Consider the following 121,896-nt stretch of genomic DNA (forward strand, 5'->3'; position numbering starts at 1 on the left):
TAAAATATATTAAAAGAAAAAGATGTAGATAAAGCATGTTGTTTGTTTGTTTGTTTGTTTAAAAGTCAACATTAACAAGTTGAACAAAATCTAGATTCTGACAATGAGAAGAATGAGAATGGATATAGAGGCAGTCAGCAGTGTTGGCTACACTGAGCCAGAGAAAAAGTCCCAGCAAATGCCAGAGAGTCATATCCTATAGATCAGCAATTCTAACCACACAGCAACAAGATTGGAAATGAAAAACACGGTAGAGAAGAACCCCTAGCACAGCAACTTGAAAACACATTCCTGTATAACCTATGAATTCAAGAAGCCATCAAAAAGTTAAAGAGTTCTCAATTAGGACTGAGCCATAATAAATACATTGCCTATTGCAACTTGTTCAGTAACTTAGAGAGCATTTAGAGGGATATGTGTGGCCTTGAGTGTTTAGACTGTGAAGGCAAAAACAGGAAGTAATGAGCTAGGGGTCCACCTTAAGGATGCAGCACAGAGGCAAACCCATATTCACAACACAGAATGGCCTCTCTCAGAATGAGTCCTCTTGTGAACGGCAGTGATGAGTCAGTCACACCTGGAGGCCTTCTACATTCATTGTACTAACAGGAGATTCCCTCCAGTGTGTCCTCACCTGTGCCCTATAAGAATGAGTGCTTGTAATGGCTTTCACATCTTTTTCTATGAAAAATATTATTTTCTATGCAGGTATACAGTTCCTGACCTGATTCTTTAAGTTGAATTAAAAGAATATGCTAGACTTATGCTAGAAGTCTCAATTTAAGTGACTATTTTCCCAGAGCTTTTTACATAACATTTTTTTAAAAATAATTTTGAAAAATTAAATTACAGCCCCGGCCACATGGCTCAGTTGGTTGGAGTATCATTCTGTGAACCAAGAAGTTATCGATTCCATTTCTGATCAGGGCACAAACCTAGGTTGCAGGTTTGATCCCTCCTTGGGGCACTTATGGGAAGCAACTGATCAATGTTTCTCTCTCACATGAATGTTTCTCTCTCTCTTTCCCTTTCTATCTCTCTAAAATCAGTCAGCAGCAGCAGTGGGGGCCACGGGAAGCATCAGTCACTATTCCTCCTCCCTCCCAACCACAAATAACAGATGGAGGGCCAGTGTAGACCCCAGCTGGCTTGGAAGCACCAGATCCTCAAGAGAACCGAGCCTGTGAGGGTTGCTAGGAAACTCTGGACTGCAGGAACTCTGGTGGGTGGGTCACATTGTTCCTTATGGAAAAGATAAAAACTTTCTCGGTTGTCATCTTGGCTACTGGCTGTTTCTTGTATATTTTTGGTAAAATGTCACACAAAGATATTATGTGCTGTTATTATCAAAAGAAATCTATACAATGAAAACAAATATGCTACACAGAGTCAGCCCATTATGTGCCTCTAGTAATGTTACAAATGCAAATTTCTGCATGTAGTGCTTTGCTAACATAGCTTTGAATCTCACTCTTCAATCTCATTTTTCAATATAATGGAAAATGCCAAAAAAACCCTCAAATGTGACGTGATTTTTCTTCATTCATCATGAGTGAACCTATTTGAATTCAGCATCACCTTTCCTTCAAAAGCGGAATTCATTATTTTACCTTATTTTTAAAAACCAATAAATCTTATCTTATGGAACAACAAAATAATAATAAAAGAAAATCAATCAACAAAAAATTTTAAAAAATAAATTATATTTCCAATCCTCAAAAAAGGATGTTTGTGGGAGGAGAGAAAATTTAATAGGTTGTGTGCTAATAACATTCTTTTATTAATGTTAAATTTCATATTTTCATTATAGAGGAAAAGTGTCTGCGGGGACACAATTCTTCATGGGCAGTTCACATGTCCACATGTCTTACTGTATTCTGGACTGTGTCTTCAAGGACGTTCATATAGCAAACATCTCACAGCAGAGGGCAGGTTTGTTTGCAGCACCTTAGAAAGGCCTGGGGTTCCTCAGCTATGACACAAACCCCTGCATGTGGAGCAGCCACCAGAGTCACTTCACATCACCCCTGTGGGACTTGGGAGGCAAGGGAAACTGACAAGAACTGGAAGCTAATGTTTCTTGCTGTGCTGTAGTAAAGTCCTTGGTCTCTGACCCAGACGTCTGGTGTCTTTGGTCAACATCCATGAAATGTGAGCTTATAAGTAGGGGAAAATCTCAGATCTTCCAGTTCCTGACAATGGCTTTGTTCTCAGGATAAATGCTAAAGAAGGATGCTAAATACTAAAGGAAGTGAGAGAAACACTGAAGATGTCCCATATCTGTAATGGCCATTACAAAAGAAAGTTATACACAAGCAAAGAAAGATATAAACTGTCTAAAATATTGACAACTGGTGACTCCAGATGAAGTCATGGGGTTTGGGGAAATTCCCCCAGCTAATTTTTATACTACTAGCATATTCTTTTTTTAAAGATTTTATTTATTTTTAGAGAGAGGGGAAGAGAGGAAGAAAGAGAGGGAGAGAAACATTGATGTGTGAGAGAAACATCAATCACACGGCCCCATTTGGCCACAACCAAGGCATGTGCCCTGGAATCCAACTGGTGAATTTTCTGTTTGCAGAATGATGCCCAACCCAGTGAGACACGGCAGTCAGGGCAAGCCTAGCATGTTCTTGAAACAACAAAAAAGGACAGCATGAGAAGGGGGAAATTGCAGGCCAATCTCACTCAAAGATGCAAAAATCCTACCATATTAGCAAACTAGGAGCAATGATGTACAATAGATATGTGATGGCCAAGTTATCCAGGAATGCAAGTCTAATTTCACAGTGGAAAGTCCGTGAAAGTAACTTATCACACAAACATGTTAAACAATAAAAGTTATATGTATTCATTCATTCATTTGACAAATACATACTGAGTGCCTGCGATGTTTTCTACCATTGTTCTTGGGCTTTTGAAATACACCAGTGAACAAATACTATCATTTCAGGAGATGCAGAACCAACATTTGATAAAACTCAACACCTGCCCATGAGAAAGAACACAAATACCCTAGGCAAACAAGGGAACCTTCTCATCCTGATAAAGTTGTCTACAAAAACGTTACAGCAGACGCCAAACTGAAAGGTGAAATATGGAAAGAACGCCCTTTAAGTCAGAAAGAAGAGTGCCTAATACCACTTCAGGCCGACAGGGTTCAAGCCACAGCCAGGGACAGTTAGGCAATAAAAGCATGAGAAAGGTACAAGGATTCAAAATGGATCAAATAAAATCTGTACTTGTAGATACGATTATCTGTAGAAAACACCCAACCGTCTGTGTATCAGTTACTGAAATAAGAGTGTAGCAAGTTTGCTGCAAGCTGAACTCCTCAAACAAAGAGAATCACCTGTGGGAACCAGCAAAATACATATACTTCAAGTCCTTCTCCAGAAACATACAGTCTAGTTTAGTTTGCAAAGCCCATGAAAGTAAACCATTCAATGTTTCACAAAAAGTCCGAAAGGACTTTTAGAGCACACAAGGAAAAGAACCAAACTAGAAAGTGCAGGATTGAAACTACAGCTTTGCTAACACCGGACAAAATCAATCCATTTACGCTTTCTGGGATGAGAGAGGTTTTGTATCTGAATTGGGATGATGATTATAGGGGTACATATTTAAAATGGTGCATTTTATATACATGCTTAACCCATAGACACAGACAACAGTGTGGTGATGGCCAGAGGGAAGGGCGGGTGGGGGTGGGGGGATGTGGGCAAAGGGCAAGGAAAATGGGGACACCTGTAGTAGTGTAAACAATAAAAATAAAGTAAATAATAAATAAAATAAAGTGGTGTATTTTTATGTGTAAATTAAGTTTTGACACAAAATTATAAAATTAAACATAGTTTTTAAGAGATAGTGAGAGAAATTATTACCTACATGAAATATACATTTAAAGACTTTTTGGTCTTCTTAGAAATATGGAATATAAAAAGAACAGATATATTTAACAATAAAATACTGTGATTCATTAATTAGCACAAATTTCCATTTCATGGAGTTCATCAATTGACTTTGAACATAAACTATATGGTCAAAGATGTAAAGATTTTACCATATTTGTCTTCAAAATGCTACCCATTAAAAAAGAATGTTTACAAATTTGTTTCAACAATATTTAGTAAATTTTTAACAGACATTGATCTCTAGCATCCAAAAACATTAAGAATATATTTGTACAAAGAAAAGTTACATTTTTAATATACAGTTGACCTTTGAACAACACAGGTTTGAACTCTACGGCTCCACTTACATGCAGGATTTTTTCAAACAGCTTTGTTGAGGTAAAATGAATGTATTAAAACTGCAAATATTTAATGTATACAATTTGATGGGCTTGAACATATGAAAACACCGATGAAACTATCGCCTTAATCAAGGTAAGAGATGCCTCCCAGAATGTTTCGTGTGTGTGTGTGTGTGTGTGTGTGTGTGTGTGTGTGAAGAACACCTAACGTGAGATTCACCCTCTTAACCAACTCTAAAATGGACAATCCTGTACTGTTAATACAGGCACTGCATTGTGCAGCAGATCCCCAGAAAGTAGTCGTCTCCCACAACTAAACTGCCCATCGAACAACAACCCCCCATTTTCCTCACCTCCTCACTCCTGGAAACCACTATTGTACCCTCTGCTTCTATGAGTTTGACCATTTTAGTAGATTTTGGTGCACACTCAGCCCTCTATATCCCCATTTCACAACCACAGATTCAACCAAAATACAGTTTTCAGTCCACAGCTGGGAATCCATGGATATGGAGAGCCAACTGTATGCATCTATCTGTGTTATTTTTTTAAATTATTTTACTGTTGTTCAATTACAGCTGTCTGCATTCTATGTCGTTTTTTATAAGGAACGTCAGCCTCTGTGGATTTGAGCGTCCACAGGGTTCTGGAACCAATCTCCTGCAGATACTGAGGTATGACTGGAGCTCAGTTCTGGGAAGTCTGGGGTTATATGAAGTTTATCAGGCTAACTTGGCCTAGATTTTTCACTCTGCAGGGTAGGTGTCAGTGCCCCTAACACCCACGTTGTTCAAGGGTCAGTTGTATAGCATTTAGAAAAAATAATTTTAAGGAAAACATGAAAAAATATGGAGTTCCTAGGAAGATATCTGACAGTAAATGTGCCAGACCCTCGTAGGAAAAGATATAAAACTTTACTGAAATATATTAAAGAAAGCCTAAATAAATGCAGATACTGAGTTCATGGTCTGAAAGATTTAATAACATAAAGATGGTGATTCTACTGGTACTGGTTCAATTAAATCCAAACATGATACCAGTATGATTTTTGTGGAACTCTGCAAGCTTATTGCTAAATGCATATGAAGAAATAAAAGGCACAGAAAGGACAAGTCACTAGAAGATGAACACGTTGTAGGAACCTGTCCCTCAGATACTATGAAATAGTATAAAATTATTAAAGATGGTTCTATACTAATGCAGGGACTAACAAATGGATTAGAACAGAATGGAAGGCCCAGAAACAAAATCATGCACACAGAAACAGCTTATGGGAACTGACTTTGCGATTAGAGTTCTAGGAAAATCTACCAGGGAAGAAATTAAATTGGACCTCTTGTGACCCCCCCTATGTAAAAAATCAATAATGGATAAGAAAATATTTTTGAAGCTATTTTAGAGGAATTTTTTTAACATTTTAGAAGTCAAGAGAATAGAACATTTATAACTACACATTATTGTCCCCACACAATCAGCCACAGACCACAAAAGACAAAACCTAGAGTGTGACACAGTCAAGTTTACTGGCTCATTACTGTGAGGGAGACGACACACCTGAGGAACCATGGGGTGTCTCACCAAACAAAGGAAGATATATGAATATTATAGAATTTGGGGGGAGGAGAGAGTTCAGGTAAAATTTAAATGAAGTTGTATTTTGATAGGCTCAAAGTAAAATGACACTGTGAGTTAAACTACATCTAAGAGATATCAGACAATATTTAGAACTAAATCAAAATTTTAAAAACCTTAGATCATGAGGTCAAGAGGGTGAAGTAGGAATAGGGGTCCATACATGGTAATGGGTAGAAACTAGATTTTTGGTGGTAAGCACGCAATAGGGTACACATATATCAAATTATAAGGTTGTACACCTGAAATTTATATAATGTTATTAACCAATGTTACCTCAAATTAAAAATTAACTACAGACCAGCCAACTCAAGGAAGGCAGCAGCAGAGTGGCAACAGGGGTGCAGCCAGGCACTGAGCCCTGTCCAGGGCCCAGCAGCTCATCAGTCCCTGCGAGGCACAGGGTTTCAGCATTGCTGGGAGAGGGGGGACTGCTGAGTGAAGCTGGTGGCAGCAGTGAGAAGAGGAGGCACCTCATGGGGAACAAACTGACCCATCACCTGAAGCCCAAGGCCAGCCCCAAGTTGGACCAGCAATCCAGCCAAGTGAAGGCTAACAATGACTGTGAGGTCTGTGAGGCAGGGGCCAGGGACTCTGAGGCAGTTCCACCTGCCCAGCTGCCCTGGAGCCTGCCAAGTTGGATTTTGGAGCCTGCAAAGGCAACCATGCTCTACATGTGAGCAAATGGGAGATGCCCAAAGCATTGCCTTTAGAATCAAACTCTTCTGACCATCCAAGGGCAAATACAATTTCTCTGAACAATTCTGAAACAGAGGAACAACTACTTAAAGCACATATTCCCAGTGTGCCTTACTAAAAAGCATACCTCATCCTCACCTGTATTCCTAGCAGAGTCAGCCAGCCAGCCTATTCTTAGAATCACAGTCCAATATGTGATCTTAGAAATATATTTCCTCATAAAAGACAGAGCTGGATCGCTTCTCAGCCTTTTGCCTAAGATCAAGCATAGATATCTATTCTTACCAGTTTAACATTTGATACATTCTCTCTCCGAGGACAACATATTAAATGGATTTTTGAATAGGGAGATGGAATAGGAGCTTGCTCTGTCCAGGCTGTAAGTACATCAGCCCAGTATTGCAGTAACTCCAGAACAGTGTACCCCCACACTGAAGAGAAAGAGAAAAAATAAAAAAAAGGAAAAGAGCTGGAAATAGATTGTACAGTATTTTTGAGGAAAGATTACATCCACTCATGTGAGAAATGGTTCCAGAGGAATACGTTAAGCAAGATCCTAAAACCAAATTTATAAACAGATTTTTTTCATACTATTTTCAGAGCTACACAGCTAATGGCTAACTGCAATAGTAACTTTGGTTACTTAAAAAGGCTTTGACTTATGCCAAGATCAGCATTTGTCCCGCTAACTGGAAGCAAATTGTTTTGAGAACCATTATTCTTGGTACGAATTTTGGGACAATCAGGCTGTATGGATGGTGGACTATTACCAGCTCTTTAAGGACATAATTGCAGTTGAGGACATGAATTTTGCCTATAAACAAAGCCTAGTAGAGAAGACCCGCCTGCCCCAGATAATTCCAGGAATCAATCACTCTAAGAATAAGCATAATTTCTAGGTGATCATCATCTCAAAATTGACCATTAGTCTTGGCAGTGGAAGAAAGCACATTCTGTAAGCAGACAGGTCAGATTAAGCCTCCATGCAGCTGTGGAGGCCCAGCCTGGGCCAGGGGACATGCTCCATGGCAAACAGCTTTGTTTCTGATGAAGGAAAGAAAGCATTATAGAGACAGTCCAGGTGGAATACTAATTGCTACTTACAAAGTGGAAGCAGAGAGACTCTCAGGCCTAAATAACTACCACAGTTCCTCAAATAGCCTTCCTGATGAAAGGATGTTCACCGAGTCCGTGTAGGAACAGACCTCAGGTCCAGGTCCGCTGTGCAGCGGTGTGTGCAGGGCGAGGCATGCACTCCCAGAGACAATGTGCTGGCCATGGATGGTGCCACTCTATGTCATCCAGGACCGCCCTGAGCAGGAGCTGTGGCTGCTCAGTGCATCGCTGCATTTTCCTTCAGATTGGAGACATAAAAACGGCTGAAAAGTATCTTCAAGTCGTGAAGAAAGTAACAGAAACTGGATGGGCTGTACGGGTTAAAAAAACAGAGCTTTCCTTCACCTTGGTCAGAATAATGTTGCAGAAGCCCACAGATTCTTACAGAAATTTGAAGGAGTCACTCAACAAATGCAGTGGCCAAAAGCAATGCCACCATGGGTCTGCTCTACCTGGGCAATCTCAAGGCCTCCCGGCAGCAGCCTGAGGTCCTGGTGCAGCAGGTCCCAGAGCACTATTTGCAAAGGATGTGCAACTAAATCTGACCACCGCACACGAGCTGGAGTCTTCCCTGCTCATACAGAGCAAGCAGGCCTGGCTCCAGGTAGTTGCCAGCAAAGGGGACAGCTTCAACATGCAGTGCCTCAAGCTGGCCTATACCACTCCTGTTCTGGAAGCACCAGGTCTTTGTAAACTGTACATTGCAGCTAATATATGAACATGACTGTTGTATCAGTGAAGCCTCTCTCACTGGAGTCTGGGAGCATTTCTCCTTGGTCCAGAGCCAACCAAGGCTGTTGGGCAGTTTGCTGAACTCCAACCAATTCAACCCCACAGCTCTGCACTGTTTGTGATTTGGGGTAAACTTGCCATTAGGATGATGGTCACAGACAGAGAAAATCCACAGGACACACTGGGTCCCTTTTCTTTATTCCTGGAAGCAGCATTGCTTGGTTTATTAATTCTGAATATCCTCAGAGAAAAGCTGGAAAATGAAACATAAACCATTCTCACACTGTGCCTAAGTGTCTAGTGCATTTATAAAAATGGAAGGACACCAAAAATTAATTAATTAAAATTAATTATTTAAAAAACCCATGTAATGTTGCTAAAGGGATACTTAAAGGGCTATATATGGCCTTACATGCTTTTACTTAAAAACACAGACTGAAAATTAATGAATTAGATCTCCAACTTAAGGATATGATACTGATTTGATTTTTTTTTAAGTAATCCCACATTTGCAACATTTGTAGAGTTTCCTTCCCACTCTAAATTCCCTTGTACAGAAGGCGAAGTCCCAGCAGAAGTCTTGTGCAGACCGAAGACATTCACATGTGAGATCGATGGAGCTTTCCCACATACTTCTATTCCTAAGGCTTCTCTTCACTATGAGTTCTCACATGTTTCCTATGGAATGAGTGACTACGGAAGAGTTTCCCACAGTCATTGCATTGGTACACTGTCTCCCCTGGAGGTCCTCTCTTGTGGCAGTCAGGTTAGAGGCCCTCCTGAAGGTTTTTGCACAGTCACGGCATTGGCAGGGCTTCTCCCAGAATGGGTTCTCATGCGCCCCATCAGATGGAACTTCCTGCTTACGTTTTCGCTGCTGTCACTGCACAGACAGTTTCTCCACATTACGTGCTCCCCAGTCAGGTCACGGCTCCTGATGAAGCCCTTTCCACAGCCACAGCATTCATACAGTTTCTCCCAAGTGTGTGTACCCTCCCGTGTATGACCAGCCTTAAGTTAGATCTGAAGAATTTCCCACACTAGACACACTCATACAGTTTCCCAACAGTGCAAGTCCTCAAGTGTGTCTGTCCTAAGGGACGAGTGATGACTAAAAGATTTCCCACGCTGAAAACATTCAGATGCTTTCTCACCAGCATGAGACTGAGCATGGATTTTATGGGATGAAGGATAACAACACTTGCCCACATTCTTTACATTCATTGCATTTCTCCGTTGTGTAATTTCTCTTGGGCAAAATTATGTTAGAACTTCTGATGACTTTTCCACATAGATTACATTCATGGGGTTTCTCTCCAGGATACGTTGGTGCCTGTTGGTGCCTGTTGATACGTTGGATAAGTGGTAACTGGAGGCTTTCTCACTGTCCTTTCATTCACAGGGATTCTCCCCCAGAAAAAAATCTGCAGTATAAAGAAAGCAAAATCCTGCATTAGAAGTTGCTACCATTCCCAGAACATGCCTCCTGCTCCTGCCCTCTTTGAGTCCTTTCAAATCGAGTGAGGTGCATGCTCTGCCACAGGGTTCTGTCACAGTCAGGACACTCACACGGCTTGTTATGTACGGACTTTGTTCTGATAATGGTTGAAACAAAAACTGAATTATGTGTCGATATTCACTACCTGAGTCACATTTGTGGATGTTCCTACTTGTGGGACTTCTCCATGAATAATCATTTCAGAATGTTCCCCAAACTCATAATATGCAGAGACTCTCTCCTGAGCAATGAATGACTTCTCTTGGCTGAAGGTCACTGGCCCCAGCTGTCTGTCCTTGTGGCTGCACTGTTCTTCCACCTCAAGGCAACCCGGACTTCCACTCCAGAAAGCCAGCAAGGAGCCCTGGACAGCCTTTCTCTTTTCCTGCCAGTAGATGGTTTTTCCCAAACTTTATTCTGCTTTGCAATGGTCTTTCTGGTTTTAAGTTGAAGTCAAGACTTCTCGTCTGAAATGAATGGAAAGAAAAAAACACCTAAATTCCTGGAGAAATAAATGATGAAATAAAGGTAATTTTTAAAAAATAAGCCAGGCCCATGCAATTTTTTTTCAGATACTGATCCTAATCATGAGAAGTCAATGTGACAGGAAAGAATAGACCAGCAGTTAGAGACACATTTCGAGGATTTCAGCAATGTGAAGAATTTGACAATGGCAGGAACGAGGGGTGGAAAATGGCAGGTGACTTTCTAAGATACGATTCTGTCAAAAATGAGAGCAGGTGTTAATAGTCTGAGAGAGAGTACTATCAGACAAGCAAAGTCTGGGAACAGTGGGAAAATAAACAAATGAGTAGGTAGGGCCATATACCAGTAACATTTCATTTACAAAAGTAGAAATGTTCTGGAAAGAGGAAGCAGGACAGAGCTTTCACTGAGAGCAAAAGAAAGTAGGAGATAAAAAAAAGAAGAGGAGAGAGAGGAAAGCTGAAGCTTCCAGAGGAAACTCACCCCAAGTGGACTGAGAAGATCTCTCAGACAAAATAACATTCTAGAAATTCCCTAAAGGGGTTCATTTCACCCAGGGCTCACCTGCACTGGTGTGTTGGAGAATTCTTCTCTTCTTCTCTCCTCAACTCCTCCTGCTCCACCAAGGTGAGCGCATTGGACTTACAGAGACATACCTGCACCTGTAGGAGGGATGCGCAGGGATAAAAAGGAAACTCCTCCCCCCAGAGGGGGACCAAAACTTTCAGGAGATGAGCATTGTGACCCCATGAACAGTGACTTGATGGTACTCAGGACCCAAAATTCAAACTACCTAATGTCATGCCCTACAGGAATCAGAGCCAAGCGCAGACACACTTCCAGAGCACCAAGGTTCTAATCATGAAGAAAATAAAATCAGCATAATGAAGGAATATTCATTCTCAAGGGGTGACTACAGCCCAAAGGTTAGCCACCTGCTTTTGTAAACAAAGTTTTATTGGAATATATTCCTGTCTATTTCTGTACATACCATCAACGACTGCTTTGGCACTACACTGGCAGCACTGAGTAGTTGCAAAAGAGACCCTAAGGGCCACTAAGCTGAAAATATTTCTTCTCTGGCCCTTTAGGAAAAGTGTGCCTGCCCATGCTGTGCTCTGTTACTCCTTAAAATGTGGGCCACATCTTTTCTTCACTACTCTCTTCCCAAGACCAAGAATGATTCCTGAAACATAGCAGGTGCTTCAGAAATATTTGCATCAAAAATCTGACAATAAAGGCCCTGGCTGGTGTGGCTCAGTGGATTGAGCACCAGTCTGTGAACCAAAGGGTCACTGGTTCAATTCCCAGACAGGGCACATGCCTGGGTTGTGGGCCAGGTCCCCAGTGGGGGGTGCATGAGAGGTAACCACACACTGATGTTTCTCTCCCTCTCTTTCTCCCTCCCTTCCCTTCTCTCTAAAAATAAATAAATAAAATCTTTTTTAAGAATCTACCAATAAAGACATAAGGCTGGCCTTACCCGCTAAGGCCAGGTTCCCATAGTTCTCCAGCATCACGTCTCTGTACAGCATTTTCTGAGCAGTGCCTATCAACACATGAGTGGATAAACAAAATGTATATACTCTGTTGATACAAAAACATCCAAACCTATAGAGAATTTTTATAAGAATTTACCAGATCCAAACTGACAGCACATGCCAGGGAACAAGATCTCAAATGCTCTGAAGAATAATAGTTTTACAGCTTCTTTTATGTATTTGAAATTAAGGATGGACTGTAAGGAAAATTACATGGAGAAGGAAATGCAAGACAGGGATTAGATTCCAGGATAGTTAACAAGATTATATGCTTTCTTGAGGGTGGTAATGGTTTATTTCAAGACTATGTTAATTTACACACACAGGAACAATGGACGGGGTTTTCTTAAAGCAAAAATAAACCTTTTCCTAAAGAGGTAGGATGTGACTACCCACCAGGACCTCCCCAGTAAGGAATTTATGATCAGATCATTCGGTAAAAGCAAGTATGGGGTCAGCAAGGCAGAGCAACCCAAGATCATTTGCAGAGCATTAATTACCATGGATGTTGCCAGTGGGGACCTTTCCAGAGCATCAGCCACCTAAGGTATCCCTAATCCTTGTTTCTTCAAGTCCCCAGGGAAGAAAGGTTTTGGGAGAAGAAACTAGTCTCAGTCAGGGAGCAGGACTCTTGTGTCTTCCCCCAACCCTGGGACAAACCAAACCTAAGCCATCTTTTTTTGTCAATGCAAAACTTCCCCCAGCCTTTTGCAGCCAGAAACAACTCCCAGCTGGCAGTACCTCCTCCTCAATCCCCAAGACCTTTCTCACCATTCCCAAGTGTCCATGAGCCCAGCCTCCCTGACTTTGTGCCAGGGTTCTCCCATGGAATCTTCTAGGAGGCCTTATGCAATTGTCTCTGAGCCACCTGACCTTCTCCATCCAAAAATTTCCTCATTTCCCCCCATGAGGGACCCAATTTGCATCATTAAGTAGAGCCCAGCCACTGAGGAGATGTAGAAAGGAAGCTGGAGCCCTGAGGGCCAAATCGGGTTGAGTGGGGGTCCATTTGAACAGAACCTCCTCTGGTGCACTGGGTGAGTCAGGGGCCAACTGGCTGCTCAGAAGAGATCTTAGGGTGGCTGTGAAATCACCCAGAGACATTTGATCCTTTTTTTATTTTTTATTGCTTTTTAATTAATTTATTTATTTTTACTCATTTACAATTGTCTGCATTTTCTCCCCTTCCCTCCACTCTACCCCAGCCAGTTCCACCTCCCTCCCCGACCTCTACCCTCCCCCTTTTGTCCTTGTGTCCTTTATAGTAGCTCCTATAGACCCCTCTCCCCACTATCCCCTCCCCACTCCCCTATGGCTATTGTTACAATGTTCTTAATTTCAATATCTCTGGATCCTTTCTTTATAAAGACACACACTGATAAATTTCCATGGAGAATTTATTTCCTATCACTGGGCCATTAAGTCTCTAATTCCTCAACTTGTTTTCTATACAGCACAATTACAACAATGGTAAATTTTCTTTTCTTTTAAATTTTGTTACCTTATTTTTTAGAGAGAGGGGAAGGAGGAGGAAGAGAGGAAGAGAAACATCAATGTATGAGAGAAACAATGATTGCTTGCCTCTCTCATGCCCCAAAGCGGGGACCTGACCCACAGCCCAGGCATGTTCCCCAACCAGGAATCAAACCTGTGACCTTTTGGTTTGTGGGGCAACGCCCATCCCCCTGAGCCACACCAGTCAGGGCACAACGGTGGTAAGTTGTGATCACCCTTCTCCACCCACTTTGACTTAATCTACGTCTTTTCATGGACATCAGTTACTTTTCCTGTGTTAACTTCATTCTTCCCGTAGCACTTGGCCTCATCCCAGTAAAAGGCCAATTGGGACAGAAACTTGGGTGTGCTCACTCACAGATCTAATCAAAGAATTGTTCAAAGGATGGTGGTGGTAAGGATCCATGAGCACTTTGCCTCTCTACCCCCTCTTTTTCCTCCCTTTCTGACAAGACTCCTCCTACTCCATCTTTCAGGTTTCAGATTTAAAAGTCACCCCCTCAGAGTCCTCCCCACCCCATCTATTTTTCACACTCTCCCTTGTAATGATTACAACCTGTAGTTCTTATGATTATGAAAACAGTGCTGTATATTTTATGTACATATGTTTATTGCTTGGACCCCATACACAGCCCTAGCATAAGCACGCATTAGGTGCTCTTTTATCCTTTAATAAATAAACGACTGAATGAATGAAGGAGTAAACCAGTACTCTCAACAACACGTCCTACATCTCTTTCCAATCCTCTTACTTCTTTCCTACTCCACAGCCACCATCTAAGTGTAGGCTACCCATACCCTGTTCTGAGACATACTTCTTGCCACCATGACTTCTGAAGTGCTTCCTGAAATCCATCCCCATCCAGGAGCGGGAATGTTCTCACTAAATCACAGATTGAATCACATCACATCCCTGTTTTAAACTCTTCTGTGAACTCCCATTTCCTTAAAGTCTTCTCCAGTCCTGCTTCCCTCTTCCGCCATCCTCCCACATCTCTGGTCAGGCCTGTCTTTCCTCAGTTCCTGCAACACACCAGACTCCTCCTACTCCTGGGACTATGCCCGCATGAAGTTTCTCCATTCTCTCAAACCCCCTGCTCCACAAGTCCCTGCCTAGCTCAGTCCTATTTATCCTTCATTCTCAAATATCAGTTCCCCCTAAGAGGTCTCCGGGCTGTCCATATTAAGCTCTCCTGTTGGTCATAGACCCCACATCAGTTTCATATCTGTTTCTGGTCTAAACCGCCTGTTCTGGGGGGAAAGCTCTGTGTCTTTTTGATTGTCCCCGTGCCCATGCACCAGTCCAGGCCTCACGCATACCCAGCAGCCAAAGAGTTTCTGCAGAGTGCCCTGAAAATGTCCCTGCAGCTGGATTGAGAAGGTGCGCACATCCAATAAAAATACAATACAGATATTAGCACAGGAATTACATTAAATGCCTGTCCACGCCATAAACCACCAGTGATATTTCTGAAACTTAATAAAAAGGCAAGGTGTGAGAAATATTATTTTTAGAAAGAAGTGAAATGTGTTGCTGAATTTCCTCCAGAATTATTTTTACACCAACTTCTGGCCCCTGAGTTTTTAACCTCATTGAAAAAAAAAATGGTCAAAACACCTCTCTTTAAGGTTAGTAAAGTCGGTTTTCTGCTACTAACAATAGGAAAGCTGCTTCCTCCCTTTCCTGGAGATCCCTGTGTTTTTCATACATACATGTATTTCACTTAGACTTTAGACTTATATTAGCTTTAGGTACAAGTATATACCACCAAATCCATTTTAATAGTATGAACATTAGGAAATCCTTGTGATTTCAAATTCTGCAGGGATCATAGCCTCTGGAGGAGAGGTGGAGCTGATGTGAAAGTACACAGCTGAATAATCTTACTTTAATTTTTTTCGTGTTCATTTATTCTATCTGCTTTTATTACACTTATGTATTTACACTCACCCTAGAGTCCTGAGAAAGTATTTTCCCAAATGAATTTGTCAAACATAAAAACTGAGAAAAACTTTTACGATCCCCTCACATCAACGATGTACGCAAAAGCGGAAGCCACAGCTGAAATTCTCTTTAAAAGCGCGGGGCGGGGCGGGGGGGGGGCGGCACAGAAATGGACCTCCTCGAGGTAAATTTCTCCGGCGCCTCCTCATCTTCAAAACCCACGAAACCCCCAGGTCACAGGACGAAGGACTCGGGGACCCAGTCACGTCAGCACGTCTCCCACCTCCCAAGTGGTGGCGCGGCACCGGGGCTGCCGGATGGGCAGCTGCTGGGAAGGAGGCGGCCGGTGGAGCCGTTGCAACGAAGGCAGCACTGCCCCGGCGACGCGCGCTCCAACTTCCGGACTCAGGGTTTCCGGACTGCGGCCTCTGGGGAGCTCTGGCCGGCGTGGCCGCGCTTGACGGCGGGAGAGGTGGCCGCCCAGCAGTCCTCCGGCCCTCCCGCGGGGACGCCCTTGGGCCCCCACCCGCGGGCTCCTCTAGGGACCTTGGGGACAGAACCAGGCGGGAGGACCGGGCTGGGAACCCGACCGCACAGTTCCAGGCCTACGGGCAGCTTGGGCGAGGCCCCAGACCCGCCAGATGGAGGGAGGCTCAAAAAAATGATTTTCCTTTCATTCATTCAACAAATACTTGAGTCTTGTCTTCACAGAATTTTTATTTCAATCAGCGAGGAGGGCAGATAGTAGAACACTCACCCTGAGTATACACAAGATAATGTGTCCTATCAAGGCCACTTCGGAATATTTCCAGGACATTTCCAAACTTCTGTGGAGATTCATTCAATCATTTCTTTTTAAAGCCTTTTCAAAAATGAAACCAAAAAAAAGACAGAAAACAGTGCGATGAACACTTTTAAAATCCACTACCATATCAATTTCTTGTGCCCCTTCTCAATCACAAAGCCGGTTCCGTCCCAAAAAGATGCAATATCTTGCTGGTTACAGTAATTGTCTTTATACTTTTACCACCTGAGTGTTCATTCCTAGTACCACAGTTTAATTTTGCCTCTTTTTGAGTTTTATGGAATCATACAGGGTTGGGAGTTTTTTTAGTTTCTTTCACTCAACACTGTAAGATTGATGCATGTTACTGTGTACACTTGAGCTGGGCAAGGCCCGAGAGCCCACTGAGGGGACACCGCCCTTGACCGCCAGCCCACTGAAGCACACTTCCACTTCCGGTTTTGTGAGTGGAGGCAGAGCGGTACCCCTGGGCTTGGGCCAGGCAGAGGGGAGGAAGCGAGGAGCCTAGGGAAGCCAGAGGGGCAGTCAGGAGCCGGACATCCGTCCAGCCTGGGGTGGGTAGAATAGCAGCGGGAACAGCGCTTGGAGGGCATGACCTAGATTGAAGACCTATCCTCCAAGGTGAGGCCAAAAACCACCAGACCCAAGGGCGGGGCTAAAGTGGGCTCCACCCTCAGAGGGCGGGGAACCGAGGAGACGGACAGTGGTGTGAGGGCGGGGCTTGGGCGGGGCTTGGGCGGGGCTTGGGCGGGACCTCGTTTCTAGTTGACCAGTTCTAAGGATAACAAAAAAGCTTTTCTTGCCCTTCTTTATCTACATCCTGAGACTATACAAGAGTACACCAGGCTTACAAAGGTATCTGCCAGTCCACAAAGTGGATCACACTTCCATTCATCTCTTTCCTTCTTTACGCCCTTGAAGAAAGTCTTATTTTCTTCTTCAATGGGTTGTGTTTTTCAGTTAGTGTCCTAGACACTATACATACATACATTTAACTTTTTGTTTCAGTTCCCAAAAATAATAATAATTTTATTATTATTGGGGAGTTCTGAGGGATAATGGACATGCTCTGACAAATCACAAATAGAAATCAGAGCTTCCAGCTGATACAGCAGATGCCCAACAAATACGTGTTTCCTTCTCTTTCCCCCTTCTGAAGTGTAAAGAATCTGCAAATATTGGTAGTTTCTCAATTCCCGTTATGAAGAAACAATTTACCTGTAAATCCAGTAACGTACTGCCATCTTCTGGGAATCAGGGGTATTACATACTATCTCAAGCAGCTGTTCTTGAAACCCAGTCATACCTTCCTTCCCTATGAGAAATTTCCTATTTTTGAAAGCATTTTTTAAAATAAAATCTTTAAAAGGTGCTTTTATGTCCCAATACACCTTTGGGTTAGAACATCTGCCTAGTGTTTGGGCTAGGGGGAGAGGAGCAGTGGGAGGAAAGGCGTGACAATTTGACAGATGAGAGAACTGAAGCCCAGAGTTATCAGGACACAGACGTTCTCACACTTCACCCTTAGAAACCAGGCTGAAGGAATTTTGGGAATGTCTGTGGATTTCTGTGGAGGGAGTGAACAGCAAGTGCAAAATGCCCTGAGTGTCTGGTCTCTTTAACAGCAGAAGCCAAAATGTCTGAAAGAGTTAAAGTGAGTTTGACAGGATGGAGACTAGAAGGAAGTGAAGTCAGAAAAGTAGCAGAAATCAGATTATACTGGGCCATCTGGACAGCTGTAAAAATTTTGGGTTTGACTCTGAGTGAAATGGGGAGCCCATGAAGGGTTTTTAGCTACGGGAACATTATCTGATGTGTATTTTTAAAAGGTCTCTGTCTTTTGTGCGACTCTAGGGAGGCAAACATCGAATCAGGGAGGAAAGATGGAGGTGGCTAGACCATGGTGGCAGAGGAGGGCAGAAAGAGTGGGACTTGGGTATTAAGGCAGAGTAGATAGGTATCTGCTGGTGGATTTGATGTGTAATTTGGGGTAAGGAATTGAGAATGACTTCAAGGATTGCTTTTGTTTGTTTGTTTTCCAGTGTCAAATAAAAATAATTCTGTACCTCAGTAAAGAAACTTCATTCAAAAGATTATTGCAAGATGGAGAAAAGGCCTATTGCAACAAGGAGACCATAAAATTCTGCAAGCATCTAAAAAATTAGAAAAACCTTTTGTAGGGAGGAGTAAGCAAAGTTCAGGGGATGTCTGCGTTTAAGGGAATGCAGTGTGCATGCCCGACGCTAAGCTTTTGATTGCTGAGGCATCCATTTCAAAGACATCTACCTCAAATAAACATATTGCCACTGCACAAATCAGTTACTAACTAAGCATCCAGATGGAAAGCAGGCTGCCCCACCCATGGTTTCCCTTTTGGAAAACCCTGAATAACCTAGATAGAGGGTTAAATAACCTAGATTAAATAACCACTTGAGTGACCCTGCTTTTCCTTTCTCACTCCTTAATTTCTGCTCTTATATTTTAAACTCACCAATAGTGTGAACCCACGAAACCCTAGGCCCCCGCCCTTGACCCCAATAAAGGCAGAGCCCAAGGTCCATGCTCACTCTCCCTCTCACTCTCTACCTGTGACCTTGCTGTATGGCCTTTGCATGCTGTGCACACTCCAGGGCCTGTGAGTAATAAACCTTGTCATGTCAAAGTTCCCTGGTGGTTGTTGCTGAGGTGTGTCTTTCAATCATAATAGGAACCACAAGGGCAGGTGGAGGCACAACATTAGCTTTGGTCGTGGAAATGTCTGGGGGTTCTCACCACAAGTTATAGGTGGTCCTGGCCAATAGCATCACTATCAGTAGGCTAAACCTACACAAAACAGGTACACAATCCACTGCAGTCTGAGTTAGGGAGGAAACTCTGTCCTCTGACTTCCTGTGTCTGAGTAGGGGAATTTCAGCTGAAGTGACAGTCCTGACTGCTCTGCACATACACACCCATGTACTTTATCTGACTAGTCGGTTTGGGAAAAGGAACGGAGCTTCTTTGGTTCACGCCCTCTCTCTCTCCCTTTGGGAGTCTGCGGGACCCCAGAGAGAGGGTATTTTGATCAGGCCGAGGCCAGGCAGTAATCTTCCAGAGGAGCCTTGTGGTTGACCAGCTGTGCCATGCCCGAGTAGGTTGGCAAGTACAGGGGTGAAATCATCAGAAAGCTCACCAGGGCCTCATAGGGAATCCACATGCTCCAAGCCTGCGCTTATCAGTCATAAAGCTGAGTAAATCACCTCTGATTCCTGTGACTGGTCCCAAACTCAGATATGTCATTGATTTTCTCCAAAGTCCCAATAATAGACAAAGAAAGTTCTAGAAGATTACATACCAAACTTTGCACAATGATTCCCTCCAGGGTCTGGGATTAGAAAGAGATTCACTCTCCATAATGTTAAAAATTCTTTATAAGCATGTATCATTTTGCACAGCAGGAAAACTATTTTTAACAAAAAAGTGTATATTTAAACACATATTTATCATCAGTAAATGGATAACACATTGTGCCATAACTATACGATGTACTATAGTCGTTTCCCCTCATCCTCAGGGATACGTTCAAAGACTCCCAGTGGGTGCCTGAAACTGCAAATGGTACCAAACCATAATATATATATTCACTGTGTTTTCTTCTATATACACCTGCCTATGATAAAGTTTAGTTTATAAATTAGGCACAGTAGGAGATTAACAACAATTAACTTATAATAAAATAGAACAATAATAATAATATACTGTAATAAGTTATGTGAATGTGGTATTTCTCTCTCTCAAAATATCTTACTGTACTGAACTCACCCTTTTCTGCGATGACATGAAATAATAAAATGCCTACCTAATGAGATGAAGTGAGGTAAGTGACACGTGCATTGTGACATAATGTTAGGCTACTACAGACCTTCGGAGGGTAAGTCAGTAGGAGGATCATCTGCTTTGGGGGATCCTGCATCATTGAGCCAGGATGATGTCAATGGTTGGATGTCAGGAGCACATGAGGTCGATGGCTGGAGAAACTGATTATTTTTGGACTGTGATTGACCGCTGGTTACTAAAACCACAGGTAAGGGCAGGGGGTGGTTACTGTTCTACTCAGAACAAACTATTGATTCCTCCTACAACCTGGATGAGTCTCAAAGTCATTATGCCAGGTGAAACAAGATTGCAACCCCCATGCCCAAAAAAGTACCTACTCTATGATTCATGTACCTAAAATGTTAGGAAAAGCAAAATACTCTATAGTGACAGAAAGCAGATTAGTGGTTGCCTGCGGACAGGGGTACAGGATACCAGGGGCCACAAGGAAACTTTGGGGAATGAAGGAAATGTTTGTCCTCTTGACCGTGGTGATAGTTTCACAAGTGTATACATATGTCAAAAGGCATCAAATTTTATAAATATATGTAGTTTATTATACATTAATTATACCTCAATAAAGCTGTAAAACTGCTTACATGTCTAGCTGTTAGTTCCTAACAGGGCACAGTTATGAAGCCGTCCTTTCAAATACTGTTATGCGTCAACAACACAACTTTACAGAATGGTTAAGATTGTGGAATAAGATTATTCAAGTTCTGCTTTTTTTTTTTTTTCCAAAGACTTTATTGATTGGGGAAGGGAGGGAAAAAGAAAGGGAGAGAAACATCAATGCATGGCCGCCTCCCACACACACCCCCACTGGGGACCTGTCCCACAATCCAGGAATGTACCCTGACTGGGATTCGAACCGGTGACCTTTCAGTTCTCAGGCCAGTGCTCGATCCATTCAGCCACATCAGCCAGAACTCAATTTCTGCTCTTTCAACAGCTATGTGACTTTGGGCAACTTCACTTTTCTGATCCTTAGCTTCTCCCTCTATACCTTCTTCATTGGGGTAGGAGGCCTAGCATGAAGGACTGAGCACAGCGCCTGACACAAAATAAACATTCAATCATGTCAGCTGTTGTGATTGTCCTTAACCTGTACTGGAAAGAATATTGATCATACTTTTTAAATTTCCTCCATTTTATGACGCTTTGACATCTTAGGGCCTTGCAAACCTGGGGATCACCCTAATAAGGGCTAGGTAATTCCTAGAGACAACAAACCACCTGCCTTCCAGCACACCTTTCAAATGCAAACCAATTCAATCACCTCCTCTATCTATCTCCTCCACTCTAAACCAGTATATACTTTGCCCTAAATCACCCCAGGACCAGGTGATCCTAGGGACCAACCCTAGAGCCCACTGAAATCATTCATCTTAGCCAACTGTAAGCTTGCTCAGCTTGCTGACCCTGCCTCGCCCATTCCTCCCTGCAAAATCTTAACAAAGTCTCTGCCCACGTTTTCCCCTCACTCTTTCTGACCAATTCTGGTCCACCCCAGTGTGGCCAGGAGTGGCAAGGCATACCCCCTTCTCTTGGGAATTGTATGTAATCAACTTTTTTTTCAGACAGTTGTCTTCCTGTCACTTGCCTTACTATCCATGATTGAAACAAATCCCAGGTACATTTTCAAATACAGGGTATTCTTAAGGCTGCAGCCCCTTACCCAGGAGAAGACAATGGTTAGGGGAGGGGAATCCCAAGAAGTGGGGAACTCTGTCTGACATCCCATAACCCCACCACCCCTCCAAGCTAAGCCCGGGAAGGGGTCACTAAGGCAGAATGAGTCCTCTAGAAAACCCCTCTAACCAGTGCTCTGCTCATGGCAGCTCAGGACTACCCATCCGTAAACTTCTAGGAATTTTGTGAATCAGCTGTTAAACTGGTGGTAGCTTGAAAGCAGCCATGATGGCAGTATTTACACCACAGAAGTCTGTACACTCTACCAATGCTGTAAGTCAGGGCTTCCCCCCCACCACCTGCTAACACTGTCTGTTAAACGTTTATGTGTGCACTGATGTGAACTTCACATCTGCTTCTCCATTCCTCCTAGAAAGGCAAGCTTTTTTCCCCCTGGAGCTGCTTTAGGTGGGGCATCAGCAGCCCACCCCCAGGACCACCAGCAGGGCTGGCCCAGGATTGGTGTTAGCCCTTCCATCAGTCCCCACAATCGATCCTGAGTCTCCAGACCTCATCTTCCTGCCTGACATTTATCCAGTCCCCGTGCCACAGCCTGGATCAACCCAGTGGCCCACGGGGTGAGCTGGAACTGCCAGGTTTGTCACGGTGTGAACCAGTAGACCCTAACCTTGGCCACACTAGGGGAGGATCACACCCCAGTGCTCATGAGGCCAGATGGGGAGGGAACTTCCACTCCGACCTCCAGTGGGAAAAGCATGGGAGAAACATCTGGGTCTTCTCTGACAGGTGCACTTGGAATAAGGAATCAAGGGTACCCAGCTCAGCCCCCTTCTCTCTCTCCTGGCTCTGCCCACCACAGAACAGGCAGACTGGCTGAGGGGGCAGGTTGTGAGACCCTAGAGCCCTCCTACCTAGCTGGGTTCAGAAGTAACGCTTATCCAGCCAGGTGGAGCCCATGATCACTATCAGTCTGCCACCTGCCTTTTTCAAGTGGTTCAGACTCAAAAGGCAGGAAGAGGAGCCCCTAAAACCAGAGCCACCTGTGAGGCCCTGTCCAACCTCACCCCATCATCTCTGACTTCACTTCCTATTGCTCACTCCTCATTCCCTCAACCACAGGGACTTTCTTCCAGTTCCTGGAAAATGCCAAGTTCATTTCCATCTCAGCAACTTTGCCTTTTCTATCTTCCCCAGCACTCCCCAGGGCTGGTTACTCAACACAGCTCAGGGGCCCACTCTGCTAAACATGTGCCTCCGTCACGTGACCCTGGCTTATTGTCTCGGTTTCTGAAACTGTTCCCTGGATGCACTCACTTGTTTATCACCTTGTCTTCTCAGGTCGTGTGTTTGGTCACTGCTGTGACCCAGCACCTAGGAAAGTGCCTGTGTTGAATAAAGTGAATGCTTTCTTTTTCTAAAAAAAATAAGTATTTTTCCTTAATAGTAAAATAATATATATTGTGGAAAACTCGGGAAATATAAAATACAAAAAAAAACACAGTTCATTAACACTTTAATCCATGCATATAGGTATAATCAGTGTATAGGTGTGTGGGTGCTGTACACAGTCCTTCCAAGCTTCCTAAGGGGCCCTGGCCCTTCAGGTTCCCCTAACTCCTAACCACACCCTTCTGCATCCCTCCTGTTCCTAAGGGCTGCCTAACAATGACCTTTCATTGAGGACCTTTAGTTGAGGACCTTCTCAGGCCCAGGAAAGTGTAAGGCTTTGCAACATAACCATGAGGTAGCTATGGTCTTCCCCATTTCCAGGCCAGGAATGGAGGCCAAGTCTGTGGAGGCCAGGCCAGCTGATGTCACAGAGGCCACACAGCTGGCAAACAATTCCAATGGTCTGGTGGTACCAACACCATTGGCCTCTCTCTACCTTTGGCCTTCAGGCCCCTCTAATCTAGTTACCTGCCAGCTGCAAGGTACTGCCTACAGGGCTTGGGGCTCATTGACAAAAACTGATACACCTCAGGGACAGGTGGGGAGTCACATCCACCAGTCCACAGACTCTTTGGGGCAGGCCCTGACAACGACCAGACAGTGGGGCAGGCCCTTACGCAGGATCCTCACTGCCTCCTGACCCTCCCACTCCAGCCCCTGCAGCTCAAGGACCCTAAGCTTGGGCATGGTGAGGCAGGAGGAGATTATTTCGGCTGGGGAAGGCATTTCTGGGGTGACGTGCAGGCCTTGTAGGCACAGACTCTCCAGGGCTGGCATTCCCTCCAGGACTGACAGACCAGGGGCAGAGAGGCCTCCAACGGTCACCCGGATCTTCCGAACATCTCGGAGGTGGCGGCTGATGGCCAGAAGGGTGCTGTCGGCCGAGGGGGTGCAACCTAACACCTCCAGCCTTTGCAGGTAGCTCAGCTCCCGCAGGCTTGTATCCAGTCCTGTCTCAGTCACCCGGTAGGTGCCACCCAGCACCAGCGAGCGCAGGGCACGGAAGCGCCTCAGGCCATGCAGGTGCTCATCCCGAAAGGCAGGAACTCGAGACAGCACTATGCACTCAAGCTGGGGCAGCACGGTGGTGTCCTGCCCCTCAAGGAGCCAGCCCATGGAAATCTCACAACTGTGCAGCTCCAGGGTCCTCAGGGAACAAGGCAGACTGGTAACTGGCACCGTGCTCAGGTTGGCCACATGCAGGCAGAGACACTTCAGGTTGGGGCACTTCTGGCCCAGGGCGTTCATCAAGGCTGGGGACAACTGGGAAACCTGGGAGCCTGAGAGCAGGTAGCCACCCAGGCGCAGAGAATGGAGGCGGGATGTCATGTACCGGTGAAGGAGGTGCCATATGACTTTAGGCCGCACCTGTAAGAGCCAAAGATAGGGGTGACTAGGTGGAAGATACAGGGGATCTTCCAAGGTCCCCACCTACCTGGAATCAGATTAGCCCCAGTGGGGGTTCTGCTGCTCCCCTGGAATTATTCTTCCACCACCAACTTCACCTGACCAGACACTTCTCCAGGGTAACAAAACAATTTAACCCCAACACTTTAACTTCCAGATTTGAATAAAAGCAATGAAAGACAAAGACTGTAACAGACCTGTCTTTAGCAACAGAGTGGATTCTCATTATGTTCTGAAGTAAGTAACCAAGATTTTTATCTCTATTTTAATGATCACCTCGGAAAGAAATAATAACGTAAGAGAAAACTGGAAAAAGCTAAAACTGCCCAGGGTACATCAGTTCTAGTTTTTTTTTTTTTAAATCACAGCCTAGTAATAGAAAAAGCTATAAAAAAGTAACCCTGAGAAGTTAGACTTAGAAAACAAACAACTGATAGCACTGTGCATTGCACTGTATGTACATTTTACCTAGAAAAATAATAACTAAAAAGAAAACACATAGCATAGATTTTGCTGACTATTTTTGACAGAGGAATCACATCTTCCTGGCCAAATTTAAACCTGCAATTTTGAAGGACAAATTTTGTTTCAGAATATCAAATACTAGCCAACATGTGGAGAACCAGCTCTTGAGCCCTGCTGGTGGGAACTGGTCTGGCTACTTTGGAACGCAATCTGGTGATTTCTATTAAAATGTAAAATGTAGATATCCACTACCACCTGTTTTACTTTTTAATATAGATATTTGTGTTTTTGCATGCAGGGAATATCTCCAGAAGGATTCCAAAGAAAATGGGAGCATTGCTGCCTCTGGGGGAAAAGCCAGGGTGACCTGGATGACAAGATTGTTGTGGGGGAGACATTCCTCTCCAACTTTTATTATTTTGCATATTTTGAATACTGGTTACTCTAGGGAAGGGTTAAGGGCACCAGGAAACAACTGTCAAATGCTCTTAGCTTCATCTGTAGTAATACTTCAACTTTTTCTGTTCTTGTTTGTTTTATCTGCAATTTATTTTGCAATGTATTCAGAAAATAAAATGGATTGGTGGATGGAAAGAGGAATGGATGGATGGATCAACAGGTGATAAAACAAATGTAGTTCACTATAAGTGATGGTGTATCGTGGTGTTCCTTGTACTATGCTTTCAACTTTTACATATGTCTAAAATTTTTCATAAGATGATAGGAAAAAATAACTAATACAGAAAAAAGTAATCATTTTTAAAAAGGTAATCTCAATAAAAATAATTTCTACACAGGGACACAATTCCTTATCCAAAACCCTTGTGGACAGATGGGTTTCAGAATTCAGAATTAATGTGATTTCTATTAAAATGTAAAATGTATATAATATATATAATATACATTCCCATATATAATACCATTAGTGGGGTCTAGGTCAGCACCCTGTTATCCGTTTAATGTTATTCAATATAACATAAGACTATTCTAAGTGGAATAAGAAAAAGGACATTAATATCTTCACCCCACTTCAGGTCAGGTTTTGGCAACAAATGAATTAGTGTCAAACTTACAAAACAAAACTTTCCACTTTGCGAGTTGTTGTTGTTTTTTTTTAAATACTCAAGGAGGACATTTCTTTAATGCTTTTAGAGAGCAAGGAAGAGAGAGAGAAACATCAATGTGAGAGAGAAACAGTGAGAGAGAGAAATATGCATTGGTTCCTTCTATTACGTGCCCTGACGGGATCGAACCTGCAACCTGGGTATGTGCCGTGATCGGGAATGGAACCTGCACAACTCCATGTTTCTTTCTCTCTCTCTCCCTCCCCCTTCCTCTCTCTCTCTAAAATCAATTTTTTTAAAAGCGATGTAATGTGAATAAAGCTAGTTGTGGATGGATATATAGATAAAAAAGCATTTAATTTTCTAAATAGAATAGCATTATCTAAGTTTTAGAAACACATTAACAGTACGAAGTAAATAAAACGCCAAAGGAAAGCTACAATTCCATTTTATAATAGCGGTTCCCTCTGAGGAGGGTTTCAAAAAGGGCAAAAAATATATCTATAAATGTTGTGTTGTGTGTGTTTCATATGATATTCAGTAAATAAGGCCAAAGAATAAAACAGGTTAAATCTAGGTGGTGAGTACCTGTTTCTCTGAAACCATGTTATCCTCTATACATTTCTATATATTTCAAATAGTTTACAATAAAAACAAAAAAAAAATGCAAATGGTAGAAAGTGGAAGTGGTTCGGTTGCACTGCTCAGGAAATTAATTCTGGAAATAAGTTGACTATGGAAAATGATTTTCCCATGAAAACTCATCAATAATAATAATCATAAGTGATAATCCAGTCATCAACCAGCGTTTATCATATGCTGACTGTGTATATCTCAGACACTAAGCCCATCCCCTAACAATCCCCGCTTTGGAGATGGGGAAACTGAGGCCAGGAGGTCGCAAAGGAACACGCAGGCGACACAGCCGGCTGTGCCCAGGACGAGCCTGGCTGGAAATCCGGGGTGGGAGGGGGCTGGTCCCTGAGGTCCAGCCACCAGACCGTCGCCCAAGCCCGCCCCGCCTACCGCACTTACCAAGTAGACGGACAGGTCAATGTGTCGCCACAGCCACCCGTCGTTCACCAGCCTCTTCCAACGGCGACAGACCCTGAAGAAGGAGAATGCCGTTAGAACAACCCCGACCCTGCCCGGCCTTCCCCTCCCGCCCTCCCAACCGCGGGGCGAGGCCGCACCTGGAGAGGCGAATCCGGTCCCGGACCGGGAGGTAAGAAAAGATCTCCAACAAGACCAAGTCCGGCAAGTCCGAAAGAGTCGCCATGATGCCGCCGACACACATTGCCACTTCTGGGAAAGGAACTCCGTGATTCGCCCTGGGAGCGCCTCAGGAGGGAGCCGGGGCAGTGGGGCGCGGGCAGGGAGGGGGCCACGGCCTCCGGTAGCCGGCCGAGTTTCAGCTTTCCTTCAGGGGGGCCGTGGTGGAGCCCCTCCCGGGGATCCGGACGGGACACGGAGGACGAGCTTTTCCAACCACTACTAAGCTGGGAAGGCCTTGCGGGGGCGGTGACGCCCGGGGGGCGTGGCTAAGGGCGGGGCGGGCGGGGGCGGGCCTTAGGCCGGTGAGGATCCTCGGGGGCGGGGCTGGGGACGAGGACCAACCTCCTAAGTGACGAGCTCCGGGGCAGAGCTGGGGACCAGGGCGAGCCGGGAAGCCGAGGTTAGGGTTCGGGACGGGGACCACACTCGAAAGGCGTGGCTGGGGTGGTGACAGGCCAGGGAGCAGGGCCGGGAGCAGACGTGGAGGGCCGGGGCTGGGGACCACGGCAGAGCCGGGAAGGTGTAGCAGAGGAGATGACTAACCCTGAGGGGTCGTGTTGGGGGGCGGGACCAAGAGCGGGGACCATGGCGGAGTGCGTGGCTTCTACCTTTCAATACTTAACAATGTTTTTTGATGCATATGCACGAGAATAATTTGTAGACACGAAGTAGTTTGTTAAAGGGCATGTTGAATTTTTCGTTTTGATTGATAGTGACATTGTTCCCATAGAGTCTGAGTTGACAGTCCTATCAAATGTCACTCATTTTTATTAGTTTTAAAAAGATTTTGTTTATTTTTAGAGAGAGGAGAGGGAGAGAAACATCGATGTGCGGGAGATATATCCATGGGCCGCCTCCTCAGGCCCCCAACCAGGGACCTGGCCAACAACCCAGGCATGTGCCCAGACTAGGAATCGAACTGGTGACACTTTGGTTCACAGGCTGACACTCAACCCAGAGCCACACCAGCCAGGGCTAAATATCACTCATTTTTTAAATAGTACTTGATAAGGAACATAATCAGTACATACCCAGGCCAGGGATCAAACCCACAACCTAGGTTTGTGCTCTGAGCAGAGATCAAACCCACAACCTTTTGGTGTATGGGCCAATGCTGCAACCTAGCCACCTGGCCAGGCTACAAAGTGCAAACTTTTAAGGATAGTTGTTCCTGGGGAGGGGCTGGGTCTGATGGCAAGCCGACTTTGTGTTCTGTATATATTCTTTTATACTGCTTGAATTTTTACCACGTGCAAGTACATATTACCTGTAAAAACCATAAGTCCCGAATATTTATTAATAAATAAAACCTTTGATATTTTTCCTCAAACAAGAGCACAGGAAACATGTTTCCAGCCCTGGCGGCCATCTTGTGACTGAAAGAAAATATCGAAAGAACTGCAGAGAGGTCAAGTCATATGCCAAGACCCCAATCTCAAATTTTTCTGATGCCAGAACGTGGCCTCTCTCACGATGCTCTGTGGTCAAGCTTTCCTCCGGAAAACCCACATCACCTTGCAGAGGCAATGCCTTCTGGGCTCCCAAGGCCTGGGCTTCCACTCACACCACCTATCACAGTGTGTTGCGAGGACCTCTTCATTTGTCTTCTTCTTTGTCTTCCTCCTCTATCAGACTGAACTCTGAGGTGGCAGGTCAGCCCTGGTCATTGCTGTATCTTCAAGGTCTGCTGACATGCTGAGATTTTAGGGAAAGGGACCTCCTGAACAACTCCCTCTACCCCTAAGCTGACTTCCCTCTGGCGAACCCTGGGTGGGAAGGTTGCCATTAAGTTCAGAACCCAGGTATCTCTGCCATCAGCACAGTTACAGGAGGTTCCTAAGAACCATCTTCTTCCCCACCTGCAGAATGAAGAGAAGGGATCCCCATAAGAAAGCTCCTTCCTCTGGGCCAGAAACCCAGGAAACAAGGGAGCAGAAGGGGCTGCCCAACTTGCTCCTTGGGTCAGGACCCAGACCTCTCCTTCCTAGGAAGCACCTACCCCCGCCAGAAGGAGCAAATCTGACTGCAGATACTATTGCCTCCCAGGCAGGGGAATGGGGCCCTTCAATGCGCAGTCACTGAGCCCCTTCATAAGAAGCCCCAAATTAAAATTACCTGGGTGTGGGAATGGGAAGGTGTCCTGTCTCCTGAGGCCCCCTCCCCCTCTTACCTGGGTTCAGGGGAGTGTCTGTAGCACTGGCAGTCTAGTTCTGGGACTTCCCATTGCCTGTCCCCCTCAGGATAGCTTAGACCAGCTGGAGCTCCCCATAGAGCCCAAGCCCCCAGCAACCTCAGACTTTATTTTCCTCCCCTTTCCAAAACACTCCCCATCCTTTTCCAATCTCCCCAGCCCATAACGCAGCACCATGATCCTGTGCTTGAGCTATCTTTGATTAACATTAAGAAATTAGCGTTAAGAAATTTCCTTTAAAAAAAAAAAAAAAAAAAAAAAAAAAACCTTACAGCCCTGGCCAGTGTGCTCACTTGGTTGAAGCATCCTCCTGTACACCAAAAGGTTGCAGATTTGATTCCCAGTCAGGGCATATACCTGGATTGCAGGTTCGATCCTTGGTCAGGGCTTGTAAGGGAGGCTACCAAATCGATGTTTCTCTCTCACATCAATGTTTCTCTCTCTCGTCCCCCCTTTCTCTCTGAAAGCAATGAAAAATGTCCTCAGGTGAGGACTAAAAAAAACAATTCACATTTACTACCCCCCACCCCATTACAAACATAACATGTTCATTGTAGAAAATCTAGGAAAATACCAAAAAGCACCAAAGAAAATAGGACTCAGCAATTTATCTTGTGGTATCAACATAAGAAACATCCAAACCTGTAGAGAATTTTTTATAAGTTTATCTGAGCCAAAGTGACGAAGTGCTGGGAAGATCTCAAATGCTCCACAGAGTAAGTTTTGCGGCTCCTGTACATTTGAAATTAAGGAGGGAACCAGAAAGGAGAGAGAAAGGCAAGGATTGGATTACAGGATAGTTAACAAGATTATGTGCTCTCTTGATCCTGGTGAAGCTTATTAGGAAGGTGTGTTAACCTAGATTCTCAGAAACAATGGACAGGGCTTGCTTAAAGCAAAGTATACCTTTTACTAAAACGTTATGTGCCCAGGGCGAGAGACTACCCACTATGACTTCCCAGTTTGGAATTTATGATCAGATCACCCTGCGAGGTTACTGTCTTTACAACTCCCTTTTCATCCACAGAACATAGGGAGGGGCGCCCCCTGTAGCACCAGCCCTGGGGAACCTACAGCCTGCAGTACAGTGGCTATAAGGTAAATTTGAGATCTACAAAGTACTTTCTTGAGCACGGGAGCGACCTTCATTGAAGATTAAAAACCTGGAAGATTGTGCATGTGTACCGTTTCCACCTTCCTCGCTTCTGTTGCCGTTAGCGTGCAACGTCCATTCTAATAAATTTCTGGTACCCAGGCCAGGATCCAGGATCTGGCGGTTAGGTTCCTTCGCGTATCGACTATTAGTCTACACCCCAAAGGAGAGGCCCAGCCCAGAATGAAGGCAGAGCGCGGGACTCGACCCGGCTCCCCGTAGGCCCCGTAGTTGCAGTAAGAGGCATCGGCAAGCTCAGGTACAGCAGGTCACCCCGGTCCCTCTAGGGTTCCCACCAACTGGCGGTGTCTCCCCACAGCGAATAGGGCCTCAACAAGGTGGGTCCTGACCCCCTACCTCTGACTCTCCCTCCACGCCCCTTCTCCCGGCCCTCCACAGGCTGGGACCCCCATTTGGCCCCACGCACCAACTGCAAGTTTCCCCTGCCTAATCTGGGGACCCCAAAGCCGCGCCTGACCACCGCAAACCTACGCCAGGGCTGATAGCGCAAAGAATGCTGTAGGGTGTTAACCAGCCCCGGGGAAGGGGCGGGCGCTTTAAGCTGCGTACTTCCGTTTCCGGTTCTCAGCTTCGGCTTTGGTCCTGGCTTCGCTCTCCAGCGACTAGGTTGTGGCGTCTGCAGGTTCTAGGCGATTCGAGGTGAGGGGCCAGGTGGAGCGGTCTGGAGTCGGAGAAAGCTGACGGGGCCCGGCCATCGACGGTCTACGGTCCCGCGAGAGGCGACCTGAAGGGCGGGAGGCGCGGCTAAGTGGGATCCGCGGTCCTGGGACACGGAACTTGGGGTCCCGGCGGACTCGCGTCTGGGGGGTTGGGAAGTGAACGTAAGTCTAAACCGGAGGTCTTGGGGCCTGGGAGACTTTGACGTCCCGCCTCTGCAGCTTCCCAACTACTGCCCTCTGTAGTTCCAGACAGGATGATCGAGGTTGTTTGCAACGACCGTCTAGGGAAGAAGGTCCGCGTAAAGTGCAAGTATCCACTGGTGACGGAGAGACAGTGGTCCCTGGGGGTGCTTGGAGTGAGAAAACTCAGTCTGTGTTGTAGAGGGGGCGGATGGGGTCCTGGCAAAGTGCATTCAGCCCTGCAATGCCCTCTTCTGCGTTCTACTACTCCATACCATTTTCCTTAACTCCTCTGCGCCCAGCACCGATGACACCATCGGGGACCTTAAGAAGCTGATCGCAGCCCAAACGGGTACCCGTTGGAACAAGATCGTATTAAAGAAGTGGTGAGTGCAGTGACAGAGCTGGGGGGCTGAACAGGACTACAGCAGAAGGTTTGGACTGGGGGAGTGCTGCCGACAGCCCTTTGCTTGGCAGGGCTTCCTTAGCTTACCTCCAGGGCGAAGAGCCACCTTAGGTTTCGGTCTGAAAGGTTGCTATCCCGTAGGTACACCTTTTTTATTTTTGTTTTTGTTTGTTTACTTACTTTCAAATCATTTTTTTATTGTTATTCTATTACGGTTGGCCCAATTTTCACCCTCTGCCCATCCCACCGCCCCCACTCCCACCCCCACCCCTCCCCCCACAATCAATTCCCACACTGTTGTCCATGTCTGTAGGTCATGTCTGTAGGTCATCGACAACGTTCTTTGTCTAGTCACTTCCCCTTCTTTTCATCATTATCCCACTCCCCTCTGGGTACTTTCATTCTGTTCCATGTTTCCATGCCTGTGGTTCTCTTTTGTTCATTAGTTTATTTTGTTCATTAGATTCCTCTTACAGGTGAAATTATATGGTATTTGTCTTTCAGGTACACGATTTTTAAGGACCACGTTTCTCTGGGGGACTGTATCCTTTGTGTGGTTTCTTGAGGAAGGGTCCGCACACTGCGTCCTGGTTCTCTTTGTTCAATACTGAGTCTGAGATTATGCAATAAGATGTTTAACTTAGTATGTAGCACATAGTAAGCATTTAGAAAATGGGAGTCACATAATTATTTTGTTGGAGGAGGAGGGTGGTTTCCTTGTTAAAGATTTTGAGGCTTAGAAGACACTTTAAGGTCAAAATATTTATTACTGAGCTCCACCTAATGTGGACAGGAGGTCAGGGTGGAGTGAGTCAGCTGTGCAAAAGGAGCATGAACTGTTTTTTTTATACTTTGGATTCTTTTCATATCAAAATGACCCAGTCCAAAATGGCTTCCTTGGCTCTGGGCTGAGCGCTTAGGCTGCCCTGCCCTGTGAGAGGTGAAAGGGTGGGGCCGAACCCATAGTAAAGATTCCTTAACACCTTTACTTCAGATGAAATCCACGATGGGATGAACCTGGAGCTTTATTACCAATAAAGCAGAATTCCTTCTCCACACTCTGCCCTCCCTGACTCTCCCCTCTTCTCCCACTCCCAACCCCCACACTGGTATGGATGCTTGTTTTTCAAAAGTCATGTTAATAAAAACTTAGAAGCAGCTAGCTTCATTGTTGTCATCTTTGAATGAGAGCTGTTTAAGGAGGGGAGGTTGGCATCTTGTTGTCACTATACCCTCAGTGCCCAGCTACTCAATAAGGACCCAAGATTGACTGGCTCAGTGAGGGAAGAGCAAGCCAGTAGACTGGAAGCCTGTGTGAAAGCCCAGAGCTCTGGGGTTTTCCATGGGTTTCTGAAGAGCAAGAGATCCTGAGATTATTTCCATCCTGATAGACCAAGGAGCCTCTGGGTAGGAACTGTAGATGTAGTAGTTAGGAGTACAGGTTCTGGATTCAGACAGGCTATGGGTAGAATCCCAGCTCTGATACCAACAGTGACCCTGGGCAAGATACTTAATGTCCCTAAGCCTTCACCTCCTTTTCCAAACTGGAACTGATAGTTCATTGTCGTGTTGTGAAGTGTAGATGAGGTAAAACATGGTTAAGCATCTACAGTTCCTGGCACTTAGGAAGTCCTAGTGGACAGAGCAAGACAGTGTGACATAGGCTGAATTTTGACTGACCAGTGGGATTTGGGGAAGTCAGCTTCTTTGATCCTCAGTTTCCTCCTCGAAATGGGGTATCATGATGACGCTCATATCTCAATGAGATAGTGCAGTTAAATCAGCAGGATGTCTGCTGTGTGGTCTTATCAGCTGTCTCCAGCCTTCTCCAAGATGTGAGTAAACAGGACATCAAACTCCCCATCTCTAGTCCCCTAGCCATAGATCCTAGCGTTGACCTTGGCCTTGTCCTTTCACAGACCCGTATACTGGAGCCCTTCTCAAGAGCTTCACCCAGAATCTTGCTCCATTCTTTCTCCCCTCTCTTGCACTGACCTGCCCTATCCCACCTCAGTACACAAACACAGTCAAGTCTAGCCCAGTGCTCCTTCCCTCCCCCCCAAACTCCTCCCAGCTTCTGCCTTCCCTTCACCACCAAGCTTCTTGGGAGGTGAACCTGCCAGCTGCCTGGGATGCTGCTGGACTGTAGTCAGTTGACAATGTTTCTCTTTGTGTCCATTAGTCACATCTCTACCCACCTCTTGGTTTCCCTCCTGTCCCTAAGAGATGTCTGTTCTCTGGTACCCTTCCTCTTCCTACACTTAGAGCTCAATCTCCCCTTTACCTGTCCATTAAAATACAACCCCACACCAAAATTTTTTAACTCCTTTTGAGTTAAAGAATGACAGCCATTTATTAACCATTACCACCCCAATAAATTTGATAAATACATATATAAAAAATTAACAAACATAAAACCTGAAGTAAAGCAAAAAAAAAAAAAAGGTAATAATAAACTACGTGAAAGCCTTTACAAGGTGATTCCTTATAAATTCAAATCAGCATAGGAAAGTGCACACTAAAAGCAAAGCCCCTTTCCTCATTCCAGTCTCCTAGGGTCAGGACTTTTTCAGTGCATTAGTGTAAACTTCAGTTTTATTTTTAACAGATAACTATGCTAATATATGCTTGTAAAAAAATTCAGATGTTATATTAAAAATTGTTTCATATTAAACCACCCCTCCTATCAGGGGAAGTCATTTACATATTTGAGTGAATACAGACATTTTCTGAAAAACAACCTATAGTTTTTATACAGCTGGGATAATTATACATTCTGTAATATTCTCATACCATGCAGTTTGCTTTTTTATGCTTTTGACATCTTTCCATATAAATTATATATCCCATTCTTTTTAATTAGTATTCTTAGTTGATTTTTGTTATGCTTTTTTTTTTTTAACATAAAAGGGCAGTATTGAGGGCACTATGGTGGTAGATGCAGAACTCTTCACTTGTCAAGAAGGATGTAGGAAGAAAGATGGAATGCAGGCCATCAAATGAATTTGCCTGTATTACAGATGAATCACATGACTACACTGAAGAAGCTGAGGACGAAAGCTGACCTAAGTTTGGGAAAAGTATATGATGGGGGCCCTGGCTGGTGTGGCTCAGTGGATTGAGCACTGGTCTGTGAACTGGAGGGTAGGGCACATGCCTGAGTTGCAGGCCGGGTCCCCCGTTGGGGGTGTGTGAGAAACAATTGATGGATCTTGCACATGTTTCTCTCCCTCTCTTTCTCCTTCCCTTCCCCCTCTCTAAAAAGAAATAAATAAAATCTTAGAAAAAAAATTTTAAGTAGTATATGATGGGGTACCAGAACGTTATGGACAAAAAGTGTGCAAAAACACTACTCTAGTTGGTAAATGTGTTCCTCACAGGGGTATGATTTATCAGTTCTGAAACTTTTGTACATGTATATCCACACAGTTGAGCAAATGGATAGATATATTGTAGATAATGAGAGCCAGGTTTCTCACTGCTGGAGAAAGAAGTTACAAATAAAATGAGGAACGGTAAGTGGAAGGGTGTGGTTAGAATGAACCCTGTGGGACTGGATTAGAGCTGGAGGCATCCGTGTGGACATGGTTTTTATTTACTACGTATACAGACAGGGCAGAAACGCATATATGTGTGTATACATTTATTTCCTTGCTTTTTCCACTTAGAGGGACCAGAAGCAGTGACACCCCACTAGTAATGAGCATGCCCAGCACCCAGGTCTTGGTGTCTAAGTAGCATTCTCCAATGAAAGAAGCCAGGGTTTCCTGGAGAAGTGATTGTTTCCAGAGCTAGGGGCAGGGAAGATACCAGCTGAGCATGGAGCATCTTATGGTGTCGGGAAGTAGGAAGTGCCCAAACAAAAAGGAGGAAGGCATGTTGAAAGGGCACAGTCTCAAAGTATCTCCTCAAAAGTATTTATTCATTACAATAGTAAGTTCAGAAACTGCCTTAACCAAATGATCAAAATGAAGGTTGCAAGTGTGGTAGGCAGCCTCTGAAGTGGCGCCTCATGATCCCCTCGTCCTTGTGTGTTCACACCCTTGTGTAATTCCCTTCCTCTTGAGTATAAGCTAGACCTAGCTTTGAACAAATAGAACATGGCAAAAGTGATGGCATGTCACCTCTGAGATGAGGCTGCAAAGAGACTGGCTTCTGTCTTGCTCTCTCACTTGTTCATTGATGAAAGCCAGCTGCTAACATTGTGAGCTGCCTTATGGGGAGCACCCCAAATAGTAGCCAGCGAGGAATTGCAGTCTTCAGACAAACATCCTGTTAGCAACTGAATCCTGCCAGCAGCCGCAGGAGAGAGCTTAGAAGCAGATCCTGCCCCAGTCAAGCCTTCATATTAGACCACAGCCACCCTTGCTGACACCAGCTAACCTGTGCCTGGATTCCTGAGCCACAGAAGCTGTGAGAAAATAAATGTTAAGCCAATAAATTGTGCGGCAATTTTTTATTGGAGCAACAGATACCTTAGTACAACCAGGAATACATCACATACTAGGTATGATGCACTGAGGTTATATCGTCTCTGGTATCCTTCCCAATAATGTGTAACCTCAATCTAATCATGAGAAAATACCCAACAAACCCCATCAGGACAAAACGCCAAAATCAGGGCTGTTCTACTATTCAAAAGCATCAAGATCGTGCAAGACAAGGAAGACCTAAAAATTGTCACAGAAGAGACTAAGGAGATGTGACAATGTGGATTTAAGTCTAGTTTAGCTAATAGCATTGTACCAATGTTGATCTTTACTTTGTTATTCTATGGCAGAGTTTCTCAGCTCTGGCACTGTTGGCATTTTGGGCTGGATAATTCTTTGTTGTGGAGGTTGTGCATTATAGGTTATTTAGCAGCATCCTTGTCCTCTACCCACTAAATACCCACATTTCCCTCCCCTCTTTTGTGACAACCAAAAATGTGAAGACACTGTCAATCCCTGACAGGTGTGGCTCAGTTTGTTGGGCTTCCTCCCGCTAGCAAATGGTCACTGGTTCAATTCTTGGTCAGGGCACATGCCTAGGTTGTGGGTTTGGTCCTCGGTTGGGGAGCATATGAGAAGCAACTGATCAATGTTTCTCTCCCTCTCTCCCTCCCTCCCCATCCTCCTCCCTCTAAAATAAATAAATAAAATCTTTTTAAAAAATACATTGTCACATGTCCCCTGGGGAACAAAATCACCTCTGGTTAAGAACCCCTGTTTTGTTATTAGCATCTGTTATTAAATGCTAATACAAAGGAAGGCTGGGTGAAGCATATGTGAAACTCTATATTCTATATAAATTCTATACTACTTTTGCAACTCTGCCCTAAGTCTAAAATTATCTTTTTAAAAAAGATTATTATGCTAATACATCCCTGTAAAAAATCAAAATGTCATATTTAAGTTGCTCACTTCTTCCTTTACCTGTATCACCAGTGGTAGTCATTAACATTCGATTGAATCCAGAAGCTTTCTGTGATATAAACCTATAGTTTTTGTCTACAAACCAATTGTCTACAGTTGAGGCAATTGTACATACTCTAATACTGATACTGCTCAGCAGCTTGCTTTTTTATGCTTTTAATGCTTTGATATCTTTCCATAAATGATGTCATCTTTTTAAAAAGGAATTGTGTCTCAAGGGTCATTGGCCCACTCCTTTTTTTAAAATTTATTTATTTACTTTTTAGAGAGAGGGGAGGGAGGGAGAAAGAGAAGAAGAGAAACATCAATGTGTGAGAGATACATTGGTTGCCTGTCACGTGCCCCTAACTGGGGACCTGGCCCACAACCCAGGCACGTGCCCTGACTGGGAATCGAACTGGCGATCTTTCAGTTCACAGGCTGGCGCTCAGTCCACTGAGCCACACCAGCCAGGGATGATGTCATTATTTTAAGTAACTCTACTTATTGATTTGTTATGCTTTTCTACACACTATAATTGCTATGCTGACTATGATTTGCTTTTTCCCACCCAGCAAATACATCCTTGCTATGTATAGGCCAGGCACTGTTTCGAGTGTTATATATAAGTTAACTCATTTAATCTTTACATCCAAGGTATATATGAAATATATTTTATTTCTTATCCTCATTTTACAGATGGGAAAGCTGAAATGAAGAGGTTAAGTAATTTGTTCAAGGTCATAGCAAATGGTGGAGCCAGGCTTGAACTCAAGCAATCTGGTTCTTGAGTGCTGTTAACCTTCTACTGCATCCTGTCTCTACTTTCTTGTGAACAAGTTTCCCTGTTTCTCATGTCACTGCACCTCATTCTTTTTAAAGGTAACATGAGGGTCCACGCTATAGATGAACTGTATTTGAACTCTCCCCCATTAGTGTCTAACTTCCATATGTATCTCCATCCCTGGGTCCCCAACCACCTCCTCAGTATCCCATGGGCGCTGCAGACACCATTTTAAATTGAGTCAAATTGAACTTATCCTCCTCCCACCTGCACTTCCTCCCATGTCCCCGTCTGAGTGGCAGTGCCAACAACCACGAGTCATCAGGATGGAGGTAAAAGTCAGTTTGAGAGAAAAATAGTGAAGTGAGCAGGTTCCAAAGTGTCAAAGTGCCAACGTGTGAGGTGTTTGGATCGGTGACATAGGGAAAGGGTTAGCTTTGACAAAATATAAAAGGGGGTGGAATAGTCTGAGAGGAAACTAGAGGAAAGAGGTGGGAAGACGGAGGATGGAGCAGCCAAATTCAGGTTTCTGGTTATTAGCTGCTCATCACCAAGGCAACTGCGTTGCTACGGCAACAGCAAAGGCACTACCGCCTCTCCGAACTACCCCGTCGGCTGCCGTTACCTCTACACCAGCCAGACACTTCCGCGTGGGGGTCTGCGGCCGTCTGGAAATGGTTTAGGAAGAAGGGAATTGCTGCTGCAGTAGCCAATCAGATGGATTCTGTGGCTAAGGACGCGTAGAACGGGTCGAGACTTCTCTGAAGCTTGCCAAAGGGCCTTGAGAAGGCGGGAGTGTATCCCTTCCTCACCACTAAAGGAGCAGAGGAAAGGAGAAAGGCGTGGCTCAGGTTTAAAAAAAAAAAAAAAAAGGCGGGGAGGATACGCCTACTCTCGCTTCTGCCCAATAGAAAGCCAGAAACCCAGTTAAGGCGCCCAATGAGTATCGTTGCCAGGCTTCTGTTTAAGCGCTACTAGCCAATAGGCGGCGGTAGTGGGAGGGCGCGGGTGGCAGAGGTGGTGCGGCGGAGGCGGAGCAGGCGCTGCAGCAGGAGGGAAGATGGCGGACGAAGAGAAGCTGCCGCTGGGCTGGGAGAAGCGCATGAGCCGCAGCTCAGGTGCCGCGGGGGTCGGGGCTGGGGCGGGGCCGCGCGGGCTGCGGAAGCAAGACTCGAGCTCGCCCGTCGGGCACGGCGCAGCCGCCTGATTCCCGTGGGGGTCTTGGCTCCTCCGCGTCGTTCCGGGTAATGGCCCCGGCCCGTCCTGTGGAGGCTCGAGCCTCTGGAGCTGGGAAGCCGGAAAAAACTGAGGCGGGGACGGGGCCGGGGAGGCCCAGCGCACTGCGGGGAGGGGCGGCCAGGGGGATGATCCCAGGGCATCTCTCCGGGCGATGGCCCTGGCCCTGCGGATCTGGCTGACATCTTTCGGCCTGATGCACCTGATGTCGCTGGGGAACGTCTCTGCACCCTGCTGGTCCTGGGGGGTGACCCCTGGGAGAGGACACCCCAAGCTCATGCTCAGGGCGTGGCTCCAGGGTGTTGCCCAGCCTCGCATGCACAACCTACCCCTGCTACCACGCTTGCCACCTACACCTAATACTGAGCCTATGGTTTTATTCTGCCTGACGAGGGCTCTTGTTCTTTGGTCCGGTTTAAGGCTCATCTACAATAATAATGTCGACAACAGGGCACTTTTATCAGCACCAGTCATTGTGCCAAACGTTTTAAGTTTCTTCTCTCTGAATGGCCACAACTTTGGGAAGTCGGTTGCCATTATTTCCATTTTGTAGGTGAGGAAACTGAGGCCAGAAAATGTAAGGAACCTGCTCAAGGTCATTCATTTGAGGGGGTGGGGGGCTTGGGCTGGGTTAGAGCCCAGTCAGTTTGACTCCACAGCCCCATGCCCTTGTCACTGCAAATTGCAGAGGAGTGGTCTCTGCATCTTACTCCACTGCCCGCAGTAATCATAGTCGCAGTAATAACTCTGGTTTATTGAACGCCAGGCACTCTGGTGAGCACTTGGTGTACATCCTCATCCATGCTCCACATTAACCCCGGGAAGTTTGATGGCCTCACCTCGTGACTTCATCACCACTTTCAGGGAGATAGAGTCCATTGTTAACGTTTTGGAGACCATCAGTGGCTCAGCTCTCACTCACCTTATTCTAGCCCTGGCCTGTGGCCTTGACCTGTGGCATAAACCTGATGCTCTGTTCAACTCTGGGCGCCCTCCAGTCCTGCCATTTCTGCTTGGCTTGACCCTGACAGTCCTCCTCAGGTGTGGCACCCAGCCCTTCACAAGTGCTGTCCACAAGTCTTCCATATAACCCCCAGCAAACTCTGGGTCCCTGGGATGACACCCCTTTTCTACTGGGCCCCTCCCACTTCAAGTTGTGTGCGGTGTTCACTCCATTCTCCTCAGTCCCTGGGTAACATCTGGCCCCCAGTGGTGCTGGGCCCACTTTGTGCGGCACAGTATACTGTAGGGGAAAGAGCAGAGCTGTGGTGTGTGATATCTGGGTACAGTTCCTGCCTCTCGCCATAATGTGCCTGGGGCACAGTAAGCACTCAGGAAACATTACCTAGTTTTCTTGTCTATAAAATAGCAATAGTAATTGCTATCACACTCTTAATGTGTGTCAGGAGCTATTCTAAGCACTTTAGAGATAGGAACTTATTTAGTCCTTACAACAACCCAACAGACAGGTACTGTGTGTCCATTTTATAGGTGAGAAAACGGAGGCCTGGGGAAGGTAGGTCATGCAGTGTGAGTGAGGGGCAGAGCCAGACTTGCAAAGGTGGTCTGGCTGCTGAGTGCATGCTTTGAACCACTTCATCTCCCCCACCCTGGCTTCTTGTCACCCTGGGTTATTCAAAGTTATCAGTGACTGAAGTTACCATGTCTTATTTGCTTGACTGGTGCCGATCTGCTCCCTAAGGGCCTGTGGCACGAGGTAGGCACGCAGTGGATTGGCTGGATGATGGCATCGCATAGGCCAGTCCCTTCTTCTGACTTCAGGGTGGTGTCCTGTGAGCAGGCCCAGCTGAGTTTCCCACCTCCTCTCCCTCCAGGCCGGGTGTACTACTTCAATCACATCACTAATGCCAGCCAGTGGGAGCGGCCAAGTGGCAACAGCAGTGGCGGCGGCAAAAATGGACAGGGGGAACCAACCAGGGTCCGCTGCTCACACCTGCTGGTCAAGCACAGCCAGTCACGGCGTCCTTCGTCTTGGAGGCAAGAGAAGATCACTCGGACCAAGGAGGAGGCCCTGGAGCTGATCAACAGTGAGCAGGGCTGGACACAGGGTCTGGGGGGAGGGGGGTTTCTCTCCCCCAGGGAGCCAGAGCAAGCCTTGTAGAAATCATACCAGACCCTCTGCCCCAGCTTGCTCAGCTGTCAGGTGTGGCATTGGCCAACATGGAAGTGCCTGTATATGACATGAGCATGGCCCACGCAGCCACCTCTTCTTTTTCTTTCCATCTGTAGGAGTGGAAGGACCCAGCCTTGGGGGCTGGCAGGCCTGGGTTCAGGTAGTGTATATGCCCCTATAAGTTCTATGACCTTGGGGGATCCAAGTCACCTCCCTGAGACTCACTTTTCACCTCTATAAAACGGACATTGTCGTATAACTGCCTCTGAGGCTTGTTGTGAAAACCAAGCGGGATAAGACAGTGCGTGGTGCACAGTGGGCCCTCAGTCGGTGGGAATGGTTGTTGATATCATCAAGCAGGGTTCTGCAGCACATACAAGGGCCCATACAAGAGGCTGGAAAGGTAGCAGCAGTACACGGCTGACCAGCAGTTTATAAGTTTATTCTGTCCAGGGAGAGGAGGCTGTTCCTTGCTAGAGCAGTGGCTGGCGGACTTTTTCTTACAAGGCCCAATGGTAAATAGTTTAGGTTTTGCTGGCGGTACAGACTCTGTAAGCTCAGCTTTGTAACGTGATAGCAGCCACAGACAAAATGTCAACAAATGGACGTGGCTATACTGCCAGTAAAATTCTATTTACAAAAATAGCAGGCTTTGGCCTGTGGGCTGTTGTTGGGAGAACCCTGACTGAGAGCTGTCCAGTGTGGCTGCTACTACCTACATGTGGCTATGTCCATTTAAATTAATTAAAATTAAGTAATATTAAATATTACTTCTTTTTTAAGATTTTATTTCTTTTTAGAGAGGGGAAGGGAAGGAGAAAGAGGGAAAGAAATATCAGTGTGTGGTTGCCTCTCACACACCCCATACTAGGGACCTGGCCCACGACCCAGACTTGTGCCCTGACTAGGAATCAAACTGGTGACTCTGGTTCACAGGCTGGTGCTCAGTCCACTGAGCCACACTAGCCAGGGTGTAAAGATTGTTTCTTTAATGGTGCTGGCCGCACTCCCAAAGTGTGCAGTAGCCACATGTGGCTAGTGGCTGCCACCTTGGACAGCACAGATATAAAACATTTACGTCCTTGCAAGAAGTTCTGTTGGACAGTGCTGGTCTACACCTCCGTGCAATTTCATCATCCACTGAGCCTCTCCCACCAGAGACCCCAGACCTCTCCGTGGCTGCTCCTACCCCACGTAACTGGTCCTTCACCCATGCCCAGACAGCCTGAATTCCTATCTGACTGCCAGGTCCTGGCTGTGTAACCTTAAGTAAATTACTTAACATCTCCAAGCTTCAATCTCTTTCACCTCTAAAGTTAATGTGATGCTAACAGGATCCCCCATAGGGAAGTTGTGAGGACTCCAACCTAATATAGTAAAGCACAAGTAATAGCACCTGGCAGCGAGTAAAACTGCTAACGGTGACTATGCTTGTTATTAGCACAGGCCTGGCAAAGAGTATGCACTCAGTCAGTTGTTTAACCATCATGTCACTTGGTCCAGTACTTGGCCTGTAGGATATTTCTTATACTTGCACACACACATCCATATGGTGTCTGGCATGATTAATGGCACCTGTAGCCTCATACCTCCCAGCATTGTAGAGGATCTGAATTCTTGCACAGAATCTTAACGGCAAATTAAAAATCTCTCCTCCTGAGCTTTGTGAGGGCAGGAACTGGATCTGTCTCCCACTGTATTTCCACCACCCAACACACAGCCTGGCCCATGTTAGCACTCACAACACTGTTTCAAGAACCAACAGGAAGCGAGAAGGATGATTGGCGGAGGAAGTTACAGAAATAAAGGCCAGAGGCTAGGCTGTGCAGGGGACTGAAAAGGGACCAGAGCCTTCAAGGGCAGGTCCCAGCCAGGCAGAGGAGGGCCCAGAGTGAGGCAAAGAATTGGGGTCTTTCCTGGTGATAGCAGAAAACACATGGCCAAGTGTGACCCAGAGAGGGGCCCTGCAGTGGTGTGCTTTCAGAACTGTGTGGCTCGACGGTGAAGGTCCAGGGAAGCTGGGAGGTCCAGAGCCCAGGCTGGCTGGGACCAACTGTGAGTGATGGAGAAGAGGGAAAGTGGGGGTGGGGGGTTGTCTGCCCCAGGGGAAAAGGAGGAAGTAGGTGGGGAAAGCCCAGAGAGAATCTTGAGATGACGTCTCGGGTCCTCCAGCTCAAGTGGTCTCCATTCCGAGGCTTCTGGACCGCGTGAGAGTGAGCAAGAGGTAACAGGTATTTGAGATAGAGTGGCAAGTGGAACTACCTCTAGTAGAGGGGACTTGGGAAGAGGTGCAGTCTGGGGAGGGACTCACTCAGTCTGAGGAGCCAGAGGAAGAGAACTCGGGGAGGCAACAGGTAAAGGGCTTGGATTTAGCAGATCAGCCAGACCAAAGGCAGAAACTCTTGGCAAGAGATGGCAGGAGGCTAAGGCAGGTGGGCACAGTGAGATCTCATGTCTTGGAAGGAAAATGGGCTGTGGGGACTGCCTGGGAGTGGCAATGAGGATGCCTCCGCCTATCTCTAGGATGGACAGGTGAGTGTCTGGTGGGGCTGACACTGCGGTGGGAGCCTGAGAGGCTGAGGTCAGCTTGGATCTTGGGGAGGGTTACCTGGGGTGGGGGGTGCTCCCAGTAAGTAGCAGGGCCCTGGGACCTAACTTTAAGTGGATGAAGACTAGGGTTAGAAAAGATAAGGCATGCCTGCCTTGCCGGAGGGCCTGGTAGAAGCTGTGGGAGGAATTGCAACTAGAAATGATGTGACTTGAACTTGGAAGTGGGTGGGAGGGGTGGAACAGATTCTAGAGAGATTTAGGAGGCAGAATCCAGAAGGGACAGGGTAAGGTTGGAACCAGTGTGGCCTGCCCTAGAGTCACGCAGAGATGGACGCTGGTGCCAGCTGTGTAGCCTTAAGCAAATGTCTTCCTTCTCAGAGCCTCACTTTCCTTCTCTGTAAAACGGGGACAAGAGGGCCATGAAAATCCAGGGAGTGCTTAGTAGAGCAATGGGCTCAGTGTCTGGCACTCACTTTCTACATGATGAAGCCTTGACCTCAGTCATTTAGCGTGTGTGGTGGGGGGCCAAGGCTAATGGGAAGAGCTCTGGGCAAGGATGCAGAAGGCCAGTGGCTCAGCATGCAGACCCTCTGTTGACCTTGGGCAGTGATCTCCCTCTTCCGGCCTCAGCATCCCAAGACACTGAGATGGGGCTGGGCCAGGCCTCCTTCAGGGTTATTAGGAGGGAGCAGTGAGATGCAGGCTGTGGTGCCGTGTCAGCAAGCTTAGGGCATTTGGGCCTCCTGTTTTCTCCCCTGAAAGTGAATGTTCCCCCTGTCATGGCTTGTTCCAGGTGATCAGGAGATGAGGATTTGGGCAGCACGATCCGTAGCTGGCAACCTGGTCTGGAGTCCCACCAGTATCCATTTAGAGCCAGTGCTCCCCGTTGCCCCAAGGGGACAGGCTGCCTGCAGTGAGAACCAGCGCATCCAAGTTTTCTGCTGATGGTCCTTTTCTCAGCACCGGCTCCTCTGCAGCTGCTGGGCTGTGGCCAGGGGCTGTCAGAGATCCAAGAACTGGCTGCCTGGAATTGCCAGTGTCCTTGTCTGAGGAGGCCAGGCCATGGAGAAGCCCTCCCCACCTGCTCTCCATCCCTCTGCCCCCATACACCCAGGGCTTAGGGCTTCAGGGAGGCCCTGGTGTGAACAACAGTACCCCCCCAAATACACCCACACCCAGGATCGAGGGTCAGTGCATGCCTTTGGTCAAGTCCCCCGCCCTAGGTCAGTGACTCCCTTCCGGTCTGCTGGGTCTGTGTCTCTCGGGCCCTTCCTGCTGGATCTCGGGTCTTCTGGGATGACAGAACTCAGCCTTGTCACCTTTTTCCTGTCAAGGTTTCTTCCCTTGTTTGTCTCCAGACCTTTTTAAGGTCAGAGACCACCCCATTTGTTCACTCACTTCCCTTTAGGTAATTTTGCTGTGTGGCTTGGGCTGCCATAACAGAATACCAGAGCCTGGGGGACTTAGACAACAGGGATTCATTTCTCACAGTTCCAGAGGCTGGAAATTTGAGATCAAGGCTCTGACTGACCGTTTCTGGTGAGGGCTGTCTTCAGGCTCATAGACAGCTGCCTGCTGATGTGTCACCACATGGCCTTTGTGTGTGCCCCCATGGAGAGAGAGAGCTGGAGCTCACTGGTGTCTTTTATGAGAACACTAATTATCGGATCAAGGCCCCCACCCTCGTGACCTCATTTAACCTTAATTACCTCTGTAAAGGCCCATCTCCCATCTCCACATACTGTCACATTGAGGGGTCAGGGCTTCAACATGAATTAGGGGCACACAATTCAGTCTATATTATGGGGACTGACAGCTGTCAAGGGCTTGCTCTGGTCCAGGTCCTGCTCCAGCAGTAACTTCTTCACTCCTAACAATAGCTCTCCAAGGTGGGAGCTGCTAATTAGCCCGTTTTACAGGTCAGGCAAGTGAGGCTCCAAGGGGAAAAGTCACCCACCAGGGTCACAGTTCAGGAACAGTAAAGCTGGGATCTGAACGCAGCAGTTCAGGTTCAGAGTCCACCCTCCTCAGCCTCCAGGATATGTCGTGATCTGCCAGCAGGAGCAGATGCCATTCTGTTGTGCCTCCTGTTTCAAGGGCTCCTGAACTCCCCAAAGCTGGGCGGGGGGGCCTGCTCCAGACTAGGAGCTCCCGGAGAGGCCACCCTGGTCTGCCTAGCTCTCAGTGCCCTAGCCGGAGCTCTGTTGGGTAAGGGTTGGATGAGCGCTGTTTTGATGACACACAGTGAGGTGAGGCCAGGACATTGCTGGGGAAAGGCCAGGCAGCTCTGGTTTATACTTCCTTTCTTGCCGCCTCTTTAGCATTTGGGCCTAAAGCTCACAGAAAAAGCAGGAGATTTCAGCACTTCTGCCTGGAGAGCTCAGTGGCAGAAGCTCTCTACTTCCCTGTGGCCTGTTTCTATCTCATTCATGAATTCCTTCAACATTAGTGAACATCTGTTCTGTGTACAGTGCCAGGTGAGCAAGTCCGACCCAGCCCCTGTCCTCCCAGTGTGAGGCAAGTCACAGATGCACAAAAAGGACAGTGTTAAGTGCAGACCCAGGGAGGCACCTCATGCAGCCAGGTCTTAAGGAAGCCACCTGGGTGAGACCAGAAGAGAGCAGGCAAGCTTTAGGTGGGAGGAGATACCCAAGTAAGGGTGGCATTATGGGCACCAAGGTGGCAGATAGACAGGGGGCAAGAGGAGCAGGGCAGGCCTGCAAGGGACGTCAGGTGGGGAATGTATAAGACTGAGCTGAGGGGCATAAGGATCTGAAGGTTCCCTTGTCACCAAGAACAGACCCCTGTGACAGGGACATGGGGAAGGCGGGTGATGAGGATGTTTGTGGGAGTATCAAGATCAGATACCAGGATACTGTGCAGTGGCTGCTGTGATGTGCAGTGATTGGGTGATGGCCACGTAGTCGTAGTCATGCCTTTTTAACTGGTCCCTGGCAGATAGGTGACAGTGACCTTGAGGTCAAACAGGAAACAGGCTGATGGGCCTGGTGAGGTTTGCAGCCCAGCATCAGGCAGGTGGCTCTGGTTGGGTGTCTGAGCCTCAGAGTACCAGGTAGATGAAGCTGCAGTGTTCCTGTGAGGCTCAGCCAGGTACCAGGCAGGTGTGTCACAGCCATGTTTGGGTCAGACAGGAGCAGCGGTCAAAGCATCACAGTGGTGTGCAGAAACCCTGGCAGGTGTGACAGGGTGATCCTCACATCTGATGTGCACTGGTGTCCCATTGCTGAGCCAGGTGGGCACATGGCCCTGGGAACCCCCAGAGGCCTCAGGGAGAATGTCCCTGGGAGAGGGGCGGTCATGAAGGCCATGCAGGTCCAGCTGGAGTGGAGGTCTGGGGCCAGATGTTGTGGGAGCGTGCCCTGTGGCTGAGCCTGTGGGCACAGGGAGGAGGCTGGCAGGGGCACTCATTCACGTGCTGTGGCAGCTGGCCAGCACAGGACAGAGGCATTTCAGGGAGGGAGGGATAGGTTCTGGTGCCAAGGGCTCCTGCCTGGACTCAAAAGAGCAGCTGGTGGCTCCTTTCTACCTGCACACAAGGGTCCCCTGTGCTCTGAACCCAAAGGAGAGTCACAGTGATGCTTGTTGCTGCCCCCAGCACCCTCTGCTGGGGCCCTTTTCCTTCCTCTCAGCCCCAGCCTCCCTCTCTGTCCAGAGGAAATTAGTACCTAGTGGGGACAGTTTGGGCCACACAGAGAATATGGTGCTCTGCCAACACACCCTGTTAGGGCAGCTGGGAAAACAGCCTTGTCAGCTGCCTCTGGGGCCATAGTCCATGGGAATGACACGTGTCCTTTCCCGGGGGTCTCTCCACAATGCCCCAGTGGGCCACCCAGGCCTTCCTCCAGCTTTGGACAGAGAGGACAACTAAGGCCCAGGGGCTGAGGACTCAGCTGGCTCCTCTGGCAGAGGTGGGCTCACACTCTGGTCTCCTACCCTTCTAGAGGATTCTAGAAAAGTTTCCCACCACTGTCCTGGAGGCTCTCAGAGGGCCCTAGTCTCCAGCATCCCTCTTTGCCCAGTTTCCTGCTGTCCTCCCCTGTGGGGCCTGGACTTAGCTTTTCTCAGAGTATGTGTGGGAGGTGGGAGGGGACCATGCTAGGTTCCTGTTATATTTGTGGGGGGTGGGGGGTGTTAGGAGCGGGGTGTGGGACTGGCAAGGCTGTTGAAATTCCTGCAGGGTCTCGGTGCACATGCACGTGGAAGGCACCACTTCAGGGACACCTGGGGCTCCAGGCGTGGCTCAGCACACATGTGCAGGGAGAAGGCATTTATGGATGTGTTAGCACGTGGGGGTGGTGAGTATTCACCTGTGTGTGGGGTGTGTGTGTGTGTGTGTGTACACACTCACAGTAGAATGGAGGTTGCACAGCTCCATCCTGAATGATATGCCACCGTCCATCTGGAGCCCTCTGCCCTGTCCGTCCTGCTGCTGACGTGGAGATCTCCTGTGAGCCTCATGTCATGTGTGTCCACAGGCTACATCCAGAAGATCAAGTCGGGAGAAGAGGACTTTGAATCTCTGGCTTCACAGTTCAGTGACTGCAGCTCAGCCAAGGCCAGGGGAGACCTGGGTGCCTTCAGCAGAGGTGCGCAAATAATGGGCACCACCGGGCCTGTGGAGGATGGATGGCATGGCCCCTGCCACACATGCCTTCGGGGTCCACCAGGTGGCAGCACAGTCCCTTAGGCTTCAGAGGCTGCCTTGCTGGTGGGGGACAGGGGTGACTGAGCCTTCTCCCCATGTCATTCCATCCTGGGTTGGGGAGTCACTCTGTGTGTTTCTTTGCACATTTTTCCCCATCACAGACCCACCAAGCTGCCATTTGTTTCTCCCCCTGTTGGAGGGATAAGGCAGGGTTCCCTGAGAGCCCCAGGGTAGTCTCCCGGAATCCTCCACCCTGCCCTTACTGGTGGGAACCAGAGGTGAGAGGAGGATGGGTTGGTCAGATCAGCAGCCCTGAGTTTAGGCCTATATGTCTGGGACAGTGGGAAGGGAAGAGCAGAGGGGACCAGGTCACCACCCTCTTCTCTTTGTCCTCCTTTCCATCCCTGAGATACTCAGGGTGGGGTGAGGGGTATGGGGTAACCAACAAGGAGCTGCTCCCCACCCCAGGAGGCAGGTGAGACATGACATGGCAGGGGCTGGGAACTGAGCCCAGGGAGACAAATTCATCACTAAAATGCATCTCTAAGCACACAGCAGCGCCAGCAGCTCTGCCTGACATCCCTCATGCTGTCCTCAGGCTTCCTGGGGCCTCTTTAATGGCCCTGCCACCTCCAGCTGGGCTGCTCAGCACTGTAACAGGGCCATAAACCTAGATGAGTGCAAGGCAGGGCGCAGGTGGGAGCCCCATCTGGCTGCCCTGCCTGGTCCTAGCTTCTGCCAGGTCTTGACCACCCCCTGCACATCATCCCTTACGCTTCCCCAGGTCAGATGCAAAAGCCATTTGAAGATGCCTCCTTTGCACTTCGGACGGGGGAGATGAGCGGGCCTGTGTTCACGGATTCCGGCATCCACATCATCCTGCGCACGGAGTGAGGGAGCAGGTGGCCCAGGCCTGGCCTGTGGGGTGGGACGGGGGCGGGGTGGCTGGGCCCGAAGACCCTGCTTACTGCCACCAGCCAAGCATGGGCGCCCCTCCTTGCTGATGTCACACAGTATTTATTGTTCCCAAAATGGCTAGGAGAGGGGCTCTGCACCATTCAGGGCTCCCTGTCTGCCCCAGGTTGGAGCTATCCCTGCCAGATTCCCTCCTCTTTAGGAACTGACTTCTGAAGGGCAGCAGTATGGGGAGGCTCCCAGAGCTCCCAGACCCAGGGGGTGAGGGTGACCTGTCCCAAAGGGAAGGCCCTGTCAGCTGAGCTGTCCCTTGTCCCCCCAGGTCCCAGACAGGGGTAGGAGGGCCTCACTTTGTTTCTGGTTATGCCATGTTCCTCTATTAAATTGCAAAAAGCAAATGCTCTGCCTGGGGCTCAGGCTGCCACTGCCTGGGGCCCGCTGAGCAGCAGTGCAGCACCCTCTGAACCTTCCATTAAACCTGGAACCGCTGCTCTGCCGTCCTGTGTCTCATTTCCTCCCTGCTGAGGTGACGGGGGGCACTGTCGGGGGTGTAGGCCTGTCCTGCCACCCCTAGTGTCTTGCTCCCTCAGAAGCCTCCACGTCCCAGGCCTGAGGATGTCCTCCAGGAGTCCATCCCAGCACCGACTCCAGGGAAGCAGGGCGCTGCTCGGCACCAGCCGTCCTCAAGCCTGGGTGTGTTAGAATGCAAGAACCCTGCCCTGACCACACAGCTCCGGATTCAGCAGGTCAGGTGGAGCTGGAGGTCTATGGGGGATCCTTGGAGAGCCAGATTTAAGTCCCCTTGTTGTGGGTGCTTTCTGCATGCTGCCACCCCCCACACACACACACACACATGGGCCACCCAGTTAGAATGAATGATGCCCCATGCCCTGACGCCTGCCTCCCTGTCACACCACAAGCTCTGCTGGCAAGTGGTGCCTGGGTCTTGCCGCCTCTGCAGATGCTAGGGAGGGCCTGTGCTGGAACACTGGGGGAGGGGCTGTCTTGGAGCAGAGGGGAATCCTGTACCAGAGGGGAGGTGGAGCACAGTGGATGTGGCCCACCTGCTGTCCATCCCGCACTCACAGCTTCCCCTGTGCCAGCGCCTGTGCTGGGGCTCCAAGTTCATTCTGGGGATTTATGGGTCTGTTAGGTGGTTGTGCCCACTCTGGCCACCCCTTCTTCACGGGGACCAGCTGCACCATGGGGATGGCAGGCTACCAGGGCTTGGGTACCTGAGCAAATTAAAGCCGTGCTGGCTTGACCCCAAAGGAAGACCCCAGGGCCAAATCTGTACTATAATGGCTTGAGTCTCAAACAGTCACTGGGGTGGACTCCAATCTGGCAGGTTTCTGGAGCAGTCAGTCTGCCTGCTGCCTGCTGAAGCGTTTGTCATTTAGGGAGGTTTAATGAATTTCAGCTCTGGCAGCCAAGGAAGCTGGCTTGGGGGCTGCACCTCCTGGCAGAATCTTCTACCGCCTGTGGGGACTACAGGGCAGGCAGTGAGCAGCCCCACTATTTGCACCAACAGCTCTGTGGGGTTGGGGGAGCAGTCGCCCCCCTCCTGGCCCAGTAGTGCTTCTGGGAAGGATCAGAAATGAGTGTGGGGCGGGACGGGGGTGGGAGGAGGGCAGCAGAGTTTGCGGAGTTCTGCTTCAGGGTGGAGGGGCTGCTGAAGAATGGGCCTGTGCCTCACCTTCAACACCAAAGACACAGAGAAGGTGTCCCTGGGCTCCCAGGTGGCTAAGAGGCTGCCAGAGAGAAGGGTGTGTATTTTCCTGTTCTGGCTGGCAGGGAAATGGTCTTTGTGGTACTCCTGTCACTGGGCATCCATGTGTCTGTCTGTCTCTCTTGCTTTCGCTCTCACTCTCGTGTGCATATGGCCATGTAACCTGGTTGTCTCTAGGTATGTGTCCAGTGCAACCCTGGGAGTGTCCCACCCCCGTCTAGGTCTGATCCCCCGCCTCTGTGGACTCCCCACCCCTTCCTTTGTCTAGCTGTGCAGCAGCCAAAACACAAACACAAAACATCGCTCTTAGACAGACATGCCCCCAGAGCCCACTCAGTGTCGGGCTGATTCATGATTCAGTAGCTGTTCCTTTCCTCACCTGCTCCCCATTCCCCCACCCCCTCCTTCCCAGAAGGGGGCCATAAATCCCTGGCCTACAGGATGGCAGCAATAGTGTAGTCTTCCCTCCCAGCCAGACCCCACCCCACTCATCTTCCCTGTGCACCAGCCCAGGCTTCTGTGGCCACAGGGCAGGGCCAGTTCAGGTCCCTTCAACCCCCGGTAGCCCAGGTACCACCACTGGATGGGCTGCAGTACTTTCCCAACACGACCGGGTACACGTGCAGGAGGGGATGTCGGAGCTAGCAGAGGGTGGCCTAAAACACACTGGCGGGGGATCCTGGCACAGTGAGGGGGTGGGGGAAGTATTCCTGCCTTTGCATGGTTGGATATACAGTTGCCCCTTGAACAATGCAGGTGTTAGGGGCATCAGCCCTCACACAGTCAAAAATCCACATTTGTGATTCCCCTAAAACTTAACTACTTACAGCCGACTGTTAACCAGAAGCCTTATGATAATAAAGTCAATTACCATATTTTGTATGTTACACGTATTATATACTGAATTCTTAGAGTAAGCTAGAGAGAAAAGAAAACATTATGTTAAAAATCATAAGAGAAAACACATTTACTGTATTTATTGAAAACAGTCGACACAAGTGGGCCCGCACAGTTCAAACCCGTGTTGTTCAAGGGTCAGCTGTGTTTCCATAAAGTACATCCAGTGTGAGGAGCGAGCACTAGGCCTGCCTTGTGAGAGGGGAGGTGGTTATGATGCCAAGTGCCTGTGGCATCCATTTGAGGACTGGCGTGCAGATGTGACAGACACACCCACACCCTCATGTGAGTCTCCAAGTCTGTGTATTTTAGACAGATTGTTGAACTCAGCAGCTCTCAGTCCCCCACCTTACTTTGGGAAAACTCGCATCAGAGAACAATGCCCTACCTGCCCCCCATGCTCAGCTTGGAGATTTGCCTCCAAATAGATAGAGGGCTGGCATGCGGGCGTGTCCCAGCCCTGTGCCTTTCTTTTTAAGCAGGTACAGAGCAAAGTGCCTAGCAACGTGTTTACCCAGGAATCGATTCTTTTTCTATGTCAACTTGTTAATTTAAATGGAAATTAATTGCTTTTCTTGATTTCTTTAAAAATTGGTTTTAAGGGAGAGCATTAGGCAGTCACACACATTATTCATTGGTTTCCTTCATAAGGCGGCCCCTATGTTCCCGGAGATGATTTAATCAGGGAGGTCATTAATTAGAGCTGGTGGGGAGAGGGTGTTCCTTCCAGAGGAGCAGGTTTCACAGCCTCTGTGGCCTCCGTGGGGTGGGTGGGGTCTGGGCCAGTGAGGCTCTGCACAATGTTTCTGCTGAGGGTTCGGCGGGGCCCATATGTTGTGGTGGACAGTACTACCCTTGTTCCCAATCGGCAGCCCCAGAGGTCACTCTCCCCACTCTCCTTGCACTGTCTCACCCAGGCTACTAGGGATCTGGCTGAAAAAAAAGTTCGTCCGCCCTTCCTTCTGTGACCCCGCAGCTACTCCCCCTTAGTCTTATCACCAAAGGCTCCTGAGGATTTGGCCTCATCTTACTTCAGGTCTTTACCTGACGTCATCCTTCCCACACCCCTTCCTGTCTCTGATACTTCCTAGCTTTTCCCATCCTTCCCCTTCAGAGCTGGGTCCCTATGGCGGGCCCATGCCTGACCAAGCCCCTTCCAGGTTAATGGGACCCAGGTGTGGGTGTGTTCAACGGACGGCGCACTGCACCCGCAGGCTGTTTCTAGCTTTTGTTACTAATGCAGAACAGGTGCGACTCAAATAAAATGACTTTGAAATTACAAAGCAAAAAGAGTAGAAAATGGAGAAATTCAACTGTGTCCTACCCACTCATACCCAAATTCTTAAAAGTGGCCAAATTGTTTTTTAAAAAATTTTTTTTTAAAGTTGCCAGAGGGCTCAGCAATGCACCAGAGTGAGTAATGAGTGAAAAAATGAACAACGAAGAATATTCATTTGAGGCCTGTTTTCATTGTTGTGACAGAATTCTCGGGTGTTTGGATCAAACTGCTTTTAAACAAATTGTTTTCGATGGAAACAACTTTGCCTATTTTCCCCAAAGGGCTCACCCTGGCCTTCCCGCCTGCTGGGCTTGCCTGCCCTGGTTCACAAAGCTTTGCATATGGGACTGGGGTCCAACAGGGATGGGTCTCCAGGCTTGGGCTTACCCTCCAGGCCTCCTCTGCCCCTTCCAGACACACACAGCAACAGAAGCATCAAACGTCAAAGGTCCCGTTTATTCCGGCAACCCAGGAAGAAAAGGTGTAAATAAAAATAAAAAGAAACAGATCCATGCACTCAACTCCCTGGAGGGCAAGAGGGAGGGTTCAGAGAGAGGGAGAAGAGAATGGGAGGGAAGCAAAGAGGGAGGGGAGGGAGGGATGAGGAAGAGACAGGCAGGGACAGGGAATGATCTGGAGAGTCAGATCAATAAAAACAAAGAGACAGTGACATCAATAAAAAGGCAGAATGGCAAGTGGAGTATCAAAATCAGATCAATGAAGGAGAAGAGACAACACTGAGAAAATGCACCAGTAGAAATAGAGGCAGAGAAGGAAAGCTGGGCCAAAGGCAGGGTCAGAGAAACAAGGGCAGGAGGGGAGGCGGGGCACGACAGACCGAACAACTTGAAGGGACACAGGCAGAGTAGAAAGGGCCCCTGATGGCCTTCTAGGGGTCCCCAGCAGTGCTGATGACATGGAAGAGGGTGACGTTGTAGAGCACCTGGTGGCCATTGTTCCAGGTGTAGAGGGCCCGCTCCCGGGGGTTGTAATCCAGCATGGAGATGTGGGAGTACTGATTGTGGAAGGGCACGTCCGTGTACTCGTAGCTGGACGTGTTGGTGAAGTAAGCAAAGTAGACCTTGGCCCCGGCCAGGTGGGAGTTGGTCACGTAGAGCACACCACAGATCATGAAGGCTTCCCCAGCACTGCGCTTGGGGTAGCCGGTGTCCCAGGACCGCATGACCTCCAGGGTGTGCGGGTCCAGCCGGCTGACCACGATGTTGCCTGCGTTCTGGTTGGTGGTGTACACGGCCCAGAGCCCACTCTCATCCACCATGAAGTCCATGTCGGAGAAGCCGCCCCAAGAGTAGGGGAAGGTATTGTTGTAACCGGCTCCCGGAAGGCTCCTCTGCACCAGCACGGAGCGGGAGCGGAAGTGGTACTTGACCACCACGTTGCTCTGGTACTTGTTGTAGAACAGGGAGCCATTGTACACCACGTGGCCTGTGCCTGCCCACGGCTGGGGCAGCAGGTGCTGGATAAAGTTCTGGCCTTTGATGAAGTCTCCCAGAGTGCGGAACTCCAGGACACGCCGGCCCTTGTAATAACCATCCATGTACCAGACCTACAAGAGAGCCACTGGTCACTGGAGGGCTACTGCCAGTGACCCAAAGTCTCCAGCAACCACTCAGGAATCAACTGTGGTCGTTAGGGCCACCAGTCACTAAGTAGTCATTAGTCAGTCATGGGATGACCAGTGACCATTCATGACCTGTCATAGTCCCAGTGACTAGGATCATTGGTTGGATCAGGGAGTGCCACTAAAACGCACACTAAATGGGTGGTGCTTGGTCCCCAAGGATCAGGGAATTGCAGTGCCTGGGGTCTCACCGGGATTCACTGGTCACTGGCTACTGGATGGTTACTGGTCATTGGACAGCCATTCGATGATGAGAGGTCACTTGAATTCATTGCCCATGGTAGCCCCTGTGGCCACAAGATGACCAGGCCTGTAATCAGCATCTTCTTCACCATCACCACTCATCAGAGTGTTTATTAGCATGTTCATTAGCCCTAGTGCCCTTACTAGGGCTGGTTATTGGGCTACACAGCTTAAAAGCTTTAATGCCGACATCATCACAGCCCTTTTGAAGATAAGGAAATTGAGTATCCGAGACATTAAGGAACCTTAGACAACTAAGAATTGGTGAAACTGAAATGCAAATCCAAGTCTGATTCCCAAACCCAAGCTCTTAGCCACCCGGTTGAACCACCAGAATCCCTGGGAGGCCAATGCTCATGGCAAGGATACCAGTCACTAGTGTCATCACCGGGCATTTCATGGATGGATGGTTCCTGTGGGTCAGAGATGATGGGCAATTGTGAACATGGAGGCCACCGGCAGTCAGTGAGTGGTGCTGGATGTGGGAAGGGGGGTGGTCCCTAGTCCTGGGAAGGCACTGGTTATTGCTAGGTAGTTACTTAAAGGTCAGTGGTCATTGGAAGCTGGTCAGTAGTACTAGTAAACATTAGTCTCTATACAGTCATCGGTCAACAGACTTGGGGATTCATAGGGCTAGAAGGCCCTTGATTGCTTGGTAGTCACTAGGCAGGCAATGGGAGGTCCAAGGGCACTGGAGATCCCAAGACACTTTGGGCTACAAGAGAATCATTGGTGTGAAGTCACCAGGCACCTACGAGCAGCCACAGGCTATGTCCCTCCCAGGCTCTGACCCCTGGAATGAGCACAGTCACTCACCCGGCTATCCGCACTGGGGGCCATCGTGTCAGTCATCCAGGAGCCAAAGCGGGACCCCATGGCTCGAATGGTGATGGGGTTACTGACTCCAGTCAGCTTCCCACAGCCTGGGAGGCAGAACAGGGGGAATAAGGGAGTGGGGCATAGAAAGAGCCCAAGGGAGGCTGAGCAAGGATGAAGTGGGATTGGAAAGAGCTGGGACCAGGGGTGAGTGTGGATCCAGAGATCTGGTTCCAAGATGGAGTTAAGTTGGGAGTGAGGGACTGAAAGTCAAGGGTCAGGGCCATTTTCAGCTTTGGGGCCTATATTTGGCATTGGGAAGGGAGGTTAAGGGTCAAAGTTTAAAAGTTAGAGGTCAAAACTGTCTAGCTTCTGCGTATTGGGGTTGGGCAAAGAGGTCAGGGGTCAAGGTCAAGAATCAAGGCATACCCAGCTTCTGGGCACAGGCGTGGAGCCGGGCCTCCAGAGCCATCACCCGCTGCTGTAGGTCCTCATACCCGTAGGCACCCATCTCCTCCTGGATAGCTGCAAGGCTGCCGGACAGATTCCTCACCTCTTCCCGTAGGCGCACAATAGTCCGCGTGTCTGCCTTGTACTGCTCCAGGACTGAGCTCAGGGGCAACAGCTCCGTCATCCTGTCCTTCAGTTCCTGCCCACCAGGACGGAACTGTCACTGATCCCTACTCCTGACCTTTGACCCAGACACAACCCCAATATTTGACCCATAACCTCACCCCTTATGTTTGACATTTAGCCCATACTGGACCCTAGATCCCAGCCAACCCTCAGTCTTCCCAGATGTGATCCCATTCTCAGAAAAATGGGCATCATTTCCAATTCTTCCTTTGACCTCTGACCTGAACCCAGAAGGACCCACCTGGAAGCTCTTGGTCGAGAGGGACCCATCAGCTGCCCGGAGGCGTGCATCCAGGCTCCGCATGAGGGTCTCCATGCTGCGCACATACTGGAGGTCACGGTACGTCCGCAATTCAAGGACCTCCATGGACTGGGAGACATTCTGGACCTAGGAACTGGGAGGGTTAGAGACAGCCCCAACCCCCTCCCTGCAGATGCCACAGACAAGACCTGGCAAACACCCAACCAACCTTCTCCTCCCCTGATCTCACCAGCAGTCTCCCACAGGCATGCCCATTCCATCCTTCGGCTCTTCCTGGAATGGCCACCATCACGTTTCACGTCCCTCCTCTCCTCCCTGGTCTCCTGCTCCCACCCTAGCCCCCAACGGTCAGTTCTCCACACAGCAGCCAGAGGGAGCTTTTCCGAAGGAAGACTGGGTCACCTCCTTCCCCTGAAGACCCTGTGGGCTGGTTCTGCCCCCTCGCCTGCCCCCTCTCCACATTCATCCACTCCAACCACCAGCCCCCTTCACTGTCACGGATTCTAAGTTCCTTCCCTCCTCAGGGTCTTTGCACTCGTGGATCCCTCTGCCTGGAGCACTGTTCCCATCGTCTTCCCACAGCCTCTCCTTCTCATCCTTCAGGTCTCAACTCCAGCATCACCCCCTCAGAGTGGCCTTCTCTGACCACATTAGTTGGTTATTATCTTCCCAGCTATGACTATTATCTAGAACGTTCTTATTCATCTGCCTCCTTCAGGGCGTAATCCCTAGTGCCCAGCATTGGTCCCAAGCAGATGCTTAATAAATACTTTTTGGCTAAATGAGTAAACTGGAATTCCCTAGACCTGGCCTCTGCTAACCCAGACTGGCTAAAGTGAGCTGCACATGGCCAAGGTGAGCCCCACTGGCTAAGGTGAACTCAGAGGCAACACTGGATGCTTGTTGAAATACACAGGCTTTCCACATGACACTTGGAAGTTCTCAGAAACCCAACAGCCTGATACCCACCCTGGCCACCAGAGAACATTATACAACCATTGTCAACAATCAGGGGGCATCACATGGGCATCCCAAATTGCTGGGGAAAGCAGTTCTGGTGTTGAGGTTAGGGCAGGACCTGATGGAGTTAATGAGTGGGGACCTCTCGTGCCAAGAAGGGTCTCTTCTATTTTCTTCCAAGCCTCAGCTTCCCCCTTTATAGGGTGATGGTGGGAGACAGTCAGTGCCTTTCAATACCAACTTAGAATTGTCTAATGGGCAGTCAGCTGGGCAGTGGCAAGGGACAGAATCAGTCTATAAAGGGCACCAAGACTGTAAAGGGATGTATTGAATGGGGACCATTTTCTATTAATGGGACCACAGTCAGAGGGGAAGAAATCTTTATACAAGCCTCTTGGATAGAGGGTGAGAACCCTCCCCAAGGGACACCAAGCACCTTTTCAGCAGGTGAGTCTGGCAAACCACAGGGCTGAGTGGGTGTGTACAGTGGGCAGGCCGGAAGGCACACATGCAGGAGGCACAGATGCTGCCATGGGGGCCTCTTTCCTCCTGGTCCCACACAGTGCTCAGCTTCTCCTCCAAAGAATCACTGAACAGATATTAACTAAAATATCCACCTGGATGGAAGGCAGCTTATCTGCCAGCTCTGAACAACCTGCGTGGCTAGATGTGGCTCCAGCTGACCTGGATGGGGCCAGGGAGCAGGATGGGGACTGGGAGAGTTCTCCGGCTTCCCCGAAACACCCGGAAGTTTCTCACCTTCTCCATCAGCTGCCGCAGCTCTCGACTCCTGCCATCTCGGGAGCAGGTACTCTGGGCGGGGATCACCGCCGTGCAGATGCATTTCCCATCGGGGGCCTGGGCCGAAGTATACAGTTGCCAGCCTTCCTCTGGGCTTTGGAAGAGGGTCTGTGGGGAGGTCAGGGATTAGAGAGCAGGAACCTAATGGGGGAGACGGGGGACCCAGAGAAACAACAGATGCCCTTTGCTGGACACCTGGAACGTGCCGGACCAGGTGCTGAGTGCCTGATGCATGGAACCCTGCTTTACAGACGGCAAGACTGAGGGGTTAAAGAACACGGCAAGGAGTTGTGGGATTTGAGCCCTTCCACAAGACAGGAATTTACTATCTCACACATGTTTGCGTACACACAACATTGCCTCCATAACAACCATTAGAAATAGGCCTTTTAAAAAATTGTTATTCAATAACAGTTGTCCCAGTTTTCCCCCTTTGCCCTCCTCCGCCTATCCCACCCCCCGTTCCCACCATCAGTCCCCACACTGTTGTCCATGTCCATAGGTCATTCATACATGTTTTTTGGCTAATCCCTTCCCCTTCTTCCCCCCTTCACTCTCGCCTCTGTCAGTATGTTCCATGTTTCTTGCCTCTGGTACTATTTTGCTATTAGTTTATTTTGTTCATTAGATTCTTCTTATAAGTGAGATCATAAGGCATTTGTCTTTCACAGACTAGCTTATTTCACTTAGCATAATAGGCTCCAGTTCTAACCATGCTGTCGCAAAAAGTAGGACTTCTTTCTTTCTGCTGCATAGTATTCCATCGTGTAAATGTACCACAGTGTTTTGATCTTCTTGTCTACTGATGGGCACTTAGGCTGTTTCTAAAAAAAGACAGAACAAAGCCTGCTTGTACTGACACCCAAACCCGGACCGCTCTTTCTGCTTCCCCAGTCCAGGGCAACACATAAACTCTGGGAACACCCTGTTGTTCCCACCCCACCTCTGCCCCTGCTCCTGAGAAGCCCAGGAAAGGCAATGGCCAAAGGGTGACAATTCTCTCAGAGACCTCTAGGCCCTTGAACAGAAGCCATCATCTTCAGACACCTCCTAATGAAACTTCAAGCTAGTTTACATCACTCAGACAGCTCTGGGATCAATCACAGCTGTGTTTCCCAAGCCATAGTCCTGGGGACCCTGGCAGTCTCACCGTGCGTGCTGGAGAAGGGGTCCTCTGCGGTCACAGAAGTTTGTACACTGTTCAAAACACACCCACTGCCAAAACTTGGACATTGCTCTTAGCAATATTTTTCTGACTTATCACGTCAGGCAAGGAAAACAAAAAAGTAAATAAATAGGATTACATCAAACTAAAAAGTTTTTACACAGCAAAGGATACCATCAACAAAACAAAAGGACTACCTACAGATTGGAAGAAGATATTTGACAACGACATATTCAATAAGGGGTTAGTATCCAAAATTTATAAAGAACTCATACAACTCAATACCAAAAAAAAAATCCAATTTGAAAACTGAGCAGTTCTCCATGAGCAGTGTGGCTCAGTGGGTTGGCGTTGTCCCACAAAGGGAGAGGTGGCTGGTTTGATTCCCAGTCAGGGCACTTACCTGGGTCATGGGTTCAGTTCCTGGTGGGCCGCATACGAGAGGCAACCAATTGATGTTTCTCTCTTTCATCGAGAGTCTCCCTCTCTCTTTCTCCCTCCCTTCTCCTTTCTCTAAAAATAATTTTTTTAAAAAATAATGAGCAGCCCTGGTCAGGTGGGTCAGTTAGTTGGAGCATCATCCCATACACCAAAAAAGGTACAAATACAGTCAGGGGCTCTCGGGAGGCAACCAATCGATATTTCTCTCTCATATCTGTTTTTTTTTTCTCTCTCCCCCCCACCTCCCTATCTTTCTAAAATCAATAAATATATCCATGGGTGACAATTACAATAAGAAATGGGCAGAGGACCTAAATAGACATTTCTCCAAAGAGGAGATACAGATGGCCAACAGACACATGAAAAGAGATTCAATGTCACTAATAATCAGGGAATGCAAATTAAAACCACAATGAGATATCATGCCGCACCTGTCAGAGTGGCTACCATCAATAACTTAACAAACAAGTGCTGGAAAGGATGTGGAGAAAAGCGAACCTTGTGCACTGTTGGTGGGAATGCAGACTGGTGCAGCCACTGTGGAAAACAGTACGGTGATTCCTCAAAAAATTAAAAATGGAACTGCCTTATAACCCAGCAACTCCACTTCTGGGTATATATCTGAAGAAACCCAAAACACTGATTCAAAAAAGATATATGCACCCCTATGTCCATTGTAGCATTATTTACAATAGCCAAAATATAGAAGCAACCTAAGTGTCTTTCAACAGACAATTGGTTAAAGAAGATGCAGTACATATATACGGTGGAATATTACTTGGCCATAAAAAGAGTGAAATCGTACCATTTGCAACAGCATTGATGAGCCTAGAGGGTATTATGCAAAATGAGGCAGAGAAAGACACACACCATATGATTTTACTTATATGTGGGATCTAAAGAACCAAATAAAGGAACAAACAAAATAGAAACAGACTCACAGATGCACAGAACAAACTGACGGCTGTCAGAGGGGAGGGGCATCGGGGGATGGGTGGAAAAGGTAAAGGATTAAGAAGTACAAATTGGAAGTTATAAGATAGGCACAGGGATGTAAAGTACACCATAGAGAATATAGTCAATAATATTGTAAGAACTACGGATGACGATGCCAGGTGGGTACTCGAATTATCAAGGGGTCACCTTGTAAATTACATAATTGTCTAACCACTGTGCTGTGCTCCTGAAACTATTATAAAAAGATACTGAATGTCAACAGTAATTGAAAAATACAATAAAATAAATAAGCACTGATTGCCACTGGGTGGAGCATGCTGGGCCTCCAGGTCAGGACCCCTTGAGCTTCCCCAGAACATCCCAGAGTTTGTCACAAGTCCCAGCCCTATTGTTTTTATTAGGACATGGTGGTCTCATTTGTTCACCAAGTGTTTGTAAAGCACCTACTGTGTGTCAAGCTCTATTCTGGACCCTGAAAACACAGCAGGGAACAAAACACAAGCACAAAAGCTCTTTTAGGAGTGCACATTAGAGACACAGACATAAACCAGTAAGTAAACATCAAGTGTTTAAAGGCGACGAGTGCCACATAGAGAGGTAAGGCAGGGAAGAAGTGATGGGGGACACAGGGGCTGGAGATTGTTAGGGGTTGCAGTTTTAGGCCTGGGAAAGCCTCCACGAGAAGATGCATTTGAGTTGAGACTTGAAGAAGGTGAGGGAGAATCATGTGGCTAGCCATCTAGGAAGTAAGTTCCAGGCAGAGAGAACAGAAGGTGCAAAGGCCCTGAGGAAAGATCATGCCTTAGCATGTTTAGGAAACAGGGAAGAGGCTGGTGTGGCTGGAGCAGAATGAGCAAAGGGTAAGTGGCGGGGAGGGGGGGGGCGGAGTGGGGAGGGGGGAGATGAGGGCAGGGAGGAGACAGAGCAGCATGCCCAGGGCCTGTAGGCAGCGGGGAGGATTTGGTGTTTGCTCTGAGTCAGATGGGAGCCATGGAGGTTTCTGAACAGAGGGTGGACATGACCTAACTCACAGGCACCCTGTGGCTTCTGTGGGGGGGAACAGACTGTGGGGGTTGGGGAGTGGGGCCAGGGCAGGAAACCAGGGCAAAAGTGACTGCACATCCAGGCAAGAGGTGATGGGTGGTGAACATAGAGATGGGAAGTGAAAGATTCTGGTCCTAACCAGGATGCATTCCCACAGACACTGAAGAAATTCTGATAAAAGCCAAGTGTTTTACAGAGAAACAAAGCCCCACAATAATTGATCATTTGCAGGCTGTTAACTGAGGCTGTTCCCAGGAGTTGTAGCAGAGATAAGCCAGGCTGTGAGTTACGCACAATCTCAGAGTCTCCAGCTATTATACGCCCACCTTTTTCTCTCTCACTCAATAAAGTCTTTTTTTAAAGCTTATTGGAATGTGAGCAAGTGATATAATTGTACAGATGAGTTTGACTCCTCACTAATTTATAAGGAAAAAAAAGCATTCATAAACGCCATCCGAAACTACTGTAATTAGTCATCCTTTGTGCCTTATGTACACCCTTCTGAAGTTGGGAGAATCCCTTCTTTATGCGTCCACATCTCCCTGTGGAGCAAGGGAGTCACTCACCTCCCAGACTTCCTCGCATGCAGGAATGCTTCAGGTGGAGCCTGGCTCATGACTCTGCAGAATTGCCCAGGATCCCTCACTGCCAAGGGCTTTCTCTGGTGGTCTGAGCCCACTCTGCCTTTGCACTAGGCAGGCAGTCCCTCCCACCCACAGGCCCCATCCACACCTCATAGGAGTTACTGATAAGTCCCACCCCTTCCCTGAGGTGTGCACTGCACGGTTCCCAGGGGAGCCCATTAGGACCTGCGCTCCCGGTGCCCACGGCAGCACACTGCTTGCTGGCTCACCCTGCGTGGGTTTCCTTGGCTTCTCGTCTCACTTCCCCCACTGGTTCCTCTTGGGATCACCTGAAGGTGAATGCTTGTACTCAACTCCTCTGCTCCAGCTCTGCTCCCCCGGGAACCCAACCCAAGACAAGACAGGCGACCCAAGATGAGAAGTGACCCAAGACAAGATGGGTGACTCAAGAAAGATTCCCACTTGGCTTTGCCTCCTTTCAGAACAAATCCAGTTCTTTAAAAACACACACACAACACAACACAAACAAACAAAAACAATGAAGGTAAGTCCCAGCTTCCCAGTTCCCCGAGCTCTGATCCCCAAGCAATTTGGACAAAACCCCTTGAAAATTCTCACTTGTGCAGAAACAGAGCTGCCCAGTACAACAGAATTAACATCTCCTTTCTACATTCCTGCCCTGTGCTTTGAAGTAAACAATCCATGTTCTCTCAACAATTGAAATATTGAATTGCAAAGGAGAAGCAAGATTTAAATGGCCAGGAGAGGCAGCCTCCACGGCTTTCCTAAAATAATTGTCTGCGTGGACACACCCCACCGGAGTGCTCTCTGCAGCAGTGTAATTAAATGCCTGGGGTTTGGCTGCCAACTCTCAGCACAGCAAAGATCCTGAATTTTGCTCCTTGTCAGGTTCAAGATCAAATGCACAGACAGTTCATGTCCTGAGGGACCCGTGGAATGTCCTGGAAGTTTCAATGTTTGAGCGTCCAAATGCCTGCTCTCCCAGACTGGGTTTAGCTTGGAAACAAAGTCATGAACTCTTGGTGGTCACAGCCTCAGGCAGTGAATGGCGTATACTAAAGGAAATGCTGTAATAGCTAGCAGGTGTGAGAGCCCAGGAGCTCCCCAGGTACAGACACCTCCGATGGGGTAGCCTGTCTCACCTCAGATGCGGCAAATGCTCCCGAGAAGCCAGCCGCTCTCTTGGCTCAGCTGCTGGTTCCAAGTTTAATATTCCTGCTAATGAGCTCTAAGAGGGTAAGCTATACGCTCAGTGGCTGCTCCTCAAATTGTCTTTCTGGCTGGGATTTTTCAAATACTTTTGCTGAGGCTGCTGCCCCAATTAGGCTGATGTCTCTATAACAGATCCAGGATTGACTGAGTATGAGAAATTCAGGAAAATTTTTCTCGCGTCACACCCAGGGTCATCATCTCAGGGTACAGTTCTGCCACCTACACCTTGGTTTAAAAACAATTTCTGGATCTTCCAGGGGCGGAGGGATTGCTCCAAGATCCTGGGGGCAGCCAGCCAGCCAGCACTGGCTATCAGGGATTAGCCAACAGGAATAGAGCAAGCAGCCGCCTCTTAATAAGGCAAGGATATTATTGCATTTGAGGCTGGACAATTTAATCAGGAAGCAGAAGTAGCTTGGGGCTTATAAATATATTTGTGCCTTGCCTTGTTCCAGAGAGGATTCCGAGTGGTTTATAAGGATATGTAAAATACCACACGATAGCTCCAATTAAATAGAAGAGTGGGAATTAGATGTTTCTGGAGGGCAGCCTGCCAATCCAGGGCCAGAGCTTTAAGGTTTCTGCATTTATATTTGACCCAGCCAAGCCAAGCCGGAGAATTTAGCCCGGGGAGATCATGGGGACAAACACACCGCTGCCAACATCCTCATTAAAGCACTGTGTAAAATTAGACAACTGGAATTTTTTCCTCATTCTGCCTGATGATAAGAGGATTGATTTCAAAACTTAAGGTGCATTCACAGGATGAAATACTATGCAGACATTAAAAGTGGGGACTAGCCCTGGTGGGGCGGGTCAGTTGGTTGGAACGGCGTTCCCAACATCAAAAAGGTTTCAGTTTGATCCCAGGTCAGGACACATACCGGGGGCAACCAATCAATGTTTCCCTCTCACACTGATGTCTCTGTTTCTCTCTCTGTATCTCCCTAAAATCAATAATTATATATCCTCAGGGGAGGATTTTTTTAAAATTGGGGCTTAGTGAGGATTTTTATTGCCATCTTCAAAAGTACCTTATTTTCTAAAATGAATGCATAGTGGTCTTGCAAAGATTTTTTTCAACCCCTTAATTTTTTTTTTGGCAAGGGAGAGAAGGAAAAAAGAGAAAAGTGGGGGCAGAGAGACAGAAACGAGGCTAAGAAAAACCTGAACAACCAGCATATGGCTGGGCCATAAAACTGGCTCCTGGCTCCTTAGCAGCCAACTCAAAAAGGGAAAGCTGGTCGTTTACGTGGTTCCCAGTGTCCTGAGACAAAGAACGCCAGATGCCCAGGAGAAGGCTTGAGTATTTTTGGTACCAGGAACAGGCAAGGCCCACAGTCCTCCCGAAAAGGGGCCTGTGTGACGTCACCGGCATCTCTCCAGACAACTTCCTTACGGCAGAAACGACTCGTTCCTCTGGCTGCCTCCCAGTGCCACTCAGCTGGCAGAGTCGAGCCACATGGTTGAGAACTGTGTCCTGGGGTCAGGCTGCCTGGGTTTACGTCCTAGCTCGGCCACTCACTTGCTGTGTGAGGTGGGCAAGTCAGTTAACCTCTCTGTGCTGCCATTTCCTCATTTGTAAAAATGGACATAACTGTGCTGACCTCACAGGGTTCTGGGAAGTTGGAACATGTTCATACTGTACGTACAAGCAATTAGAACAATGATCAGAAGTGTTTGCTGTTGTTGTTACAACCCTCACGACACTCTACAGCCAGTTCGGTAACTTTCTGAAGGCAGAATGATTTGAGCTTGATGTGGTCACTAAATTGAGACAATCTGCAAGGATTGATGAAACTCATCATCGGTCCCCGTGGAGTTGGGGCCGAGGCTGCAGAGTGAGGAGGTATCACAGAATGTCCAATGGCAGAGGAGTGAGTGAGAGCCCCAAGGAAGATGGCCAGAGAAGCTTGCCACATCCTGGTCCCCATGTGGCTCCGCGGCTTCCTGTCCTAGGGCATCTCCTTGATATAATTTGGCGGAGGTGAGCCCTGCTTTACCTTCAGCAATCAACCAGGTTCACAATGCCGGGTTCTCTCTGGCCCATGTTCCAGTTGTCCTTCTACCCTTCCTGGAACACACCAGGCTTTTTTCCCACCTCCAGGCCTTTGCACTGGCTGGACTCTCTGCCATCAACACTCACCCCATCTCCTGGCCGGGCTCACGATTCCCCACTCCTGAGCTCAAGCATAAACGTCTGCTCCAAAAGCAACCCCTGCTGTACATGTCCCATGTAACTCACCTCCCAAGGTATCCTGTGCTCCACCTCCCTTCTTCTATTTCTTCCTATACGTTAAGCATTGTTATAAGTACTTTGCATGTTTTAATTGGTCTGATTCTCACCACAAAACTAGGAGGCAGGCGCTGTCATTATCCTCTTCTGAGAGGTGAAAAAACTGAGTGTAAGAGGCCTCATGTCTCTTGACCAGAGCCTCACACCCTGTAAGTGGCAGACCTGGGATTCGAATGGGGGCCATCTGGCCCCAGTCCGCAGCATCATGCTGCACCTCCCCTGTGCTCCTTCAAGCCCTGATCACAGTGGCCATTGGGACCTTGTGGGTGTGAGAATTCTGTCTGTTTTGCTCATCGCTGAATCCCCCAGGCCTGGCACAATGTTTGTTGAACAACTGAACTGGATGCTAGTCGGCCAGTGGGACAGAGAGCAAATATCTTCACAGATCCACCATGCCTCTCCCTGCTGCCACCAAACAGGCTCCCATGGAGGGATGGCCTGAGATCAGGCTGCAGACGGACGCCCAGCAGGCTCAGATGCAGCCGTGGGTGGCAGGATGGCTGTGACGAATGATCAGGGACATGCTTGTCTGCCATGTCTGAGCCATGACAGGGGCCGTGTCCCTTTGGAGGACTTAAGATAACAGTAGGCTGCCCCTGTCAAACCTCGAGGTGTTGGGCAAATCCTCCCTGAGTGATAAGCTTGACAGGCCTTAAAGAAGATGTCAGCTCATTCATGCCAAGAGAGAGAACTGGGGCCTCCCTCAGCCTGAGTGGCTGGGGCTTTGCCTGTGAGAGTCTGTTACTGGGGGAGGGACTGGATGGGGGGCAACCTCCAGTCTGTCCATTCATTCATTCACTCCCAATGTAGTTAACCCATCTTTCCCTGAGAGGCTATGCAGGCTGGCAGCACAGCACCACTTCTGACCCTCTGAAGACCCCCAAGTATCAGCAGAAGACCCCAGCAGGCCCCTGAGCCACAATCCAGGCCGGTACTTACGTGCCAGCATGCCCTGGTCTCTGCCATTACAGTGCCAATGCAGACCAATAGTCAATGAGATGGGCTTCCTTGGGAAAGGTGGGAAGAGACACAGTTCTCTGCATTCAACTGGTTTCCTTCCCTGGAGTTCAGGGAAAGGGTACCAGAGGCTTGCCTTATGCAAGAATTTACAAATACAAAGACTCAATTTAAATTTAGAAGTAAGCCAAGATTTGAAAGCAGCCAAAGTGCCCATCAGTAGATGAGTGGATAAAAAGCTGTGATAGATTTACTGATGGAATACTATTCAGTCATAAAGAATAAGGAAATCTACCTTTCGCAACAGCATGGATGGACCTGGAGAGTATTATGCTAAGTGAAATAAGCCAGTCAGAGAAAGACAAGTATCATATGATTTCATTTACATGTGGAATTTAATGAACAAAATAAACTAACAAACAAATAGAAACAGACTCATAGATACAGAGAACAGACTGACAGCTGTCAGAGGGGAGGTGGTCTGGAGGCTGGGTGAAAAGGTGAAGGGATTAAGCAAAGAAAAAAACTTGTGGACACAGACAATGGTATGGTGATTACCAGAAGGAAAGGGGGGTGGGAGAGGTAGGAGAGGATAGAGGGGGGATAAACGATGATGGAAGGAGACTTGACTTGGGTTGTTGAACACACAGTACAGTGTACGGGTGATGTGTTATAGAATTGTACACCTGAAACCTATGTAATTGTATTAACCAATGTCATACCAGTAAATTCAATAAAATTTTTTTAAAACCTAAAATAATTTTCATAAATGAAAAAGAAGTTACAACAGACATCCCAGAGATACAAAGGACTATGCAAGAATACTGTGAAAGGCTACACACCACCAAATTCCATAACCTAAAAGAAATGGACAAGTTGTTAGAAATACAGCTTTCCTAGACCAGATCATGAAGAACTGGAAAATCTAAATAGACCGATCAACAGTAAGGAAATTGAAACAGTCATCAAAAACCTCCCCCAAAATAAAAGTCCTGCCCTGGTTGGTGTGGCTTAGTGGATTGAGTGCCAGCCTGCAAACCAAAAAGTCACCAGTTCGATTCCCAGTTGGGGCACATGCCTGGGTTGCAGGCCAGGTCCCCAGTGGGGTGTGCTCGAGAGGCAATCACACATTGATGTTTCTCTTCCTCTTTTTCTCCCTCCCTTCCCCTTTCTAAAAATAAATAAATAAATGAAGTGGGCTACATCAAATTAAAAAGCTCCTGCACAGCAAAAGAAACCATCAACAAAACAAAAAGGCAGCCAGTGGAATGGGAGAAGGTATTTGCAAATAATACCTCCAATAAGGGGCTACTATCCAAAATACATAAAGAACCCATACAACTCAACAACAACAAAAAATCCTATTAAAAAATGTGCAGAGGACCTGAATAGACACTTTTCCCAAGAAGACATACAAATGGCCAACAGGTATATGAAAAGATGCTCAATTTCTCTAGCTATAAGGAAAATGCAAATCAAAACCACAATAAGATACCACCTCACAGCTGTTAGAATAGCTATTATTAACAAGAAATAGCAAGTGTTGGGGAGAATGGGGAGAAAAAGGGACACTTACACACTGCTGGTGGAAATATGATTGGTAGAGCCCCTATGGAAAACAGCTGGAGGTTCCTCAAAAAATTAAGAATAGATCCAGCAATTCCTCTTCTGCGTATCTATCCCAAAAACTTGAAAACATTTATTCATAAAAATATATGTACCTCCGTGTTTATTGCAATATTATTCCCAGTAGCCAAGACATGGAAACAACCTAAATGTCCTTCAACGAATAACTGGAGAAAGGAGATGTGGTGCGTATATACAATGAAATACTGCCATTTGCGACAGCACGGATGGATCTTGGGACTATCGTGCTAAATGAAATGTCAGATAGAAAAGCACAAGAACAGTATGATTTCACTTACATGTGGCATATGAAACAGAAAGTGATAAACAGGCTCATAGACAGCAGTGTGAAGGTTACCAGAGGGTCGGGGGGGTTGAAAGGGTAAACAGGGTGGTGATGGGAGGAGACTAGACTTTGGGTGGTGAGCACACAATGCAATACACAGATGGTGTATTGCAGAACTGTACACTTGAAACTTATGTAATGTTACTAACCAATGTCATCCCAATAAATTTCATTAGAAATTTACAAACACAGTCCATTTCCTCTGAGTGTGGCCCAGGCTGTGTTGGAACCACTAGGAACCCCTGCAGAGAGCAGGGTTTATGGACTGAGGTCTGCTTTGAGGCTACAAGTTCTCACGCCAGAGCCACATCAAGCTTGCTTTGGAAAAGGGCAAGTCTCCCACCCCAGCACTCAAGAACAACCCAACTGAGAAAACCCCTCTAGGAGGAAACAAATTCTCACTTGAGTCTCCGGAGTCTCACAGAGCTCCTCTCAGACTCTCAAAGACTCCTCAGCCCTTTATCACCCCAGGGCCTTTGAACATCCTGCCAACACCACCGTCGTCCAGGTGAGCCATGGCTTGCACCAGGATAGATGTGACAGACAAATGGGTAGATTCCTATGTTTCATTTTATTTAAATTTTTTAGTTTTTATCTTTCAATTACAGTTGACATTCACTATTATATCAGTTTCGGGTGTACAGCATAGTGGTTAGGCATTTAAATAACTTACAAAGTGATCCCCCGATAAGTCCTGCACCCACCTGACATCATACATACATAATTAATACAATATTATTAATTACACTGTAGTCTGCATCCCCATGACTATTCTGTAACTGCCAATTTGTACTTCTTAATCCCTTCACCTTTTCATTCAGCCCCCAACTCCCTGCCTGCTGGCAACCATCAGTTCCTTCTCCGTATCTATGAGTTTGTTTCTGTTCTGTTCGTTCATTTATTTTGGTTTTTGGATTCCACATATAAGTGAAATCATGTGGTGATTGTCTTTCTCTATCTGACTTATTTCACTTAGCATACTACCCTCTAAGTCCTGCCATGTTGTTGCAAATGGTAAGATTTCATTCTTTTTATGGCCAAGTAATATTCTATTGTATATAGGTACCACTTCTTTATCTGTTTGTCTTTTGATTGGAGCATTTATTCCATTTACATTTAAAGTGATTATTGATCACTTCTCAGCCTTTTGGCTAAGATCAAGTGTAGTAAAGTGATTATTGATAGGTAGTTATTTCCACTTTATTGTTTTCTGATTGTTTTTTCTGTAGTTCTTCTCTGTTCCTTTCTCATTCTCCTACTCACTTCTGTTGTATGTTGATGGCTTTCTGTAGTGTTGCTTGGAATCCTTCTTTCCATTTCTTGTATCTCTCTTGTAGATTTTTGGTTTGTGATTACCGTGTTCCCTCACATATACCAACCTATGTATAGCAGTCTATTTTAAGTTGATGGTTGCTTAATTTCAAACACATCCTAAAATCACTATTTTTACTCACTCCCTCTACCTTTGTTTTTGTCATTATTTTTTTACTTTTGTGTGTGTATGTTCATTTATTTATTGTTGCAATTATAATATTCCTTCTTTTGCCTTTTAACCTTTGTACTAGTTTTAGTGTTGGTTAATCCAACACTTTTCTCTTACTGCTTTTAAGATTCTCTCTTTGTCTTTAGCCTTTGACATTTTAATCGTGATGTGTCTCGGAGTGAGCCTCTTCAGGTTCATCTTGTTTGGGACTCTCTGCATTTCCCAGACCTGTATGTCCATTTCTTTCTCCAGGTTAAGAAAGTTTCCAGTCATTGTTTTTTTCAAATAGGTTATCAATCCCTTGCGCTCTCTCATCTCCTGGTACTCCTGTGATGTGCTTATTGTTACACTTGATGTTGCCCCACAGGTCCCTTAAACTATCCTCACTTTTAAAATTACCTTTTCTTTTTGCTATTCTGATCGGGTGTTTTCCACTACCTTGTCTTCTAAACCAGTGATTTGATTCTCTGATCTGTTGTTGTTTCCATCTAATGTATTCTTTATTTCAGTTATTGTATCCTATATTTCCGATTGGTTCTTTTTCACGGTTTCCATCTCCTTTTTTATGTGTCCTATCTTTGTAGAAGTTCTCACTAAGATCACATATTCTTACCCTAAGTTCACTGAGCATTCTTATAACCAGTGTTTTGAACTCTACATCCCATAGATTATTTGCCTCCTTTTCTTCTGTTCTTTAATTTGGGGCATGTTTCTTTGTCTCCTCATTGTGGCAGCTTCCCTGTGTTTGTTTCTATGTATTAGTAGAGCTGCTACATCTCCCAGTCTTTTCAGAGTGGCCTTATGTAGTAGGGTCCTGTGGCGCAGTCTCCCTGGTCACCTGAGTCAGCTGTTCCAGGGTGTCACTTGTGTGGGTAGTCTGTGCCTTCCTATTATAGTTGAGTCTTGACTGTTGTTGGCACACAAGTGGGTGAGACTGCCCCTCAGGCTGACTAGCTGTGAGGATTGGCTGACTTCAGTGGACAAGCCGTTGTGTGGCAGCTGACCTGATGGAGCTGATTCAATTTAGCAGAGCTCTGCTACCTGCCAAAGCCACCCTTTGCATGTGTCATTTGTGGCACTAACTGGGCGGTGCTCTGACGTGGTCTGAAACCAGCACCTGGAGAGTTAGTTCTGGGGCCTCTTGGGAGAGGCTCAGGTACAGGCCAAGGTCAGCCACTACCTGTGTCCAGCCTGGGGCACCTGGTAGCAGCTACAAGGTGTTATGCAGTTGGTAGCTGCACGTGCTGGGCTTGGAGGTGCCTGGGAGTGGTTATGCTGTGAACTGAGAGCCTGGCTGCCACTAGTGCCAGGCTGGGGGCCACTTAGCAAGAGGTATAGGGCATTCTGAGGCCAGCCACCATTTGTTTGGGGTTTATGAACTTTTGAGAGATTTTAGGAAAGTATGCAGTGCCTCTTGTGTAGATTAGCCTGTGCAAAAGGTTTGGGCCAAGCTCATGAATTACATAAAGTGGGACTCAGGGAATCACTAGGGCAGTGAAGAGCTGCATTAGCTAGGATGATGGAGACTCAGCTATGGCACCCACCTGCACCTGCAGGCTGTGTGTGGGGAGGGTTCAACAAAGGAAAAATGTCGCCTGCCAGCACTTTTATCCCAGAGAGAACTGCCCCCCTAGCCCTTGCCCTGAAGCCAGAGAATTCACTTCCTCTCCATATGTCCCTGGTGCCTTTTGAGCTGGTGTTCCTTCTCCAGAATTTAGGATGATTGTGGGTAGTTTGTGCACAAGCCCTTGAAAAGCATGCCTGAGTCTACAGCAGCCCTCTATCACACCTGGACTGAATCCCTGCTGATTTTCACAGCCAGCTGTTGCGGGGATTCCTCTTCGCAGCACTGGTGCCCTGGGCTGAAGACCTCTCGCTCCTCAGCGGGAGAAGGGGATGTCCTTTGAGTCGGAGATACCCATCCTGATTCTTAACCGTCACACCTGTTTCACGTCTCTGCCCTTTCTACCAGTCTCCACATGGCTTCTTCTTTATACCCTTAGTTATTAGAGTTTTGTCCACCTAGTCCTTAGGTGCTTCTCAAAGTTGGTTGTTCTACAATTTAGTTGTAATTTTAACGTGGTTATGGGAGGAGGCAAGCACAGGACTTACCTACTCCTCCATCCTGACCAAAAGCTTCATATTCTTACATTTTAAAGGCTGAGCCCACAGGCTTGGAGGGAGCAGATGTAGGGTAGAAGGGAAAGGGGGGAGTTGGGGATGACTTCCACTTTTGGAACCCAAGTGATGTAGTGGACAAATGGGGGTGCCATTTACTGAGCTGGAGAAGTCTGGGGGGATGGAAATCAAGAGTCCAGCCTGAAGGCATGTTCCGGTTATGAGACTGGGACCACACCCAGGTGACAACATCAGGTCAGCAGCTGAGAGGAGTAGCAGCAAAGAGATGCGAGTTTGGGTGCTGTCAACAGACAGACAGGATTGAAAGTCACAGGAATGGTTGAAGGAGTAGACCAGGCACCAAGCGCCCACCAGGGAGGTTTTATATTTTACTGAACACTGACAGAGTTCATTCTTTGCTACAGACTGAATGTTTTTGTCCCTCCCAAATGCATATTTGAAACCTAGCCCCCAATGTGTTGGTATGTGGAGGTGAGGCCTTTGGAGTGGAACTCATGCCCTGAGAATCCAGCAAGAAGACACCATCTATGAACAAGGAATTTGGTTCTCATCAGACACTGAGTCTGCCAGTGCCTTGATCTTGGACTTTCCAGCCTCCACAAGTGTAAAAAATAAATGTTTTGTTGTTTAAGTCACATCATCCATTGGATTTTTGTTATAGCAGCCTGAATGGACTGAGACTCTTCTAAGCTGCTTTACAAGTATGAAATCCTTATAGCTTCCCCTCCCCTGATGAGGTAGGTACTAACACTAGCACCATTTTACAGATGGAGAAACTGAGGTACAGAAATGAAAAGCAGAGCTGGTAAGTGTCCAAGCTGGGATTTGGACCCTGGTGCACCAGACTCTCAAGTCTTGAATCTTAGCCAGCATGCTTTGGGGGAAGAAGAGTCCATCCCTTCATACAAGCTTGGCCTCAAGCCTTTTACCCTATGATCCATTCTCCCCAGAGAAGCCAGAGCTGGCTTTTGAATAGTCACCCCCACATGGGATCCTTCATGGATCCCAGGACCCTCAATATAAAGCCCAAATGCCACCTGGATGCACTCACTTGTCCTGCCCTGGTGGGCTTGACTGAATTAGCCTCATCACTTGCCTGTGTCCACCCAGTTGTCTTGGTTCCCTTTGCCTGCCTCTAGACCTTTGTCTGTGCTGTGTTTATTCCTTAGAGCACTCTCCCCCACCCCCTTCACATGGGCCTTAGCAGTGTCGGGTGCCCTGGTTCCAGGTTGAGCCCTCCTTAAGTGGTCCCCTGGCATTTTAGTAACACACACACACACCCCCACCGCCCCGCATACACACAGAGTCCTGTGACAGTGGGACATCATAGTTCTGTGCAAAGGAAGGTCCTTAAGCATCACCAAAATGGCGGCAACCATAATCATCATCATCATCATCATCAATAACAGCTCACATTTCTGGAGCACATCCTGTAAGCCAGGCCCTGTTCTCAGTGCACTGCAGCTCATCCTCACCAGTCCTCAGAAGAACCTACAAGGTTGAACCATACTCAGTGTTCAAGTCCTGGACCTGCCACTTCCTCCTCGTGCGTTCTGAAGCAGATCTCTTTGCCTCTGTCACTTGTAAAGTAGGGATCAAAACTGTCCCCTACCCTTCCCCCCGGGCCCCCCATGCACACACTTGCTTAAGTGTAAGCTGCCTGACGGCTGAACTTTAATTCCCTTTCCCTCCCCTGCCCTGCTCTGTGAGCTTCGGAACAAAGATTCCCACACCCCTTTGACCTCTGGCTTCCAGGAAGGTTCAGACAATAGGAGGCATTCATGGAAGATCTGAGGGCAGGACAAAGGGAGAAGCATTGGTACTTCCCCCATTTCTCTGCCTCCTGTGCTCTGCTGTGGCTGCATGTTTTCTGTGGCTTCAGCTCCCACTGGTAGCCACACTCCTGGGCTTCATTTACACCACCTATTCCACCTGACACCCCCTCCCCTGCCCTGTCCTGAGGGGATAGAGCCTCTCTGCTGTTGTCAATCGCTGAGCCTCATCTCTATCCTCTACTCATTTCTCCTCTCTTCCATCATCTTTGTAACCAAGTCCCTGAAGTAAAATCTCTGAAAGACTTAGAAGAGTTCTCTTTCTCTAGTCAGCCCCTGAGGAGATATAGTAGCTGCTCAATAAATACCTGTGTGTGAACGGGCAAGTATAGAATTTAATAGCTCAGGCTATTAAATTCCTGAGTCCAAATTCCTGGGTCCAAATTCTAATCTTTGCCTTACTGTGTGACCTTAAGCAAGTAGCTTACCCTCTCTGTGCCTTTCTTAACCTTTCTGCTTCCTCATATAAAAGTTGGGATCATAATGGCTGGGCTTCTTGAGGCTGTTGATTAGTATGTCGAGTCAATCCCAGCACCTGGCACTTAGTGAGTACCCAGCGACAAGGAGCTTTTATGTCACCTCACAGAACCAGCACTATTCTAGAATTGTTCCATGCCCCCACTGACTTTTTTTAAAGTAGACTTTTCATTTTGGAATAATTTGAGATTTACAGAGAAGTTATGAAGTTAAGATAGAGAGCTCCCATGTGCCCCTCACCCATTTTCCCCTTTTGTTATCATCTTTCTGTAGATCCACGATACATTAGTCACAACTAAAACATCAACACTGGTGCTTCACTATTACTAAACTCTAGACACAGCAGTATTTGGATTGCCCCGACGTTCCCACTCATGTCCTTCGCTGGTCCAGAACGACATGTCATTGAGTCGTCACATCTCCTTAGTCTTCCCGGTCTGCAATAGTTGCCTTGTCTTCCCTTGTCTTCCATGACCATGACAGTTTTGAGCACTAGTGGTCAGGGATTTTGCAGCATGCCTCACAGGCTTGTACGGCCAAGAACTGGGTTCTAACCTGCCCCTGCAGTTCCCCCAGCTCACAGCCGCTCGCCTGGCACGCAAGAGCTGCTTCACAGGCGCTTCCTGAATGAATGAATATATGAACGGCAGTCATTTATTTCTTTACCCTCCCACACCCCGTGTTCTGCAGACATCCCTGCCAGAGGCTAGATCTCAAGCGTTCACAGTGAAATAAAAGCCCTTCTCCTTTCAGAAAGGTTTGTTTTTGATCCTTTTTTGTCGACATCAAGGATTCATTTCTTTAATATCGTACCAAAGAGAAACAGCTACATTTGCATCAGACGTCTCATTTTTCAAGGCAAGCAAGAGAGATCTTTCTAGCAAGATGGGGTTTCTTCCTTCACAGAGCTGTGACTTGGCTTCTCCGCTTCTCCTTCCCCCACCTTTGGGCCTGTGGCAGGGGGTAGAATGGAGGCAAGGGGCTCTGGAAATATCCACACTTTGAGGTCTTCTCCACTGCAACCCAAGGAAGCTTAATTAGAACCTTGCAACGGTGCAGAGACCAAGTCAGCCTCAGGAGCTGGTGCAGGAGCCTGGCAATGAATTAGAAGCTTTACCTCCCATTCCCCTGAATGGCTCAATATTTACCACGGGGACCAGGAGGCTTGCCTTTGGGTACACAGAGTGTGTGCCCTTTCTCTAACATTAGCTGATCAGAAATGGGAATTCCCTGTAACCATGCAGGCCTGTGGGCCTGGCTGCTTTTTATTTCTCAGCCTTGGGAAGCCAAGCTGAAGGCAGAGAATGTAAGGAAAATTCCCACAGTGAGTAATCCCCCCCCACCATGGTCCCTGCTGCTGGAAGACACAGGCCCAGGTTTAATCTCCTGACTGGAGTTTGTCAGAAGTAAAAATGTGCCTGGGTGAGCTCTTCAGATGCTTCCCTCAACTTACAGGAATTCAATTTCTGGCACCAGCATAAATTTGGAGCCATCAGCGCCTGCAGTGGGGGCTGGGCCTGGGCACACTGGCGGGGGATAGATTTCTGAAATCAATCCATCAGCACGTGGAAAAGGTCTTCATGGGGTAAGTTAATCTTCTGTAGCTGGCAGAGGCATTTCCCCGGATAGCCAGGCCATCCCTGCACACAACGGAGGTGCCTGCAGCGAGGCTCTTGGGCGGGGGCTGCATGGAGGAAGCCTCAGAGACTGAACAGAGTGGCCAGGAGGTGACAGAGGAACCCGCTTGCCAGCTAAGAACTCACAGGCACAGCCAGGGGCCAGCACTGCCTGGAACCCACTTCCACAGGCTCCATGTGTGCCCCTGGGGATGGCAAGTTTAATTTGGGTCCAAAGCTTTTATCATGTGACTGCACCTTGGACACACATGCCAAGATTTCAGAGAAATGATTCTAAAAGGCATTCAAGCTGCCAGCCAAGGCAAGGCAACAGAGCGTGTTGTTTAGGGTGCCGACTCTGGAGCCAAGTTGCCTGAGTTCAAATCCCAGCTCTGCTGTGTAAGCTTAGGCTAGTAACTTAACAACTCTGGGCCTCCGTTTCCCCAGTTATAATAAGATGTCATGGAGGTGGTTGTTAATATATTCAAATGGCTTCATACAGGCAATGTAATATAAAAATGACTGCAACAAAGTTGATTATGGAATAAAAATAAGCAAATAGCTGCTGATGGAAAATACAAAAAGGCAAACCAGCATCTGGGGACCAGTCTGCATTTAAATCCTGGCTCTGTGTTACCCTGGGCAGCTTATCTACCTGCTCTGTGCCTCGGTTTTCTCATCTCTCAAAAGGGAGGGGATGATGACAATGTTGGTGTTCTGTGGGTTAAGTGAGCTGATATATTTGAAAGATGAGGAAGATGTGATTAAAAAATGGTGTGTGACATGTGCCGTGATGGGGACTGCACAGGGTGCTCTAAGAACAGGGGCTGGCTACAGAACCCGGATGTGAGAGTGCAGGGACAGCCTCCTGGAAAGCGGTAGCTAAACAGACTGGATGTAGGAGCAGGAGTCAGCAAGGCGAGGAGAGGTTCCCGGCAGAGGGAACAGCATGGCAAAGGCCTGGAGAACAGAGAGCATCTGTGCAGCCGACAAGTATTTATTGAGCATGCACTACGTGCCAGACACTGCTATAGGAACTGGAGACACAGCAGCCAGCGAGACAGGCAAATATCCCTGCCTTCCCAAAGGTTCCACTCTAGCGAGGAGAGGCACGGGACACCTGAAAACTATCCAACGAGGAGCTGAAGCTCAAACCGGGAGGCCCCTGTTTGCCCTTCCAGATCCTCTCTCCCCACATGTCCATCTGCTCTGTGCTCCGGGGGCTGGCCACTGCAGCCCACCCCTCCCAGAATCCCCTGCCCTGCAGCCTCCAATGAGGCCTGGACATGAAAGCAAGCACAGGAGGGCAGAGGAGAGAGAGTCTGGGGTATTTAGTCCCCTTGTTCCCTTCTGGCCAAGCAGTGGTTCCACCGTGGCTGTGTCCCTCTCCTGAAGCTGGTGGCTCCTTTGGGTATCCCCTCTGCTATGGACTGAGTCGTGTTCCTCCCGAAATCCATGTTAAAGTCCTCACTCCCACGACCTCACAACGCAACTGTATTTGTAGATAGGGCCTTAAAGGAGGTAACTAATGGGGTGACTAGGGTGGGGTGGGCCCCAATCCAATATGACTGCTGTCCTTACACAGGGATCAGGACACAACATCCACGGAGCAAAGACCATGTGAAGACACAAGGAGGAGGTGGCCACTGACAAGCCAAGAAGAGAGGTCTCAGGTCAGGAGCCAACCCTGCGGACACCTTGTACTCAGTCTTCTAGCCTCCAGAACGGTGAGCAATCACATGTCTGTGGTTTCAGCCACCCAGTCTGTGGTATTCTGTTATGGTAGCTCAAGCAGACTCATACTCTCTCCCACAGCCACGGCTCTCCCTGAGGCCTGCGGGTGGCAACAGCTCCCTTCAGCTACTGACCCCAGAGGTCTTCAACACCCCCCTGCTTGTTCTCTTAACCCTGCCCACCTCCCTGAAAATACCCACTTCATTGAATTCTCTTTACTCATCCCTTGTGAGGGAGCCATAATTCCCACTGGGGCTAGGTCACACAGGGCGGGGAATAACGGACTCAGAGTTTACCCCAAGAGGGTGGGAAGTCCCGAAGGTGTGTGCATCAGTTTGCTGGGGCTGCCACAACAAAGCATCCAGACTGGGGGCCTCAAGAGAGACTTAATATCTCACCATTCTGCATGCTGGAAGTCCAAGATGAAGTGCCACCAGAGTTGGTTTCTCTGGAGGCCTCTCTCCGTGGCTTGTGGATGGCTGTCTTCTCCCCATGTCTTCACGTGGTCTTGTTTCTGTGGGTATCTGTGACCTCCTCATACAAGGACACCAGTCATATTGGATTAGGACCCACCTTAATAACCTCATTTTAACTTAATTACCTCTCTCAAGGCCCCTTCTCCAAATACAGTCACATTCTGGGATCCTGGAGACAAGGACTTCATATGAATGGGGGAGGGGCACAATTCAGCCCATAACCACGTGTGAGTGGGGAAAGGACCTGGTCAGGAAGATCGTGGAGGGTGGGCTGGCCAGGGCAAGACAGAGGCAAAGAAAGCCACCAGTGAGCTCCAGGTGAGCACACGGCCTTGGTGGGGAAGCTACCTCAGCCCATCCTAGTTTTCCAGAGCTTTCAAAGAAATGAATCCCAAAGACAGAAAACAGCTCCAGCCAGCTGCAAGGCAGGCCCTCCACTCAGAAGGGAGGGGCAGTGATGGCCACCTGGGTGAGGGAGCCCTTTGTTAGCCAGAATGGACCAGTTGAAGGGAAATCAATTCTGGCTAAGCATAGAGCAGCTGCTCTCAGTCAGAGACCCTTTGCCCCTCTCCTCTAGGGCTGCTCAGGAGCCAGCAGGAGCCTGAGGACAGTCCTTCCATATGGTCAGTCCCAGAAGGGCCTTCGATCATCACACATTGTGGCCACCAGTGCCTCATGTCCGTCTGAGGTGGAGTTCCCGCATCACCTCCATCCTGGGTACACACCAGAGACCAGCTCCACATGGAATGATCATCATCGTCCCCAACTTGTCAAGTGCTGCACACACACAATGCGTGTGCGAGGGACCTGCTAGCCATGTGACCTTGAGCAAGTGACTTGAACCCCACTGTGCCTCAGTTTCCCCATAAAACAGAGCTAATGGTAGCACCCATCCCTTAGGATTGATATGGAGGTTAAATGAGAGCCTGTGCAGAGCTTCAAACCATACAAGTAAGAACCGTGTAAGGTCAGCTGCTGAGAGTATGGTCTCCCTGCACCTCACAACAGCTATGTGATATCGGCAGTATCACAAACTGAAGGGTAGGGAGGAAAAGTCAAGTGGCAGTGCCTGATGTGCCATCCATCAGTTAAGGGGTTAGAGGGCACGCCTGCTGGTTCATGGAGGAAATGTAATATGGGGAGTGTGGTGCTAAGGAGCCAGAAGGGCTGAAAGAGGGCGGTGGAGAAGGTGACATGAGCAAAAGAATAGCAACTGCAAGAAGCTGCAGCGCTGGAGGACAGACGGAGGAGTAGTGTTACCAGAGCCCAGGAGCCGGAGCCACCAAGCAGGAAGCAGAGCTGCCTGAGTGGATGCCAGGTGGGAGCTGGACCCAGGAAGGAAACAAGGCACTGCCTGCAACAAAGAAACGGGGAGAAATCCCCTGATCCCCAGGCTTCCCACTTCTTCCCGCCTCCAAACTCCCATCACGGACTCCCATTGGCTAAATCTAATAGGAAGTCAGTGGGCAAGGGAACCTGGGAAATGTAGTTTTCAGAGGTCAACTCCCCTGTGATCGAGAACAAGGGCCAGGCTAGGAAGGAACGGATCTGAGAGACACCAGCCAGCAGGACTCAGGGCCCAGACTGCCTCTCTCTAAAATTGTCTTACCCACCGAACTACATACTCAGGGAGTATTTGCTCATGTCAACTGTTCCATTTCAGCCCCTACAATAAAGCCTTTGAAGGAACAGTGAAAATGCTGGATCTTTCTTGTCCAGAGTTAAGAATTAAATTTAAAAGCCACCTCCTCAGGGAAGTCTCCCCTGACTGCCTCCTTAAAGAAGCCCTTCTCAGTCCCCATCTCCCAGCCTGGCATTTGTCATGGTAGAAACCATACGACATATTTGTTGGCTGGTGTGGTGTATGATCCACTAGGAGGGGCATGTACAAGGGCCTCAAGTCTTGGTCACTACCATGTTCCCAATGCCTAAAAGCCTTTGGCACATAGTAGGTGCTCCATAAGGATTTGTACAAGTTTTTAAAACCTTAAGGTTGATGATGCTTGCTTTATATAGAGTGGTAAAGCTGGAATTACAAACCCAGTTCTGTGGGCTGTACAGATGCTGGTGTTTCTTCTCTGCTGTCCTCCCATCAGCTATGCCAGGGCTCTCCAAACTCTATCCATCCTCCAGGGCTCAGAGGAAACATCACCACCGCCAGGAAGCCTTCCCCATCCCTGCAGACAGGTCATGATCCACTCCACAGTTCCCTACCCCTTCCCTGTTGCAAGATTCTTACATATTATTCTCTTCCTTGCCTGGCTGATAGTCTGTGTGTCCTGTTAAACTGTGAGCCCCAAAGGAGCAGGGCTGAGGCCATTCTTCTTTCTCACTGTGGCCCCAACAACAGCACATGCTGGACAGTGTAGGCAGGCATAATCAGATCATGAATGAATGAATGAATGGATGCTTCTTGCATACTCCCAAGTCCTCAATGTCACCCCTTTCTCCCCCACTCTCCACACACCTTCTGTTCCATTCTCTAAGGCTCACCTCCCTCCTTGCCCTCCATCTCAGGGTAGATACAGGGGCTCTGGATTTTGAAGAAGTCATGGAGTTTAAGGCAGGTGAGTGTAGCTCTGAAGCACATAGACCCCAGAGCCTAGTGACTTGAGTTCAAATTCTGGCTCCTCAACATTCTAGCTATGTGACCTTGGGTAAGTAATTTAACTTTGTGCATCCACTTCCACATCTGCACAACGGGAGTGATAGCAGTGCTTTTCTGTCAGGCCATGGGAGAATGAAATGAGCCATTCTGACCTGTTTCAGGACAGCATCTCTCCCTCTCAGCGCCCTTCTGCAATTCCCAGGCAATCTGGGAAGCAGAGGGCTGAGGCTTTGGCAGTTAATGAATCCGGAAAGGATCTCAGCTGTGTCAGGGGAGCCCCAGTGCCAAGTTGGCCTGATTGTCATACTGAGAGAGCTGAGAACAGGCTCTGGTGTCAGACATCCATGCTGTGATTGGCATAAATGCCTGGTGCTTCTCTGACCCTCTTTGGTGGAGCCTGGGGCTCTGCCCAGATCACTTACTGACTGGGCACACCCATTCCGCAGCTGCTGAGAGCAGCGGCTCACAGCTGGCACCTGTGGACCTTCTCTGGTGACTTATCCTTGGCTTTTGGGAGCCAGCACACCCTGGAGATGTCTAGGAGGTGCCCCCTAGCCCCAGGAGTAGCCAATGACTGATTGATGCAGGGACCCAAGAGCCCAGCCCTTTGCAGTTCAATTTACCTTCTGGAGGGACCCTGGCCCCTGTGGATCAGGCTAACCTGGACCTTACTGGAAACTTCATCCTTGGTCAACTCATTCCCCACCTCAGTTCTACTTCTCTTAGCTCCCACTCTCAATTAATCATGTACTCCAAATCCCCACCTCAGGTTCTGCTTCTCAGGAACCCAACCTAAGATGGGGGAAACAATGAATATTCAGTGTAAGGAGGTGTTTATGTGGGTGTCCCTTCAAAGCTCAAATTCACACCCAAGCACGAAGTTCTGTCATTTCCACCTACACATGCACTCTGCAAGCCAATCCTGAGAGAAGCTCTCACTTCAAAATGCATCCCAAATTCTGCCCAGTCCACCCAATCAACATGTGTGGCCCCATCACTTCCCAAGGCTCGCTTTTCTGCATTTTTGTCTGTAAAACTTCCTACCCTTGACTCTAGATTAAAATTTATCTTGTTTCTTGTCTGTCTCCTCCATGATACTAACAAATCCCCAAGGGCAGGATAATTATCACTTTATTCATTGCTGTGTTCTCAAGTCAGACAGTGCCTGCCATATAGTAGGTACTCAATAAACATTTCTGAAACTAAAGAATGAATTCTTGAAATGCATTTATTTAGAGACGGCTTTAATTGTCTCTTTTTTGTACAGTTTTACAATCAGAATCTACTCATTTCTCCACCTCTCGATGGCCAGATATCTACCCAGTGCAGCTGCCTTTGCGCTGGCGCCCTGGCTGCCACCCTCGCCTCCCGGTCTGTTCCCACCACAGTAGCCAGAAGGCGCCTGTGAGCACCTGAGTCAGGTCACTTTTTTCCCTCCCCAATACAATACAATCCAAAGTTTATTTAGAAAATTAGAGATAGAAAAAGGGAGCCAGCTGGGCTGCGTGGGCTGAGGAAAGAGTAACAGAGGCAAAGGGAGGGCCCTTGGAGCTTAGAAGAGAAAGAGCAAAGGTATGCACCTTGAGGGAAGCAGAGGCGAAAGGGGCAGCATATTCAAGAGAGAGAAAGAGTGCCAGATCATATTCTTTCTCGTCTCAAAACCCTGCATGGCTCCCATCTCACTGGAGGCAAAAACCAAAGTCCTCCCCTGGCTCACCAGGCCCAGCAAGATCGGATGCTCTTTGCTTCGTCTGCAACCTGGAGCATGTTTCTTTGATATCAAGTCTTTGCACAGGCTATTATTCTCTCTACCTGAAATGTCCTTCCACTTCCTTCAAATGTCACATTTCCAGAGGACTTCCCTGATCTCCTCCCCACCCCCCAGTCAGAACTACATGTGTCTTGGCACTAGCCTCCCCCCTAACTTTATCAGCTTCCAACACACTACATCATTTCCACATTAATTTTGCATATTATATTTCTTCCCCTCCAGATGTCAGGCAGGGATTTTTTTAAGCTGTTTTTGTTCACTGTTGTACTGCCAGTACCTAGAGTGGAACCTTGCACACAACAGGCACTTGGTATATATTTTTTATTTTTAAAAATCTGCACAATCACCCTATGAGGTAGGGACTCTCAGCATCCCCCTTACATAGATGAGGAAACCAAGCCCCAGAAACGGGAAGTGCTGCTTGGGTGGTGGGTCAGGAAGTGAGCCCATGAGCAGGGGCCCTGGGCCTCTCTCCGGTGAATGTGATTGTGTGTGGCTATGTGTTGTGTGTGCCAGTCTGAGCCCAAGCGGCCGTATCTACCTGAAAGAGGACCCAGGAAGCTGCCGGACACAGGAAGATTTTGCATGTCAGTGTGTTCGGGGATGGGAGGCAGTGGGGCCAGGCCCCAGGAAGGTGCAAACACGTGCCTGTGTGTTCCGCAGAGTGTGAATGTGTGCCTGTGTGACAGTGTGCTGGAGGACAGCAATTCGTGCGGCCAGTGCCAAGCTGTGTGTGTGCATGCACGCGCAGGGGTAGTTCTGTGAGGCCTGGACGGGATTGGAGCTAAAGTTGAAGGAATGTGGTGGGTGAGGGAAGAACCCCATCAGCCACAGGCCTGTTATTTATAGACGTAGACTGGTTCATAAATTCCAATTTTTTTTATCTCCCTCACTCCCTGGGCCCTATAAATATTCATGAGTTTCCTGCCTTGGAATATTTAAGTAGTTGGAAGGAGGAGTGGGGCAGGCCTGAAGAGGAGAAGGAGAGGGTCCCAGGTGGTGGCAGCAGGGAGTACAGCGGGGAGGACGGAGGTCTCTGGATTTGCCTTCTCCTCTCCAGGCTCCCCTTCCAAGCTGCCACTGGCAAGGTGGCGAAGGTGCTCGGCCTATCCGGAGATCTCCCAATGCCTATTATTATTCTTCCCCAGTGTCTGTGGAAAAATACTGCCCACTCCGGGGGCAGAGAAGGTGTCTGTGCTATTTTCTCAGCTCTGATTCTAGCTCCAGCTTGGAAACTTGCTACCCTGGGACCCCCAGCTCAGGAGGGAGGGGGAGACCGCTTGGATGTGCCACCAGGCAAAGGCACTCTGGCAGCAGACCAGGCAGAGGGCATGTGTGGCCTCTTGCCTCATCCTGTGGAGAGGAGCAAGTCATAAAGACTTGTCCGTATGACAGGGAGTAAAGTGTGTGTGTGTGGACTGCATATGTGAGTGTGGTAGCTCTCTGAACGTGAACGAGACTGGTTTAGTCAACAGAAGCGTTCACAGAGCGCATGCTAGGACTGTATGTACTTCCTCAGCAAGGCCTTCCATGTGCCATGGAAGTGGCAGTGACTTCCAGGTGACAGCATTAAAAGCCATGTTCCTGCCTCAGCCATTGTGGAAGTGCATGTCGATGAGAAGCCTCTGTCAACTGGAGTCTCTGGGGCACTGATGACACTGGGCAGGCCCCTGCCAACAGGCGTGCGGCAAGAGCAATACCTCGTTTGGTTGTACCAACCCACTGAGACTCGGGGAGCGTGTGCTACACAGCACAGCCTCGCCTTCGCCAACTGGCACAGAACCTACCCGTGTGTGATGCGTGTGTGGCACTGCTGTGCCTATGTGGCCAAGAACACACATGAGTGTGTAGCCACTTATAGGCCTATATGTGTGAGCATCAGCAAGTGTATAAAACTACACATGTGTAAAACCAGAATGGAGTAAGAGTGTGCAAGACCGTGTAAGTGAGTGAAAAAACGTATATGTGAGAGACGGGGCATTTCACTGCACAACTCCAAGGGGCACTGTTCTCAGAAACACCATGCCCCCTAGAGCTGTGCCACTGTTAGCGATGTGAGAGTGCCGTGGTGTGGGAGACAACCTGGATGTGAGGGTGCAGGGCTGCCCAGTACCCTAGTGTGCTGGCTGGGCTGGCTAGTGTGAGACCGCAAGGCAGTCCGTGCACGTGAGCGCAAGGATTTGTGTGTGGCCAAGGGGTCGATGTGCATGTGTGCTGCTGTGGGTTTGAGGCATGTGTGGGGTTTGGACTCTGTGTGTGTGTGTGTGTCTGTCTGCTGTGGTGTGAAAATGTGAGCCCCTGTGTGGGATGAGCCTATGCGGAGTTTGGGCACCACCCTAGTCTGCATCAGAGTGGCCGCAGCCAGCACACGTGGAGGGATGGCCACCCTGGGTGTTCCCAAGCTGTCAGCTCTGCTGAGCATGTTTCCAGGTTCATGGGCCTGAGCTAGCTTAAACTTGGGTCCTAGGACGACCTGGCATTGGAAAGTAAAATTCACTTCCCCTCATCAGTCCTGGGACATGCCACATCACTTGCAATGGACATCAGTCCCAGAGGTATTTAGTAGTTTAAGCAAAGTGGCTCAACAAGTAGGGAGACCCCTACAGGGCAAACCTATTCTGCCCTAACTTCCCCACGATCAGCTTATTTTCTGTTCCCATCCTCACAAGCACAGGTCTACCTCAGGACGTGGGTTCAGCACCAGTCTATCTCAGCACTCAGGTTCAACTCTGGTCTATCCCGGCACCTGAGTTAAGCCTATTCTCTCTCAGCTTGTACTGTGACCCTGCTTCACCCAGAATTGGGATTCAGTTCTGATCTCCTAGGTATCCTTAGGACCAGGTTTACTTTCGTCTATCCCTAGACCCAAGTTCAGTCTTTGTCTATTCAGGGCTTGGGCTTGACCCTAGTCCATCTCAGGATCAACCATGGAGTACCTTAAGACCTCAAGAGAATATCCCTGTTCTGTCCCAGGACTTGAATTAGTCCCTCATCTCAGGATTAATTCAGGACCTGAGCTGAGCCTGGTCCATCTCAGAGCCCAGTTTCCCCCAGGACTGTCTCAGTGTCTGCATCCACCTGGCCCTTGCTCGACTTTCACAGTCAAGTGAGAAATCCAGAGCTGAAGTTTCCTCTTCCTGAGCGTCTCCCCACTTATGGAGCACTTCCCCCCAAGTGTTCAGGACTCTGGGGTGAATATCCAGTGCAAATGATTGGTGTGACCAAGGATTAATGAGGGTAAGGGGATTTTATTTTTCCAACGCCATTATCTAAGGCACATTAAAGTAGATTTTATGGGTCTTTGTCAAGGATTATTACAAGGCTTTCTTGAAGGGCTATTACAAACAGCAGTAATTTTCAAAAGTTGGGGACTTCACGAGAACTCATTATGAGTCTTAAATACCGGAGCTGGACATCCTCCCATCCAAGCTCTCTCCAGGCTCAGATGCCAAACCTCAGGCCAGGAGCTCAGGAGAGGACTTTGAAGAGGGATTTCTTCATGGGTGTGTACATGAGGAAGGCCAGCACACTGTCGCAGGGTGATTTGAGCTGAATAGGAAGACTCAAAACATTCTCCGTTCTCCTCCACCCTCCCCTGAACTGCCAGGGAAAACATAAAATGGAATCTTTCTTCTCCCATCATAACTGACAAACTTTTGCCCCATCCTGACCCCTCCCTCCTGATATAATAGAGAAGCTGGTCTTCATCTTAAGGTTCGTGTAGCTATTCTTGCTTTGGTCCTCCTCTACCTTCTTGGGAATCCCATATAATTAACATACTATCTTTATCTTACACAGTAAACTTCTTCCTCTTCAGCAGAACTTTCTCATTGGTTTTCAAATAAACTCAAGTCTCTCTTATTAAAAAAACAAAACACCTTACTTGATTCATCCTTCCATCTGCCTCCTACTCCTCTCATCCTTTTCTTAGTTGCATACACCAACTGCCTCCTTTTCCTCACTTCTAGAACTCACTCCTCCACCTCGCCTATCTAGTTTCTGACCCGATCACACCACCAACACAGCTCTTGCGAAGTCCACTGAGCCTCCATGTTTTTAAATCCCATGGATGCCTTTCAGCCTGCCAATGTTCTTGACCTCTCAGCAGGATTCAACTCTGTTGACTGCTCTCTTTTCTTGGTATGTTTCCTTCTCTTGGGCACCATCACACAGACCTGCATAGTTCCCTTCCACCTCAATGCGTCTCCTTTGCAGACTCATCGTCCTCCACCTGGCTATGCTACTCTAGACCCAGGTTTCTCTACCTGAGCACTATTGCTATTTTGCCCAGATAACAATTCTGGGCATTATAAGGATGTTCAGCAGCATTCCTGGCTTCTGCCCTCTAGATGCCAGTAGTATCCCCTCTCAGTTGCAACAATTACATATCTCCAGACATTACCAAATGTCCCATGGGTGCAAAAGCGCCTCCTGGCTGAGAACCAAGGCTCTAGACTCAGCCTTAGCTTCTCTCTTCGCCTCGATGTTTCTCTAAGTGTTCTTAACCTTGTCAAATCTCCCATCGCCACCTGCTTACAAAATGTCCTCAGAACTCCAGATCCATATATACATCTGACTGCCTGACCCCCACCCTTGGATGTCTCAGAAGCATCTTGGTCCCAATATCCTCAAAACGAAATGCAAGATCATCTCTCTTGAACCTAGTCCTCATCCAGTCCTCCCTCTGTCACCATCCCCGTTTCCCCAGGTCGGCGGGTCACATGCCCGGGCACTCTCCTCACCCCCACCTCCACTCCCTCACCAAGTCCAGCTGACTTTAACTCCTAGATATTTTCACAGTTCATACATGGTTCTCCATCTTTATCACCACTCAGTGGTCCAAGCCACCCCTCTCAGTTCTGAAAGTCTCTCTGGTCTACCTTGACCTACCCTTTCTCATACCAGCCCACGCTATACATAGGATCCTCAGGGAACTTTCACAGTGCACATCTGATCCTATTACCCTCCCAACCAAAACCTCATTGGTAGATTCCTTTTATTCTTAGGATATAGCCAAAACTCTTTAACATGGCCCCAAGGCCCTGCGGGTCTGCCCTTCACTTACCTCTCCGCTTTCATCCCAAAGGGTCTTTCCCTGCCAAGGCCTTCTTTGGTCTGTCACACTGTCCACACCTTCTCTCACCCCCAGGGCTTCTGCATAAGCAGGTCTCTCTGCCTGGAATACCCTTTGCTTTCTGCTTCAGATCTCAGTTCCTACTTCCTCTGAGCTTCTAAATTGGATTAAATCCCCTGTTAGAAGCTCCTGTAACACCAAGGATCTTTTCCTCAAGCTGTTATCACAGCTGCCTTTTATATCTATTTGGGTACCTTTGATCATACCTGTCTCCTGTTTGGAAGGAAGCTCCATGCATCCATGTCTCATTAGCTCACACACCATCTTAACTCCCACAATGGGCACACAGTAGGTCCTCAAAAGCACTTGTTGAATAAATACATAGGGAGTAAATGGCCCCACTGCTTTCAGGATCACGTCCAAGTGACGTGCCCTGGCATTTAAGGCTCTCCATCACCTGGTCTGTGCTCTCAGTCCAGATAGAGATTGGAGCAGAGATCAAAGGGCAACAGACGCCAAACAGGGCAACAATTAGCAGAAGCAGGCAGTCGGAGACAGGGGTGATCAAGAGAATATAAGCCCCCTAGGAAGGGTGAAATCTTGGGAAGACCCTGGCCTTCCACGGAGCATGGAAGGGGGTTCAGGCCTTTATCTCTTCCTGGCTATCAAGGTAGGGTAACCCAGCTGACATCTGGTCTGCTCTTACCCCCTCCCACTTTTTAGAAATTCTTCTTAGGCTGCCCTGGCTGGTGTGGCTCATTTGGTTGGAGCATCATCCTGTAACAGAAAGGTTGCAGATTCGATTCCCGGTCAGGGCACATACCTAGGCTGTGGGTTCAATCCCCTGTCCAGGCACATACAATCCCTTCCTGGTCTGGGCATATACAGGAGGCAACCTATCTATGCTTCTCTTCACACATTGATATGTCTCTCCCTTCCTCTCTCTCTAAAAAAGCAATGAAGAAATGTCTTTGGGTTGAGGATACAAAATGTTTTAAAGAAGTTCTCCCTAGGCCTCATGCTTCTCTCCAGTCACCACCCTGTTTCTCTGTTCCTTTCTCTCACTCCTCACATCTGATCCATCAGCAAGTCCTGACGGCTCTACTACTAAGACATGAACCAAATTTGTCCACTGCTCACCATTTGATGCTTCTGTCCTGGCTCAGCCACCACTGGCTTTTGCTTGGACTATTGCAGTCACCTCCTCCTTGATCTGCCTGCTTCCACTCTCTCCCCCTGGAATCCACTCCCCATCACAGAAGTGAGAGGGATCTTTAAACATCAGGAATCAAACCACTGCGCTCCTCCCCACTGCAGCTTGTCCAGCGGCTTCTTGCTGTGTTCAGAATGAAAACCAACAACTCGCTTCGGCCTGTGAGGCCCTACATGCAGTGTTGCCCACCAACCTGCACAACCTCATCCTCTCCTCCCTCAAGCGACCCAGCCCTCTCTTTCCAGAAGCCAGTCACCAGGCTCATTTTCATGTCAGGGACACATGCACTTGTGGTTCCTTCTCCCAGAATGTTCCTCTCCTGTTCTTCCCATGGCTGACTCCTCATCTGTCAGGTTTCTGCTTGAATGTCACCACCCCCCCCAGCGTCCAAGTACAAGATGAGTAAGTTCCAGGGATGTAATGTACAGCGTGGTGACTATAGTGAACAATATTGTATTATGCATTTGAAAGATGCTAAGAGAGTAGATCTTAAATGTTCTCATCACACATACACACACACAGGTAATGAATTATGTGAGGAGGTGGAAGTGTTAACTAACCCTAATGTGGTAATCATTTTGCAATATATACAAATACCAAATCATTGTATTGCATACCTTAAACTTACACAATATAAATATGGCAATTATATCTCAAAAAAAGCTGGGGAAAATGTTATCTCCCCAGAGAGCCTACCCAATGTCCCAACAAAATGGGGTTCTCCAGTCACTTTCTTTCACATCTTGTTATTTTCTCTACAGCACTTATCTATCCAAAATGAGTGTGCTTATTCATTTGTTTATACGTTTCCTGTATCTCCAGTGTAAACACGCATCACAAAACGGAGGCAGACCCGCCACATTCACACCGTGGCTCAGCACCTACTACAGCGCCTGGGATTGGCACTCAGCTAGTCTGTCCAGTGAGTAAATGACTGAAGGATGATGTCTACCATTGCCTCCCCTCCCAGTGCCCCTCCCAAGAGAACGCCCATGCCTGAAATCCCTCCTGAGAGGAAGACCTCCATAACCACATGTTCCCAGCTGCCCAAGGTGTCCAGTTTCAGTGAATTGGACAAGAGTGGATTCCTGATACACATTGCAAGAGGCTAATTCTCCAGTCCAGGGAGTTGGAATTGGAACATGGAGGTCAAGGTGATAAAACCTGTGGGGCTGTGGAACTGAAGGCTCATGGGGGACCAGGGGCTGCAGAAACCCAGAGTCATGGGCAGACTAGAGTGACAGGTACAGAAACAAAGGGCCCTCAGAATGGAGAGGGGACAGGGAAGTGGGGGTTTGCTCCTAAATCCAGAGCGGCCCCACCTCCACAACCATCCCTCCCTACAAAGCGCTGTTACTGGACAACAATTTTTTTCACGTGTTTGTCACTGGCCTCTTCCCACTGAAATGTCAGCTGCATGAGAGCAATCATCTCATCTACTTTGCCTACCTGGCACACAGTAGGTACATAATAAATATTTGCTAACTAAATTGAGAAATGGGTGAGTGAATTACAGCTTTCCAAATCCCCAGAACCTTGGTTATTGGGTTTTGTGAGATTCCCTGTATTTCTTACATGAAGCTCCTATTTCACTGGGTCATTTTAGGGGGCTCTGTATTCCAAACAGACTCTCTGATACCCACCTACCCCCCATCCCTGGCAAACAGACTGGAGCTGTGATGCTTGGAGGCAAATGAGAATGAAGAGATGTGTCAGGAAAGAACCCACCAGTGAGCAAGGAAACCAAGGTTTTCAAGAACTGACTCTCTGAAGTGAGAGAAGGAGAGAAACAGATGAAGCTGGAAGGCTAGCAGGACACCAGGGAGGGTGCCGGGACAGTCAGGGGGATGAGACGAAAGGCTGGACAACGAGACACAAAGGACTAGGAGCTCTCTGCATTGCAAGGAGAATATTCTCAATGGTAACAATTCCACTCAATGATAATGATGGTCCTTAACATGCACTGAGCTCTGCCTCGTGCCAGGGGCCACTCTAAGCCATTTCTGAGCATTGGCTAACACAGTTCGCTCTGACTGTAGGGAGTATCAACCCGGCAGAGTCTCGGCTGACAGCCAGGTCTGCGAGGATGGGCTCAGGGCTCTGTATTCTTGGATGGCGTTGCCGGGTCACCCATGTGACTCTGTACTCCTCCTACAAAAAGGGCCTGGGCAGTTCTGAGGCCACTCTGAGGTTGGCTCTGAAACCTCACTTTGCCAGTAGTCCAGGGAATAGGAGGGGATTTGGTCAGTTGTGTCCCAAAATAGCGGCATGTAGGTTTTGGTGCACACAGGGGTTCTGCGACTGTCTGGGAACATCCATGTTTATCCACAGGCACCTGTGAGCATCATTCTAGACATATATGGAACATCTGGGCACATCTGTGACTAGCCATGTGTACAAGTGCACACACGTGTAAACCCAGATGAATGCCAGTGTGCACCAGCGGAGAAGTGCAAGTATACGTGCACCTTGCACTGTTGCCCACGGCCACGAACATTTCCTTCATCCAGACACGTTCACAGCATTCTGTTCCCATAGGCTCTGTACAATTCATGAGCCCATAAGTCAATCCTGATATGTGTACACCAGATATATTTGTGTCCATTTGCCTCTTTCCTTGAGCATTTATGTCCATAAGCCGCCCTATAGCCATGTGTGGAAATGCACATGGCCTCTGCCCACAAACAGCTCCACCACTGTGGGCCCATCACACAGGTGAAGCCCTCCCTGTAGGTACCTTTGGCCTCTGTGTGCTATTCTGGACAGCCACAGACACGTGTACATGCCTGCCCAGAAGCCACAGACATGTTACAATGGTCCCTTTAAGACCGTGAGTGCCCTTTCTGGTATAATTCACCACATCCCTGTGTGTCCGCCTGTCTATATCTGCGAACATTCCTACATGCCTCTCCCTAGGAAGTGACATCTGTGTACATTCTATCATCTGCCCTCTTAGTTCTCCCTAACTCATTAGCATTGCACTCAGTCCTGAAATGTTCCTGCAGAATTTATGCTTTACAAATAAGTCTGGTGTCCTGCCGAGGTCACACGGCACTTACAAGGGCTAATGAAGCCACCTTGGCCAGTAGGGGTGGGGAATCCTGGCCGCCTGGAATAACTAGAGAAGCACTCACCAGGATGAGCAAATTCCCCTTCCCTCTGACTGCACCAAATGTACCAGCCAGCACCCGACTTCAGACCGAAGTCACATTTCAAGATATTTCATGTTTGTGGCCCCAGCACTACCCTGGCATCATGCTAAGGGCTGCGTCACCAGATTTGTCACTACACTGAAGGCAGCATCACTCATCAGGGCCCTACACTGAGGGCTGTGTCCTCAGACCTGCCATTATGGGAGGGCCGAATCACCCTTTCAGTAACACCACTGAGGGCTTGGGCTGAACATTGTACTGAGGGCTTCACAACTAGAAAGTAAAATTTGAGAAGCAACATTTTCCCTCCACGCTGGTAACTCCTCCGTGTGGGGTGGGAAGGGGCAGGCAGAAGTGAGGTTGAGAAATAATCCAAAGGGGCCTGGTAAGAATATAGCAGTGGGCAAGCTGGAGACTCTGAAGCTATGCACTAGCGGGGAGATGGGGAGGGATGCTACAGAGGACGGAGCAACAAATTGAGATTTGGAACTCAACCCCTCTGGTCCACCAGTGCTGAAGGGGCTGGGAGATCCCAAGTGTGGAGCAGGGGATGGGACCTGGGGGGTATGACCAGTTCCTCCTGGGAGCTGTAGACATTGTCACGTCTCCACTGTCCTGGCCAGGGGACCTGCAACACACACCTTGTCATGCCCTCGAGGAGAAATGCCCCCCGACATGGGCATGCTATACTCAGACATCCCCCAGTGAGAGACCGGTCTGACCTGCTCCAATGTGTCCCACACGCTCCGATGTGCCCAGCAGCCAGAGGATTCTCCTTATACACAGGGCGTGCCTGCCATGCAGACACGCTGGGACATGTTCAAACACACTATGACCTGCCCTGACACGCAGGGCAGGCTCCATGGTGCACGCACTCGCCCCAGCACGCCCTGGGGGGTCAGAGAGTCTCCAGCCTCTGCCCGAGTCTACATGCCTGCGGCTACCTTGCCCTTCTGGATGGATTGACGGCGCGGAGAGAAGGCTGTTATAAATTAAACATCGAGACAAAGTCTGAGCACCAGACTGCCATCCACTCACAGGCTGCTTCTCTCCCAGGAGGCCTCGGGACCACGGGGTGGAGGAGAGGGCAGGGGCAGAGTGGCTCGCTTAATTAATTAGTTCTAATTGAGATATCTTTGTAAATATCCCTTTACTGAAGGACAGGATCTCATTGTTTCCTGGGAATTTGCCATCTCTGCTTGTCTCCAGCCCCTGAGTATCACAGTAATGACAAGAAAAAGAGCAGTGCAAAAGGCTGCTTAGACCTTCGCTGTGCTTCTGATAATCACAGCAGCACCGAGGGACAAGCAAGGAGGCTCAGGGATACAGAGAGATCTAGGCAGAGGGGTGGGCAGACAGAGATGCAGGCTCTGACATATGGCAGGAGGGAGAGACAGGCGGAGAATCTTCATGACCAGGAGGACCAGAAGCGGGGACAGATGGACCCATGGCTGGACAGACAGACCCCCTCTGCCTTTTCTTGCCTTGCCCGGTTTCCCCATCTCCCGGGCAAACCACCCACTGCAGCAGCAGCAACAATCAAGCCTGATTCCGTTTGGCCCTTGCCGCCCTCCCCTTTGCTCTCCCTCCCCCCGTCACTCCTGCAATCATCTCCCTTGTTCAAAATGAGCTTCTGCAGCTGCAGCCCAGACAGCTGTTCCATCTTGGAGCCGGCACTGGGGCGGGGTTGCTGGGTCCTAGCGGGATATACATCCTCCTGGGCAGCAGGGGGAGTGGGAATGGGGGGTGGAGGGCTGGGAGTCACCTGGAGCTTGGGCACCACCCTCCCCTCATCCCTGGCTCCCATCAGATCTCATCCCCAACAGCCCCAGGGGTCCAGGAACACTCTGGGGCCTTCACGAGCTCATGATGGTCTGGCTTATCCTGTCCCACTCATTGAATCCTGCCCGGCACCAAAACGGGTCCTGGCTCTGTCCTGTCTCAAGAGCCCTTTCGGGTCTGAGAATTCTAGTCTCTCCCATTCCCTCTCTGTGTCAGGGTCCTAGACTGTGCTACAGGAACTACGGCAACTACAGCAACATGAAAACAGAATCTGAGAGAGGGAGACAGACAGACAGACAGACTGAGAGACAGGTGAGAGATAGAGACACCAAGAGACAGAAATGATGGAGAGAAATAGACTCAAAAGAGGCAGAGACAGAAAAGGAGAGGCACACAGACAGAGAGGACAAAATAGTCTCAGAGACACAGACGGCAACAAGACAGAGATAGAAAGTCAGACAAAGAGATAATCATTCATATTCACTCAACAAACATTTATTAAATGTCTACTGTGCATTGTGGATACACAGACAGAGAGAAGGAATAAAGATAGTTCATGAAACAAAGATGAAAGAGGGAGAGACTCAAACGACGAGAGTTTAAAAATAGAGATGCGTTAAGGCTGAGACGGAGACTAGGACTGGTCTCCAGTGGAAGCCTCTTCACTCCCACACACAAACAACCCGACCCCACATCAGACTGCCCGAGCACCAGGGCCCCTGGCAGCTGCTTTTCTTCCTCGCCTTGTGGCTGCTCCCTGCCAGAGCTCCACAAAGAGACATCAGCCGCACCGGGCCGGAGGTGAGAAGAATGCTGGGGGCATGAAAGAACCAAGAGGCAGAAAGCAGAGCTTCCCGCTGGAAGAGGAGGAAACCAGTTTTAGCCACACACCAGTAGCCCAGACGGCCCCGCCTGGACAGCTGTCTGTGGTTCTGACTGGGTGGGCGAAGGCTGGCATCACACTGGGAGCAGACTGGGTCCACCGTGGGCACCACCTACTGGGTGAAGGCTCCCTCCTACCTCACCAGATCCTCAAACATTCCACCTGCCGTCCACTCCAACACCTTCACAAACCCCATTCCCCTCGCCTCTGTCCCTCCACCTGACCAGCTCTGTCCTTGCTTTATGCATCCTCCATGTCTCAGGGCAAACGTCATCTCCTCAGGGACGCCTTCCCTGACCACCCTTCCCAACTGCATGCCCCCGTGGCTCTGCATCTTCTCCTTCATTGCCCTTATCAAACTGTGATTACACAGCCATCTGCACACTTCCATCTTCGCTGTCTCCCTGGGAAGCTCTGTGAGGGGAGAGACTGAGCCTCTCCCGTTCACAGCTGTATCCCCAGCCCCCAGCCCAGGACTCATCACACACATGGGCTCAACCATTGCTAGCTGGGGATGACTGTTCTGCCCTTGTGTGGCAACACTACTCCCAACCTTTAGGTGGGAAGTTGGCAATGCACACACTTTCTGACCATCCATTCAAACAGAGAGGCATTGAGACACAAGGACACAAGAAAAAGGGCTTTAAGAAACAGATGCTTCTGAGCCATGGGAGAAGACTCGGGGTCACAGAAATACTCATCGAGGTGCAGAGCTGTCCCCAGGGGGAATAAGGGGCAGCACTGAGGCCACTCAGAAAACACCCACTGCTTGACATGAGAAGCTCCCAGGAATAAACAAGAGGGGCGAAGTCTTTTCTCCCACGGCGCTTCCAATTCTGTTGGCGGTAAACAAACAATGACTGTGATGATTTCCGATGATTCTGAGTACTGGGCAGAAAATAGAACAGGTTCAAATAATAGAGTGGGGACATGTTAGCTGAGGCGATCCAGGAAGGTCTCCTGAGGAGGTGACACTTGAGCTGGGACCTGAGTGGTGAGAAGGGGCTGGTTGGAGGACAGGTGTTCCCAGAGGGTGGCCCAGCAAGCGCAAAGCTCCAGAGGGGAGAACAGGAAGAGTCTGGAGGGGTAGAGGGGGGGCTCAAGGTGTGAGACTCGGGAAGGTGGGCTGCTGTAATGATAATGGAGATGACCGCAGTAATGGCAGCTGACCCTACAGGCACCTCCCACATGTCAGGCACACGGCTAAGCACAGCGCTACACAGTGCATTCTCCTATCATCCCCATTTTACGAATGAAGAAAGGGAGGCTCAGCAAGTTGGGCCAGGGAAGGAGTTTAGATTTGGTGCAAGTGAGGTGGGCAAATGTTAAAGGTAGGCAGATTTCACACTTGCAATCTAGAAGGATTTTCTAACAATGAGGTCTCTTGAAAAATGGGACAGGCAGCCTCCTATTACTTCCCTACTCCAAACCCCTCCAAGTCTCCCATGCTTTTGACATTCGGGACAAGTACAGGCACCTCAAGCAAAATCCCTTTGTGATATGGACCCTCCTGAGCACTCAGGCCACTTCCACGCGCCTCCCAATGTAGCATGGAAGTCTCCAGCAACTGTGAACCCTCTGCAGTCTCTGTGCCCATGAGCACGCTCCTGGCATCTGAGCCTCTGTCACGCTGTTCCTGCTGTCTGGGATGCCTCGCTCTGTCTTCCTCTGGGCAATTCCTTTAAGACACAGTCTGGGCAGCATCACCTCCAGGAAACCTCCATCGCACTCTGGCTGGCTCAGGGCCCCTCCTCTCTGCCCTCGTAACGCTCCAGAAACATCCCTAGCATCTGCTGATGAGACTGCGATCTGATTGAAGTCGGGGGGCACTGTTCATTTTTATATTCCATGACAGGAAGTAGGTGTTTGATAAATATTTCTTCACACTTTGAGGTGTTTGAGCAGAAGCTCTAAGTCCACAATTAGGAGCAGGAGAATATGGCAGGTGTGGTCACATCCACAGTACACCTAGGTACTTTACCTGCTTGGCCCCTACCCTGGTCCAGTCCCCACATCCATCATCAGGGCCAGGGCAGTCGTCTCCTGCCTGGTCTCCCAGTTCCTGCCCTCACTTCCTACAGTCTGTCCTTCCCACCGAGGCCACAGGAAATTATGAATACCTGAGTCAAGACCATCCCTTCTCTACTCAGAACCCTCCTTAACATCCTATTTATTCCCTTGCAAGTATCTGTTCAACAGACTGTGTGCCAGGCCCGGGGCCAGGCCCTGGGGCTACAAGAGTCGACAAAAATTGATTTTTAAAAAATCCCTGTCCTCAAGTTGTTGACATTATAGTGCGGAGAATCAGACAAGATAAATAAGTCAAGTACATAGAGTATATGAGAAGGCTAAAAGTGCAATGGAGAAAAGGAAAGCATGAGAGGATGATAGGGGATGTGTGAGGAGTTTCATGTCAAATCTGAAATTTCTACAAGGCTCCCCCATCCCAAACAGGACGTGGCTTCCACGACCTCCCCACCCTCATCTCCTCTTGCTTCCCCCCACCTCACTCACTCTGTTCCAGCCATATGGGTATCCTCACTGTTTCTCCAACATGCCAGGCATATTCCCACCTCAGGGTCTTTGCACTTGCTATTCCCTCTATTTGTAATTCCTTTCTTCTAGACATGAGCCCTCTCTCCCTTCCTTCAGATCTCTGCTCAAACGTCAACTCCTCAAAGAGACCACTCAATCTACAGGTGCCCCCAGCACTCTCCACTCCCCTCACACTGCTCTATGCTTCTTCATAGCACATGCATCACCACCGGAAATAGTGTAGATTTTTCTACATACTTACTTATTTCTCCCATCCCTGCCCTAGCAGTTCCACAGGGACAAGGATATCTGTCTATTTTGTTCACTGTTATGTCTTTGATACCTAGAAGAGTGCCTGCCACATAGTAGGTACTCAATACATATTTGTTGAATGGAGATACCCTCTAAGAGAAATCTTGTCACTTAGGTTAAGAGGAGGAGGGAATCAGTAGGGCAGGGAGGCATTTAGGGTTGCTCACAAACATCTGGCCCTTCCTCTCCATCCACGTCATGGTAGGACCACACTCCTTACCCTCTTTGAGGTTAGGCATGCCATGTGACTTGCACTGACCAATGAAATGTGAGCAAAGGTAACATGTGTCACCTCCAGGGCAAGGCTTTAGGAGCTGGTGAGGGTTTGCTGCGCCCTCCTTTTCTTATCTCAGTGATTATGTCACCACAGAGCCTCCATCACCCTGGGTCCCTGAGTGACCACCATGGACAGAGCCCTCCAGCCAACAGTGGATACCTAGTGCAAGAGAGAAATACATAAATCACGGAGACGTGAGGCTGCTTCATTACCGCAGTGTAACTCAGCCTGTCTGGACTGATACATGCATAGACTCTCTGAGGCCTTTCCCCCAGAAAACTGTCAAGAAAAGACATGGATTCTGCACTCTGGCTCTTCACAAGAAAAGTCCTCAAAGAACATTTTGCTGATAGCTGCTCAGCCCCTCCCCATTCCTCCCATGAGGAGAGGGTCCTCCCCAGACAGAATTCCCTCCTCCACCTCCCCTATCTTCCCTCCCACCCTTAAGGATGAGGGAAATGGGCAAGGATATAACATATAAGACGCAGGTAACTCACTTCAGGCCCCATAATGATGGCAGCCGCTAGCAACGAGGCTGACAGCTTTTGGTCTGGCTCCAGATTTATGACCCCCAGGCAAGGAGCCATTCCATGGGAGGCTCCCATCCCACAAGGATGGTTTATGGCTGGGCGTTGGCCAAAGACAGGAGCAATGGCAGCTTCCTCCCCATTCCTTTCCAGGGATGGTCTGTACCACCATCTCTCAGAACCTCTTAGGATGCTAAGCTCCTCCTCTGGGTCAGATCAGGGAGGGACAGCCAAAGACAAGAATGGCCACAGCGTCTGGGTTCCCCAGACCCCACACCTCACAACTGAGGTTCTTTATTAAGCCAAATACCAGCATCCAACCTTCTGCCTTGTAACTTGGAATTCTAACTAGAATCTGTCAGGTAACCCATATTGGTGCCCTACACCTTCTTACAGCTCCGCCTTACTGAGCACCTACTCTGTGCCTTGTCATTTCCACTTGCTCTTCCCAATCCTTAGGAAGGTGGATTATTGTTTTAGACACTTGACAAATATTTATTCCAGGCCTACTATGTGCTTGGCTACAATGGCAAACAAAGCAACTCCTCCTTACTGAGCTCTTATATCAGCAATTTTCAACAGGTGTGCCACAAGAATTTTTAAAGCATGCAGTACCTGACTATTTAGTCAGGGGCCCTGACCTGTTTTTCCTTAGATTGTCAAATAAAATGACAACAGCCAAAACAACAATAGTGGTCCAATGTGAATGAATTAAAATTATAGCCTTTTTTTGTTAGATCAGTAAAAAATACATTTTTTTGGTGTGCCACAGAATTTTAGTAATTAGTTTGTGTCATGAGATGAAAAAGGTTGAAAATCGCAGACCCACATGCACCCACCCATTTGTTTCTATTTGAAGGTGGGATCCATGAATCCTTATGAAGACATGATTGTTGATTCTGCCACCTGACAAATATTTATTTCAGGGCTACTGTGCATCACGCCTTAGGGTTCCGCAGTGAGCTCATGGATAATAGAGATGACCACAGTAACAGCAGCTGACCCTTACAGGCACCTCCCACGTGTCAGAGCTCATGGAGTGAGCTCTGTCCTCGTGGACCCTGTGGTCTAATGGGGACTCTGACCTCTCCTTAACTAATGAGGATATTGGAGCTGAAAGAGAAGAAATAACTTCCCTCAAGGTCATACTGCTAGTTTGAACCAGAGTTCAAGCCCAGATGTTTGACTGAGAGTCCCAGCACTAACTGAGAATCCACTATGGCAGGCACTGAGCTGGGGCTTTCAAGCATGCACATGCCTGACATAGAGGAGGCACTCGATAAGTGTGTTGACTAAACAAGATGGGTGGGAGGATGGATGGATAGAGAGACAGGTGGATGGAAGGGTGAATAAATAGAGGACAGATGACGAAATGGCCAGATGATGGATAATGATTGAATGGAGGGATAGGTGGCTGCATGGATAGAGAGATGGATGGAAGGATGGATGCAGGAAAGGATAGATGGAGAGGCAAGTGATGGATAATCAATGGAAAGATGGATGGAAGGATAAAGAGATAAATGAACAGGTGGGTCGATGGATGGATAGAGAGATGGATGCAAAGGTAAAGAGATGGATGAATGGATGGAAGGAAGGATGGACGGACAGGGAGCTGGGCAGTAGATCTGTCACCCACGACAGTTCTGTGAGGTAGGAATCATCACGGCCATTTGATTCATGGGGCAACTGCAGCTCAAAGTGCTTAAATCACTGGCCCCGAGACAAAAGCAAGTTAGGGGAACGTCTGAATTCCACCTAGGCCTCTCAGACACTCCCAAGGCTCTCCTAGAGCACGCTCATGTCGCAGTCCCCTCCCAAGTCCCAAGCTGAGTCCCTTGGCATCCACGGAGCCCTTCTGGCAAAGCTTAGTGAGGCTCAGGGATAGGGTGGGGATCAGGAATTGGAGAACTGTTAGCTTTCAGCAGGCAATTTCCTGGAAGCCGTGATCAAGGCGCTCTTCACTATGGGTTGCCAGAGTGGAGGCCAGGTCTGTTTGGGTGCACACACACTCGTACTTACAGAAAGCACATATACACCCAGGAATCCACCACATGCGTATAACACAAGGAAGACACACATTATTCAGATACACACTTACACGTGCATGCACTTTCTTCTAAAGATGTACATGTCCACGTTTATATGCACACACATGCATATGTACATATTTGCACACTCATGTGTACACAAATAACTCAGAGACACGCTGTTACACACTTATGTACACTTTCTGCAGACAGAACATATGTCCTCATTTATACACTGTATGCTGCGCATAATACATGCACATATTCACACCAAGTCACATTCCTTAAACGGCAGGGGAGGAGAACCTGGCTTCTAATTTCAATGAAATATCTTTCTTAACCCTCAGAAGGTAACAGCAAGAAGGCCGTCTCAGACTCACGTATGCAAACACGTGTGGGCACAGGCAGTCACATAACACATGCAAACCCACCATCAGGAACATACAACTGCAGAAACACCTTCAGATGCACCCACATCCAGACACACTCACTCAGGGACACACTCACACTCATCCTGGGACTCAAAAATACACTTAGGCCCCCATGCTGGCAAAGAGCGTAAACTTTCTCACACCCCCCATTAGCACACACACCCCCAGACACACGGAAACCCATGGGAGACAGACACATCAGGACAGACTCTGAGGCATATATGATTCACACACTGGCTTCAAGTCTGAGAGGTTGGACTGATATCCCTCACCGGTGCCAAGCCCAGGGCAGTTCCCCCCAGGGGCTGGGCGAAGCCTGGGCACGGGGCATGGCACACCCTCTCCACTTGCCTGAAACCCTTGGGAGCAAGGACCCCTTTCTTTCCTGGAAGGGAGAGGAAGCAGTGCGGTGGCCTTTGGGGCTAAACAGAGTTGCTGGAGAAGTTGGGGCAAAATCAAGCAGGAGAGGGAGCCCACGCATCCCAGCTCCACCTATCAGGAGGACTCCAGCAAACAGACTGAAGAGGGGACCGGGTGGGAGGGGCATATCCGGAGGAGACTGAGCGAAGTTTGCGACGGAGGCTGCCTCCTCCCCTCTCCTCAGGACACCAGGACCACCAGTACTAACCCCGACTGGGTTCCCTTCCCTCCCCTCCAGCGCCGCAGCAGAAAAGCCAGAGGACGAGGGTGACAGAGGGTAGGAGGGCATGGGGGAGGGGCAATACTGGAGCTTCTGGGGGCAGCGCAGCCCCTGCCCCAGGCTGAAGCCCTTCTGCATCCTACGGAGGGCAAGTTCTGGGGACAAATACTGCGATTCAGCACGTGGGGAGCAGGTAACGAACAGCGAGATTCTGGGGTGGTGGGGGCGATAGGGTAGAGAAAGAGCGAGACAACAAAGAGACACAAAGTCAGAGACAGTGCGACAGAGACGGGGAGAGACGTGAACAGAGAAGCGCACGGGAGGGAGACGGGCCGAGAGGCAGGCAGGCAGGCGGAGGGAGCGAGAGACAGACACAGGACTATGCAGAGACACCGGCACCACCAGGAGGAGGTCCTGCAGGCGGAGGCGCTCGGAGATCCCGAGGCTGCCGGGGTCGGAGACAGGGTCCCTCTCGGAGGGGTGGAACCTACCCCCGCTCTGCCCCGCTCGGCCGGCCCCGCGCCGCCTCCACCCCGGGCCGGAGCGAGCCCAGGACGCGGCTGCCGCTCGGACACTACTCGCTAATACTGAGGAACAACAGCGGTGACAATAATGAACGGCGCGGAGTTGGCCGAGGGTCGCGAGGCGCCTCCGCCAGTGCGTTTGGCCCCCAGCCCCGGAAGAGCGTTCCCGGGCAGGGAAACCGGGGGACGGGGGTCCCCGGGGGCTGCGGCGGCGGCGGCGGCGGCACGGGCACCACGCCCCCCGGGAGCGCCCCCCGCGCGGCGGCCACTCACGATTTTCTCGGAGGCGCCGGCGCGGGACACTGTGCCGTTGAGCCCCACGAGCGAGGGCAGCGTCTGCGACATCCAGTTGGTGACCATGGCCATGGTGCTCAGCACGGCCCCGATCTTGAGCAGCGGCACCGACATCGCGCCCCCGCCTCATGCCCCGCGGCCGCCCGCCGCGCGTCCCTTCTCCCGCCCGCCGCCTGGCGCTCCGTCCCTCGCCGCCCAGCCGCCCGGGGGGCCGCGAGCGCGAGCTGGGGTCCGGGACCGGCCGGGGGGCTCCGGGACGCGGGCTGCGGCTCAGCGCGCCGCGCGGGCTCCGCTTATAAAGCACCGGCTCGACTCCCGCCCCCTCCCGCGCCTCCGCGCCGGGCACTTCCAGCCGCTGTGACGTCACGGCTCAGGCCCGGAGCCCGGGGTGGGGGGGGCGCCCGAACTGCCCCAGACCCTCCCCAGGCCGAGCCGCTCCCCTGCCCGGGACCGTCCCACCCCGAGAGGTACCGCTTCACCGTCCCCGCGGCCCCAGCCCCACCGACGCGGCATCCCCGGCCCCGCCCCCGGCGGTGTTCCCGCCCCTCCCAGCGGGGTCTCCCCCGCCCCCCACCAGCGGTGTTCCCAGGCTACCTTCAGCGCACAGAACCCTAGGTGCTCGGCCCACCTTGACCACCCAAAGCTGGCAGGGGACCAGAGTCACAAATCCCCACCCATCTCCTGTTAGGACATCGACCCCGGCTCTCTCCACATCCGGGAGGACTGGTTTGAGCGTCTATAGGGGGCGAGACTCTGGCCCCCATGAATCCAGCAGCCCAGAGTTCCCTTTTCCTTGGGGAAGGGGTCTTTCCTGGGACCAGGACCGCTTTGGGGACCCCTGGGTCGTTTCGGAACGAGGGAAGCCCAGAGTGGCGGGTCCGAAGCCGGTTGACGTGGTGATTTGGATAAAGATGCGGTAAAGAGGGTCACTAGGTCAGCAGGAGGATTCCCCAGTGCACCCAGGGGCGGCATTATGACCCGGTGCGGCGGAGACAGCAGCTAGCCTTTTGCAGACAAGTCCCAGGTGGCTCTCCACTCACAACTTGAACTTGGGGTGGGGGCGGGTAACTGACGCTCGCAACCTTCCTCCACGCCCCAGGGCTCCAGGTCCCCCCCCCCCCCGCTTTGGGGAGCAGAGAGTGCGGAGCCCCCGCACCTCCCACCCACGCACCAGCCGGCTGCGGGGGTGGCGGGGGCTGCGGGGGCGGTGAGGGAGGCGAGGCTGCCGGGAGGAGCGCCCGGCGGGTTTAATTTCCTCTGTTTTCCCTGCACTCACGCCCCCTCCTGGCGCTCCCGCATCACCTCGCGCCGCCGCCGCCGCCACCGCCGCTGTCTGGAGGCGGCGATGACTCAGGCTTTTGCAGGGCTCGTCTGGAGAGTAGCCGTGAACAGGGGGCTGCGGGTCTTGAACTGTCCTTTTCTGAGCTTAGCAACACCGAGAGGTAGGTTCTGCCCCTGTGTGACCTCCCGCAATGACCTCTCTGCTTCAGTTTCCTCATCTGCAAAGTGGGTTGTTGTGAGGACTCTGGACCTGACATGTGTAAAGGACTCCAGGGTCCCAAGAATCAAGTGAAAGGTATATTGAGCGTCTGTGTCCCAGGCACCGTGAACCACAAACAAAATGCCTGCCTTTGTGGAGCTGAACATTCTGTGGGGTGAATCAGACGAGAAATAGGGAAACAAAAGTAAAATAAGACACAGGGATTCAGGTGGAGCAGAAGAATAAATAGGGGAGTAAAATTTATACAGGGTGGTTGGGGAAAGTGACGTCTGAGCAGAGACTGGCAGAAGGTGAGGGAGGGAGCCATGTGGATAGGGGAGGGAAGAGTTCCAGGCGATGGGAACAGCAAGTGCCAAGGCCCTGGGCAGGAGGGTAGGTGTTCAAGGAACAGGGAGGCGGCCATTGTGGTTGGAGCAGAGTGGGCTGGGGAGAGTGGGGGGAGATGGGGCTTAGAAAGCATTTCACCGGGTGTCTGGGAGATGGTGAGTGTTTTATAAATAGTAGCTGCCATCCTTATTATTATTTGCAACTGATGGCGAGCTTTAAAAATGAGATGTGTCCTTACCTACTTGTACTACAGCTTGCATTTATGAGTGCTAAACGCAATGCAAAGGTGCTTGCTGAGCAGTTATCTTGAAAACTACAGTGACTTCCCTATTTACAGGGCAGGAAACTGGGCTCAGAAAGGAGAGGGGACCAGGTCAAAGTGACTCAGCAGGTAAGTGTGGGCCCTGGATTTGAACTCAGGTGTATCTGATACTAAATACCAAAACCACTACGCTCCAGGCCTCCTGGCTTAGAGAATTTGGGACTCAGTGATACTCTCACTCATTCACCGTTGGTGTCGGCTGTAGGGAACTGCCCTGGCTCCTTTCAGCCAAGCTTCTCCAAGGAGGTTTACACTCACATCTGCCCTTGCTGTCTCTGCTTCTTCACCTCCCACCTCCTCCATCTTTCTGAAACTCCTCTCACCATAGGGGCTAATGACCTTCCAATTTGCTAGTCCCACAGCCTCACGCTAGCCCTCGTTTAGTCACTCCCCCAGGTTAGTCTTCATGGACCATTCCCTCCTTTTTGAAAGTCATTTGTCCCTTGATTTCAAACACCTTAATATTTTCTAGTTCTGCCCCCACTTCTCTAGCTGCACCACCGTCTCCTGCCTTCTCCCTAAATAGTTACATCTCCCAGGCTTTTGCTGTAGATCCTCAGCCCCTCTCACTCTGTATACTTAGCCTAGGCCATCACACCCACTCTCAGGGTTTTGGTTCCATCTGGCCTCAGGACCTTTGAACTTGCTGTCCTTTACCCAGCACATTATTATCACAGATACACATATGGTTTGTTCATTTACTTCACTTATATTTCTGTTCTAGCATCTGGCTAAGAGACGCTTACCCAGATGCTAGAACAGACAAGCTCTACCATTCTCCAGAAAACTACACTTCCCAGGTTCCCTGGCACATTGGCTTCCTGGTAGACTCATCCAATGGGAGGCACTGGAGGGAAATTGGAGAGTGGGAAGGAAGGAAGAAGCCAGTGTCTTTATCTTCTCTCTTTCTGCTTGTGGTGGGGGTGTGTCCTGACATCATGGTTACACATCCTCCGAGGTGCCAGCTCCCACACAAAAGCCCATTTCTCATCACACCACCCTTTTTCATGCCCCTCTAACAGCTTTGTACTGTGGCTAATTGCTGGATTCCCTGATCATTTCCATCAGTTTGGCTTCTCAACTCTTCCATCTCACACTCAACCAGTTTCCTGTGTTAAATTCCCTCTCTTTGAAACCCTGGAGTAGTCTGTTTCCCTGACCGGACTCGGAGTGATATGGCCATTACAGACCTTCCCTGGCCACCCGTCTACAAACAGCAGCCCCTACCACTCTCTGTCTCTTACACTGCTCTATTTTTTTTTTAAACAGCATGTGACATTAAAATTTTATTTGTTTATGGTCTGTCTTCTCCACTAGACTTGTAACTTCACAAGGGCACCTACATGTCTGTATTCTTCACAACTGCCACCCCACGACTTAGAACAGTCATTGGCACATAGTAGGTGCCCAAGAAACTATTGATAGACTGACTAAATGAATCTACAGCTGAGGCCTCCCAAAAGTCTATCTGTAGCCCAGATCTCCCCCTGGAACTCAGATCCCTATGCCCATCTGCTTCTTGGACATCTCCATTTGTGTATTTCACAGAACTAATAGCATGTGGCATCCGCCAGAACAACCTCACCCAAAAAGGCAGTATCACCCTGGCTGGCGTGGCTCAGTTGGTTGGAGCATCATTCCGCAGCCAAAAGGTTATGGCTTCAATTCCTGGTCAGGTTGCATGCCTGGGTTGTGGGTTCTATTCCCAGCCCAGGCTCATACAGGAGGCAACTGATCCATGCTTCTCTCTTGCATCGATGTCTCTCCCTTCCTCTCTCTCTAAAAGCAATGAAAAAATGTCCTCGGGTGAGGATTTTAAAAACGGGGTGGTGGCAATACCAAATATTGGTTATGAAATGGCAAAACCCATTGCAAGTGGGAATATGTAACATTGCCACCAGTTTGAGAAACAATTTAGCAGTTTCCTAAAAAGTTAAACTTCCCATAATACCCAACAATTCCATCAATACCATCTACCCAAGAGAAATAAAAACATGTCCATGGAAAGGCTTGTATGTGAATATTCAAAGCAGCATTTTTCATAATGAAGGAAATGACCCAAATGCCCATCAACTGGTGAATGGATAAACTCTGGTCCATCCATATAATGTAATGCCATTCAACAATAAAAAAGAAATGAACTACTGACACATGCTACAACATGGAGAAGCCTCAAAAATATTTGGCTAGATCTGGCTGCATGGCTCAGTTGGTTGGAGTGTCGTCCCATACACCAAAATGTTGCGGGTTCAATCCCTGGTCAGGGCACATGCCTAGGTCGTGGGTTCAATCCCAGGTCAGGGTGCACACAGGAGGCAAAAATTGATGTATGTCTGTCTGTCTGTCTCTCCTTCTGTCTCTCAAATCAATAAAACATACCCTCAAATGAGGATTTTTAACACAGAATCACAAAATATTTGGCTAAGTGAAAGAAGCAAGACAATCACTAATTTGAATCAATATCATAATTTCAGGTTGGAGAGAGGATGGACTGCAAATGGGCATGAGGGATCTTATGGGGGGAGGGGGTGATAGAAATGTCCTCAAACTGGATTGGGATGTTTGCACAACTCTGTAAATTTACTAAAAGCCATTGAATTTCACATTTAAACAGGTGGAGTTTATGGTATGTAGATTATACTTCAATAAAACTGTTAAAAGAGAACATTCTTAAACTTTCCTTGCAAGCCCCCTTCCCTGAGGCACCCTGGCTTGCACTGACAGGAGAATGACTTCTTCCTTAAACTTTTCACCCTCTGTGCCTTGCTTCCCAGGAACATAGCCCAGGTGCACCCACAGCTCTTGCTACAGATCTTGCACCCTTTTACCCCCTTGTTCTCTCTTCCTACTCCTCCATCCAAGCCAGCACTGATGCTGGCTGATTTTGATGCAGAAATATCTCCAGAAAGGGTCTCCTCCTCTCCATCACCATTATCACTCTAAGCATGGTGGTGTCTGGGAGTGCCGTGAATCAAATGTCTGTGTTCTCCCAAATTCATGTTGAAGCCCTAACCCCCAAGGTGACAGTGTTGTATTAGGAGGTAGGGTGTTTGGGAGGCGATTAGATCATGAAGGTGGAGCCCTCATGAATGGGATTAGTGCTGTTATAAAAGAAACCCCTGATAGCTCCCTCACCACTTCCACCATGTGCAGTCACAGCAAGCAGACACTATCTTAAGTGGGCTCTCACCAGGCACCGTGTCTGCTGGCACCTTGATCTTGGATTTCCCAGCCTCCAGAACTGTGAGGTGTAAATCTGTGTTGTTTAGAAACCACCCAGTCTGTGGTATTCTGTTACAGCAGCCTGAATGCACTAAGACTGGGAGCCATGGAAAGTAATGTGTTTTTTACCCCCAAAATTCCCAGGAGGCATCGTTTGCAGTGATGTAATAACTCAACCCTCAGAATACTACTATGAAGTACATAGGATTAGAATTCCTATAATTCTCATTTTTAAAATGAGGAAATAGAGGCACAGAGATTTTCCCAAAGGCCTCCAGGATTCTATCCTAGACAGACAGGCTACAGGGTGCTGGGTCAATCAGACCCATCCAGAGATTGTATCATTTTAAAGGTGAAAGGCAAACAATAAAGCTTTTAGAAAAAAATATAGAAGAACATCTTCATTACTCTGGGGTAAGCAAAGATCACTGAAACTGAACAGTAACAAGCACTAACCCTGAAGGAAAAAATTATTTGAACTACATCAAGATTTAAAATTGTGCCCTGGCTGGTGTGGCTCAGTGGACTGAGTGCCAGCCTGAGAATCAAAGGGTCACCAGTTCAACTCCCTGTCAGGGCACACGCCTGGGTTGTGGGCCAGGTCCCCAGCGGGGGCGGGGGGTGGCACACAGGAGGCAACCACACCTTGATGTTTGTCTCCCTCTCTTCCTCCCTTCCTCTCTCTAAAGCATAAATAAAATGTTTTTTAAAAAAAGATTTTAAAATTTCATTGGTTAAAGGTACCATGTCGAGAATGAAAAGACAAGCCACGGAGTAAGAGGAGGTATATTCAAAATTTATGTCTAATAAAGAACTCACATCCTGATTTTATATTTATATAAGACATGTAGAGATAGATAGATGAGATATTCCTACAAACCAACAAGAACAAGGCAGACAGCCTTATAGAGAAATGGGCAAAAGACTTGAACGGACATTTCGCAAATGGAAATACCTGAATGGTCAATAAACGCTTGAAGCCCTGGCTGGTGTCGCTCAATGGATTGAGCGCCAGCTTGTGAACTGAAACGTCACCGGTTATATTTCCAGTCAGGGCACGTGGCTGGTTTGCAAGCCAGGTCCCCTCACACACACATCAATGACTCTCTCCCTCTCTTTTCCCTCCCTTCCCCTCTCTCTGAAGATAAGTAAGTAAAATATTTTTAAAAATTAAACGTGAAAGGTAGCACAATTAGTCATCATGAAATGTACATTAAACCTATGCCCTGGCTGGGTGGCTCAGTGGGCTGAGCATTGTCCCCTGCACCAAAAGTTTATGGGTTTGGTTCCTGGTCAGGACACACACCTAGGTTTCAGGTTTGATACCTGGTCCAGGCACATGCAAGAGGCAACTGATCGATGTTTCCCTCACATCCATGTTTCTCTCTCTCTCTTTCTCTTTCCTTCCCCCTCTCTCTAAACCCAATCAATATATCCTCAAGTGAGGATTTTAAAAATTAAACCCACAATGTGATATCACTACACACCCATCAGAATGTGTAAAATGAAAAAGAACACCACATACTTCCGTTTCCGACCTAGCCAATAGCGCTCTCACGAACAGGGTGAACGTTCCTAAAACCCTCTGGACTCTGTAGGAGGTGTGGCAAGCATCAATCCCACAAAGTAACACAGTACAAGAAGGGCAAGGATGCTCTGTAGGCGCAGGGAAAGCAGCGTTACGACAGGAAGCAGAGTGGCTGTGGTGGGCGGACGTGTTGAGCCCAACTGCAGATCTAAGAGAATGCTGGCTGTTAGGAAATACAAGCAGTCTGAACTGGGAGGAGATAAGACAAGAAAGGGTCAAGGGATCCAGGTCTAAGCTTCATATTTTGTTTTATTATGTAACAATAAAATCCTGAGGATATGGTCAGGAAAAAAAAAAAGACACCACCAGGTGCTGGTGACGATGTGGAACAGCTGGAACTCTCAGGCAGTGCTGGTGGAAGAGTAAACTGGCGAACTCTGCAAAGAGCCTTCGGAACTTTGGAAGGCCGTTTGGCAGCGCTCCTAAAGCTCGATATACCCACCCCTGCGTGACCCAGCAGTTCTACCCTCAGGTACGTATGGTTGAGTCTCATCATTTGCAGACCCCATGTTGGCAAGCTCGCCGACTCGCTACGGTTTACTTGTGACCCCCACATCAATAGGCGCAGGGCTTTTGTGGTCACTCGTGGACATGCGGAGTGGCAAAAATGTTGGTCACCCACACACCGGTTCCCAGCTGAGGTCCGACACGGCCATGCTCTGCCTTCTTGCTTCAGCTCTAACCCTACACAGGTCCTTTTCAGTCTACTTAGTGCCAAGTTGTCCCCATTTTCCTGGTTTTTATTGGTAATTTCTCTCCTTTAAGTGGGTCCCACACATACTGCTGAAGAGCTGTCTAGTGGCTCCAGGCGCGAGAAAGCTGTGACGTGTCTTCGGGAGGAAATACGTCTAGTCAATAAACTTCACTCAGGTGCAAGTTGTACTGCCTTGGCTGTGAGTTCGATGCTAGCAGACCAACAACATATATTAAATGAGGTGTTTTTAAGCAGAAATGTATAAAACAAGGCTGCTATTGTTTGGTCCACAAATACGCTGCGACCAGAGGCTTGCAGGAATCTCGCCCTGCGGTGATTCGGTGTCCGCAGGGTCTTCATAGGACAGAACTACCATGAGTAAAGAGAACCCACGGAACGTGTGTACCGGGACGTTGACTGCAGACGAGTGTCGGTGTCTGTAGCAGCGCCGTGTGTGCCAGCCACAAGCTTCACCAACCCAAATGCCGAGAAAGCGCAGGCCAGCTGTGCCACGGCGCAGTCACACAACGGGACACCGTAAAGAGGTGGGAACGTGCAGTCTATCACAAAACGACAGCGTGGGGGAATCTTACGGACGTTACGCTGAGCGAAAGAAACCGGACACCAAACGCTACAAACTTAATGACTGGTTAAGTTAAAAAGTGGGTCAAATCAGTGTGTGGTGGGACACGCCAGGTTCAGGCTTCCTCCAGGGGGGTGGGTGGCACCTGGGTGGAGCCTGAGGGGGCCTCTGGATTTTTGCAAAGTTCTGTTTCTTGTCCTGGTGTGGTAACACTGTGTCACTTCAAGACAATTTATGAAGCTGCACCTTTACGATTTGTGCATGTCTCTGTAGCTAGGTTTTATGTCAGGAAGAAAATGTACTCAAAAGTGTGAATTAAGGTATTAAGCATAAAACATAGGTTTGATCTCTGTCTGATGGGCAGCAGGTTAAAGATAGCAGGGCTTTCCAGTAGGAAGTCTAGAAAGTACAAACCAGCAAAACTAAGTGTGCTTTGCAATAAGCCAAGTGGCCTCTGTCAGTTGGGCCTCTGTCGCGTTTCATTCACACATAAGGAAGCCTCGAATTCATGTCCACAAATACATGGTTCGGGTCCCTCAGAACACAAACGGTGTGATCTTTTTGGCCTGTGGCTAGTTTTAGTTTTCTCCTTGGTTACGGCAAGTTTTGGTGTTGCAATATGTCTCCTTTCCACCACCCACCCCTGTTGGAAGAGCTGTTTTTTTCTCTCCTCTCAGCACTGGCTCTCCCCAGTCATCTCCGCTTTCCGGCCAGGTCAGAAGTCCAGAAGGAGGCAGGAAGGAGACAGTAGGTCTTGATAAGGACTTCAGACATCAGACAAGGAGAAGTGCCCTCCCTGCACTACCCACCCCCAAGCATTCCTCTCGCTGAGCCTCTGGCCGCCACCAATCTGCCTCAGGCCTTGTCAGCTCCTGAAATAATTCTGTCTTCACACCTTTACTCTTCCCACTCCAGTCTGTCTTCCATGTTATAGCCAGAGGATTTGTCCCGCACACAAATGCAACCATGTCTCATTCCTGGCTTTAAAATCTCTTTAAACAACAACAAAGAAAACCCAACTGAAAAATGGACAAAGGACTTAACTAGATATTTCTCCAAAGATGATGTACAAATGACCAATAAACACATGGAAAGACGCTCAACATCACTCACCCTTAATGACGTGCAAATTAAAGCCACAATGAGAGATCACCTCACCCCCATTAGGACGGGCTAGAGTCAAAAGTCAGGTAACGACAAGTATTAGTGAGGCCATGAGGAGAGTGGAGCCCTTGTGCACTGTTGGTGAGAATGGAAAATGATTCAGCCACTGTGGAAAATAGTAGAAGTTCCTCAAAAATTAAATACATCGTTGGCTCCGAGGGCTGCTTGTGTGCTCATCTGGTGCGAACCTGGTACGTCTTTTGTGAAACAGAAGCTGAATTCCCAGCCAGGGAAGGAGTCAGACTGAGAACCACTATCCTATTAATTTGAAGGTGGCGGGTCAGCATGGTTCTGGGGTGCAGTTTATGATTAAGAGGCATACACCACTTAGTCAATTAATGAATTTATTTAGTAAATTAAATTATTGTGAAAGACAGGGTTTGTCGATGAGGCAAATCAGATTCCAATCTGAGGGGCAGCAGACCAAGAAAACAGACAGCCCCGCATGGAGGGAAGGGGAGGATGAAGACACAAGCGCTGGGCTGGAGCAGCAGGCAAGCGGGGCCACGGAGAGGAAACGGAACCCGCCCCTTCACTCCAGAACTCTGCCCCTCCAGACCAAGGAGACATCCTCAATTAGAAAACTGCCGTTTGGTCCTACCACACCCTGACTACTACAGTGGTTTTCTCTGTCCTCTCACGTTCCCCTTCCCCGTTCCTTTATTGTACACAAAGTGACGGATGTATGCGCACAGCATTTGCATTTTTAACGAAATGCAAATGGTATGTTTCGATCAACCTCCAATGGAGATGGGACAGAGAAAAATACTGGTCCTGTGAAAATACCCTCTTTATCCACTAGTGAGAACTCATTTAGCTCTTATCTTTACATCCCAGTAAGTTTTTTTGCTCACAGTTTAACAAAAAGAAAAAAGAACAACATCAAAATCCTTGTATACCTTGTTTGATTGCAGAATTTTAATGTTTTTCATTTATCATTGTAAAACTAAGGACAATTTTCTTTAAAAGACTTTATTTATTTTTAGAGAGGGAAAGGGAGGGAGAAAGAGAGGGAGAGAAACATCAATGTGTGGTTGCCTCCCGTGCACCCCCAACCAGGGACCTGGCCTAAAACCCAGGCAGTGCCCCGGCTGGGAATCAAACCAGCGACCCTTTGGTTCACAAGCCTATGCTCAATCCACTGAGCCACACCAGCCAGGGCCAATTTTGTAACTTTTTTGTATGTAGCTGTTACATGTAGGGCAATCTGTCTTTAAGTAAGGATAAATTAAAAGGAATGCATCCTAGATAGCTTTCAAGTATCTTGTTTAAACTTTTTATTTAAAATTAAAAATAGTCCAGGCTGGTGTGGACTGAGTGCCGGCCTGCGAACCAAAGGGTCGCAGGTTTAATTCCCAGTCAGGGCACATGCCTGGTTTTCAGGCCAGGTCCCCAGTAGGGGGTGTGTGAGATGCAACCACACATTGATGTTTCTCTCCCTCTCTTTCTCTCTCCCTTCCCCCTCTCTAAAAAAAAAAAATAAATAAAATCTTTTTAAAAAATGAAAAACAATTAATTAGATTATTACCATAAAATCCAGCAGTCCCACTTCTGATATACAGGGCCAGCACAAATAACCCCCCCTTTTATTACAAAATCATAAGCATGTGATTCTGTAACATAACAATATCACACTCAAGCACATCATAATGACATTTTAGGTGAAATGCTCAAACTAAAAGTATAAATTATTATACCCAAATTATTACCCTGCCAATCACACTCAAGCAGACGTTACTTCTGTCAGACCCTGTATATTCAAAAGAGCCGGAAGAAAAATCTAGGAAGAGATTTGTCCACCATGTTCACAACAGCATTGTTCATAATAGCCAAAAGGTGGAAGCAACCCAAGTGTCTACCAAAGGATGAATGGATAAACGAAAGGTGGTATATATCTACAATGGAATCTTATTCAGCACGAGAAAATGGAATTCCTTTCTACAACGTGGATGAACCTGGAGGACATCATTCTAAGTGAAGTAAGGCAGTCAACAACGAGAAAAATACTGTAGGGTTCACTTATGTGAGCTCCCTAGAGGAATCAGATACATAAAGACAAAGTAAAATGTTTGCCAGGGGCTGGGGGAGAATCATTGATTAGTGGGGACAACGTTTCCGTTCGGGAAGATGAAAAGAGTTCTGGAGACGGATGGTGGTGACGGGGGCACAAAAAAGTGTGAGTGTACTCAATGCCACCAAATTGTACACTTAAAATGGATAAGATGGTAAATTTCATGTGCGTTTTGCTGATTTTTTAAAAAGGCTTCTGTGTAAACATACACAGAGACACCCATGCACACACACATCCCATTCCATGGCCTCATATTGCCAGCTCAATAAACTGTAAAATCCTTAACCAGCTTTCAAGGCCCTTATAACCAGGCCACAGCCCACCCGTCCAAGCTCACCTCCTTTCTCACTGCCCCGTGCGCACCATCCCCCTTCTACCCAATTCCTGTTTTCAGAACCCACCGTGTGCTGTAAATCTTGCTGGCTTGGCCAACAACAACCTTCTTCTGCATGGAATGTCCACCCTCCAATCTTCACTCACTCACCCTTCAAGGCCCAACTCAAGTGCCACTTCCTCCAGGAAGTCTGCCTGACTCTCGACATTTTGCACATTGTACCATGTGCCTGCTGCATGCTCCCCAACTTGGCCCTGAAAACTCCTCCACAGTGAGCAGTGTCACAGCCCTTCACATCCCCAGTGCCTCTCTTGATGTCTTTCACACAGGAATGACTAGAGAAATTAGGAATAGAAAGAATCTGGCTCATCTTGTGCATACCATGTGTTTTTCTTGGGAACAACCAGAACTCTCTCAGGGCCTAAAAGGTAAGGAGCTATTTATTTCCATTTCATTCCATGGCTTCAACTGACTTTGCCCTTTGGTTTCTGTCTTCCACACTGTGACTCCCTGTCTTCCCATCTGCTGGGCAGGGCTTAGATGCTAGCTGCCCCAGCTTGTTAGAACTGTGAGTAAAGTAAGAGTAAACAGGCACTGAGACCCCACTGGGGCTCCCAATGCAAATACGCTGCTTTGCACAGACCTCATGGAATCTATTCTGACTCGTCTCTGCTCCATCTGGTTCCTCCTTGGTTTGTGACTGAGCTCTGGAGCGATGAGGTTGTAACATAGACCAGGCTTCCACTCTGGGCGTGAAGACACATCAGTGTTGCCAGACTAGAGTTCCCAGAAAGTGGGAACAAAGTCTCCTGCTCCTGTCACAACTCCCTTCTCCCCAGCACAGCCAGACCCAACATCACAGAAGTTAAATCTTCCATCCCACCCCCTGAGAGCTCAAACTGTCACCCAGCCCTTGGAATCTGGTTTAAGGCTCAGCACAGAGAAGGCTCCCAGCGAATGCTTCCTAAATAAACACAAAGGGAAAACAGCAAGCTACTGCCTCCCAGGCACTGACATTGAGTTGTGAGGACATAAAGTCATTGCCACCCCAGCTGCTGGGCTCGTGAGAAATCACACACGCCCATGTGATCAACCCAGAAGGACACAGAGGCACTGTGTGCACACACCCACAGGCATGATTATGGCACACACGTGTGTCTGTGCCCAGCTTGGCCAGTGCCAAGTACACAATCGCTAAACATACACACACACTCCTACAGAACCAGGGCTAAGGTGAGGCAAGTGATGTGAGCTGCACAAGTGCAGAGTTGGATCTTGCCTTTATTTAAAATTTGGTATTTTGCTCATCATAGATTTTTGAATTAATTTTAATTTTCTTAAGATATTACAGTAGGACACTATTTATCTGGGTTTTGGAGCTTTTTGGTACCCCCTTCAACTTCGCACCACAGGCGAGTGCTTCATTTGCCTCCCCCTGGACGGGGCCCTGACACACACACACAGGGACCTCAGCCAGTACACCTTTGCCAGGTGCGCGCGCACACACAGTCTCTGCACAAACCTCATTCTACCAGTAGGTGTCGCCCTATCTCCTTCTTCTTGGGCCCAGCCCCATCCCAGATCTTCCCGTCAAGGGAAGAAAATGTCCCATTCACTTATTTTCTAGGAGTCCTTAGGATTTGCCTTTACTTCCCTCCACCTGGGACATTTACATTTTCTAAATGGGCCTGGGAAAACAGCATCTTAACCCCAAATAAGGGTGCCCTATAATGTGAATTTTAGGCACAGATGAGGAGGGGTTTTCCTGATGCTTCATATCCAGGAGCAGTGGTTGACTCGAATTGAAATGAGTACACGATGGTGCAAGAGCAGCGCGTTTTCCCTGACTCTCCCTTGCACAATAGTCCCACAGTTTGAGGAAAAAAAGATTCTGTTGGAGGAGGAGGGGAATCCATTCACTCATTCGTTCATTCAACAAATATTTGTTGAGCACCTATTAATGAACAAATAAATCATGTAAAGGTGGTGACAAAGGCTATGAAGAAAAATAACACAGCAAGAGCTCAGAGAATGGCAGTAGGGAGGTTATTTTAGATGGACATTTGAGGTGGGCCTCTCAGAGTAAATGACATTTAAGCAAAAGGAGAGAGAGGGAGTCAAGTAGCTACCTGTGGGAACAGTGTCCCAGGTAGAGGGAATGGCAAGTGCAGAGGCCCTTAGGCATGCGATGCAAACTGAACTACTTCTCCTGTCCTATCCTATGGGGACCCCAGGAAAGAGGTGAACCAAACCCAGACAGTACCAAAGATGCAGCTAGATCTTAGAGGAAATCTAGTGGTCAGCAAGGGGGCATCCTTCCCACACGGAATGCTCCCTGGTAGCTCCAAGGCACTTATGGGCCACACCCAGAACATCCCAGACATACCCGGGTGGATGGACAACTCCTCTGACAGGTGCTACTCCCCTGCTGTCAGGGTCAAATCCAAACCCCTGCCCACAGCCCGCAAGTTCCCATGTGATCTACCCCCTCCTGACTTCCCTGGTCTCATCTCCCCAAAACTTCCCTTTCTCTCACTCCTCTCCAGCCATACTCAGCCTCCTTACCGCTCCTCAAACTCACCGAGTTTGTTCCCACTTCAGGACCTTTGCACTTACTGTCCCCTGCCTTGAATGTGCTGCCCCTGGATACCCAGAAGGCTCCCTCTCTCACCTCTTTCACGTGTGGCCTCAAATACCACGTCCTTAGAGACACTGTCCCTGACCATACCTGCTAAAACAGCCCCCACCCCACCACCATTACTCTTCAATTCCCCTTCCCCTACTTATTCTTTATGACACTTGCATTGTATCATACATCTAGTTTTGACGTTGTATTATGTATTTAGTTGGTTCTTGTCTGTCTCTCCTGCCAGAAGATCAGCTCCAGGAAGGCAGGGATTTGATTACTTTGTTCATGGCTGCATCCCAGGTCTTAATCAAGTGGTGATTAAATGGAAGAATGAATGCTTCCTAGAAAGGACTCCTGGTAGCACCCAGGACCCAGCAGAGACCAAGGGGGGGCTCTGGTAAGCGATGGAGGGGGCAGAGAGGGGACAGAGCTACCATTCTTCAGACCCCTTCCTCGGCTCCGGCGTCAGTCTGGTGGGCAAGCTAGGAGCTAAGGCTGATTTACGACACTGTAGTGCCCATCGTGGCCGCCTGGAGGAACTGCAGCCCGTGGTAGGAGCTCAAGCCCCGCCCCAGCGGATTATTCCGGTTTAGCCCCGCCCCATCCGCCATTTAGCCCCGCCTCCACTGGCCCCAGCTTTGCCCGCCCCAAGTAGCCCCGTTTGGCCCCGCCCCCATGGACCCTCAAGTTAGCCCCGCCCCTATTCAACTCTCCCAGCCCTTGGGTCTGAAAGACTTACTTTCCAGCACCCCCTAGCGCGTCTTGGCTGTAAAACAGGGAAACTGAGTTCCACAGGGGCTAGCAAGGGTAGGGGAGAATACCTAGCTGGTGATTCCAAGGATCCTCCTTGGAAAGCAAGTTAAACTTCTTTCTTGGTTCACTTTTCACAGCAGATTCTCAAGTGTATGTTTCTTTGGTTTCTTGTCTCTTTCTCAGCTGACTCTCTACTCTCTGGTTCACATATCAATTGAGCATCTACTGTGTGTAGCCTGATGCTAGACACAGTATCCCACCTAGTATCCCACCTAGTATGTGGGTCCTAAAATGGGAAAACAGAGGAGTGCTAGAGGAAGGGAAGCCTACAACCTCTCCTTGAGGCCTGAAAATCCAATCTAGAGTCTGACTGTCCCTCCCAATGCTCCCCTCAGGTTGGGTACAAGGGTCTGATTCCTTTCTTCTCTTGACCAGAAAAGAGGTGCCAGGACTGTTTTTCCTGGAAGCTTCTACCTAAACCCCCTCCAAGTGGTCTACACAGGCCCTGCCCTCAACCATGGAGTGGAAGAAACCAGACTGCCTCTGTTAAATCCTAGCTCTGCCACTCCCTAGTGGTCTGAGCTCGATCAAGTGACTTAATTTTTCTGTGCCTCAGTTTCTCCATCTGTTAAATAAGGGTAACAATAGCATCCACCAGTGGGGTGCTGGGAAGACTAAATTACTTAGTTCATGCTGTGTGCTTGAAACAGTGCCAGCACATAATAAGCACTTAATAAATGTTCGCTGTGATTATCATTTTTTTTTCAATTCCAGCTTTCCTCTGAGCTCCTGCAGATCTGAGAACCTGAGGGTGCCCCCACCCCCAAGATGGAGGAGGAAAGAGGTTTCCCAATAGCTGAAGAAAGCTTGGACCCCCACATTTTGCAAGCTGCCTCAAGCCTACCGAAGAGATGGGGTAACATGGAGAGGGAGACCTCCTTCTGTGAAAACGTAATGGAGCGTCCGAGGCACCAGCAACACACACACACACACAGATGCGTAGATGCACACATTTGCACACACAGCCCTTGCTCTTTACACCCCCTGTTAAGCAATTTACTCAAAGGCACTGCACAGCACACAGTCACCCCAAACCTCTCACATGGCTACACACACATTTTGTAAGACACCCAGGCAGGTGGACAGAGTCATGGGGACACTGTCACGCCGTCCTCTACACACAGCTATAGCTGCCCAAATACCTCCAGGATTAACTGTCCTCACTTGCTGTCACATCACCAGTCACACAGACATACAACTCCCCAGTCACAGCCTCACACGCTTCACATTGTCACACTAACCCTCCCGCCACAGCCTCCTGCTGTCACACAGACTCTCCCTCACATACAAACACCCTCCCTGTTCACACCCGACTCACACAGTTGGACACACACCAGCACATCCACACACACAAACTCTCAGTCACACCCAGCCATGACACAAAGACACACGTTTACCCAGCACCCCTCAGCACCTCACACATGTCCCCATCAGTCACTCACACGTGAGCCCCGCCCCCTTCTTCACATTGGGGGTGCAGGTGAGGAGTGGGGGCTTCAGAAGCTGGACACCTCCAGCCATGATGGGGGGAGTGAAGGGTAAGCAACAATCCAAAGCCCCCTGAAGTTCCCCCCCAACCCCACCTCAGCTCCAGCGAGATGGCGGGCGTGGTGGGCTCCGGGTCACTGAGGAGTTGAGAACCCTGAAGCTGGGGTCAGACTGTCCCCCAAACCATCTCAGCTCTAGGCTGGATCAGAAGCCCTCCTTCTTTTCCCCAAAGCCAGAGTGGACGTTCCAGCCCATCCCCCGCTGTGACCTCCGCCCCTCGCAGCCCTGGGGGGCCTTGTAGAGCCCCAAACCCCGTTTCTGCGGGAACCCTCTGAGCCCCCCTTCCCTCCTGGAGCCCCCTGCGCCCGCACCTGCCTGCCGGGCCCCTACCTGTCCGGCGAGGCCTGAACACAACAGCAGCAGCAGCAGCGGCGGCAGGACCGTGAGCGGCCACATGACGCGCCCCCAGCCCGGCGTCCTGTCCCCCCCGCCCACCCTAGCGGCGCCTCAGCGCGGGGACGGCCACAGGCGCCACCCCGCCCGCCCCGCCGGGCGACCCTCCGCCACCGCCTCCCCGGCCTCACGGGCGGCCGGGATTCCGCCCCGCCCCTGGCTCCCCTCACTCGCTGGGAGTCTTTGTTACAGGCTCCGCCCCCGCCCCGCCCCCAGTTAGTCTTGGGAGTCTTGTGGGTGGGGAAGTGGGGGATCCCGCACTAGGGACTGTACCTGGGGACAAAACCTGCAGCCCCCCAGGCCTTTATACGGGCGAGTCACGGAGATGGGGGAGGGGTTCCATCACGTGTTTGTAAATTTCACTCTTTCTGGACATTTTCCTCGTTGAAAATGTGGATGGGGGCATCAAGGGGCAGGAGAGTGGGAGGAAGGCCTGGTAGCACAGAAGAGAAATTGAGAGTCTCCCTCCTTAAAGAAGTCAAGAATCAAGAGAGAAACTGAGTCAGAGCTTGTGAAATTGGACGTTGGGGGAAGGGAGTCACTGCCAGGACAAGTGGCCTGAGGCAGAAGTGGAGACTGAGAGTGAGAAGCAACAACAGGGGCAGGAGACAGACCAGAGGCCAATGGAGATGGCCAGAAAGCTAGGCCTGGCCCCCAAAGGGGGCACCCTGTTTTCACTCACCCTACCCTACCCCCCATTCCCCACAGGTGCTCCCACTCAAAGTCTCCCCTCCCCCACCACACCTGGGACAGTCTCTTACTCCCAGTTCAAAGGCCCAACATGGGAGACTAGACCATGAGAAAATCAAAATATTAACACCACCTCCACGCGAATAACTTGCAGATGAAGGGTGGGTGTCCGTGTCCTTCCTCCAGCCTTTCTCTGCCTGCTCCTCTTCATCAGTCTCCAAAAGCACCTTCCCTCCCCATAGCCCCTCAATGGTTTTTTTAGGGGGCAGCGAGCAAGTCAGGTTATAGAAGAATCAGCCATAATATGCGGGAGGCCTGGATTTTTTACGACCCTACTGTGTGCCAGGCAGATAGCACGTTATGGATGGTTTTGTCAAAGCAAGGGGAAGAGCTTGATGTCCTGTAGAACATGGGTCCAACACTGGTTCTGTCACTTCTTGGCCCTGTGACCTTAGGCAAAGAGCATCCCTTCTCTCAGAAGACCAGTTTCCTCATAGAATTGTTAGGAGACATCGGTGACTCACTCATAAAGAGAGCACCTAGCCAGTGCTCAATCCCCAGAGGACATAACTGCAGTGAAGCATGGGTCTGAGGACACTAGCCATGAGACGTA

General features: G+C 48.7%; 4 protein-coding genes and 1 non-coding gene across 9 annotated transcripts; 3 read left to right on the forward strand and 2 right to left on the reverse strand.

The window, feature by feature from the left end:
• The first annotated feature begins 6,824 nt into the window (after nt 1–6,824).
• LOC112301606 (U2 spliceosomal RNA) lies at nt 6,825–7,018 on the forward strand. Its single transcript, XR_002974506.1, has one exon. It is a non-coding gene; the product is annotated as a U2 spliceosomal RNA (small nuclear RNA).
• Nucleotides 7,019–20,805: 13,787 nt separating this feature from the next.
• Nucleotides 20,806–27,643, reverse strand: FBXL12 (F-box and leucine rich repeat protein 12). Its single transcript, XM_024557051.3, has 3 exons — nt 27,314–27,643; nt 27,156–27,228; nt 20,806–24,552 (listed from the first exon to the last, which is right to left on the reverse strand). Exons 1-3 carry the CDS (start codon nt 27,415–27,417, stop codon nt 23,731–23,733), a joined length of 999 nt encoding a protein of 332 aa, XP_024412819.1. The 5' UTR covers nt 27,418–27,643; the 3' UTR covers nt 20,806–23,730.
• A 3,609-nt stretch (nt 27,644–31,252) lies between these two features.
• UBL5 (ubiquitin like 5) lies at nt 31,253–33,168 on the forward strand. Of its 3 annotated transcripts, none has more exons than XM_024557007.4 (5): nt 31,253–31,399; nt 31,663–31,729; nt 31,902–31,985; nt 32,510–32,547; nt 33,000–33,168. In XM_024557007.4, the coding sequence occupies exons 2-5, from the start codon at nt 31,674–31,676 to the stop codon at nt 33,041–33,043; spliced, it is 222 nt and encodes a 73-aa protein (XP_024412775.1). In that variant the 5' UTR covers nt 31,253–31,399; nt 31,663–31,673; the 3' UTR covers nt 33,044–33,168. The 3 variants fall into 3 exon arrangements, with proteins under 3 accessions (XP_024412775.1, XP_045048467.1, XP_045048466.1); XM_045192532.3 differs by having other exon boundaries at nt 31,315–31,399; nt 31,639–31,729; XM_045192531.2 differs by lacking the exon at nt 31,253–31,399 and adding an exon at nt 31,406–31,581.
• A 5,997-nt stretch (nt 33,169–39,165) lies between these two features.
• Nucleotides 39,166–50,172, forward strand: PIN1 (peptidylprolyl cis/trans isomerase, NIMA-interacting 1). Its single transcript, XM_053911560.1, has 4 exons — nt 39,166–39,300; nt 41,254–41,466; nt 48,599–48,709; nt 49,553–50,172. The coding sequence occupies exons 1-4, from the start codon at nt 39,243–39,245 to the stop codon at nt 49,660–49,662; spliced, it is 492 nt and encodes a 163-aa protein (XP_053767535.1). The 5' UTR covers nt 39,166–39,242; the 3' UTR covers nt 49,663–50,172.
• A 3,505-nt stretch (nt 50,173–53,677) lies between these two features.
• OLFM2 (olfactomedin 2) lies at nt 53,678–120,745 on the reverse strand. Of its 3 annotated transcripts, none has more exons than XM_024557029.3 (6): nt 103,384–103,675; nt 58,907–59,056; nt 57,167–57,313; nt 56,719–56,938; nt 56,290–56,396; nt 53,678–55,155 (listed from the first exon to the last, which is right to left on the reverse strand). In XM_024557029.3, exons 1-6 carry the CDS (start codon nt 103,516–103,518, stop codon nt 54,478–54,480), a joined length of 1,437 nt encoding a protein of 478 aa, XP_024412797.1. In that variant the 5' UTR covers nt 103,519–103,675; the 3' UTR covers nt 53,678–54,477. The 3 variants fall into 3 exon arrangements, with proteins under 3 accessions (XP_024412797.1, XP_045048524.1, XP_045048525.1); XM_045192589.3 differs by lacking the exon at nt 103,384–103,675 and adding an exon at nt 120,531–120,745 and having other exon boundaries at nt 53,679–55,155; XM_045192590.3 differs by lacking the exon at nt 103,384–103,675 and adding an exon at nt 63,122–63,209 and having other exon boundaries at nt 53,679–55,155.
• Nucleotides 120,746–121,896: the final 1,151 nt, after the last annotated feature.

This window comes from Desmodus rotundus, chromosome 9, assembly GCF_022682495.2.
Source record: "Desmodus rotundus isolate HL8 chromosome 9, HLdesRot8A.1, whole genome shotgun sequence".
NCBI classification, from domain to species: Eukaryota; Metazoa; Chordata; class Mammalia; order Chiroptera; family Phyllostomidae; genus Desmodus; species Desmodus rotundus.

Coding starts and splice junctions, on each gene's coding strand:
- UBL5 (XM_024557007.4), top strand. CDS start 31,674: ATGATCGAGGTTGTTTGCAACGACCGTCTAGGGAAGAAGGTCCGCGTA. Junction 31,730..31,901: donor AAGGTCCGCGTAAAGTGCAA/GTATCCACTGGT, acceptor CTCTGCGCCCAG/CACCGATGACACCATCGGGG. Junction 31,986..32,509: donor AAGATCGTATTAAAGAAGTG/GTGAGTGCAGTG, acceptor TTTGTCTTTCAG/GTACACGATTTTTAAGGACC.
- PIN1 (XM_053911560.1), top strand. CDS start 39,243: ATGGCGGACGAAGAGAAGCTGCCGCTGGGCTGGGAGAAGCGCATGAGC. Junction 39,301..41,253: donor GCGCATGAGCCGCAGCTCAG/GTGCCGCGGGGG, acceptor CTCTCCCTCCAG/GCCGGGTGTACTACTTCAAT. Junction 48,710..49,552: donor CCTGGGTGCCTTCAGCAGAG/GTGCGCAAATAA, acceptor ACGCTTCCCCAG/GTCAGATGCAAAAGCCATTT.
- FBXL12 (XM_024557051.3), bottom strand. CDS start 27,417: ATGTGTGTCGGCGGCATCATGGCGACTCTTTCGGACTTGCCGGACTTG. Junction 27,229..27,313: donor GACCGGATTCGCCTCTCCAG/GTGCGGCCTCGC, acceptor CTCCTTCTTCAG/GGTCTGTCGCCGTTGGAAGA. Junction 24,553..27,155: donor TTGACCTGTCCGTCTACTTG/GTAAGTGCGGTA, acceptor TGGCTCTTACAG/GTGCGGCCTAAAGTCATATG.
- OLFM2 (XM_024557029.3), bottom strand. CDS start 103,518: ATGTCGGTGCCGCTGCTCAAGATCGGGGCCGTGCTGAGCACCATGGCC. Junction 59,057..103,383: donor CCGGCGCCTCCGAGAAAATC/GTGAGTGGCCGC, acceptor ACCTCCCCACAG/ACCCTCTTCCAAAGCCCAGA. Junction 55,156..56,289: donor CCCCCAGTGCGGATAGCCGG/GTGAGTGACTGT, acceptor GCTCTCTTGTAG/GTCTGGTACATGGATGGTTA.